General features: G+C 55.0%; 9 protein-coding genes and 2 long non-coding RNA genes across 29 annotated transcripts in view; 5 read left to right on the plus strand and 6 right to left on the minus strand.

The window, feature by feature from the left end:
- Positions 1–9,195, plus strand: part of MED25 (mediator complex subunit 25) — an 18,390-nt gene extending 9,195 nt beyond the window's left edge. For 4 of the 7 annotated variants that reach the window (XM_027080274.1, XM_027080272.1, XM_027080277.1 and 1 more), the window contains 10 exons: positions 1–67; positions 503–631; positions 1,046–1,131; positions 1,209–1,266; positions 1,350–1,469; positions 3,693–3,881; positions 4,211–4,282; positions 4,410–4,628; positions 4,882–5,065; positions 7,384–9,195. The exon at positions 1–67 is cut by the window's left edge and continues 127 nt beyond it. In XM_027080274.1, coding sequence (XP_026936075.1) covers positions 1–67; positions 503–631; positions 1,046–1,131; positions 1,209–1,266; positions 1,350–1,469; positions 3,693–3,881; positions 4,211–4,282; positions 4,410–4,628; positions 4,882–5,065; positions 7,384–7,628 — 1,369 coding nt within the window. In that variant the 3' untranslated portion in view covers positions 7,629–9,195. Of the gene's footprint in view, positions 68–502; positions 632–1,045; positions 1,132–1,208; positions 1,267–1,349; positions 1,470–3,692; positions 3,882–4,210; positions 4,283–4,409; positions 4,629–4,881; positions 5,066–5,517; positions 5,651–7,383 lie in introns of those variants that run through there. The other 3 variants (XM_027080275.1, XM_027080276.1, XM_027080273.1) reach the window with 3 other exon arrangements.
- Positions 9,196–19,512: 10,317 nt separating this feature from the next.
- Positions 19,513–28,695, plus strand: PTOV1 (PTOV1 extended AT-hook containing adaptor protein). Of its 5 annotated transcripts, XM_027080284.1 has the most exons (14): positions 19,521–19,840; positions 22,747–22,884; positions 23,021–23,103; positions 23,172–23,229; positions 23,311–23,418; positions 24,941–25,096; positions 25,623–25,709; positions 25,794–25,867; positions 25,945–26,002; positions 26,166–26,270; positions 26,677–26,828; positions 27,815–28,012; positions 28,098–28,168; positions 28,451–28,695. In XM_027080284.1, exons 1-14 carry the CDS (start codon positions 19,670–19,672, stop codon positions 28,678–28,680), a joined length of 1,689 nt encoding a protein of 562 aa, XP_026936085.1. In that variant the 5' UTR covers positions 19,521–19,669; the 3' UTR covers positions 28,681–28,695. The 5 variants fall into 5 exon arrangements, with proteins under 5 accessions (XP_026936084.1, XP_026936085.1, XP_026936087.1 ...); XM_027080283.1 differs by having other exon boundaries at positions 19,513–19,840; positions 25,623–25,867; XM_027080287.1 differs by lacking the exon at positions 26,677–26,828 and having other exon boundaries at positions 19,538–19,840; positions 28,451–28,577.
- Positions 24,483–25,719, minus strand: LOC113606205 (uncharacterized). Its single transcript, XR_003427467.1, has 2 exons — positions 25,608–25,719; positions 24,483–25,038 (listed from the first exon to the last, which is right to left on the minus strand). It is a non-coding gene; the product is annotated as an uncharacterized LOC113606205 (long non-coding RNA).
- Positions 28,696–29,413: 718 nt separating the features above from the next.
- PNKP (polynucleotide kinase 3'-phosphatase) lies at positions 29,414–35,509 on the minus strand. The gene is made up of 17 exons (XM_027080282.1): positions 35,174–35,509; positions 34,755–34,918; positions 34,069–34,115; positions 33,425–33,730; positions 32,928–33,007; positions 32,791–32,848; positions 32,591–32,698; positions 32,111–32,182; positions 31,043–31,091; positions 30,856–30,926; positions 30,680–30,772; positions 30,496–30,592; positions 30,358–30,419; positions 29,994–30,103; positions 29,827–29,914; positions 29,668–29,729; positions 29,414–29,586 (listed from the first exon to the last, which is right to left on the minus strand). The coding sequence occupies exons 1-17, from the start codon at positions 35,482–35,484 to the stop codon at positions 29,469–29,471; spliced, it is 1,896 nt and encodes a 631-aa protein (XP_026936083.1). The 5' UTR covers positions 35,485–35,509; the 3' UTR covers positions 29,414–29,468.
- AKT1S1 (AKT1 substrate 1) lies at positions 34,798–44,462 on the minus strand. 4 transcript variants are annotated; one of them, XM_027080293.1, is made up of 6 exons: positions 44,292–44,462; positions 40,027–40,412; positions 38,849–38,926; positions 38,582–38,751; positions 35,174–37,168; positions 34,798–34,918 (listed from the first exon to the last, which is right to left on the minus strand). In XM_027080293.1, exons 2-5 carry the CDS (start codon positions 40,403–40,405, stop codon positions 37,025–37,027), a joined length of 771 nt encoding a protein of 256 aa, XP_026936094.1. In that variant the 5' UTR covers positions 40,406–40,412; positions 44,292–44,462; the 3' UTR covers positions 34,798–34,918; positions 35,174–37,024. The 4 variants fall into 4 exon arrangements, with proteins under 4 accessions (XP_026936094.1, XP_026936092.1, XP_026936093.1 ...); XM_027080291.1 differs by having other exon boundaries at positions 43,650–44,462; XM_027080292.1 differs by having other exon boundaries at positions 42,720–44,462.
- Positions 44,463–44,605: 143 nt separating this feature from the next.
- TBC1D17 (TBC1 domain family member 17) lies at positions 44,606–57,904 on the plus strand. Of its 2 annotated transcripts, none has more exons than XM_027080280.1 (17): positions 44,606–44,789; positions 45,232–45,330; positions 45,537–45,611; positions 50,072–50,195; positions 50,976–51,183; positions 51,669–51,780; positions 51,884–52,042; positions 52,408–52,536; positions 52,613–52,716; positions 53,236–53,330; positions 53,787–53,903; positions 53,998–54,098; positions 54,177–54,276; positions 56,081–56,178; positions 56,345–56,461; positions 57,007–57,093; positions 57,175–57,904. In XM_027080280.1, the coding sequence occupies exons 1-17, from the start codon at positions 44,769–44,771 to the stop codon at positions 57,379–57,381; spliced, it is 1,953 nt and encodes a 650-aa protein (XP_026936081.1). In that variant the 5' UTR covers positions 44,606–44,768; the 3' UTR covers positions 57,382–57,904. The 2 variants fall into 2 exon arrangements, with proteins under 2 accessions (XP_026936081.1, XP_026936080.1); XM_027080279.1 differs by having other exon boundaries at positions 44,647–44,789; positions 51,654–51,780; positions 57,175–57,900.
- Positions 47,246–50,892, minus strand: LOC113606204 (uncharacterized). Of its 2 annotated transcripts, XR_003427466.1 has the most exons (3): positions 50,246–50,892; positions 48,416–48,542; positions 47,246–48,295 (listed from the first exon to the last, which is right to left on the minus strand). It is a non-coding gene; the product is annotated as an uncharacterized LOC113606204 (long non-coding RNA). The 2 variants fall into 2 exon arrangements; XR_003427465.1 differs by having other exon boundaries at positions 47,246–48,542; positions 50,246–50,889.
- Positions 57,905–58,164: 260 nt separating the features above from the next.
- IL4I1 (interleukin 4 induced 1) lies at positions 58,165–98,466 on the minus strand. Its single transcript, XM_027080380.1, has 10 exons — positions 98,327–98,466; positions 97,435–97,583; positions 96,958–97,114; positions 92,552–92,607; positions 63,781–64,019; positions 62,980–63,092; positions 62,166–62,367; positions 60,034–60,102; positions 59,559–59,695; positions 58,165–59,113 (listed from the first exon to the last, which is right to left on the minus strand). Exons 1-10 carry the CDS (start codon positions 98,464–98,466, stop codon positions 58,186–58,188), a joined length of 2,190 nt encoding a protein of 729 aa, XP_026936181.1. The 3' UTR covers positions 58,165–58,185.
- NUP62 (nucleoporin 62) lies at positions 71,970–97,063 on the minus strand. Of its 2 annotated transcripts, XM_027080289.1 has the most exons (3): positions 96,958–97,013; positions 92,552–92,607; positions 71,970–74,676 (listed from the first exon to the last, which is right to left on the minus strand). In XM_027080289.1, the coding sequence occupies exon 3, from the start codon at positions 74,610–74,612 to the stop codon at positions 73,062–73,064; it is 1,551 nt and encodes a 516-aa protein (XP_026936090.1). In that variant the 5' UTR covers positions 74,613–74,676; positions 92,552–92,607; positions 96,958–97,013; the 3' UTR covers positions 71,970–73,061. The 2 variants fall into 2 exon arrangements, with proteins under 2 accessions (XP_026936090.1, XP_026936089.1); XM_027080288.1 differs by lacking the exon at positions 92,552–92,607 and having other exon boundaries at positions 96,958–97,063.
- On the plus strand, positions 96,530–102,052 carry ATF5 (activating transcription factor 5). The gene is made up of 3 exons (XM_027080294.1): positions 96,530–97,008; positions 98,346–98,642; positions 99,879–102,052. Exons 2-3 carry the CDS (start codon positions 98,465–98,467, stop codon positions 100,538–100,540), a joined length of 840 nt encoding a protein of 279 aa, XP_026936095.1. The 5' UTR covers positions 96,530–97,008; positions 98,346–98,464; the 3' UTR covers positions 100,541–102,052.
- A 10,816-nt stretch (positions 102,053–112,868) lies between these two features.
- SIGLEC11 (sialic acid binding Ig like lectin 11) lies at positions 112,869–121,092 on the plus strand. 3 transcript variants are annotated; one of them, XM_027080303.1, is made up of 9 exons: positions 112,869–112,993; positions 113,081–113,464; positions 113,583–113,912; positions 114,112–114,159; positions 117,288–117,545; positions 117,635–117,919; positions 118,158–118,254; positions 118,756–118,822; positions 120,549–121,092. In XM_027080303.1, exons 1-9 carry the CDS (start codon positions 112,951–112,953, stop codon positions 120,738–120,740), a joined length of 1,704 nt encoding a protein of 567 aa, XP_026936104.1. In that variant the 5' UTR covers positions 112,869–112,950; the 3' UTR covers positions 120,741–121,092. The 3 variants fall into 3 exon arrangements, with proteins under 3 accessions (XP_026936104.1, XP_026936103.1, XP_026936105.1); XM_027080302.1 differs by lacking the exon at positions 112,869–112,993 and having other exon boundaries at positions 113,000–113,464; XM_027080304.1 differs by lacking the exon at positions 112,869–112,993 and having other exon boundaries at positions 113,000–113,464; positions 113,625–113,912.
- The last annotated feature ends 804 nt before the right edge of the window (positions 121,093–121,896 follow it).

The following is a 121,896-nucleotide window of genomic DNA, read 5'->3' on the forward strand; positions in this document are numbered from 1 at the left end:
CCTGGTCTCCACTGTGGCCCCTGGCCCGGGCCTGGCCCCCCCTGCACAGCCAGGGGCACCGTCCATGGTAGGTACCTGCCTTCTGGCTGCCAGCACAGTGCAGGGGAGGAGCAGTTGGCCTTTCTGAGGAGGGCCCAAGGGCACGTGGGTCTTGTTGTTCGGCGTCCTCGGGGGCTCGTGGAGCTTGTGCTGTAGGCAACACTGAGACTGCAGGGTCCGGGGGCAGAATCATGGGGTTTGTGGTTCCGGGTGGGTGAAGACTGTTCTCAGGAGCCCGAGGGCTCCTGGGAGTGCAAGACATCAGGGCCTTGAGAGTCTTTGAATCCTACAGGGTCAGAGCATTTATGGTCCCAGGCATGGCCCAGTGGTGTTCTGGGCCTGGGGGTGCAGAGGAAGGGACCTCCGTCCCGTTCTGCTTGTTGGTTTGTCCCTCTCTCAGGACACTTCCCCCCAGAAGATGGTCTGACCCTGCCCCATGGCCCTCCTTCCTCCCCTCTGTCAGGCGGGCACCGTGGCCCCAGGAGGGGTGAGTGGCCCTTCTCCGGCCCAGCTCGGGGCCCCGGCCCTCGGCGGGCAGCAGTCAGTCTCCAACAAACTCCTGGCCTGGAGCGGGGTCCTCGAGTGGCAGGAGGTGAGTGGATCCATGGGGCCAGCCCTGGTGGGGTGCAGGGTTAGGCCGGGGCCCCCATGGGGTCGTGGGACTTGTGGTCCTGAGGATGGTTCCAAGGACACGTGGGATTTATAGCCCGGAATTCAGGATTAAGAGAGGTCTTGGATTCTCGGTCCAGGGAAGATCCGGGGGATGGTGGCATCTAGGGGACAGAGGGCTGTGGGATTCGGGGGCAAGAGGAGGAGCCCCAGCGTTTGTGGAATTTGAAAGCTAGAGGATTGTGGGATTGATGGTCTGGCGGAGGGGCCCAGGGCTCATGGGACTTAAACTGGGGTGGGGGTCCCGAGTTTCGGGGCTCCCAGGGTAGGGCAGGAGAGGCCAAGGGGATGGAGGCTCAGGGCCTTTCTCACTGTGACATGCCCTTCTTCCCCTCAGAAGCCCAAACCTGCCTCCGTGGATGCCAACACCAAGCTGACTCGGTCACTGCCCTGTCAGGTCTACGTGAATCACGGCGAGAACCTGTAGGTGCCTGCTGGGGGTGGGGCGGGTGGGAAGCTGGGGTGTGCGTTTCCTGACGCCCCTCCCGTTGTTGCCCCAGGAAAGCAGAGCAGTGGCCCCAGAAGCTGATCATGCAGCTCATCCCGCAGCAGCTGCTGGTGAGTGGGGAGGGGACAGCTGCCCCCCCCCCCCCCCCCGCCTCTGTCCTCAGGTCCCTGCTCCGCCCGCTGGCTCACGTCAGTGTCTCCCACAGACCACCCTGGGCCCTCTGTTCCGGAACTCAAGGATGGTCCAGTTCCACTTCACCAACAAGGACCTGGACTCCCTCAAAGGCCTCTACCGCATCATGGGCAACGGCTTTGTGAGTGGGGTGGGCGGGTGGGGGGGCAGGTGGCCACTCCCCATCCTCGTGGGCCCCAGGGAGCCACTTTTGATGGTGGGGCTGCCTTTGTGACCTCGGGTTTCTCAGCCTTAGCTTTTTTTTTTTTTTATAATTACAACAAGCACCAGGTTGAGGTCTGTTCCGTGTTAACACCCTTGGCTCTGACGGGGCTTTGCTGGGTTGGCTTCCTGGGGCCAAGAACGACAGAAATGTATTCTCTCGCACTTCCGGAAAAGAGGAGTCTGAATGAAATCAGGGTGTCAGCAGGGCCGTGCTCTCTGAAGCCTCTAGGGGAAGACCCTTCCTTGCCTCCTACAGCTGGTAGCCCCTGGCGGGGTTGGCTTTAGGCAGCAAAACTCCAGTCTCCGTTTCCGTTGTCACATGGCTGCCTTCCCTCTGTGTGTTTCTTCCCTGTATGTGTGTCTCTGTCGTCTTATGAGGACACCAGTCATTTGGACTGGGGTCTTCTTTAATGATCTCATCCTAACTTGTTACATCTGCAAACACCCTATTTCCAAATAAGGTCACGTTGACGGGTGCTGGGGTTTGGCACTTCAGCATGTGTTTTCGGAGGATACAGTTCAACTCATAACACTGAGGGAGGCTCTCTAAATAGAGCAGAACCGGTTAACGAGTACATCCTGTGGACCTGGCACTTTTCTAGGAGAGGGGACTTTAGGCGGATTACCTCATGGAATCCTCAGGAAAATTCTACAAAGAAGGTGATCCTGAGAGTTGGGAATACCTGCAACTGCAGATAGCAATACACCCAACCAGCAGAGCTTTTAGAGCAGATAGATGATTGGGGTGGAGGCTTACAACAGTTCACGCTTTCTCCTAGTCCCATGTGTGTCAGCTGGGCTCAGCTGGGCTAGTCTTGCTTGGGGACTCTTGTGGGGGTTACTGTCAGGTGGCGGCTAAGACTGTGGTCATCTGAAAGCTCACCTGGGCTGGAGGTGCAAGATGGCCCACTCACATGGTGTGGTCAGTGGGGTTCAGCTGGGCCTGGCCATCCGGGTGCCCACATGTGGCCTCCCCATTTGTCTTGGGCTTCTTCAAAGCATGGCAGCTGGGTTCTGAGAGGGATGTCCCCAAAGCGAGCACTGTACAAGCAGACATTCATTTGTGACACGTAACAGGACATCCAGAGGTGAGCAGCTCTCGGGGTTACTTATGTAGCCCCATGACGTCAGGGCCAGGATCTCTGGGGTTCTCTTGGCTTCTCTCTAGTGGTTGTAAGATGGCTTTCGAAGCTCGAGAACTCTTGTTTGACTTGATGTAGGAAGGCAAGAAGGAGGCGTGGCATCAGCCGTGTATTTCCCTTTCTTTAGGAAAGCACTTGCCCACACTCGTGGGCAGGCTTCCCTTCACGTCCTGGGCCAGACCCAGGCCACTGGGCCACCCCTGGCTGCATAGGAGAGCATCGGGGAACAGGCACCCATGAGTGCACTGGGACCCAGACATGTTGCTACCCAAACGGAATCGGGGTTCTCTACCCAGGGGAGAAGGGCAGATGGTAGACAGCTAGCAGGGTCTGCCTCACGTGAGAAAGCAAAGCTTACTTGGCCAAGGTTCTACAGGGGGGACCTCAGTCTTATCAGCCCCTCCTCCCCCAAGAGCCCACCTCCTGAATACCCTGCGTATTACGGGCTTACCTGACATTCGCTAATGTTTCCCGGGTACTTCCATGCGTCCAGCCATGGGCAGGCTGCCTGACGTGTGTCGGCACATCCCGGAGTCACATCCCCTGTGGTGTTAGTGCTGCTACCCGCGGTTCTCACTGTGGGTACTGAGGCTGGGAGGGTGTGGCACCCCCAAGGGCCTCTTGGATTCCCAGTCAGTCACGTATCCACCACCACCTTTGATCACATGATTCCAGTGTCAGCTCTCTGTTGAAGCCCCTCCCTCTCAGCCGTGAGCCCTCCCAGCCTCCCGCGGTGTGGCCAAGTTGGGGGGACTTCCTCTCTGCTCTCCTGCCCGGTGGTCAGCAAGTGCCCAAGTGAACAGGTGCCCAGCCTCGCCCTGTTCCTTTGGGCACCCAGCTCTCTGGAGCAGCCTCAAGCCAAGCCTTGAGTCTCCTCCACCTTTCAGAGCAGGAAGCTTGCCACTCCCGGCCTGTGGGGCCTCTAGAACCATCTGAAACCCGGAGGGGTGGGAGGCCTCCTTCTCCAGGGTGTGACCAGTTGCGATCCTCTCCCACAGGCGGGCTGCGTGCACTTCCCGCACACGGCCCCCTGCGAGGTGCGCGTGCTCATGCTCCTGTACTCGTCCAAGAAGAAGATCTTCATGGGCCTCATCCCCTACGACCAGAGCGGCTTCGTCAACGGCATCCGGCAGGTCATCACCAACCACAAGCAGGTCCAGCAGCAGAAGCTGGAGCAGCAGCGCGGGGTGAGCGCCGCGGCTCCCGGCCCCAGAGCTCACGGCCAGACCCCGCAGGGCCCTCCTGGGACTCCAGCGCTGGGCACTTACTCCTGCCAAGTTCAGCCCCATCCCCATGTTGCCATGCACCATTGCTCTCCTTTTTTAGTGTTCGTGTCGGATCTTCAAGACACAGCCCCCTCTTGGGGACCTGGGAACGTAAGGTTTACCTCCCAGACCTGCCCACCCGCTGCAGAAAAGGTCCCTAGCTCCTGACAGGTTCCCTCTCAGGGCGCAGACCCTCCCCGACATGGGGACGCCCCGCCAGCCACTGATCTGCTCCCTCTCTCCTCACACAGATGGGGGCACAGCAGGCACCCCCGGGGCTGGGCCCCATTCTGGAGGACCAGGCAAGGCCCTCGCAGAACCTGGTGAGGACAGGGCCAGTGGGGTCAGGGCCCGGGCGGGGGCGGCCCCAGAGGAGGCTGTGATTCTGACCCCACCACAGAGGTCAAGGTGTCTGGGGGCTCTGCCCTCACCCCCGTCTCTTCCCGTCAGCTCCAGCTCCGCCCGCCGCAGCCCCAGCCGCAGGGTACCGTGGGGGCCTCTACGGCCACGGGGCAGCCGCAGCCCCAGGGTGCTGCCCAGGCGCCCCCGGGTGCCCCACAAGGCCCTCCCGGAGCGGCCCCCGGCCCGCCCCCTCCCGGACCCATCCTTCGGCCCCAGAACCCCGGGGCCAACCCCCAACTGCGGAGCCTCCTCCTCAACCCACCACCGGTGAGCTTTGGAGGCGGGGGGCAGATGGGAGCTGTGGGTCCTGGGCCTTGACAGTTTGATTCCTCTCATCTTGGAGGTGGGAGGTTGGTTTGATTGGAGGGTGTGACTGGCGGCCCGCCTGGCTCCTCCCCATGTGTCTTACATGGGCTTCTGATAAGATTCCTTGGAAGAAAGACCAGAAGCTACCCAAGGGACTGGGGGAGGTGGGGGCTCCCCACCAGGGCCCTCTGAGCTGCTTTCCTTGTTCTCCCAGCCCCAGACTGGGGTGCCCCCGCCTCAGGCCTCCCTCCACCACCTCCAGCCACCAGGGGCCCCTGCACTGCTGCCCCCACCGCACCAGGGCCTGGGGCAGCCCCAGCTGGGGCCCCCGCTCCTGCACCCGCCGCCGCCGGCCCAGTCTTGGCCTGCACAGCTTCCCCCCAGGGCTCCACTGCCAGGTAAGGGGGTTCGGGGGAGGCCAGGGTCCTGGACTGAGTATCCCAACAGCCCCTGGACTGGAGCCCCAAGACCAGTGACTTCTGGGAAGTAAAGTTCTGGGATTGAAGAATAGCGGGTCCCCCATGGCTCTTAGGGCTCTAAGGGCTCCTGGGGGACCAAGGAGGCAGGAGCTCTCCCCACCATTCCCCTCCTGCGTGTCTTCCTGGGGTTGCTGGGAAATGTAGTCTTAGGGCCAGAGAGGTATGTTGGGGGATGGGCTCCCAAAGGCTTAACGGGAAACAGACTATCTGTGGTCACATGGCGTCAGAAGGCGACTCTGTGGGTCCCCCCAGGTCTTCCTAGACCACTCAGTGCCTTGGGCTCCCAGAGGAGGAGGGAGGAAGCAGGTCCAGGGCCCTCCAGGGCCCCAGGGACTACTGGGAGATGCAGTCCCTTCCCCACTGCCCCCCAGGTCAGATGCTGCTCAGCGGGGGTCCCCGGGGCCCGGTCCCCCAGCCGGGCCTGCAGCCCAGCGTCATGGAGGACGACATCCTCATGGACCTCATCTGAACCCCCGACACCCAATAAAGTTCCTTTTAACACACGCCCCGGCTCCCGTCACTGACATCCCCCAGGACTGGGCAGGAGGAGACGGGGGGAGACACCTCTGTCCTTGTTCTCGCTTCAACAGACGTCCCTGAGGCCCCGGGCTGGTGAGGCCAGGGCCTTGGCGGCGAGTCAGGCGGTCTGGTGCAGCCTGGCTTCAGGGAGATGTGGAGGCAGCAGGCAGGGCCCCCAGGACCACGTGCACTCGTGGAGCTAGAGAGGGTACCAGGTGGGCCCGGAGGAGGCCTCTGAGCCAGCTGGGCTTGGCAGCATCTGTGAGAAGCAGGAGTCAGGGAGGCTGGGAAGGCAGGTGCTGGCGGTCTAGGTGCGGAGACCACAGAAATGAACATGTGGGGGCAGGAGGAAGCTTGGGGTGGTCAGAGGAGGGAGTCCATCCTTCTGGAGCACGAGCATAAGGGAGGGGGGCCTAGAGAGGTGGGCAAGCACCAGGCGGGGATGGGGCTCAGGTTCCAAACCAAGCAGCTGGAGGCTTGTCCAGGGGATGCAGAAGAGCTGCGGGAGGCCACCAGCAGGGGCCAGGCCTGGGTCGGCTGGCTCTCAGAAAGCCCCCTCTGGGCTATGGGATGTGATGGGGCAGGACGGAAGGCAGGTAGGGGTCTGGGGCAGTTTCCCTGGGGAGAGGAGAGGCCAGAGGAGGGGCTGGGCCGAGTCGGGGGGCAGGAGGGGTGAGGCTAGAGACTAGTGTGCTGTGCGAAGAAAGCTGGGGGTGTACGGGCGGGGTTGAGGGCGGTGCCCAGGGCCTGGCCTGGGTGTGTGGTAGACAGTGGGCCTCCCTGAGGCAGGGAGCTGGGAGAAGGAGCCAGTAGTGAGTGTGATGGTCCAGGGACATCCAAGTGACCAAGGCCGTGTTGGGAGCTCAGGATGTGTGTCCTTAGCGACAGTATGTGTTTGGTGGTTGAAGACACCAGAATGGATGAGGTCTCATGTGGAGAGGGCAGGCTCCATCCAGGTCCCAGGCAGAGACCTACCTTCCAGGGCTTTGGACAGGGTGGACAGTGGAGCCATCCTGCTGATGGGAAACCCAGCAGGAATGTAAGGAGGATGTACAGGTTTGGGATGTAATGAGGCAAGGGGCCTCAGGTCGTCCTTAGAGAGACGTCCAGGGGACGGCTGGATACAGACACGTGGCTGGAGCACAGGGGTGCTCTGGCCTGGGGGCAGAAAATTAGTTGTCCATTGTCAGACCCTAGAGCAGTGTTGCTCAGCGTGGTCCACGGCTGGACCACCAGCATCCGCATTGTTTGAGATGCCGGTTAACATCAGATTCCCGGGCCCCGTCCCAGGAGAGAGGTTGCAAACTGGTGGCCCGTGGGCCACTCTACAGATGAGTTTTGTTTGGCCTTCCCTGTGTTAGCATATGTGGCATTTTTTTTCCTAACAAGTTAGTTGTAAAAATCAGGATAATTCACACACACGCACACACACACAAACACACACACACACAAAATCTGCAGTCTTGGCTTCTCTTGACAAGTCAGAAGATCTGGCACCCCTGGGCCCGCCCTTCTGCCTAGCAAACAACGGGCTGGAGCTGCCCCTTTCCATGGGGCGTGTGCTCTCTGGTTCGCCACAGTCCCCACCACTCCCTCTTGACTCCCCTACCACGAGGCAGGAGACTGTTGCCTTTGGCACGGGGCTTGCACTGTTGTTGTTCCTGTGGTAGCGTTCGGAGACAGTGAAATCTTTCTTGTACCCATGTCTCTACCAAAAGTGGCAAAACGAAAGAGAGAACGAGAGGGCCACGTGTTTCGAGAGAAATGGGAGCGAGCCTATTTCTTTGTGGAGGTGAAGAGCATGCCTACGTGCTTAATATGCAAAAAAATCGTGTCTGTGTTGAAAGAATACAACCTGAGGCGTCACTATGAATCCAAGCACAGTAAGAGCTTCGACCAGTACACAGAGCAGACGCGAGACGCAATACTCAATGAACTGAAAAAGGGCCTCAAGTGTCAGTAGGGCTGGTTTTGGGAAGCGGACGGGAGCAGTGGCACGGCTGCCACGCACGGTTCCGGAATCACGTGAAAAGAGTCACCTGGGCATTCCAGCCTACCGACAGCGAGTTTATAAGGGAGCAGAAATGACGCCTCCCGAACAGAAACTCATGTCTCTCTGGACCATCCTTTAAGTCTAGCAGGCGTCTGCATCCCATGGGGAGGTGAAGAGAAATCCGAAGACTGACAAGTCCGTTGCTTGAATGAGTCAAATCAATAGTGGCCTTTTCTATCGCTGCTCATGAACTGTTACCACCCAGTTAGCTTTATTTATTTGTGGTGTGGAGAATCTCGATGTGACCGAAGAAATCTGTGACACCGTGCCAAGGCAGGCCCGACACCGGGAAGTGACCTGTTTTCTGTGTGTTGAGAGAAATGCACAGTTTCACGGAGACTGGTCAAAATGCCTGAGCACAGCTACAGACCGTGGTAGTGATCAAACGATCAGTGTCACACGGGACCGACAGGGGACGCCTTGATCCGAGGACTCAGATCGTTGCATCATACCAGGCACTGACCTTACTAAGAAAGTCAACGGAACACAGGACACGACGTCCGTGACAGGCTCGTGTACCTTAACCACGGGCAGGCTGGTGATGAACTTGACGCAATGTGTTTTATAGAAGCTCTGTGACCTGGTTGTCACAGGACGTGTGGAAGCAGTCTGAACCGTTGCAGTCCATCCACTTGGTTCATTTCAGATGAGGCAGAAGCCACACCTTGGTTCCCCTGAGAAGGTCAGTCAGAGACTTTTGATCGAGGTTCCAACCCTTCTGAACACTCTCTTTTCTCCGCAAGGACATACACAAATAGCTACTTGAATGTATGATTGTGTTCACCCAGTCCTGGCAAAAATGGGGAAGTCGTTGGCAGGGAATATTCTGACTCCCTTTCGTTGCTGCAGTTGGTTTCCAGAAACGAAAGACATGGCCCAGACCACGTTCACCCAACTCGTGGTGTTAAAGACCAAATTCCCCCAAGGGCTCTCCACATCCAGACTTGATGAAAACTAACACTGTCCACTTTGCCTTTGTTGGTTAATGTCGATCGTGTGAATGCAGACCGCAAATAGTAGTTATTGAACGAACTACAGGGCAATAAGCTGCTGGTTCCTAAGTGGGTTCCACCGGAAGATGACAGTCCTACACCACTCTCCAGTAGTTGTCCTGCATCTCTGCGTTTGGAAGCGGCCACGCTTGTGAACAGCCGTTTTCCGTTACAAAACTGAATCAAGTTCAATATCGCTCCCAGCTTCAGGAGTCCAGGTTGAATTCTCAACCACCCATCCCACCATGACATCCAAGGCCTGACGTTGACATCTGGGGGCGGCAGGGATGATGTCGGCCTCCCGGCTTCAAGTCAGGGAGCAGAAGAGTTACGACAGAGCAAAAAAATTTTAGTAATTAAATATTTCTATTTTTCAATTTGTATTTTTTCAGTTTTGGATTTGAAATATAAACTCCAGTATGACACATGTTTGTATTATGTTCCATGCATTCACCAGAGTTCAGTAAAGATTCCATTTGATTATATTTCTGGCCGTCGACTTTTCTTATACCTGGCAAGTGCACTCATTTATGTGGCCCACCTGGCTCCTGCCGGCATTTGAGTTTACGATCCCTGCCCTAGAACCATCTAGAACCATCTAGAACTGTCGAAGCAAATCCATCCGGGGGCGGGAGGGAGGCTGGGCGTCGGCATTTGGAACAAGCTCCCTCGGCGATTCTGACGCAGATGAGAGATGGAGCAGGAGATCCCAGTGGCGGTCGAAGGAGGGAAAAGCGGGTGAGGTTTCCCAGGCAGCGTGCGTAGCAGGGGTTTCTGAAAACTCAGATGGCTCCAGGGACCAGGCAGGTGATGGAAATGTGTGACGCGGACGGGTGTAAGACGACAAGGATTGATGGGGACTGTGGCGAACTTGGGGAGTGCTTGCCCCGCCTAACTGCATTCAAATTAAAACCAAAAAACACTGTGAGGACCAAACAAAATCCGCTGGTGGGTCTCACGAGGCCGCCGGGCCGCCATTTTGTGACCTCTGGAAGAAGAAGACGCGAGGACAAAGGACAGAGGCCAGAGAAGGACCCACGTGTGCGAGTTGGGTGGGGGCCGGGAGACAGGAGGAGCAGGCAGGCACGTGTGTTCTGGAAGCCGAGTTTCTGAGGAGAGAGGGATCGACTGTGTCCAAAGCCGCTAAAAGGAAAGAAGACTAGCGGGGAGCAGCCCGTGCCGTTCCCACCAGGGTGGACGTTGCCCTGCAGGGAAACACAGGCTCGAGTCCATCTGGGACAAATTGATCAGACAAAGAAATGTTTCCAGTCACTGGTTTGGCCGTTGTGGGCCTATGAGGCCCTCTTGACCTCAGCACCCAATTAGAGGAACCAAAGGGACTGTCACAGTGTCATCACGGGTGCATATCATACACAGGGTGAGGCAGAAGAAAGCCCTTGGTTACGGGTGGGCCCGGAGAGTGGAGGTCTAGACACGGAGGACTCGCCTCCACACTTCACAGCCGGGGTGTAGACAACAGCCTTTAAAGTACCCCCGAGAACCGGCCAAAACGAATAGAGCAAATCTTTCTGGAACCTTTTTCTCTGAGCACGAGGTACTGTTATAAAGCTGCTGAAGTGTAGCAGAAATGGTGCAAACCTTAGCACCTCAGTGTTGAGACTCCAGGTCCTGAACCAATGAGCTGTGTGGCTTTGGGCAGGTCCCCACGCCTCTGTGAGCCTCAGTCTCCCCACATGGCAAGTAGTGACTTCCTCGTAGGATTGAGTACCTGGCGGGCTCAGCACAGCCCTCCTCTCAGGAGAGCTGCTATTGGCCATGGTTGTTATCACTGGCCAGAACGCGCTCTTAGAGGGCAAAACTGCTTCTAAAAATGCATGCCCGTTTGTCGGTACCACCGGGGCAGCCATGAAGGCTGTAATTGGATGAGTGACTGGTTGGAAACATTTCATTTTTGACCAATTTGCTTTTGGACCATGCATTTAGAGCTGGAAGCAAGACTGGGAACTGAGAATTCTTCCACAGGAACAGATCTGGCAAAAGTGGCAGAACATAACTGAAAAAAAAACAAAAAACAAAAAAACACCGACACATTAACGGTTAGAAACCTGTCTTGGGTGAGAGCATGCCCCCCTACTACCTCTATAAAGAAAATTTATGAGAAAAACGACACCTTCTAAAAAAGGTATATTTGTTTCAAGGTACACAATACTCACTAATATATAGTTTCCCACCATCTTGGGTTTTTAAAAAATTAACCTTAAAAATCTATTGCGATACACAGGATTCTAGTTTCATAAAGGTGAAAAACCACTGAAACGTGTAGAATAAAAAGTGAAGTACCCTTTCACATCTCATTCTCCCCTCTCACCCCAAACACTGAGCGAAGCAGCATCCCCCCCAGAGGCAGATACGTCAGTTTGGTGTTGGGTGTACATGCATGCGGTTGTAGACACGTTTATAGTTTCTTAAATGTTTTATGTAAATGAGGTCAGTTTCTATATGTTCTTTATCTTGCTTTTCTTTCACTTGAGTCATGACCATTTGTCCACATCATTGGTTACATGAGGCTTTATGTCCTGTTATTAAATGGTTGCTTTCCCTAGTCCATTAAGTGGACAAATTCCAATCCCACAGACCATCCCGGCGGCATAAGCTGTCTGTCTGTTGATATGTAACATCACTCAGTGGCTTAAAACAATAAGCGTTTATTGTCCTGCAGTTGCTCTGGGTCAGGAATCCAGGCCCAGCTTAGCTCGGGCCTCTGGCCCAAGGTCTCTCAAGGTCGCTGTCAAGTGGGCTGGGGCTGTGGTCTCATCTGAAGGCTCCACTGGGAGAAGGCCCACTTCCAAGGTCATTCACATGCCTGCTGGCCAGATCTGGTTCCTTGCAGGTGCCTGGACGCAGAGCCTCAGTTCCTTGCTTGCTCTGGGCTGGAGGTCTCCCTCGCTTTCTCGCCATGTGGGCCTCTTCATAGGGCACCCAAGATGGAACCCACAGTCTTTTTGTAACTCAATGGTGGAAGTGATGGCCTGTCGCTTTTGCCGTATTCTGTTCATTACAGCTATCACTAGGTCCAGCCCACACTGAGGCTGAGAGGGTAATACAAGGATTATAATACCAGGAGGTGGGGGTCACAGGGGCTGTCTCTGGGTAACTGTGTAGTTTTCCACTATTATCAAAAATGCCACAGAGAATCAGCATATACGTACATCTTTAACCCCTCATTTGGGCAGGGATTCCCGTGTGATACAGTCCCAGCTGGAAAATTTCAAAATTGAGGAGTATGCCAGTTGTGTTTATTTGCCTTTTTAAAGATTGAACTTATTTTTTGCATAAAAAAACCTTCTATGGTTCACACTTGTAGAGACTCCAAAGTCAACCCAATGCATGGCCTCTCCCAGCCCCCTCTGGAGACCAGTAACCAATCTCTTGTGTGTTCTTTCAGAGATCTGAACGAGCAGGTAGAAGCAGACAGAGAAGTATATTCATTTTCTGGCTCTTCTGTCCAGTGGCAGCCTGCTTTATATTTTTGTAAACAGCTTTACTGAGGTATGATTGAGTTTGGATATATGTATACACTCATGAAAGCATCACTACAATTAAGGTAGTCGGCATCCATCACCTCCAAAAGTTTCCTTGTGTCCCTTTGTTTTGTGTGTGTTTGTGGGTGGTGGGTAGTAAGGACACTTAACAGATTTATCCTCTTAAATTTAAGTGCACAGTAGAGTGTCCGTAATTATGGGCACTTTGTTCTACAGAAGATCTCCAGAACTTAGTCTGCTTTATTCTGTAGATTACATTTTTCATCTGACAGAGTATCTTGCAGGTTATACCCGGGCAAAAAGCCCTCTGTCCCTTTTATTTGGCCATGCCCTACGGCATGTGGGATCTTAGTTCCCCGATCAGGGATCGAACCCACGCCCACTGCATTGGAAGTGAGGAGTCAACCACTGGACCACCAGGCAAGTCCCCCTCTGTCCGTTTTCATGGCCGCATGGTATTCCCCCTTGGAATACCACAGCTTTCTCAAATCAGTCCCCTATTGTTGGCCATGTAGAATGTTTCTGACCTTTTGGGGTGCCCATTTTATTTTATTTTTTAGTGGGGTGCCCATCTTAAACTGCAACAGAACTGCCCAGTTCCTCCCTCCAAAAAATACCTGGCACACCAGTGATTGTACCAACTCGTATCTTGCCAGTTAACCAGTGTGGATCATACTGTACTGGAAGAGGCTGGGCAGGACACGGCCATCTCAAGGCACCTTGCCTCTGAAGGCGAGGAGAAAGGCCTCTGGGCTTAGAGGTCGGCGAGGTCCGGGTTTTTCCAATCTGGGAGTGTTTGGAACAGTGCATGTTGCGGGGGTAGGTGGTGGCTGAGAGGCAGACGTGAGAGGTGTCCCAGTGACGAGGACGGGAGGGTCCCAGCCCCTAGTTGATGGCCCTGGGTGGGCCTTGGGCAGGAGCGACAGAAAGTTAAAGTGTCCACGCCTAATGCCCCTCATTTTTTCCACCAACTAGGGACCAAGGGCTTCTGCTGAGATTAAGAACGAACCTGGGGGACTTCCCTGGCAGTCCAGTGATTAAGACTTTGCCTTCCAATGCAGGGAGTGCAGGTTTGATCCCTGGTCGGGGAGCTAAGATCCCACATGCCTCACAGCCAAAAAACCAAAACATAAAACAGAAGCAATATTGTAACAAATTCAATAAAGACTTTTAAAATGGTCCACATCCAAAAAATCTTAAAAAGAAAAGAACAAACCTGGGCTTGTGATCTCTCTCTGCCTCTCCTCGGCCTGTGACCTCAGGCTCCTGCCTCACTGGTCCTTGGTTTCCCTGTCTGTAGAATGGGATAATAAGATTGTCACCCTCATGGCCTGGTGTGTAAGTCTTCAGTGAGCTCAGACATGAAGTGCTTAGCACTGTCTAAGACATGTTTATTATTATTGCTTTTCCAAGAGTGATATATTTTTATTTATTTATTTTTAATTTAATTTTTTTGGCCTCACTGCGTGGCTTGCGGGATCTTAGTTCCCTGACCAGGGATAGAACCCACGCCCCCTGCAGTGGAAGTGCAGAGTCTTAACCACTGGACCGCCAGGGAAGTCCCTCCAAGAATGATATGTTTTTAAATTAAGTGATACAGGCTGGCACCAGCTCTGACAACCAGTCTGACCCACTCTGGTGTGTATGGCTGAGGACCAACCAAACTCTAGGAGGTAATCAAGGAACTTTATACAATACCAGGCAGGAAGCAGGGGCCAGTTGACATTGGAGGTCGAAAATTTGCAGTTCATTTGTTTGGGAAATACTTACTGGTTGCCTGGTAGGGGTTAGGGCTGTGGCAGGGAAAAGGTGTGGTCCCTGCCTTCCTGTAGTTGGCAGGAAGAAATCAGGGAGCTCACGTTGCAGACCCTGTTCTCTCATATCTGTAAGTTGAGGCTCTCATAAGCCAACCTTGAAGGGTCCTTGTGGGAATTGAATGAGAACTCCCAGTTTCATGCTTAAGGAAAAGTACATGCTATTGTGGGTCATCCTTTGATAGGTACAACTAAAGGGAAGGGCACAGTAGGTAGAGGGGACAGTGTAAACGAAGGCCTGGAAACTACAGACTACAGAGCACATGTGGTGGGTAGACAAATAGGATTAAAGAGCCCTGTGTGTGTGTGTGTGCGTGTGTGTGTGTGTGGTCAGATCAGACTATGTTATGTTAACAAATCCTTAAATCTCACTGGTTTAACAGAGGGTTTACCTCCCTCCGGCACTGCCCCACCATGATAGCCTGGGTCAGGCTGTTCCCTCTGGTGGCTCTTCTCCAACAGTGACTCGGGGGTCCTGCTGCTTCCATTCAATAACCAAACCCTCCTTAGTCTCCAACACTGGAAAGAGCAATAGAGCAAGGGCACGGGGAGCGAACACTGGCTCTTACCGGCCTGGGACCGGAAGTGACGCTCGCTCGTGACGTCATGATGCTCATGCATACGCTCCCACAGGTGAGAACTCAATCTTCCCCTCCTACTGCAGGGAAAGCTGGGACAGGTGGCTTCCTGGTGCGCCCCGGAAGGGGAAACGGGAGAGTAAACACATTACATAACCTCTCTAGAGGGGTGGAGGGTGTTCTAGGGGGTTGTACACTTAGACCCAGAGAGCTGTGTGCTGGGTTCTTGGCATATAGCTGTGAATACGCCAGACGTGGTCTTTGTCCTTAAGAAGCTCCCAGTCAAATGTGGGAGACACAGATAATTACAAATCATGATGAGAAAGCTTAAGGAAGAATGTATAGAGCTTGAAGAGTATGTATCAGGCAGACCCTTTTTTTTTTAAGAACATTATTTTGTAATTGCAAAAACAAACAAAAGAGAAACTTCAAGATAGAGATCACCTTACTCCCACTTTGTAGTATAAAGTGTTATTTGTCCATGTTGTCTTCATGTCCTTGTCTATGCCACATACACATCTATTTGTACTCCCAGCTTGCCCTTTCAGTAAAAGCAATCAGATTGGTTAAACAGGATTATTTGAAACGGACATTTCTATGTCAGGATAGGCTGGGTTATGCTGCAATAACAAACAACCCCCAAACTGCAGCGGCTTGAAATAGAAAAGGTGGATATTCTCACTCTCGCTACATGGAGGAGCAGCTTGGAGCCCATGCTGAGAGATCTTAAACATTGCCAAGTGGCATGGGAAAGGCATAGAGTGCTCTGGTCTGGCACCAGTAATTAAATGCTCCAGACTGAATTCACATGTGTCATTTTTGCCCATACCTCGTTAGCCAGAATTAACTACATGGCCCCACTCAAATGTAGTGGGGTCAGGAAGTGCAATCCTTTCAATTGCTGGGCCAGTGGGGAGTTAGAAGAATATGGCAGATAGCATTAATGAACGTCTAAACACTTTAAATGTTTTATTTTCATCAAGAACATTTTAGAAAGACATTCATCTCTTCCCTCTACGTAGAACCAAGACCTTTTTGTTGTTGTTGTTTTTTCGCTGCACTGGGTCTTCGTTGCTGTGTGTGGGCTTTCTCTAGTTGCGGCCAGTGGGGGCTACTCTTCGTTGAGGTGTGCGGGCTTCTCATTGCGGTGTCTTCTCTTGTTGCGGAGCACAGGCTCTAGGTGTGTGGGCTTCAGTAGTTGCAGCACGCAGGCTCAGTAGTTGCGGCACACGAGCCCTAGAGCGCGCGGGCTTTAGTGGTTGTGGCACATGGGCTTAGTTGCTCCGTGGCATGTGGGATCTTCCCGGACCAGGGATCGAACCCGTGTCCTCTGCATTGGCAGGCAGATTCTTAACCACTGTGCCACCAGGGAAGTACCCAAGACCTTTTCTTTAAGTATACGTCTCCCAGTTCTCATACAACGTCACATGCTTGTATAAACTGCACCCATAAACCACAAAGTCATTTATCATTTCCAGTTCTTTTTAAAAAGTGACCTGAGAGGGACTTCCCTGGTGGTGCAGTGGTTAAGAATCCACCTGCCAATGCAGGGGACAAGGGTTCGATCCCTGGTCCAGGAAGATCCTATATGCCGCGGAGCAACTAAGCCCGTGCACCACAACTACTGAGCCCGCGTGCCTAGAGCCCGAGCTCTGCAACAAGAGAAGCCACCACAATGAGAAGCCTGCGCAATGCAACGAAGAGTAGCCCCCGCTCGCCGCAGCTAGAGAAAGGCCATGCACTGCCACGAAGACCCAACGCAGCCAAAAATAAATAAATTTATTTAAAAAAAAAAAGTGACTTGAGAACCTAAAGACACTTACCAAGCAAACTGCAGGCTGGACCTTCCTAGGTTTTTATGAGCTTTTCCGTTTAATCATTTACGGTTGCTTTGCTTGCATCTAATTTGGCAGCATTTTATTTTTTTTTAAGTAGCTCACTTTTATTCTTTCTAATGCAGGCAACCTGCTTTGCATACAAACAACTCTCTTGCATTAATATTTCATTTATCTGATAGGGTTAAGTTATTAACTTAAACATGGCTGGCATAAACAGGTTTGGTAACATCTACTCCTCAGGAAGTGTACAGCTTAACAGATGGGAGCAGGATTGCTTTGTCATAATAGTAGCCAGCTAGGCTGGGTAGGTTTTACAGATAAATGAACAGTGGCTTGCAAACTGGCAAATTGGGTAAGCTAGATGGTTTCAGAGAGCTGTACTGTAATATTACTAATAGAATTTCAGCCTGTGTTTTCATTTCACATTCTGACATGTTGCCATTTTGCTCATGCTGGAGTGTATCCTGGCACACCTTTCTCCATGCTTAGACAATCCTAGGAATTCATACCAACACATGTGTCCTGATGGGATCTGAGGGATGGGAAGGCATCAACTAGGTGGAGGACAGAAAGGGCACAGAAGAGATCAGCCTGAAGAGAGCAGTAGGGGTCCCACCATGCAGGGCTTTAGAGAAAGAGTTTGTATTTAATTCTAAGGGCATTGGGAAGACATTGGAGTGTTCTGATTAGCGGAATGAGAGTCAAGGTGGCAAGAATTAGGAGGCTGTTACCTAGGCAAGAGATCACAATGGCTTGGACCGCTAAGAATGGTGAGAACTGAGGATTTAGGGAGATTAAGGAAGAGAAGGAGGCTTCTGTCCCTACAGTTCTTTCTCCTTCCTGCTGCCAGCGGTGGGGTGTCCTGACATTGTCAGGGCTCTGGAGGTAACTGTTGATATCAAACTTGCAGTCTGGGTCCAGTGAGCACCGGTTCCCTATTTGGCCACAATCCAGGCCAGATTTGGGGCTCAGGTTGGGGCACCATCAGCCCTGGGAAACCCTTGGGCAAGCAGCTTAGTGGGTCAGGCAAGCAAGGATGAGAAATATGACCTTGCCTGGGGCTTCTCCTTAAATTTCATGCGTCTGTCCTCTCATTTGCTAGTTGCCCCTCATAGATTTGACCTCTGAAGGGATGGAGTGTCCCAGTCTTTGTCCACACACACCTCCTCGTGGTCTCTCATTCATTCTCATCAATTCCAACACTGAAGGCTCCCGAAATTATATCTCCAGACTCCCCTACCCAAATTGTTCAGTCAACATCTTAAATGTACCTCATAGAAACAAGTGATATTTCCATCTCCCCCCCCACTCCCACCCTCTCCTCCCATAGTCATTTCCCTTTCACAAAATGACACTTCTGTACAAGCAAAAACCTTGGCATCTCTTCACCCCTCTCTTTCATTCACTGTCTGCACAAGTCCTTTCGGCTCCAGCTTGAAAATAAATTGTGAAAGTGACCACTTCTACTGCGGCCACCCTGCCTGCGATCCAGCCCACCTGTGCCTCTCACCTGGATTATTGCCATAGTCTCTTCTCTGCCCTCCTGCTCCACTATCCCCTATAATCTTATATTCAACACAGCCAGAGGGATCCTTAAAAAAAGATGTTAATATATCAACAATTATTTTTCAGTAGGCAACATTTGTATATGGGAAGAATTCCAAATAGTCTAAAAGAATAAACTGAGTCTCCTTTCCACTCCTGTGACCCTTCCCCACTCCATCTGCTGCCTTCTCTCCTCAGAGGTGACTCTGGATCCCAGCTTCTTCTGTAGACTTGTAGTGACATTGTGTGCATAACTCTATGCATCCTGTGAATGATTTGTTTAAAATGTAAATGAGACTATGTCCCTTCGTTGGTAAAAAACCTTTTGCTGGTTCCCCAGCAAAGTGAGACTAAAATCCAAATTCCATCCCAAGGCTATAGGACCCTGCTTGTGGCACCTGGCCACTCTACACTTCCACAGCTCTCCTCCACTGTCACTCTGCTCCAGCCATACTGGCCCCCCTTGTTTTCCTTCCACTTTCAGGATTTGTGCCCTGGCTGTTCCCTCATCTTAGCACACTCTTCCAGCCTATGTGGAGTTGCAGGCTGCCTAAAGGTCACTTTCCTGACTTCTCACGGTCACCATCCCACCCTTCTGTGCATTTTCTCTATAACACTTATCACAAACTGCGATTATTTATTTTCTCCAGTGGACCTGGTCTGTTTGGTCACCACGGTATACTCGTTGCCCAGCACAGAACTGGAAATGGTACTAATAATGATTTTAAAAGGAGAAAAACTACAATTTAGGTCGTTACTGTGCGAGATACCGATCCTAATACTTTATTAACTCATATGATCCTCATAACCATCTTAGGGTTAGCTATTATCCACATTTAAGAAACAAGGAAATTGAAGCAGGAAATCTTACACAACTACTAGTAAGTGAACACGCAGTCCTTTAATCGCTGAGTGAATGAGCGAATCAATGAATGGCCCCGAGAGGCGAGTGGCAAGGAGATGCAGAGGGAGGCAGGCGGAGCCTAGGGCCCGGGGACCAATGGGCACGCAGCTGTGACCGGCGGCGTCTCCTGGGGTTTCTGGCTCCGCCCACGCCGCCCGGCGGCCGCTGGGAGTTGTGGTCCCCTGCCCACCTAGCCACGTCACTGTCTTCAAACCCTAAGTCCTCTCCTTAGGCCTTGTACGACCCGTATTCCCGAACTTCTAGGTAGGTTCCCTGGCCCCTAGGCCTATTATTCCTCCTTTTCCTTACATGTCTTGATGCTCCCGGCTCCGCAGGTCTGGGTCTCGGGGCACGGTCTCCCCTGCCACCCCCCCCCCCCAGCCCACTTGGTATCACCCTCTACGTTCATCTCCTCCGGTCACCCTTCGGTCTGTGTTTCCAGCCGCGCCCCCCTGAAGTGGTTTCTCTCACGTCCTCTCAGTTCCTCTCCTCCGTGCTCGAGCGACCCATAGTATCTTCCAACTGCCGTATTCCCCGCCCCACACACCCTTTTCCCGGGGCTCCCCCAGCCCTATTTTGGTACACCCCGGCCACGCCCCCTTGCGGACGCTATTGGTACGCGCCGCACTCCCCTGCTCGCCGCAGTGGTTTGGCCACAGCGACCGTCTCCGGCGGTGCGTCCCCCACGCTTGGTACAGCCCAGCCTGTCTCCCCCTAAGCCGCGCGCCCGCGCCTCTCAGTCGGTGGAGCCCCCAGCTCGCTCGGCCTGCACCAGCCATGGTCCGTCCGCGCCGTGCCCCACACCGCTCCGGCGCTGGGGGCCCCCTCGGGGGTCGCGGCCGCCCCCTGCGGCACCTCACGGTGCGCGCCGCCCGCTCGCGCTCCTGGCCGGCCAGCCCCCGGGGCCCGCAGCCGCCGCGGATCCGGGCTCGCTCGGCCCCTCCCATGGTGAGCCCCCCGCCCTTTTTCCAGAGCTTTCCACAGCCCCGCCCCCGCCGGCCCCTTTCCCGGACTGGCGTCTTTGTCCGCGGCCTCCCCCCTCGGGGGTTTCTCCGGTGACCCGAAGGGTGGTCCCGCCTGGGGCCGGCTTCCCTGTGAACCCCCCTGGGTGGTACGCGCCGGGCTCTCCCCTTTGTTTCGCATTCGGGATGGGGTGGCGAGGGTGGGGTACGGGGGCGGGAAGGGCTCAAATTACTGCTGACTCCGCGACCCGATTTAAACGCGGGGTGGGGGGCGGGCGGACGGCCGGCGTGCGTTGTTGTTTTTCCAATTGGAAAGTTGCTCGCTTTCCGGGCAGGAAATCTGGAAATGGGGGAGGGGGCCGGGGGGACGGCGGCGAGAGGGCCCCGCGTCTCGCACTGGCGTGCCCAGGTGTTGCCCCCGGGGGCGTTCTCCCCGGGCCCGCACGCGTCTGTACGGCGCCCGTGGCGTGTGCGCCCAGGGTTTATTTGCACGCTCGCCCAGATGTTGGATGCCCTTACTGATGGCAGTAGGCCAAGTAAGTCCAGATCTTAAACATAAACATCCAGTTTTGCAGGTACGCGAAGTTACACATGCTTCCCGAGACCTAAAAGATGCACATACTTGTCAAAACTCTTAAGGTTTTTCTGGAGCTGTAAATCTACATATCCCGACGTTTCACGCACAGCCAAGCCGTGATACGCTTGCCCAGATGCGCGTTTTACCCTAACCTGGCGCTCAAGCTTCCTTCTTAAATATCCTGCCCCAACATTGTGCGTATCGGGGAGCTGTGGCAGCTCCACACTAGCCTTAAACAGGTTTTCTCGGATCTTATATTCAGGTACCCGGACTCGGAACACCTCCCTAAACTTAAACATCATCCTTCACTCCATTGCCTTCTCCGTTCCTTAGCGTTCATGTCTGCTTGTTCAGAAGCGCCTCCTGGGTCCTTAAACGTACATCTTAAAGCTTTCATTCTTCTTCCAGGTACTAAATAGGCTTCCTATGCAGTGAGCAACAGAACAGGTGTGGGAGGCATTTTACACACACCTGCCCAGATGTGAGATTTCCTTTAGGATTGCACGTAGGTCTAGCCCTTAAACGTGGTCCTCCACCTTGACACGCATCCTGCTTTCGGGGAGACCTGAGCTTAAGCATCGCTGGTTTTTACACTCAGGTTAAAACGTAGTCAGACTGGCCTCCAGACACAAGCAGAGTTTAAACATGTGTCCCTGGTGCACACATTAACTGGGCCCTAAAGTGAGTTCACCTGGATCCCAAAGTCTCCTCCAGGTGTGTGATTTAACTGGTTTTCTCAGACGTTATGGGCTCTGGCTGTGGTAACCTACACGCCCAGGGCTACAACAGTCTTTCTCCGTCTGGGACGCTCCGACCGTGTTCTTACACCAGGATGCTCTCTGCTCTTCTTCCTGATCTCTCACGGTTGCCTGAATCCCAGAGTCTCCTGCCCAGGGGGAGAGTGTGCTTGCTCAGGTTTTTATTTTGCTTTTTAAGCCCCTACAAAATACAGTTTTTCCTGCCTGTTGTTACTCTGGGGCAGAAGACACCTGTGTGCTTTATAGGAAATTTGGAAAATACTGATTAGTAATGAAATGAAAAGTAACAACCATTTTTTTTCTGCTGCCTGGAGGCACCTATTAGGAGGGTTTTCACCGGTTTCCTGCTGTCAGGCTGTTTCAAAGCCTTCCCTTGTTTGCTTTGAGATGTTTTGGGTTTAAAAAAAAGATAACTGGAGAGTGCCTTGTGAGTAAATTGTGTAGCTTTCCTTGGCTTTATTGCTGGGACTTCTGGTGTTTTGCAGATGCTCTCAAGACGTTGTGTTTGAGAGACCCTTCCAGGTGTTGTCAGGCTCCCTGTTGTAAATGTGTCCCCACCTCCCTGGAGAGTTCTGGTTCCTTCCCGCCTCCCCGTGGTCAGCCTGATGTGGCTGCAGCCTGGGCTGCGCTAGGGGAGGCGGGCAACTGGCTGGGGAGGTTGGCGGGAGCCAGAGAGGAGAGTCTGGATTTTCTCTCTCCTTTTTTTATTTTTTTAAAAAATTAATTAAATTACTTATTTATTTTTACGGCTGCACCGGATCTTAGTCACAGCACGCGGGGTATTTTGTTGCGGCACGCGGGCTTCTCTAGTTGTGCACGGGCTCCAGAGCGCATGGGCTCTGTAGTTTGAGGCACGCGTGCGCAGCAGTTGTGGCACGCAGGTTTAGTTGCCCCGCAGCATGTGGGATCTTAGTTCGCCGACCAGGGATCAAACCCGCGTCCCCTGCATTGGAAGGCAGATTCTTTACCACAGGACCACCAGGGGAGTCCCTGGATTTTCTCTTGAGGGCCTGGGGGAGCTTTGGAAGGGTTTTGAGCTTGGATGGGATGGGGCAAACCAGTGTGCCAGACAGACAGACACAGCCCAGGCTGGCTTGTGTGTCGTGGGGGGAGCTTCAGGGAGGCTCTGGACCCCCAGAGAGCTGCTTCTGAGTTATCTCAATAGAGGAATCAAAAATTGATCAGCACTGGGAGGATGAGTGGGGAGCATCTCCTGAGGAACGTGGGGGGGGGCATGGCCCGCTAGGATGAGAGCATAGCTGGAGCAAAGGCTGGAAGGGGAAGCAACTGGTAGCTTTCAGGGACCTTGCATGGGCCAGTGTTGAGGTGACAAGTAGCCTTGGGGCGGGGAAGCGTCCTGGGGTGGCAGCAGGAAAAGAACACGGGGGGTCAGCCACTCAGGGTCTCAACCCTGGGAGAAAGGGGTTGGAGATGGCCCTGGGGGTTTCGCAGCTGGGGATCGGGGTCTCAATGTTGGGATGTCCCTTCTGGGGTATGTGGGGGACAGCTCCCCTAGCGGGCCCCTCAGCCTCAGTTTCCCTACCCCCTCTGCCACAGCAAGGTGCTCGGGTCTTCGGGGCCCTGGGTCCCATCGGGCCCTCCTCGCCCGGGCTCGCCCTCGGGGGCCTGGCCGTGGGTGAGCACCGGCTCAGCAACAAGCTGCTGGCCTGGAGCGGCGTCCTCGAGTGGCAGGAGGTGAGCGTCCACGTCAGGTCCTCTTGTGAGTCTGCGGGGGGCTGGGGGCTGGCCCCGGGGTCCCTTCTGCCCCTGCAGGTGGGGGCAGGCCTGAGCACCCGGGCTGTGTCCAGTGACCCCTCCGCTCCCACCACAGAAGCGCAGGCCCTACTCGGACTCCACGGCGAAGCTGAAGCGGGCCCTCCCCTGCCAGGCCTACGTGAACCAGGGCGAGAACCTGTGAGTGGTGGGCAGGGGGCGGGCGGGCGGGTGGCAGGGCCGCTCCCCTGACTCTCTTCTTCCCGCAGGGAGACCGACCAGTGGCCACAGAAGCTGATCATGCAGCTGATCCCGCAGCAGCTGCTGGTGAGGCCCCACCCTCTGCTGCCCGCCCTGGCCCCAGAGCACCCGCCTGGCCCTGACCCAGCTGTTCCCTGTCGCCCCCAGACCACCCTGGGCCCCCTGTTCCGCAACTCCCAGCTGGCGCAGTTCCACTTCACCAACAGAGACTGCGACTCTCTCAAGGGCCTCTGCCGCGTCATGGGCAACGGCTTTGTGAGTGGGGCGGGGGTGCTGGGGGCGGACGGGCGGGGCAGGGCGAGAAGGGCCCCTTGGAAGCACCGTGGTGACCAAGTACGGCGGGAGGCAGAGCTCTGCTGGGACAACCCAAGGCAGGTGGCAGGGTCCGGGTGACCTCTCCTGGGGGCATCCCTGTCCCTGGAGAGCAGAGGAGCCCAGCCAGCCTCCCGGACAAGCTGGAGCCACCCCCGGGCACGGGAGCGAAGGGAGAGGCCTGGGCCAGCCCTCCTGGGACCCAGGAGCTTGTTGGGGCCATAGCACATGGCAGGGACTTGGCATTTTGGGGTGGCCTGGAGGAAAGAGGGAGCCAGCAGTGGAGATGGTCTGCTGGGACTCAGTTTCCTCATCTGCGGTCCTGGGGCCACTGGGAGGAGTGAGTAAAGCACTTGAGGCGGTGACTTGAGGGCGTTGTGAGTGCTCAGGAAGTGCAAGCTGGAGAGATTGTTAAATTGGGGATTCAGACACAGGACATGGTGGGCGTGGTCCCTGCAAGCCTCTCAGGTCTGGGCCCAGGCTTCAGCCGCTGCCCCCACCCCCCAGGGCTCCGGCTGTGGGACGGCAGGTACTGGGAAAGGGTTGGGTTGAGGTGGGAGTAGGTCGTTGGCCTGGAGGACTCAGCTCTGGGGTCCTCTCCCTTTCCTGGTCCCCTTTGGGACAGACCACCCTCCAGCTCCTGGCTGCTGCCTCCGGGGGGCGCTGTGTGCTGCCCTTCAGTGCCTGGGCAATCCCCTTTTCTTCTGGGTTGTGACTGGTGTGGGGTCTCTTGCCTGCCCGGTCACCCCTTCATTCAGCACCGTTTGCTTGGAGCCTGGGGCTCGCAGGCTGCAGGGAAGGTGGCCCTCAGCACGTGCCCTCCATGGCCTGTCCGGTTATGCTCCGGGAGGGCCGACCGTACGTGGGTCCAGGAAGGCCAGGGGTGGGGTCCCTGAGCCAGCGGACCCCGGGGCTGAGAACGCGCATGCCCCACTGTCTAGACACCCCAGGTGGGGACGTCTGTGAGGCTCAGGCTCTCCCGCAGTCCCACCAAGGAGGCAGTAGCATCTTGTGTAATGAGCGTTTATGTGGCGCTTACTCTGTGCGCCGTTGTTGTGCTGTTTTACACGTGGGGAAACTGAGGTCCAGGGGTGACCTGCCTTAGGTCACACAGCTAGGAGGTAGCAGAGCCAGGGTTACTCCCAGGCAGTCTGGTCCTGCGTTTGTGCTCTTAACCCCCCGGGCCTGGTGGCCTCTGTCAGCGGGGCCCAGCAGCAAACTCCACAGGACAGGGATGACCTCGGGGCACGTGGGCGGCAGGTGGAGCCCTCTCAGGACCCTCACCTGGCACATGGGGCCCCAGTCCTGACCCCAGAGTCACGGTGGGGGGGGGGACACCAGGGTGCACGTTCACAGGCTCCCAGAATGACATGTTCTGGCTACACACCAGTCATTTAGGGTCCTGGTGTTAACCTTGAGGATTTCTGTCCCGTGATGATCGTTCCCTCCCCACCCCCACCCACAGGCGGGCTGCATGCTCTTCCCCCACATCTCCCCCTGCGAGGTGCGCGTGCTCATGCTCCTGTACTCGTCCAAGAAGAAGATCTTCATGGGCCTCATCCCCTACGACCAGAGCGGCTTCGTCAATGCCATCCGGCAGGTCATCACCACCCGCAAACAGGTGTGCCCTTGGGCCCGGCCGCCACACGTGTCTGAGGCTTTGAAGGGTGAGGGGGTCGAGGGGTCTGACAGGGTGGTTCCCGGCAGGAGGGGTGCCCATGGGGAGCAGGGAGGCGGATGGGCAGGCGGGCACACTCGTGGCAGGAGGGTACACTCGTGGCAGGAGGGTGACCTCAAATCCTGGCTCACACCTTACCAGCTCTTCAGTGACCCCTTCACCCAAAAGTGTCCCAGTTTGTGTGGCAAGTTATACAGCCGCCCAGTTCTTAGAGGCAGACCCTGTGAGCCATGTCCCCCAGGCTGATGGCGGGGGCTTGGCCCAGGGCATGGGGTGTGCTGTGAGGGGCAGGGCCCGCTCTGGGGAATCCTCTGGGCCTGTGGGCAGACTAGAGGCCGGGCCGGGCCAGGCTGGGCCCTGGGGGCAGCAGGTAGATAAGCTTGGGACTGACGGACTGGGGGCGTGGAGGGGTCTGGGCAGCGTTCTTTGGGGAACTCCTGGGGCACCAGCCCACCTGTCTCCTCCCCAGGCAGTGGGACCTGGTGGTGTCGCGGGCCCTGTCCAGATGGTCAACAACAAGTTCCTGGCATGGAGTGGAGTCATGGAGTGGCAGGAGGTGAGCCCTGGGCGGGCCTGGGTGACCTCAGGACCAGGGCATCCTCCCACTCCTGACGGCTCCCCTCTTCTTACCCCCCAAAAGCCCAGGCCTGAGCCTAACAGTCGGTCTAAGAGGTGGCTGCCGTCGCACATCTACGTGAACCAAGGGGAGATCCTGTGAGTGTCGGGCAGGGGGCGGGGGCGGCATCTCGGTGAGACCTGGCCTCCTGACCCTCGTCCCCGCATCCCTGCAGGAGGACCGAGCAGTGGCCGCGGAAGCTGTACATGCAGCTCATCCCACAGCAGCTGCTGGTGAGTGGGGAAGGGGGCACTCGGCTTGCCTCGACCTTGGGGCCCTGGGGGAGGCTGCCTGTCCAGCAAGTGGCGGTAGGCGGGGCGGGGCCTGCCGACGTGTGGGCATGAGGGGCTGCGGGGCCCTGGCGCCTGGCCCAGCCACCTCGGGGCCTCCCTGCAGACCACCCTGGTGCCGCTCTTCCGGAACTCCCGCCTGGTGCAGTTCCACTTCACCAAGGACCTGGAGACGCTGAAGAGCCTGTGCCGGATCATGGACAACGGCTTTGTGAGTGGGCTGGTGGGGCCCAGGGCCGGGCTGATGGTGGGACAGACAGAGCCAGAGCCGCTTGGTGTTTAAAAACTGAAATGAGATTAAGAGCGGACGATTCCCCAAAATTGGCCGGGTGTGATGGTAGCCGTGGGGAAGGCGTGTTGGCTCTGTGCCTGGACATTGGCTCCCCTGGGGCTCTGGGCCATCCTGACCCCATTTTACAGATGGGGAAACTGAGGCTCGGAGGCTGTGCTGGCAAGTGCTGGGCGGGAACTTGGACCAAGTCTGGTTTGGGCCCCCGGGGCTGTCCCCCCCTGCTCTGTCTGGGTTTACTCAGCTGAGGCTGACATCACCCCACGCGTCGACTCTGCTCCCAGGTTCTTACCTGCCACCTTCCTCTTGCTCCTTTCCCCGGGGACAGGGTGGAAAACCTGAGGCTCCCAAGGCCCTCACCAGGCAGGGCATCTGCCTGCCTCCAGCCGGAGCGAGCTCTGAAAGCCCCTGGTGCTCACCTGCTGGTGGGCCTTGGCCAGTTCTCCCCTCTCTGCGGGCCTCGGTCTCTCCATCTGTGAAGTGAGGAGCTTGGCCCTCGTGCTTCTGAAGCCGCAGCTGTCTGTGTCCGCTTTGTGGGTGTTGCTGTACCAGGTCATAGCTGTCCTCGAATTAGCGTAATGTTTCTAAGTCAGCCGAAGTCGTCATGGCTGTGCCACTGTGCATTTGAGGGGCTGGTTATTTAAGAGTTTAAAAGCAGGATTCCCTCAGGGAAACTAAGGCCTCGAGGACATGGCCGGTGCTCCCTCAGCGCACTCGGGCTTCCCTCGGCTGTTGGCTCGGGGGTGCTGTGAGGGGCTTCCTCCTCGATGCCCGTCAGCACTGGCCCCTGCAGTGGCACACAGGCCCGAGGGCAGGCATAACCCCTTCTGGCTCTGGGGGCCCGCGAGTCCCCGAGCTCTCAGCCTGGGTTTGCTCACCTGTAAGATGGGGACGGTGACCCCTGGGCCCTGGAGAGAGGATCCTGTGAAAGGCGTCAGGGAGCGATTGGTGCCTGTCGGCACTGCGGTCGCTGTGACGCTGAGCCATGTCCCAAGCCACGGTGACGGCGGCATCGCAGTGGATCAGCGCCGCCCAGCTTCCCCGCCCTCAGCTGGCCCGGGGGTCGCAGAGTGGACGGAGCCCTGGTGCCCGGCCTCCTGGGGCCAGATTGGCCCCTGGTGTTTCTCCCCCGCCGCGGCCTTCCTGCGTGGTCGCGGTCACGGCCGTGGCTGGTCCCGTGGGCACCCTGGGTACTGGCTGGCCGGCGTGGGGGCCACAGTCTCGCTGGAGCTCGTCGGGCAGCCTCCTGGGCTCAGCTGTAGAGCCCACTCACTGGTCCTTGCGCAGGCACCTCTGGTGTCCTGTGGGAGTGTTGACAGGGCTGAGGACGGCGGCTGGGAAGGCCCAGCGTGCTCCGTGGTGCCCGTCTGCCAGGGCGCTGACCCGTGCGATTTGCGCCCGTGTCTCAATGGGGAGGAGCGTCTGCGCTGAGGGCCCGCCCGTGACACTGTGCTCCACACCGCCAGGCCGGCTGCGTGCACTTTTCCTACAAGGCCTCGTGCGAGATCCGCGTGCTCATGCTCCTGTACTCCTCTGAGAAGAAGATCTTCATCGGCCTCATCCCCCACGACCAGAGCAACTTCGTCAACGGCATCCGGCGCGTCATCGCCAATCAGCAGCAGGTCCTGCAGCGGAACCTGGAGCAGGAGCAGCAGCAGCGTGGGGTGAGCGAGCGCCGCTGCCGGGGCCTCGGTCCCCTCCCCCCCACCCCACCCCGCGCTGACTCCTCCCTGGCTTCCTCTCGCACAGATGGGTGGGTAGGGGCCACCCCGCCGGGCTGGGCCTCTCCAGGAGCCACAGACGAGGCCCCGCCGAGACTGGTGAGTGGAAGCTGGGCCAAGGACAGGATGGACCCTGGGAACTGCCTGGGGTTCGGGAAGTAGTGTGACCCTAGCCTTGAGAAGACCAGAGCAGAGAGAGAGGCACGCACATCCCCCATGGTCCCAGGCCTCCTGGGAAACTCCAGCCCCGCTCCCCACCAGGCGGCGACAGGAGCAGGAGTTTCCAGTCAGGGGCAGGGAGGGCAGGGAGAGGCTCTTCTTGTGCCCGGGGCCCTGGAGCCTCACCTGTCCAGTCCCTCCCACTATGCCCCCTGCCCCCAGGTCAGATGCTTCTGAGCAGAGGCCTGTGGGGACTGCAACTGCCCAGTGAGATGGAGGACAGCGTCCTGAGATATCTCCAAGGACAGTCCCCACCCTTGTACGTTTCCCCAATAAAACCTTTTAAAAGCCCTTTGGCCACTGTGCTCTGTCCAGGCACCCTGGCTCGGGAGAGGCCAGGCCCCTCCCAACAGCAGCTGTCCTCAGACCCGAGTGCCGTCCCCGGGGGCTGATGGCTGGGCCCACCCCCGAGTGTTGACACGGCTGAGGCCTGGGAGTGTGCATTTCTACCATTCGCAGGAGAGGGGTCACCTCTGAGATCTGTCACCTGAGCCAGGAGGGGAAGCTGCAGTTCACGGAGCTGCCAGGTCTGCAAGGTGCTTGCTGGGCCGTGTCTTCCAGAGTCTTTCCACAGCTGGCCGGCTGCTCCTGGGGTCCATCCCCCGACTCCCGGCGTTGCCAGGCTGCCCTCCTTGTCCTGCGGGTTCCACAAGCCTCACTTAGCTGGAAGCAAACACAAGGCAATGCCAGGCCGGTTCCAGTCCTCTGGCACTGGTGGCACGCGGCAGGCCTGGCCGGGCTCTCAGGCGCCCCTCGCTGCTGCAGGTCCAGGCCATAGCCCTGGGGTTCAAGTCCAGCATGCAGAGCACCTCATTTCTCACGGAATCGGAGCTCCAGCTCTTGGCCCCGGGTCAGTCTTGCTAAAACTCCGGGCTTGCTCTGCAGCTGGCAGCTGCGTGCAGCGAACTCCACTCGGGCCCTGCCAGCCAGGATGCCCTGGCGCCCATCTGGAGCGCCAGCAGCCGCAGGCTGGAGAAGCCGAAACCCCCGTCCGCGAGATGCAGTTGTCCCCAAGGTGGGCTGAGGGTTTAGTTTGAGGCAAAGTTGCCAGCAGTGCCTTCCTGGGAGACCAGGCCGGTGGGTCTGTGCTCCCAGCCCGGCTGGGAGCAAAATGCTGGTCAAACATGAAGAAAAACAGCATTTATTGTGGGGTGGGGAGCAGGTGGGGGTGGGCGTTGGCTCAGCCCTCTGAGAACTGGCGGTACAGCCGCTCGAGCTGCGGCGCCACGTGGATCCGGAACGGGATCTCCAGGATGGCGGAGAAGCCTTCGGCCAGCGTGGGGGCCTCGAGCTGCTTCCTGGCGGCAGAGGGTGGTGGGTGGAGGTGAGGCCCAACGTACAGGCTCAACCTGGCGTCCCTCCCCGCCCGCGGCGCCTACCTGTAGCCGTAAATGACGATGTCGGTCACGGGGATGTGAGAGGAGTCCGTCATGTCCCGGAACTGCGGGGGGCGGAGGTCAGGCTGGCCAGGCTGGGGCGAGGGGGTGGGGGGGCGGGCGGGATGTTGTGGGGGGCTGGGGAGGCGGAGGCCGGCTCACCCGGTTGTTGTGGCGTGCCTGCTCCAGGGTGGTGCTGAAGAGGAAGCAGCGGCAGGGGACGCCTGCGTCTCGGGCACACTTGATGTACCTGTGGGGGCCGGGGAAGTGGGGGGCTGGCAAAGGGCCCGGGGCCCACCCTACAGAGGCCGCCCCTGGGACCCCGGTACCTGGCTCGGCTCTGGATGTCCGGGTTCGTGTTGTCAATCACGACCCGTTTCCTTTGCTTCAGGGCCGCCTCGCACGTGGTCACGCAGCGCTGCCATGAGCCCAGAGTGTCCTGGGGGACCCAGAAAGAGGTCACGGATGGGGGCCAGGAGACCCAGGGGGACAGAGAACCAGAGAGGGAGACCCAGAGACAGAGGGGTTAGGGATCCAGGGTAGCGGGGAAAGGCAGGGAGAGGGGGGCAGGGACCTGGAGAGAGGACCTGGGGGCAGGGGGCAGAGCCGGAAAGAGAAGGACAGATGCGGGGGGAGCAGAGACCTAGAGGACAGCTCTCGGGGGTGGGGGCGGAGGGGCTGCGGATGTCCTACCCTGTTCACGTGGACGTATCCGGCCGACACGAGATGCTCCTGGAGGAAGGTGGACTTCCCAGCTGTGAAGGGCACAGCATTAGTGGGGGCCTGAGAAGTCGGAGCAGAGCTGGGGCTTTTGAGGGGCAGGAGTCTCACCCCCAGGAAATCCCACGGCGACAACCACCTCGGGGTCTGAGCTTAAGAGGGAGCTGGACTCGGGGAGGCAGAGAGGCCCAGAGCAGGAGACGGTCCTCTGGGAGGGGCAGACATGATGAGCGAGACGCCCTCCCCATCCCTGCATGTCCCCCACTCTGCCCCCAGCCCACCCCGCGGGCCTCACCGGGTCAAAGGCTGGGAGCTCGAAGCGGGCCATGGGCCATTTCAGAAAGAACTCCTCTGGCGTGGCGAAAGGCAGGCCCAGGTTGAGGGCAAACTGGGGGCAAGGGCACACATCAGACTGGGTAGTGGCTGGGCTGGGGGGTGGGGTGGGCAGGGACAGGGTAGAGCGAGCCTCACCAGGCGGTCAGCGCAAGAGAAGTCTTTCTTCTTGCGCCCAGGGGCCCAGTTGGCTGGGCGTCCAGCTGCATCTGGAACACATGGAGGATACAAACCTGTCTCCACCAGGAACCTTGGGGACAGGGGTCCCCAGCCTACCTGCATCAGCCCTGCGGACCCACACATTTCCCCACCCCCAGGCCCTTACCTCCCACAAAGACGCTGTCCCCGATGGAGATGGGCACGCCCTCGTTGGCCTGGGGAGGGACAGGTGATAGACAACTGGCAGTAAAGAACCTGTTCACACATCTGTCCCCCCAGGGCACTAACGGGTCCTGCCGGATGCTCAGCTTGGTCTGTGTCCCCCAGGAGGCCTATCTCTAATCTCTTATGCTCCACACCCAATCCATCAGTGAATCCTGTCGGCCGCGCCCTCCGGCCACTTCTCACCCCCTTTGCTGGCACCACCAACTCGATCCTGGCCACCAGCATGTCTCTAGAATATTCGGTCACTCCTTCCGGGTCTCCCGGCTTCCACTTTCGCCCGTCTGTTCCCCAAACGGCCGCCAAGGGCGCAAGTTCCCACTTAGCGCGGCTCCGGACGCTCTCCTCCCAATCCTCCCGGTGGCCACCTCACTGTGGCCCACGAAGCCTGAGAGCCTGACCCCTGCTCTCTGACCTCATACCCCTCACTTTCCCCCTCACCCGCTCAGGTACAGCCACACGGGCCTCCTCACTGCCCATGAGCACACCAGGCTCGGTCCCACCTCAGGACCCTTGCACTTGGCGTTACTCCTACCTGGACCACTCTTCCCTCAGATACACACATGGCTCCCTCCCTCAGCAGCTTTGTATCTTTACTCAAGGGCACCTCAGAGAGGATTTCGCTGAGCTCCGTAGATAAAGCAACACCCTGCCTTATCCGTACTCTGCTATTCCACATATCTGTCAATGCACCTTCCCTGATCTGGCAGCAGGCAGGTTTGTCTTGTTCACTAATATTTTCAGCTCAAGAAGCTGCTGAACTTCAGAACAAACGCACACCCAAACGAATGAATGGATCCATGAGCGACTTCTCTCTCCACCACTGTTTTTCACAGTTTGTGAGCACCGGCCTCACATATCAACACTAGGACACGACAGCAAAGGAACTGAGAAGGCCAGGCTAGGGTAGGGGATGAGAGGAAGGTCATGCACCAGAGACCCAGAGTGGGGAGGCAGGGCAGAGAGCAAGGGGCCGCAGAGGGAGGAGAGCCACTGGGAGTCCGAAGCTCACCTGCCCCTGCAGGTGGTCCCACATGCCGATCACCGGCTTCCGGTACAAGCCTGCGTGTGTGGCCACCAAGACCTGTGGGTGGGGCAGAGGTTAGACACCATCCTTGGCTCCTCCTCCAGCACCCAGAGTCCTTCAAGGGCACATGGGTCCCAAGGATGCTACCCAGAACCTCACCAATCCAAGGAGGGCGCCCGGTGCCCTGGAACTTGCCACTTACAATGAGTTTGTCAGCATAACCCCACCTGGGGCCCACACCCCACTCACCCAGGGTCTCTGTTCCCCCCACCTCTACAACTGGCTCACCATGTCATACCTTCTCCCTGGGTCTCTGTTCCCTCCTCTGTCCCATCTCACTGTCTCTGTTCCCTTCTCTCTGGGTCCCTGTGCCTGCCCCCCTCACCTACCAGGTTCCCCCCCACCGCCGCCATCTCAGAGTCTCTGTCCCTCCACATAGCCCTTCAGCCTCCCTTACAGCCATACCTGAAAGGGGACCCCCAGCTTCTCCACCACAGCCTCCACCTTGGCCTTGAACAACTCCGCTGGCAGCTTCCCGCGTCCAATGCCCATCTGGTTGGTGAAGATCACCAGCTGGGAAGCGGACAGGTGTCAGCCGGCGCCCTCCTCATCAGGCCCGGACCTGCCCTGTGAACCCGCCACCACGCGCGCACGCGCACACACACCTTGTAACCCTCGGCAGCCAGTTCCCGGAGCTTCTGTGGAATCTCTCGGTACAAGATCCTAGGGCGGGCGTGGAAGAGCAACGTGACGTGGGGCCCGGAGTGCACCTCACCCACCCCCTCCTCCTGTCTCTTATCACCTCCAGTCACTGGGGCCAGTGGGAAAGACCTTCCCAGAACGTGTGGTGATGAGGGTCCCATCCAGATCAAAACCGGCCACCTGGCGTTACCCAGAAAAGAGGAAGAACGGCACTGTTACACCTCTGATCCCCCTCACTCACAGGCTGGTTCACATCAACCCTGCAAGCTGGGGACTATTACCACCCACCCCTTACAGATGGAGAAACTGAGTCACAGCGGGCCTACACATCTTATGTAAGGACAAGGCACAGCAAAGATGTATCTCGGACGCTGAGTTCAGAGAGTGAAATCTTCACTCTACTATCTCCTATTCCTCCGGAGCCCCTCAGTATTCCAATCTTTAAAATGGGTTTCATATCCGACCCAGCCTCTTCCCCTGGCCTTTTTCACCTCGGACGGCTAAGAGCCATGAAAATCCAAACAGGAGCTAAGTTTTGTTTGGGTGTTAACTGCATATAAGGGGCTGTGCTCCCTCAGCGCTCAGCTTGGGCCTCACCTTGCCCCGGGGCTTCACACCAGGTGCCGTGAACACTAGCAGCTTCTGGAAGCTCTCCCAGCCAGGGGATGACTTCCTTATCCGCTTTTTCTGCTGTTCATCCTCCTCCTCCTCCTCCTCCTCCGGGGCCACAGGAGGGGTGCCTGGTGGAGTGTCTGGCTGGGATTCTGGCGTGTGAGCCTCTTCCCAGCGCAGGGTCAGCGGGTGGAGGCCATTGACCAAATACAGCGTGTCCCCCACCCCCAGAGAACCCTCCAACCCTGTTCTCAGCTCCTGAGTCCCGGCAGTTGAGGGGTTAACTCCCAGCTGTAGAGAGAGAGGGAGGACTGGAACTGGCTCCACCCCCAGCGGCAACCTCCTCCAATCAAATAACCCGGAAAAAGACTCGTCTTTCTCCACCAGCCAATCAGACCCCTAAGTCCCGCCTCCTCACCCTGTACCACCAATCAGGGCTCTGGGAAGGTTATAAGCATCCAGTCTTACCCAATTTAAATGGGTATGGATGTTTACCCCACTAAAACAGGCACACCTGTTCCCCTCCGAGAATCAGATTTTCCCAGTTGGGCCTGTTCCCCGCTGGGTAGCGATTCTCCACACCCCCCACCCCCACTCCACCCCCAGGCCCCTTGCTAACGAACTGGTACCTGTTTCACTGCCACCGTCCGAGTCTCAGGGTCAGCGACCAGCTCCACTGAGGATTGAGGGGGTGGAGTCAGGATTTGAATCCTTGTGTGACTGCTTCCCTCCTTACTGGGGAGCATGGTCAGCTTCAAATCACAGTATGGGGCTACAGCACCCATCCGGCAGGAGGAATCAGTTTATTTCTAAGTAGAATTGGCTCACTCCTTGACATGCAGTACCCAGATAAAGGCCTTAACGACTGCCTGTGTCACTGGTCCTCGCCTAGGGGCAGGGCAGGTATTTTTCCGTATAGAATTGGCTTCTCCTTGACAACGCAGACCTTGGCAAGATGCAGGTTCTGGGCTTGGCCCTCTACCACCCATCTCTGCTTAGCAATATGCACTTTTCTCCGTAGGATCGGCTCTCTCCTTGACAAGGGTCGTGGCCTGATTCAAGCCTTCCCGGTGGCCTGTGAGTATCCTCTGCCCAGTGACAAAGTGTCTCGGGATTGACTCCATCCGCTCCCGCTCAAGGTGTCTGGCTAGTTCCAGGTCAGGCACAACCTTTTTCTTCCTGTGCTCCCCACATGCCACCTACCAACTTCAGGACTGGTTGCACCACGCAATTCCTGGACTACCTTTCCCATTGACTGTGTTCCCGCTCCTGAAGCGGACCACACCCCCTCCAGCTCAGGCTCCTCCCTGCCCACCTTGGTTTCTGGAGCACTTCCGGTCGGTAACCTGCGTCAAGGGTCCTCGGCCCAGCACCAGGGCTTGCCCACCCAAGGGCAGGAAGATGGGAGGCGCTCCCCCAGGGGGGCTCTCCAGCCACAGGCGGCCCTGGGCCTCCACCCTGGCCATCCTGGGAGCCGGCCTAAAGGAAAGTAGGTAAATAGGTTTGAGTGGCAGCCCTCAGTTGCTAAAGGAAGTCCCGCCTCCTCTCGCACTCTACACCAGAAATTCCCTTCATCAGCTAAAGGCTCCGGAAATCCCACCCACTCGTTGGCCTGGGGCTCGCGCCGTTTCCCAGGCGATAACGCCCCACTCCTTCCCTCCGGGACCCCGGACTCCAACTTCCCACGGCAAAGGCCGAGAAACTCTCGCGCACTCGCTTCGGCCCCACGCTCACCCTTGCCCGCCGCTTGGCTCACTCGCCGCTTCCGACCAGGGAGGGCCTGCCGGAGGCGCTCTGCTCGCAACTCGGCCGGCTGCTGCCTCTGTTTCTCCGCGGACGGAAATGGCTCGTCCTATCAAAGTGGGCGGGGCATTTGGCTCCGCCTGCCGTAAGCCCCGCCCTTTCCCAGACACAGTGCTCCTAAGGTCCCTCCGCTGGTCTGACCTTCGTCTCTCCTGATGCAGTATGAGACGCAGGCCAGTAGGGGGGGTAGACTCCCTGTTCACACATTTTTTCCTCTTTCCACGTTGAACTCTAATTTTCATTCCCTTTGCCGGAGACAGTTATAGCGGGAGGAGATTCTCGTTACGATTATTGTCAGTCGAAGAAACCCCGCCCCGACAGCAACCCTACCCTGGATGCTGCAGTTTTCTCATCTACAGTGTGGGGATAATCGTTTCCACTTTGTGGGGTTACTAGGAAGATTAAATGAGTTAGTACATGTAAATAACTTATAAAAGTGTCTAAGTGATAGTTTGCCCTAAGTTTTGTCTGTTGTTAGCATTCCATTGGTGGTGGTCTGATGGGACATGGGGATTCCGCGTTTACATCTTCGGACCAGGAGCCATTTGTTCTCTAACCTCCAGCTGTCTTACGTTAGTCAGAAAACTCCCGGCCTCAGCTGGAGGTTCCTGGCTTTCCTGGGCACTATGTGGGCTCAGGAGACTGACTCATTAAACTATTCCGATCCCAACACTCAAAGCCCTGAAGATTGGGACTCCACGATCATACGAGGAAGGAATGGAATCCTTCCTCCCACCCCATGAACCTCTCTTTTCTTGTTCGTAAAATGGGGACGAGTCCAATTCCCAGCGTTGCACTGAGAAGCAATGAGACGCTGCTAATTTGGCTTCAGAAAATGTTAAATGAATACCCACAACACACCTCAGACTCATTTGTCAGAGGTAAAACTCTTTAATCTCAGAGCGCCCCTCCCAACTCCCGATCCCGACCCCCCACTCTCTCCCCCACACCAGGGCCGGAGAGTGAGGCCCCCTGCCCCCCACCTTGGGTGGACGAGGGCCCTTTAAGGCACCTGTGGGGGTGGGGGGAGAGGGGCGGGAGCTGGTAACGTCCTGGATGCAAGGACGGGTTTGATTGGCAGGCTGTTGTGGGATGAAACCAATGAGAGGGTGTCAAACGCAGGAACAGGATCGGGCCATCCCTGAGGGGGCCAGAGGGACAATTGTCAGGACTTCGGCAAAAGACGACCCCAGCCCCAGTAGTGTAAAGAACGTAAATTTAAGGCCACAGGCCAATCCTGGGCACAGGAAGAGGGTTGGCCACGCCCCCAGAAGTGGAACCAATCAGGCGGGGGAACTCAGGAAGGGTGATGGCTCTCTCGGAAGATTGGTCAAGCCCTTTACAGTGTTCGAGCCAATCAAGTGAAGGAGCTGCCCATTCACCGTGCTGAAGTCGAGGGCCACTACCCAATCCTGGAGCTTGACTGTGCTCTTTCAGGAATGGAGCCAATGCCGTGCGAGCAAAGCCCTTGTTGCTAGGCGGAAAACGACGAAGTTGGCCAACTAGCCACGTCCCGATCGGGGAGCGAGACAATCCCTTAATAGAAAGAATCTGTCGCTGGGCAGAGAGAAAACAGACCCAATCGGGAAACTGCACAGGCATCGCTCATCCGCGCGGGAGCGGTCGTGGGCTGGAAGGGCGGCGGGGGTTGGCAGGGGCTGGTCAATCCTGGTGGCCCGGGAGGCCGGTCCCGGATCTGACTCGGATTGGCGGGCCCCGGGGGCGGGGCAGGGGTGTAGTGTGGGGGTGAGGCGGACGCCGGGCCGGGAAGCTCCCTGGACCTCAGTATTTCCGCTTCAGCTTCTGGAAGTCGCTGGTGTTGAGCCGTGGCCGCGGCAGGTCCCCGAAGACCTGAGTGTCCTCGGCCTCCCGCAACACCAGCGCGCGCATGCTCGCCGCGATACGGTCCAGGTCCGGCGAGGAGGGCTGCGGGAACGGCGATACGGCCGGGGTCAGAGCCTACACCCTGGGCTCCAGGTCCTCTCCTAGCACTTTTGCCCCTGCGATGCCTACGGCCAGGAAGGCCCTTCACCCTGTCCTGCTCCATTTAGGGCTCTGCCACCCAACTCAAAACACCACCTCCTCAAAGAGCCTTCCTGCCCCTCTCCTCCCCCCCATTCTCCGCCTCCTATGTGCACACACAAAGGCCTGTCTCACCGCCGTCCTTCCACATAGTGGAAGTGCTGCCTGTCTGCTGACCATCACGGCTGTGTGCACCCAGAGGGTCTCACGTCTAAGGATCCGGGTTCGGGATTCAGTCAGGTTCTAATCAGGCTTCTGCCACCCACTAGCTGTCAACAGGGATTTTACCTCCTTAGGTTTCAGTCTCCCCTCGGAAAAACGGGGCTGATAACAGGCTCTGAGATAATCAGCACAGTGATTGCTAAAGAAGGGTGAACGACCATGTCACCAGCGCTGTAGAGAAAGGAGCCCTCTCACTGTCAGTCTCCACTGAGGAGGGGTCCTGTCATTCTGCCTGCAGCCCCAGCCCTAGCACTACCTCCCTTAAGGCCCCTGTCACCCTGAGCTGGGCCTAACGCCCAGCGGAACGGGAGAGTCCACGAACAGAAGCTGGACCCGGGCCCTCTCAGAGGCCAGCCCAGGACCCAGCACTCAGGCCTCAAAGGTTCAGTTAATTAACTGTGTTTCCACCAGTGATAAACAAGGACAGCAGCAGCTGATGGACCCTGCTAGTCTATAAATGAGGACACTGTGAGGTGTCATAGGGAGGGGGAACCATGGGATGCAAGGCCTCCTCCCTGCAAGTCCATAGCTCTTTTCCAGAAGTAAGCTAGGTTCCAATCCCAGCGCTGCCCCTTACGGGCTGAGTCTCAGGAAGTCATGTGTATTCTCAGTGCCTCAGTTTCCCCTCTGCTTCAGGGAGCTTTAGTGATGGGAGATAAGGACCCACCCAGGCCAGCCCAGGAACTCCATGTGTAGGACAGTGTGGGAGGGAGGAACAGAGGACAAGGGAGGTGGCACAAATTCCAGGAGGGGCCAGCAATATGTGGGGTGAGGGTGGAAGGTGATCTGACCCCTCTGAGCCTCAGTTTCCCAATCTGGAGGGGATACTAAAATACTTGTGCCCTGCGCAGACCACGTATTCTATAAACGGTACTGTTCCTGGAAATTAGAGGCTGCTTTCTCTACAAGGCACTGGGGCACATTACAAGGCTGTGATGGTTAAAACTGCAGCGCTCTAGCCCAAGAGCCAGCCTTATGAGTAGGAGGGGAGGATCAATCCTGAGAAACGTGGCATCCACGTCCGAGGGCTTCCTGGAGGAGAGAGCTCTGAGCCCTTCCTGACACCCTCCTCCCCACCTCCCATTTGCCCCTCACCGGCCCGTTCTCCTCATCAGATGACCGAGCTTCTGTCCTCTTCTCCTTGAAGGCCCAGACGGGCACGGACACGGGCAGGGACTTGGCGTACTGCTGTGTGGGCAGGGCTGAGGCTGGGGGCACTGAGTAGGCTGGGGGCCCAGCGGGGGTCTCCTCGCTCAGGCTGCCATCTGGGAGAGAAGGTGGACTTCAGCCTCTGTCTTCAGCTGCCTTCCTCCCAGCTCCCCACCCCCCTCTCCAGGGATGGGGACAGCCTGTGACACTCACCGTCCGTGCTCTCAGGGTCTGACTCGCAGAAGGGGGGCAGGTCCTGGAGCGTGGTATCCTCATCCATCACAAAGAGTCCTGTGGATGGCATTAGAGGCCCGGACCAGTTGAGTCCCGCTGGACTCCATGCGCTCGAGACTCCGGCCACTGCCACCGCCTCTCCGTTCCCCACACTGGCCAGGCCCTTGCAAGCCTCGGGGCTTCTGGAATAATTATTCCCTCTGCCACGAACACCTTTCCCCTGGTTATCTGACTGGCCTTCGGCAGAAATAAATCCAGTTTCTCTCTATCTGGTACATCCCCAGGTGAAAGCAACTGGCTGGATGAACATGAAATCTGTAAGATCTGTTTGGGATGAACCGACTCAAAATACAGGCTGAGAGAAATATGAGATGATTATGATCCCTGTTTGACAAACGGGGACCTGGAGGCACAGAGAGATTAACTCACTTGCGCTTAGTCCCAAATCTAGTAAGTGGTGTCACCAGGATTTGAACCCAGGCCACCTGGCTCGAGTCTGTGCCCTTAATCCTATGAGGGTTTCTCCAGCAACAGTGAGGAAGTCAGCCGTTGGTAGTAACAGTAACAAATGAGTAACTACTTATTGAGTCCCCCACCCACCCACTGCCGGAGAACTCCTACTCACTCTTCAAAGCCCTAATGTTACAGCGCAGTCTCTGGGAAGCATCCAACCTCCACGTTTCCCCCAATGCAGCCAGTTGCTTCTTCAGCTGTTGCTTGTACCCCTGACTCCTCTTTAACTCCTGTCTTTGCTCTCACAGGCATTAGGCACCCCAGATTTGGAAACAATTCTGTTCTACTCATGCTCCTGGCTCAGGAGGCTCCCTCCCCCGCCATGGCCTCCACAGGGCACTGCTTCATGTCAGGACTCCAATTCCTTGGCCAGACCCAGAGTCCCTAGAGAAAAGACCCCAAGTTGGCTTTCTCTGTGCCCAGCGTCTCCCAGCACAGAGCTGGCTCTCAGACACGATGGAAGGAAACTGAAGCTCAGAGAAGAGAAATGACTTGCTCAAGGTCACAGAGTGAGTCACAGGCAAGCCTGCAGCTTACATGAACATTAGGGCTCAGAGACAGGCCAGCTGTACCCCTCCAGAAAAACCCACTGAGGAGGCAACTTACCAGGACCCCCCCCCGGCCCCTGCCCCTGTCCTTCTCACCTCCATTATCGCTGACACCCAGCCGCTCCCCAGAGGTCTCTGTCTCCGTTGGCTCGTCCTCATCCTCCTCATCTTCCTCCCTGTTCAGGGTAGGCCGAGGTGGGCTCCGTGCAGGGCTAGGCGGCTGCGGTGCTGGTGGGGGCATGGGGGGCCGGGCGGTGGCGGCTGCCCGGTGGGCCAGGGCGATGTCGTGGAGGCAGCGGCGGGCAGCCTCGGCCAGGGCCCCTCGACCGTGGGCTGCATAGGCGCAGGGGCCCGGACGGGGGGGCGGGGGGGGCGCAGCCGTCAGCAGCACCAGCTCCGTGCCCGTCCGGGCCCGGAAGCGCTCAGCAGCCCCCACCACGGCCTCCCACAGCTCCTCGGGGCGCCCCGACGCCATCCGCGCCCTGCGGGGCAGAGCACGACACAGTGGGCTGAGGCTTCGCTGACTTCGCCGTCCACACCCAGCCCCGTGTGTCCACCAGTCCCTGGTCTCCACCCCCACCTCTCCTCTCCACCTGATCCCAGCTGAACTCCGCATCTTCCCCCCAGCCCCATCCCTCATCCCCGCAGCCCAGCTCTCTCCTCTTGGCCCTGCCCTGTCCAACATGGAAGCCATCAGCTACACGTGACTAGGGAGCACTTGAGCTGTAACTGATCCAAAGTGAGAGGTGCCATGAGTGTGAAATCCACACGGGGTTTGCAAGACTTAGCACAAAAAGGTAGGATGTAAGCTATCTCATGAGCAATCTGAAGTTGATTAAATGTTGAAATGATCACATTTATTTATGCTGACTAAATAAAATATAGGATGAAAGTGAATGTCATCTGTTTTCTTTCCACTTTTTTAATGTGGCTCATACAAGATTTGAAATTATACAGGTGGCTCAGATCATATTTCTGATGGACGGTGCTGCCCTGGACCATTGCCCCAGCCTCCAGTCCAGCTGGCACACAGCCCCCCAGGGGGTCCTTCTACCCCTGCAGCTGCCTCTGCTCCTCCCCCGCATCCCCAGGACAAGGTCACAGCCCCTTAGCCCGGCGCTGGAGGGCCTGCCCCCGGCCTCATATCCTTACACGCTCCTTCAGTCAAGGTGGACCCCCTCTACCGGGACCACTTGTCCTCCATGTACTTGTCACTCCTGCACTCACCCAGAGCTCAGGTTGGCCCCTCCCCACCTGTGAGCTCCCACAATGTCTGAGTGACCCCCGTTCTAGCACATATCCCTCTGGGGAGCACTGCCTGGATCCACATCCATTTCCCCAGCCAGTGTGGGCGTCAGATTCATCTCTGAGACACCAGCCTTGCCCAGCACATGGTAGGTCTCAGAGAGCGGGGGTCGAGCAGAAAATGGGGTGCCAGCTGTCCTCTGCCCACAAAGCTCTCGCACTTCCTACAAGACTGTTCCGGCAGGTCCTCTGGAAGTCTTCCCTGACCCGCAGTAGGGATCAGATGCCTTCCCTAGACCCACAATGCCCTGGGCTACCTCCACTATAGCTCATGTCACACGAGCTTGTGACAGCTGTACCTCTGGCTGCCTCCTCCATCAGAATATGAGCAACCCAAGGTCAGTGATCTGTGGCCCCAGGACAGGTCAGCCCTAAGCAGACAGTCTGCTTGGATCCATCTCCTTACAAGGTGAGAGGAACAAGGGACAAGGGGCCTGGCTTCCTGCCCTGACGGCTGTGTGACCTTGCACCACTGAATGGCCTTCTCTGTGCCTGTCTTCTCCCTGTAAACCAGTGGTTGAGCTGGGCCTGCTGGGCCGCTGAGGAGCCTCCGCAGAGAGGCAGCAAGCTCCCCATCACTGCAGGGATTCAAGCAGGGCTGTGATCTAGCCCTCTAGGGTCACAGAAGTTTGATTTCGATTCGCAGGCCCTTTGTGACTCAAGATCATAGAAGCCAGTGTTTCCTAAGCACCTACTCTGTGCAGGGGCTCTGCACCTGTCATCTCCCCTCCTACCTGACCCACAAAGGTGGGAGCTGTTACCTTACATATGAGACAGTTGAAGCTCACCGAGTACAAAGCCCTTGCAGTGAGGCACAACCAGTACCAGTCCTGACAGACCCTGAAGCAGGTTTATACCACACCTCCCACAGGCTAGGCAGGGACCCGAGGGTGTCATCAACAATCTCATTCCACCCTCCCACCACCCCTGTGAGGGAGGAGCTATGATCACCCCACTTTACAGTTGCAAATGGAGGCCTGGGGAGATTCAGTATCTTGCCCGGGGTCATTTAGCTAGAGAGATGGACAGCTGGGACCTGGATCTGGCAACCTGCTCTTAATCCCAAATGCCATCCTGCCTACCTTATGGGGAAAGATTTATGATCTCCTAGTCCAGATGGGAAAAATGAGGCTCAGAGAGCTTAAGGCACTGACCAGAAGGCACACAGCTAGAAAGGGCAGAAGTGGGTGAGACTGCTGTCTGCCTGACTCCAAAAGCCAACAGAATTGGGAGCTGCACAGGGTCTCACAGCCACTCCTTGGGTCAGCCCCATCTGATGGAGGAAACTGAGGCTCAGGGCAGGGAAATGACTGGTCCAATGTCACAAAGCCTTGTAGTGCTAGGCCAGGGGGCTCTCACTCCCTTGGGACAAAGATTCAACTCCTTTCTTAGACAACATCTCTAAGAGTAGATCAAACTCCTATAGCTTAGAATAGCTGAAAAGAGTGAAGTGGGGGTGAGTGGGTCATGAGGGTCCCACACACCTCAAAGAGGAGAAGGGTGACTCACGCAGCTCTCTCTGCCAAGGCTTGGGAGCTCTCTGGCGTCGGTTACCCAACAGGAGAGTTGCCAGGACCAACAGGAGAGTAGCCAAGCCAAGTACCCCACAGGAGAGTCTCCCACTCCTTCAGCTTCCGGAGGAAGTTCTGTATCTTCCAAGGAGCTTAGAGATGGAAGATCCTCCCTCCCCCCAAATGGAAGTGTTTAAGATTAGGGAGAGAGGGAGGTAAGACCTGTCCTCCACAGGAGGAGGAAGGGACAGGTAAGGTGATTGACCTTTTAGGATGAGGTGAGGAGATGAAGTGAGGAAAGTGACTCCAGGAAGAGATGAGGAAAGAGGAAAAGCCCCCTAAGGAATGAGGGATGCTAGCGAAGTCCCCTCCCACCACCTGTCAAACTGGAAGTAAACCCCTCCCCCGCCCCAAGGTGGGAGGAACTCGAGGATGCACCCAGTGGCCGGGGGCAGGTGAATGTCCGGGGTCTTTCTCTACCGCTCAGAATCCCCATTTCGCCAGGGGGTCCAGGGAAAGACCTACTTCTCTAGGAAGAAAACAGGAAAGCCCGCCCAGGTGGGGGCCAGGACCGGAAGTCCCGCCTTTGGACGGGTGAGGGGCGCCCCGAAGCCCCACCGAGTAACCCCCCGACCCTGTGGACATGGTCCACGGCCAAAGTAAAGATCCTAGTGGGTCTAGAGACCGGAGGATAAGGCTGTCTAAGCGTTGCCTCGGGTCAGACACGACGGTTCCCGCGGGCGACACCTTTCCAGCGCTCAGCGTAGGGTCACTGGGCGATTTCTGCCCTCTGACCTACGCTGGCTATACTCCTCCCGCGAGCGGCTCGCCCTCCCAGCACCCCTCTCCTCCGGACGGCCAAATTCTCCCCACACCGCGGTTCACAACGCCGCCTCCACTCACGTGCCCGTAGCCAGCATGGCCGGCCCGGCACCGTCGCCGCCCTCAAAAGACATGGCGGTGCCTTGCGTCACTTCCGCATGGTTGGCCCGCCTCCACTCTGCACACTCCGCCTCCCTTATCTCGGCTGCCCGAGACCAACATGGCGGCCACGGGGGCTTCGCCGGATCACAGTGGAGCAATGGCGACGGCAGGGTGCCCATAAGAAAGATGGTGAAAAAAAAGCTTCAGCTTGCTCGGAAACATTTCCCCAAGAAATATGGGGAAAATGCACACGCACACTCAGGACCACAGTATACTAATGCAAGCGACCTAACGTCCCTCCCCCATAATAACCTCTTCCACAGAACTGGTGGAAAGCAGGGCCCGTTAATGACATGGCAACCAGCCTGGCATCATTTGCCCATAATGTATATATGGGCTCTCTCTCCAACCTAGCCCCCTCAGCACCAAGGCTGGCAAAGATCCAACATGGCATCCTTTCTTGCTTCGGTTTGCCCAGCTTCAATATGGCGGCTCAGAACGCTTTCTCTCGACGGTGACTCAGGAATTCGTCTGGGACCGCTTCGTCCCCGGGGATATTGACGGCTTCATCCCGTTAACCCGAGTCCTTCGGGGCCTCGTGTGATGTACAGCTCCTCTCACCTTTTTCTTTAACCGTTTCTCTCTTCTAGGACCTTGCTTTCGCGCCCCGCAGAGAGATGGGACTGCCCCGCATTAACATGGCCGCAGCTGACCGGCCTTGCCCGTGCCCTCGAGCAAAATGGCATCTCTTTGGCTTCGATGCCAGTACACAATATGGAGAAAGGAGTAGGCCTTTCCAAGCCAGTTTGAGCGAGGGGGTGGAGCTCTTGGACCCGCCCCCTTGTTTACTTCTACGTTAGGACTGTTTTGCTGCGCCTGCGCACTGGCCGCTCCACCTTTAGCGTCTGTGACGTGACTTGATACCTCGTGGTTCAAGTTTAACCACCCCATTCTGAAAAATGGTTACACCCATTCTTATTCTAGAACAGATGGGGACGCCACCACTGTCTGGGCTTGAGGGGAGTCTCCTATCCGGATGTGACAGCACGCTGACCCGGAAAAGGAGGGAGCCGGGGCAGTGAGGTCTCGGCCGCGGCTATGGAGGGCGCCGGTTACAGGGTAAGCACTGAAGACGCGTTCTTTCGCTTCCGTCTATGCGAAACGCCGCCCTCCGGTGGTCTGCTTCTTTCTCAGGACTTGCAGGGACTCTGGGAGCCCAGCACCTCCTTAACAAGCACACCATTCCCTTAATAAACACGCTGTCACCCTTCCTTCCACTGCCCTAGGGAGACCCATATCGTTTAGCCCCGCCCCCTGCGGCTCACCCAGTTTGGAATGCACTCCCCCTTTCTCCCCTCCCCATCCTCCGGAGTGCCAGAGAAGCCTGGCGCTATACAGGCTTCACTCCGGGCCCCATCCTCTAGGTAAACGTACCCTGGGCCCCGCCCCCAAGGTGAATAGCGCTTCCCCCGGGTCTGCTCCCATTGGCTCTCTTTTGAGCCCCGCCCCCTGAGGGTCTTCCCACGCTTGGGCCCCGCCCCTCAATGGTTCCCGTTCCTAGGTGGTATTTGAGAAAGGAGGCGTGTACCTGCACACCAGTGCCAAGAAGCACCAAGACCCGGACTCCCTCATCGCCGGCGTCATCCGTGTTGTGGAGAAGGTAGGCCGGGAGAGAGCAGGGCTCGGGCAGGCCTAGAGCGGGAGGGAGGCGGCGTCTGTAGGAGTATAGTGTGGAGGTCAGCAACGGGAGGTTAAGAAGGAGAGGTGGCTTTCTAAGGCTGAGGGTCCAGAACTGGGAGGAAGTTTGGAAATATGGTTTGGGGAGTTTGGAGGGAAGCACTCCCAACCCCTCCTTTTTTCCCTTAGGACAATGACGTCCTCCTGCACTGGGCTCCTGTAGAGGAGGCTGGAGATTCCACCCAAATCATCTTCTCCAAGAAGGTAGGCTACCTTTGCTTCCCCTTTCTCCACTTACTTTTTTTCTAGGTCGGGGCAGTGGAAAGCATTTGAAGGACTTGAATACAATTACAGACCTACCCTAGGAGCATGTGTGGTCCTGGTTGGGACCTAAGTTCTCTCTGTCACTCACTTTTGTCTCCTCTGTGAAATGGGGCTGAAGATGCCCATTCATGGAAAGAAAGTAGACACTATGAGATTTGTGGCCATGGGGGTAGCTGCCTGCCTCCTCACCCCCTTTGCTTCTTGGGAGAGCTCTGCCAGGGTGCAAGAGGACAACTCAGCCTGTGGATTCAGGTTCCACGGGCTCTCAGCCCATAAGGACTTGACAGAGTGTGGCATTTTTTCTTGGGCAGTCTTGCCATCGTGTCCAGAGAGGGAACAAGACCTGACAGAGGCTACTCATCCACTTCGCCAGGATTCCTTCCTTCCCCGGGTACAACACCTCGCCCTTCTCATTTCCAGATGTGTCCTTGTCAGGCCCTTGTGCTGGATGGTGCTGGGACCCAGAGATGAATCCAACCCAGACACTGCCTAAGTCCTCCCTCACCCCTCATTCTGTTTTTGAGAAATTGAGGCACGATGAGAGGAAACCTCATCCTCTCATCCTCTCCTGAGGTCAGAAAAGCTAGGAAGTATTGGAACTTGGATTTGAACCCACACATACTGACTCCAGAGCACGTCTCCTTCTGGGGAGCAGACATTTGGGCTAGGACTCTAGAGATGAGAAGCAGGCAAGAATATATTTCAGCGGGGACTTCTCTGGTGGTCTAGTGGTTAAGACTCTGCGCTTCTACTGCATGGGGCATGGGTTCAATCCCTGGTTGGGGAACTGAGATCCCACATGCCACACAGCACGGCCAAAAAAAAACCCCAAAAAACAATATATTTCAGGGACAGGAGGAAGAAGGCTGTTTCAGGGCAGAACGGAACGTGGGATATCTCTGTAGAGGGTTTTGCTGGAAAGATAGTTGGGCCTGAAATGCCAGGCTGAGAAGCTTGGACCCTGTCCTGGGGGCCAAGGTTAGCCTTGGGAGGGGAAAGGTATGGGTATGGGAAGCCCCATCTGTGGGATCATGTGGGAGATGGATGGAAGGACCAAATGGAGGGAGATTGGGGGCTGGGAGGTCGGGGAGGAGGCCAGTGTGACGGGCCAGGAAGAGAGGATGAAGCCTCAGCTGGGGCCATGGGGTTTCAAACGGAGATTCCAGAGCCTCCCCTATGGAAGTTGAAGTAGCAGCAACCAGGATTTTGCATTTTCACCAACCTCACAGGCAGTCTGAGTGCCTTTCTTAAGAACATTGCTGTCCTCTTTGGCGCTCTTATTTTCAAATAACAGAAACCCACTGAGACAGGCATCAATGGGAAGGACACATATAAATTCAGGATACATTCAGCTCCAAGGAACACAAAACTGAGCTGACAACACAGTGAGCAAACAAGTTTGTTTCTTTCACCTCACAAGACTCCAAATGGTATGAGGCTGCTGTCCTTGGCTAGTGACATCAAGGCTTGGATTGCTGAGAACCTACTGTGCTTGCTCTAGTGGTGTTTAAATGACCACTTCAGCTGCAGCCATTGCATCTGCCTTTTAAGGCAGGAAAAAGGGGCCAGCAGGGTACCAATCATATCTGTCCTTTTTATCAGTAAAAACAAGAGGTTTTCCAGAAAGCTTTGCGTCAGTTAGGAGTTGCATTTGGTTGTATGTAATAGAAACAGGAATACCAGCGACCTAAACAAGATAACAGCTCATTTCTCTCTTTTTACAAAGCCCAGAAGTCAGCAGTATAGGTTCATATGTTATCAATGACTCAGCTTCCTTCCAACATTGCTCTGTAATCCTCAACATGTGGCATCTGTTCTTAAGGCTGCCTTCTGGTCCAGAAGGGCTGCTGGAGCTCCAGCCTTTTTAACTGTTTTTTTTCACTCTACATGTGTATCTCAGGTTGGCAAAAGAGCTCTGCTCATCATGATTACTCAAGGAAGCATGCTGCTAGAGCAGCCAGCATCTTAAAGGTCTCATTCCTTGTGGCAGAGGGAAAGAGATCTCTAGAAGTTTTTCCCTGGCAGTTAAACAGTCCATCTTGGAAGTGGTATATCCCAGCCGTTTGGCCAGAACGAGTTGCATGTCTCCACTCAGCCAGTAGAGTTCAATGAGCTGTAATCCTACTGTATGCCCGAGGGGTGGAGAGCTGCAAACATTTGACAGACAACACACTAATTATCATTATTTTGTGTAAACACTGGCAAAATTATCAAATTCTTCATGTCACAAAACAGGGAGGGCACAGATGGCTTTGCCAGGGGCTGGTTTGGCAGCTTGTGGACAGGTGTCCCTGCCATTCCTTGGTCTTCTTTTCATGGCCCTGGTTGGCTGCCACAGTTCCAAACACCATGTCCTCCCTTGACAGCACATAGAGGCTAACCTGAATAGGGTGTTCACTCCTGTAGGTGCCTTTTTATCAGGAATTCCCTTCTTCAGACTCCCCGCGGATGTACCCTCAGCTTCCACTGGCCAGAGTTGGGTCCCTAGGCCATTCAGAAATGCAGGGAAGGCTGGGAAAGTGGATATTGGGATATTTCAGCTTCTGTTGTGGGAGTGGCTTGTCAGTCTGGAATATCCAGCAGATACCCCACAGTCTGAGTCCTTCTAATCATGCAGGGTTTTACTGCAAGAGTCACAAAACACTCCAGTTACTTTAAGCAGCAAGGGGTTAAATGCAGAGACGTGGAGGCTTACAGAATTTTTACAGAAGCTAGAGGAATAGGACTGACACTGCAGAACTGACCTGCCAGGGGAGCTGCGATCCAGTGAGGGCAGGGCTGTAGGGAATGGGACTGTCATTGGAGTTGTCAAGTTCGAGAATACTACCATCAGAGCTGCTAATCGGCCCCACTGCTGCCCCAGTTACCGCTCTGTGTGCAGGAAGATGAAGACAGAGATGAGACTCCTCCTTTTTCCTTGTCAGCCAAACACCAGCCAGAGTGGCAGGAAGTTGCCCTTATCCAATTTCCACTTTGTAGATCTGAGTGCATCTGATTGGTAGGCTCTTGTGCCTGGAACGCAACTTCAGGGGAGCCTGGGAAATGTTTTACCTTTCTAGCCATTCCCATAGAGGAAGACACACGAGCTGTGAATTCTCTCCCAGTTGCTGCAATCCTCACACATTTTGTCCCCTCCCTGCCCTCCTCCACGGCTCATGGCCAGCATGGCTTTTACTGCACTCTGACCCTCAGCATGGCCCTGCTCTGCATGGTTTCCCTGAATCTGCCCAACAGGCCCCTGAGCTCATGTCAATAAAAGCAGCCACCAGCTGGCCCCATGCTGGGCACTTCATGTTACTTTCATAACAAAATACGAGCCACCTATTTTTTTCTTTTATTCAGATAGAATTCATTTACCATCAGACTCAAAAAAATTCAAGCTTTATGAAAACTTAAAATTGTCAAAGTGCATAATTCAGTGGTTTTTAGTATTCACACACGTTTGCAACCATCACCACCGTGTAATTCCGGAACATTTCATCATCCCCGAAAGAAACCCTGTACCTGTACTCCCCTCCTCCAGCTCCTGGCAACCACTAACCTGCTTTCTGTCTCTATAAATTTGCCTTTTCTGGATATTTCATATAAATGGAATCATACTCTATGTGGTTCTTCGTGACTGGCTTTTTTTATTTAGGTTGCTTTCAAGGTTCATCCATATTGTAACATCTATTGAAACGTCCTTCCTTTTTATTGCTGAATAAAATTCTATCGTATGGATCTACCCATTTTATTAATTCATCAGTTCGATGGACAGTGGGTTGTTTCCACTTCTTGGCAGTCACGAATATGCTGCTGTGAACGTTCATGTGTAGGTCTTTGCGTGGGTGTTCATGTTTATTTCTCTGGGGTGTATACCTAGGAGCAGAATTGCTGGGTCATATGGTAATTCCACGTTTAACCTTTTGAGGACCTGCCAGACTGTTTTCTACAGTGGCTGCACCATCTTACAATCCTACCAGCAGTGTAAGAGGTTCCAGTTTCTCCACATTCTCACCAACACTTGCTATTGCCTGTCTTTTTTTATTCTAGCCATTCTAGTGGGTGTGAAGTCGTATCTGATTGTGGTCCTGATTTGAGTTACTCTAGTAACTCCTACCTACTTATTTTAAGCACAGCGACCTCTGGCAGTCTGACTGCAAAGCACCCCAACCCCTGCCTAGCTGTCTGCTTTTTATGTGGGGATGTTTTGGTTAGAGCCACCGTGAGACTTGGCTTCAAATCCTGGCCCATTCCCTGGCTGCATTGGGTGACCGACCCTGAGAGCAAGTGCTGTGCCCTCTTTGTGCCTCAGTTTCCCTCTTTGTTCAATGGGGCTACCTCCCAGGGTGGCCTCGAGGCTCAGATCTGGAAACTCTGAATCCACAGTCCCTCAGTCTCTTTTCCTGTCTTCCCCCAAGGACACCAGTGGGGGAGACTCCTGCACCTCTGAGGAGGAACCAACCTTTGACCCCGGCTATGAACCCGACTGGGCCGTCATCAGCACCGTGCGGCCACGGCACCGCCACTCAGAGCCCACGAGAGGTAGACTAAACTGTTGCCCCTGGGTGGGGGCAGGCGGAGACACGACTTACCCTCAGTGGTCATGGCTCCATGGGCTGTGCTGCCCACAGTCAAGATGGCCACCCACAGTGGCCTCCAGTCCCAGGTGAGTGGGTGGGGGGTGCAGGGCGGTCCCCAGCCCAGGTCCAGCGTGGCCAGCGTCCCTGAGGTTTGCAGCCTTGCTCATCAGGCCGGGCTCCCTGATTGGCTGTGGGCACCTCCACGTAAGTCCTGCCCATGGAATTTCCAGGCTGTGGCGGTGATGGTTGCAGGGTGACAGGGTAATTCGGGCCATCCTGGAGTCGCACAGGGTGCTGGGGGCACCAGAGGAGGTATCTAACCCCGTAGGGGGCAGAGGAGTCTTCCAGGAACGGGTGGTGCCACAGCCTAGCTCTGAAGGATGCTTGAGAGTTTTCTCTCCCCGCAGAGAGAGCAGCGGGGGTAAGGCCAGAGGTGTGGGGCACTGGGTGTGTTTAGGAAACCACAGCCTTTTTGCTGTGGCTTGAGAGGTCTAGAGTGAAGAGAGGGTTGGAGGTGAGACAGGCAGGGTTGGGGGGGGGCAGGGGACAGACATGGGGAGCCTGGGGAGATTTGGGGGCAGGCACGCATCCCCCAGGCTCCCCTCCAGTTTTACTGGTTTCCTTTCCCAGAGGGCCTGGGGCTGGCTCGCAGTGGGCTCTCAGGAGATGCCTGAGCCGCCTCTGGCTCCACACGCCCCCGCCTCCCGACCCCCACCTGCTCCCGATGCTGCTGTCCCCCTAGGTGCAGAGCCCAGCTCCCCCCGGGGCTCCTGGGCCTTCTCCGTGAGTCTGGGGGAGCTCAAGTCCATCCGCCGTTCCAAGCCGGGCCTCAGCTGGGCATACCTGGTTCTGGTTACGCAGGCCGGAGGCTCCCTGCCCGCCCTGCACTTCCACCGCGGGGGCACCCGCGCCCTGCTCCGTGTCCTCAGCCGTTACCTACTGTTGGCCAGGTGAGCCTTGTCCCAGGCCCCACCCCTCCAGGGATGCAGCCTGACTCTCTCAGGGCTGTGAAAGTAATACAACCCAGACTGATTTAAAGGCAGGAAAAAGAGACTTGAGTGGCTCGTGTAACTGCAACATCAAAGGGCAGTTTGACATCAGGCGGGACCCGGGTCCCAGAGTGCAGAAAGAGTTGCTCTTTTTCTTTCTGAGTTTGCTGTCATTCTCTGGGGGCCCCGGTGGGTAGAAAGCACCTCTTTCCCACATTCCAGCAGCATCTTGGGGCTGCTTCTCGTTGGCCTATCCCTGAGGCAGTCACCCTGGCCAGGGAGGTGGAAGGCCCTCGTTGACCAGCCCTGGGGCCTGTGCCATCCCTGGGGTCCAGCTGGGGTCTCAGGCCTGAGATGAGGGATTCCCCATGGGCAGTCGGGACACTGAGAAAAAAAGGAAAAAGCGGGCACCCTGCCTGTGTGTCACCCAGATGCCCTGCCCGCAGCTCCCCGCAGGACTCCCGCCTCTACCTTGTCTTCCCCCATGACTCCTCGGCCCTCTCCAACTCCTTCCACCACCTCCAGCTGTTTGACCAGGACAGCTCCAACGTGGTGTCTGTGAGTCCCCAGCGCCAGGCTGGCCGGTGTGGGCAGGGAAGGGCGGGCCGTGAAGGCCAGGCAGGGAGGGTGGACGGTGACCACCCCTCGGCCCTGTCCCCAGCGCTTCTTCCAGGACCCCTACTCCACCACCTTCAGCAGCTTCTCCCGTGTGACCAACTTCTTCCGCGGAGCCCTGCAGCCGCACCAGGAGGGGGCCTCCCCTGACCTGCCTCCAGCCCCCGATGACGAACCCGAGCCCGGGTTTGAGGTCATTTCCTGTGTGAGTATCAGGGTGGACGCTGCTGCTCTTTGGCAGTCACCGTGGGCATGGGACTGCATTTCCCTGGGCCTCTGTTTCCCCAGTGAGATGGGGATGATAACAGCATCGCCCTCATCGGGTTTCATGAGTGACTTGCTGGAAGGTGCTTGTAGCCTGTGCACCTGGTGCCTACTATTACTGGGGGGGCTTTCCTGACTTGGGGGGTGACTTTTTCACTGACCCAGCCAAGGAGATGCTTCCTGCCCCAGACGTTCTGTCCGTCCGTGCAACTTAGAAGGGCTCTGAGCTGATTCAGAGTGGCCCACGGTGGGCTGGGGAACGCTGTTGGGCTGAGGCCCTGGGCTCACTCGTCCTGTGTCCCCCAGGTGGAGCTAGGGCCGAGGCCGGCTGTGGAGCGGGCGCCTCCGGTCACGGAGGAGGAGTGGGCCCGCCGCATGGGCCCCGAGGGCCGCCTGCAGCAGGTCCCTGAGCTGAAAGCCCGCATCTTCTCAGGGGTGAGGAGCCGAGTGGGTGGGCAGGGTCGGCGGGCAGCCAAGGGGAGGCCCGTCTGAACTGCCCTCTGCCCTCCAGGGTCTGAGCCCCAGCCTGCGACGCGAGGCCTGGAAGTTCCTCCTCGGGTACCTGAGCTGGGAGGGCTCAGCCGAGGAGCACAAGGCCCACGTGCGCAAGAAAACGTGAGTGAGACGCCGTGGCTCCTGCCCTGCTGCGCTGCAGCCTCTGGCCTCCTGAGTCGACTGGAGGTTTTTGATCAACAGCATATCCCAGTGGGCGGCCCGGCACCGGCGCGCTACGCGTGCACAGACGGGCCGTCAACCTGAGCACAGCGGGGACAGAGGCAGTGGGCCAGGCCCTGCCCCTGTAGGGCCCAGAGCCCATCCCCAATGCCGTTTTCATTCTGGCGCCGTGCCGTTTCAGTGGTCACCGCTTTGCAGCGGGCTTCCTAACCCCATGGGGCCACCTCTCGTCGTTCCTGGTATATCTTGTGCCTCTGCCGTGTGTCCCGGTTCTGCCCCTGCTGCTCTCTGTCCAATGGGGGTGACAGACTTTGAACAACAACAAAAAAACCCCCCAAGGGTGTTGTGTGTCATGAGAGATGTGGGGAAGGGGAAGCACAGGGGCGGTGAGCTAGGCTGAGCCCTGTAGGATGAGGCGGCGGGGGGTGTCCCTACATCTCACTCCTCCGCTCCCCTCAGGGACGAGTATTTCCGAATGAAGCTGCAGTGGAAATCTGTGAGCCCGGAGCAGGAGCGGAGGAACTCACTGCTGCACGGATACCGCAGCCTCATTGGTTGGTGGGGGGCAAGGGTGGGATGGTGAGACCAGAAACAGCTGGGAGGGGCCCGAGGGAGCCCCCTGTCTCCCTAAGAGCAGGAGCAAGGCCATCTGTAGGGATGGAGGGGAGTGAGACGGGTGTGAGCAGGGGTGAGTGGCCCTGGGGTTGGGGATGGGGGAGCACGGGAGGGGAGCCAGGCTCCGTGGGTTCAAATCTACCACCTACTCACTGTGAGATCTTGGCAAGTGATCCTACCTCCCTGGGCCGCAGTCTCCCCATCTGTTGATGGTTTAGTAACTGTCAGCTACTGGGAGGGTGTGGCGAGCTGGTGAGCGTGAAGCACAGTACCTCACGTGAGAGCGTTCAAGATGGTCTCTGGATGACCCACACCTGCCTAGGTGTGCTAGCAGCTGGCCGGCAGGGACAGGGCTCACCTTTCACGCCTTTGCGCTTTGCCCCCTGTCCCCACAGAGAGAGATGTGAGCCGCACCGATAGGAACAACAAGTTCTACGAGGGCCCCGAGAACCCGGGGCTGGGCCTGCTGAACGACATCCTCCTTACCTACTGCATGTACCACTTTGACCTCGGTGCGGCACAGCCCGGGGGCAGTTGCTGGGGGCTGGCCTTGCAGGGGGAGCGCGCTGCAGGCCTCGGCTGGGCCCTGACCCCATGTCCCCACAGGCTACGTCCAGGGCATGAGTGACCTTCTCTCCCCGATCCTCTACGTCACTCAGAACGAGGTGGATGCCTTCTGGTGTTTCTGTGGCTTCATGGAGCTCGTGGTGAGGCTCGGCAGGGCTGGGAGACAGGCCCCCTCAAAAGCTGGGGTCTGGCTCCTCACGTGGCCCTCCCTCCCACAGCATGGGAACTTTGAGGAGAGTCAGGAGACGATGAAGCGGCAACTTGGGCAACTCCTGCTCCTCTTGAGGGTGCTGGACCCTCCGCTCTGCGACTTCCTGGGTACGTGTCTCGGCGGGTAGGCAGGGGATGATGGTGGGCCCACACACCTTGCTGCAGAGTCTCTGGGAGTGGCCACAGACAATGTCCAGGATGTTTGGACGTGGTGCAAGCAAGAGAAACATCCCCACAGAACCCAGAATTGATACGTAAAAGCAGGACTGTGGTTTGGAGCAAAACCTCAACGAATGCAGACGTGGGCCCCCTACCCCTGCCAAACGCGCCCCCGCTGCCTGCTGAGGTGGCTCCTTCGTGTGCCGTCAGGCTTTTCAGACGAAGGACCTGGGCGCAGCTCCTCACACTCCTCATCTCCAACCAGCTCTCATCTCCAGTCACCCCTGAGCCTGGATTGGAAACTGGTTCTCTGGGCTGCTGGGGCGGGGACTGCTGCATTTCGGCTTTTAAATTTGACTGCATTGCTTGTTCAATATAAAAAATGCAGGGAATTCACGTAAAGAAAAGAAAGTTAAAGTTGCTGTTGCTCGTACTATTTTTTTGAATGCAGATGATGATAAGATAATTTATTTATTTTTTAATTTTTGGCTGTGTTGGGTCTTCGTTGCTGTGCGCGGGCTTTCTCTAGTTGTGGCGAATGGGGGCTACTCTTTTTTTTTAACAGTTTTTTTTAAATTAATTGATTTATTTTTTGGCTGTGTGGGGTCTTCGTTTCTGTGCGAGAGCTTTCTGTAGTTGCGGCAAGCGGGGGCCACTCATCGTGGTGTGCAGCCTCTCACTGTCACGGCCTCTCTTGTTGCGGAGCCCAGGCTCCAGACGCGCAGGCTCAGTAGCTGTGGCTCACGGGTCCAGTTGCTCCGCGGCATGTGGGATCTTCCCAGACCAGGGCTCGAACCTGTGTCCCCTGCACTGGCAGGCAGATTCTCAACCACTGCGCCACCAGGGAAGCCCCTGGGGGCTACTCTTCATTGTGGTGCGCGGGCTTCTCATTGCGGTGGCTTCTATTGCAGAGCACGGGCTCTAGGTGCGTGGGCTTCAGTAGTTGTGGCACACAGGCTCAGTAGTTGTGGCATGTGGGCTCTAGAGTGCAGGCTCAGTAGTTGTGGCGCACGGGCTTAGTTGTTCCGCGGCATGTGGGATCTTTCTGGACCAGGGCTTGAACCCGTGTCCCCTTGCGTGTCCCCTGCATTGGCAGGCAGGTTCCCAACCACTGAGCCACCAGGGAAGCCCTACATCATCAGTCTTATCGACTACATGGTGTTCTGTCCATCTTAATGATGTATAAAAACAGATTTAACCTGACCTGCTGGACTTTTAGGTCATTTGTAGTTTTTTACCGTGATGAATCTATATTCGTGGATTATTTTTTTAGGTTAAATTCCAAGAAGTGATATTGTATCCAGTGAAGTACACATTTTTACATCTTTTGAAACAATTTGTCTTCATCACTGCTTTCCCAGAAAGTTCCACCAGCTTACGTTTTTGCTAGCAGTGTACACGAGGGCCAGTTTCCTCACACCTCCCCCAGCTTTGGATGTTGAATAGATTTTTTCCCTGAGTGGACTGGTCTTACTGCCTCCCTTCCACATGAGAGCGGAGACCACGGGGCTAGCTCACCTTATCTGGAGCCCGGAAGGCAGGATGGGAAGGTTCCTGCTGGCGCTGAGCGTCCCTGTCCCCGCTCTGAAGCTGTCCCTTCACTTGCGTAGACTCGTGCGGGTTCTTACAGCCAGGGTGACTTCTTAGAGTCCAGTCCGACCACCGGGCGCCCTGTGAATTAGAGCAGGATTGGAGTTGATTTTGAGCTTGCTCTCAGCTGAGTGCCGCCTCTCCCACCGCTGTCCTCCCCTAGACTCCCAGGACTCTGGCTCTCTCTGCTTCTGCTTCCGGTGGCTGCTCATCTGGTTCAAGAGGGAATTCCCCTTCCCGGATGTCCTTCGGCTGTGGGAGGTGAGCCAGCCAGTTGGGGTGGGAGGGCCGAGAAGGAGAAATGGATTGGCTGTACTACCAGTGGATGGGGCAGGGAGGTTGGTGGGAGGTGGGCAGGGCGTGGGGCAGACCTGGGTGGGACCTGAGGCAGAGGCTTTGCAGTGACCCCTCCCCTGGGCACTGCTAGGTGCTGTGGACGGGGCTCCCTGGCCCCAATCTGCACCTGCTGGTGGCCTGCGCCATCCTGGACATGGAGCGGGACACCCTCATGCTTTCAGGCTTCGGGTCCAATGAGATCCTCAAGGTGAGACCGTGGCTCCCTCCCAGTCCCCTCCCTCCCCCTGCCCATCCTGACCTGTGTGGAGAAGACACATCATCTGGGTGTGAACTCCGTGGAGGCTGGCCCTGCCCCTGTGCCACAGTACCTTTCGGTAGTAGGTACTCAAAATAGGATTGTGGAAAGTACGATTGGCTAAGCTGTGAGCACGGTGGCCAGGAGACGGGGTCTGTCTGTCTCCTACCCCATTATCCCTGGCTCCCTGCAGTGTCCTCACAGAGCATGTGGCCCATGCATGAGTGGGCCACCTGCCCCTGCCCCAGTGCATTAACGTGGGGCGGGGCCGTGGCGGTGGGGCTCGGTGCCCTTTTCCTTCCCTGAATGCTGCACCTGGCAAGCAGCCGGAGAGAACATGACCTCTCCTGATCCCCCAGCTCCACTGTGAGCCCCAAGAGGGCCAGCCCGGTCTGTCTTCCCTCAGTTGTACCCCAGCACGAGGCACAGAGTAGGTGCTGGGGCGGTGGTGGCTGGGTGCTTGCAGGCAGGCAGGCCTGACCCACCCCCGCCCGCAGCACATCAACGAGCTGACCATGAAGCTGAGCGTGGAGGACGTGCTGACGCGGGCCGAGGCCCTCTACCGGCAGCTGACCGCCTGCCGGGTGAGTCCCTGACCCCTCCCGATAGCCCCCCAACCCCCAGCAAACCTCTGACTTCTCGCTCCCTACCCGCCAACCCGCCAGGAGCTGCCCCACAACGTGCAGGAGATCCTAGGCCTGGCGCCCCCCGCAGAGCCCCAGAGCCCATCGCCACCTGCCTCCCCACTGCCGCTGTCGCCCACCCGCGCCCCACCGGCTCCGCCGCCCCCCGTGGACACAGTCCCGCAGCCTGACAGCAGCCTGGAAATCCTGCCGGAGGAGGAGGAGGAGGAGGAATGTGCGGACTCTTAACCGTGCTGGGCGAGGCGGCCTGCTCAGCACCAGACACTTTATCCAGCTCCCCCCCACGACCCCGCCCCTCCCGGAGGCTGGGGAGGGGAGGCGCAAAGAGGGGCGGGGCTCTCCACCAGGCCTCCCTTCTCTTAGCTGGTTTCTTGAAACTGACACTTTCCTATCTGGTTGGCCTCGAGTAGGTGGAGCGGGGAGGCCACCACACCGGCTTGGCTCTGGATCGAGAGGGGGTGGTGACTCGTGGTCTCTCTGACCACTCTGCAGAGTCGATGTCTGACCACTGTGACCCTGACCCGGCCAGTGAGGCCTAAGACGAGGCCCCTTGCGGGTGAGTGGTGGCGGTTTGTGGAGGCAGGGCTCCCTTACCTGCTTGAGTCTGGGGCTTTTGGAGGAGTGAGGATGGGGTGCAGGGGCACATCCCGGACATAACTGAGATGGAAGGGCCTGCGGGGCTGCTCCCTCTGGGGCCCTACTTACCAGCTTCTTGTTATGAGAAAAATAAACTCGTGTTTAACCCAGTGTCGGCTGGGCTTTTTGTTACTTGCTTAAGGTTCCCACTGTGTCGTGACAGCCGTTGTGGGGCACTGTGATTAACGTTTACCGGTGGCGCAAAGCAGTGTCCATCCTGTACCTCCTACTCCCCCAAACGGAGCCCGCAGCCCAGGAAGAAGTAGGACAGCTTCTGGGGCTCCAGGATAGGCGCAGCCCCTTCTACCGCGAGGGCTAATGGTTTTGCTCCTGCAAATTGGGGAAGCGACTGAGCCAGGGAGGGGGCGGGACCACACTGCTGTTTCCAAAAATACTTTAATATTGGGTCCTCTTTTGGGTCGTGTGCGGAGCGGTGACGGCATGTAAGGCTGGAGAGTGGGTGCCCCGCCCCCTTTCGAGGCTGCGCGGGTGGTGGTGGGCGGGCGCCACGTGCACATGCCCCATGCTGTTGATGGTCCGGGGGTCGTTCCAGCTGCTGGTCCGGCCGTTGATCAAGACCGCGGCCCGCAGTGCCGACTTGACGGCCGTCTCCACCCAGCCGTGCGGGTAGGCCGTGTGCTCGCCGGCGAAGTAAATGCGGCCGTGGGGGACCGCCCAATCGTACTCCTGATCCTCGTCCTTGTCGGTTCGCCAGAGCATCGGGGGCTGCACCACGAAGCCGCCCTGGCTGTGCGGGTCCTCCGCCCAGCGCTTGACGATGCCGCTGCCGTCCCAGAGCCGGTACACGATGGGCCCGTGAAGCGCCGCCACGTCGTCGAGCGCCAAGCGCAGGGCTTCGGACAGGCTCAGGCCAGCGAACGTGGCAGCCGCGTCCGACCACGTGTACGAGGCGAGCAGCAGCGCGCCCTCGCCAGGCGGCGGATAGAATATCACGCGCGACGGTCGGTCGGTGTTCGAGTGGCCGCCTTCGATATGCTCGTCGTGCCAGAAGGGCCGGCGGAAGCTCAGGAACACCTTGGTGGCCGGCATGTAATGCAGCGCGCGCACTGCCTCCTGCCACTTGAGCGTCAGCGGCGGCGTGAAGGTGATGCGCTGCAGCGCGGGCCCGCTCACCGTCAGCAGCACCACGTCGGCCGTCAAGGACTTCTGATTCCGGGCCCGGCGCGAGGGCTCGAAGTACACGCTCACCTCGTGCGTCCCCTGCTTAATCGCCACGACGGGCGTGTGCAGCAGCACAGGCCCCGACAGCGAGCTCAGCAGCGCGCGCGGCAACAGGTCCCAGCCGCCCGCGATACGGCTGTACCTGCGGCGGGGCGGGTGCGTGACGGGCTCTCGGGCCCTGCATCTCCCGCAGCGGCCCCTCCCCATACACTCCCCACTCCCCGCTCCAGTTCTCACTTGCCGCTTGCCTCTAATCCCACCCCTTCATCTACCCCGCCCTCGTCAGTCCCCGATGGCCCCCCGAGGCCCGGGAGCTGAGCGGTGTGACCCGGGAACCCCGCCTCGTCCCCTCAGGGCCACGCCACTCGCCAGGTACCTTTCTTCCCCTGGAGGAACCGGGATGCGGGGGCGAGTGTGGCGGGACCCAGCGCGCCTCTCTCCGCCCCCTGGGCCCCTGCCCCCATATCTACAGGCCGCGCCCCCCCCCCCCCCCCCCCCCCCCCCCCTCCCCCCCCCCCCCCCCCCCCCCCCCCCCCCCCCCCCCCCCCCCCCCCCGCCCCCGGCGTCTGTCCAGCCCGCCGCCTCACCGGAGCCGGTCGCTGAGGCAGCTGTGAGCCCGCAGGGCCTCGGCGAAGTTGAGATAGAAGAAGCCGTCCTTGGACATCACGTCTCCCAGGAGCCGAACGGCAGGCTGGCTCAGGTTCCCCTCCCCGAGGAGGTATTCCTGGGGGATGGCGTGGCCCACCCAGGTCAGGGCCCAGGCAGGCTGCACCTGCCGGCTCCGTACCCCCTCCCACGGGGCCGCTCCCTGCGGAGCCTCTTAGTTCAGTGACACAGCCGTGCTTAGTGCGGTTCCCTGGACCTCAGCGATACGGCCGCCCCCACCTTGGGACAGATGAGGGAAACCGAAGCCCCAAGAGGGGCGTGTCCAGCCCCGTCAGGCAGGGAGGAGGTGGCAGGCCCGGGGTCCCAGTTTCCTGCCTTCTGACTCCCCGCCCAAGGCCCCATGGACACCCTCCTTGTCGTCGTTTCTCAGACAGCGACACTGAGGCCCTCACTCACCAGGAGCGTGTGCCTTTCAAACTTCATCATTGCCTTTCTGCAGCCCAGTGTCCTGAGATCTTCGATGGCCTGTGGAGGGACAAGCAGTGGCGCTGAGCTGTGGGGACAGGACCGGGGAGGCCCCACCTGGGGTCCAAACCTGGCTTCTCTTCCTGCTCCTGCCCACGGCCAGCCATTTACCTCTCTTGTTCAAGCTGCCAGGATGTTGCCCGTGCTCGGCCCTCAGCCTTGCCCTCCACCGCAACTATGTCACCACCCTGGGAAGTCCTCCTGAGTCATTGCTACCCCTCATTCCCCGGGCGTTCGGTCCACCGGACAATGTCACACTCATCCTGCTTGGGTGTTATTTTGTCTGCCTCTGTCCCAGACTGTGCGCTCCATGTGCTGTGTCCTTATGGACAGTAATTATTTGTCTCAGTCAGCGCTGTGTCCTTATGGACGGTAATTATCTGTCGCCTGGATCGTTGTGGGCGCAGACGGAAGTGGAGTCCCTTCTGCCACCCACCCATCAGCCCTGACAGGGCATGACTGCTCACGGGGGTTTGTTCCCGGCGCCTCGCCTGCCCACAGCCTCTGTGGCTCCCCAGTGCCTGGAGCTGCAGAGTTCCAGCCCTCAGCCTGCCGTTCAAGGCCCCTGCCAGCCCCTCGGTCACCATCTTTTAGGGCAGCTTCAGGTCTGCAGCACAGTGTCCAGTGCTCAGACCACCCTCGGGTCTCCCCCACCTCCACGCCCCTGCACTTGCTCACCCCCCTCATCTTTGCCGGGCACCCAACTGGTCATCATTCACCACTTTGTTCAAGCCTCATCCCCTCCCGGAAGCCTCGCTGCCCTCTGTTTTCAGCACTCTCCTTTGTCCACCTGGCTTCTCTCTTGTGGCCAGGGAACTCCCCAAAGGAGGTGTCCCTTCACTCACTCACTCACTCACTCACTCACTCACCCTTCCCCTCACATTTCCCTAGGCTCCTTAAACTGGGCACTGCCAGGGCACAGAAATGGCCTGGACTAAGTGCCCACCCTGGTCCACGAGAGGAGATGGACAATTAGGAGCTCCCATAGGAGGCTTAGGCTGGCTCCTCCCTGAGGGCATCAGGGAAGGCTGCCTGGAGGAGGGGACACTGGAGCTGGTTCTTGAGGGATGAAAAGGGTTCCCTGGGTGGGAAAAGGAAAAGGCCTTCCAGGCAGGGTCAGTGGCATGGGTGTGGGACGGTGGACAAGCATAGTGCAAACAAAGGAGTACAGAGCTGAAGGTGTTTGGGCCACCATGAGAGTTTGGGGTGGGCAATAAAAATTTCTTGGAGAGAAGATGGGGCTAAAGGAGTGGGAGAGACCAGACTGCTCAGGGCTTCAAACTGAGGCTGAGGTGCTACGGAGCACAGGGGGCTGTGAGCAGGGTGGGCCAGGGTGAGGATGCAGGGAGAGGTCCAGGCCTGAGCTGGGGCTGGAGCTGGGGGGACAGAGAGGTAGGAACAGTGTGAGGCAGTTGAGGGCAGGACGGATGGAGCTGGGGCCTGACAGGGAAGGCAGGAAGCGAGGATGGCCCCTGGAGCTCTGCTTCGTGACTGGGGGTGGTGATGATGGCACTGTTGTGAGATGGGGAACCCAGGAATCCGAGTGGGTTCAGGGAAGCTGCCGCCGAGCTCAGTGGGAGCTGGAGGGTCCTGGGGGATGGCCAGGGGGAGACAGACATAGGTCTGGGTCTCAGGAGATAGACTTGGAAAACAAGCCCACAGATCATAGTTTAAACCAAAGGTGTAGAGGGACTTCCCTGGCGGTCCAGTGGTTAAGACTCTGAGCTCCCAATGCAGGGGTCATGGATTCAATCCCTAGTCGGGGAACTAAGATCCCACATCCCATGGGCCGAATGACGCAGCCTAAAAAAAACCAAAACAAACAAAAAACCCCAAAGGTGTAGAAAGGTGAGGTTGTTCTGGCCAGTGTGTGAGTGAGAAGGGGATGGGAGATGGGGATCATCAGGCCTTATGGGGAAACTAAAGATGGAAGAGCCAGTGATGGGAAACCGGAAGGAATGGGAAAAGGAAAGCTAGGCCAGGAGGAGGAAAGGGCATGGGACACCACAGCGTGGAGGACAGGGGCAGGGGGACAGGGCTGCAGGGCTCGCGGACGCGCCTACCCTGTTGAGAGCCATCTGGTAGATTTCTTCGGGCGAGTGGCCCTTCTCCTTGGGATGCAGCTTGTAGCCCAGCTTCTCAGGCATCTTCTCCACCACGTAGTTCCGCAGCTTCACCTCATGCACCTCCGTCCACGTGTTCTCGTCGTACTGGGTGAATTTGGTCAGATTGAGTCCCAGGCTCTTGCAGAGCGCATGGAGGATCCTGAGGGAGTGGGAGCCGCTGGTGAGGGTCGGGCGGGGGAGGTGAGGGCCCCTCTCCCCAGTGGGGCTTGGAGAAAGGAAGGGGGTGGGTGGGGCAGCTGGGGACGGGGCTTGGGGCTGGGCATGAGGCTGGAGCCGGGCTAGACTGGGGTTCCTCAGTGCCAGGGACAGGAATGAAAGGGGAACAAGGCTGGAAGGCTGAGGGCGGCGCACTTCAGGACTGGGTTTGGAGGGGGAGGTGGCTTTCACTGGGGATCAAGTAGGAATGGGGACAGAGCTGTGTTGGATGGGGGTGGGAGCTGGGGATGGGGAAAGGACCAGGGTCGGGGAAGATAGAGCTGGGGGTCTGGAAGGGCTGGACGCAGTGGCCTGAGCACTTCAGGGGTTCAGTGGTGGGGCTGGAGCCGGGAGGCCCGGAAGTGTCAGTCAGGAAAAGGACAGAGCTGGAGGTTGGGTCTAGGCCTGACTTTACTGGGGCGCCAGGTTTGGGGTCAGAGTTGAGGTTCGTGCTGGCACTGGAGCAGTGATTGAGTTGGGAATCTGGTTGAGACTGGGCTCAGAGGTAGGGGCTGGGGTGGCCCTGCGCCTGCCTGGCCCCCAGGTCAGGCCCCACCTGTGTGAGCTGGGCATGCGCATGGCTCCCAGCTCCCCAATCCAGCCGGTCTTCCGGTCCCGGTAGGTGAAGATTCGGCCCCCGATCCTGTTGTCTGCCTCCAGGATGGTGACCTGAGGGACGATGGGCAGCAAGCAGGTGCTTTAGCTCCTCCCACTGACTCCCCATCTCCACCCTGTCGCAGCCCCCACCCCACACCCACCCAATCTTCCATCCCCACAGCAGCACGGATGGAGATGAAAGAAGGATCTTTTTTTTTATGGGGAGGTGGGAGGGGCTGGTGGGAGAACGGAAAGTCATAGTGAACATGTACAATGTGACAATTTCCAGACTGCAGCAGGAAGGCCGCTGGCCAGATTTCAGAGGGACTTCCCAGCTCAGGGAGTGGGGAGATTTCTTCTGTGTACTGAAGCCACTGGCCTGGCCCATACTCATTCTTGGATTTCAGTGGGAGGGACAGTGGTTAGACTTCAGGGGGCACTCCCCCTTGTGCGGAGTTTCCATCTCCACCAACACAAATTCCCCCCAGGAAGTTGGAAGAGGTTTCAAGGGACTTTCCTCCAGGATGAGAGTGGGGCAGGGAAAGTCAAAGCCCTCAGCACAGACACATGTTCCCTCTGGGTTTCATGTTAGAGCAGAGGGTTCCAGGCCTCGCTCCCCTGACCACAAGGAAAGCATAGCTCCCTCTCTCCGCCTCCCATCACCCCCACCCCTCAACAGCGACGTGGCCAGGTCCCTGTACCCAGGACTCCCAGCCGCAGCAGGAAAGACTCAAGGTAGACAGCAAGCAGCACTTCTCACCTTGTGTCCAGCATCGCTGAGCACCTTGGCGGCCAACAACCCAGCCACGCCTGCACCAACCACAGTCACCCTCTGGGGCTTTGAGGTCCGATTGAGGCCCAAGGTCAGGACTCTGAGCAGCTGCTCATAGTCGGGGTCTCGCATACATTTCTCGAAGGGGTCGCGGCTCTGGGCAGTTTGCCAGTCCAGGGAGGCCGCCAGGCTGAGGAGGATGGGGACCAGGGCGAGGAGGCGCCAGGCTGGGGGGAAGAAGGACAGGGTCAGCGGGCAGCTCAGCGGGTATGTGGGGAGAGAAAAGCGGCTTCTGCTCCCTCCGCTGCTTACTTACCCAAGGAGTCCATGTCTCTCTGGGGGAGATGTTGTCTGGGTTGGAGGGGAAGCAGGGCCACTGTGACAGGAGCCTGTGTCCCCCCCAGCCTGGCCCACTGTGGGCTGCCCCGCGCCCACCTCAGCCCTCCCCACTATGGCCCTGGTCTCTCTACACGTGTGTGTCCCCTGTTCCCGGGCTAGCCGGCTCCTGGTCTCTGCTCACCTGTCTGCCCTCCTCTCCTGTCTCTCTTCTCTGTCCCGCCTTTTTCTCACCTCCTCTGGGTCTCCCTGTTTCTCCCTTATCTGCCCTGCTCAGCCCTGTCTCCCCGTCTGTTTCTGTGGGGCCCAGTCTCTCTGCAGCCTCCTCGCTACCTCGGCCTCCGCAGGCATTAGCACCTCCTCTCTCCTCTGTCCCCTCCGCCTGTCTGCCGAGTCCCCCGTCTCGGCCCTTAAACTGAGCCGAACCCCGCCCTCCCCTCCCTCTTGGGAAATCGAGCTGTGGGAAATGAAACTCCTTTCCTTGGGGGCGGGTCAGATGCTCAGAGTCTAGTTGAGGCTGGAGGGGGCGCGGCAGCGGGGGAAGGGGTTGGGAGGAAGCAAATCAGTCTGGCCTGCCCGAGCCCTTGGTCCCCCTGATCTGATCGCAGGGCCCCTGTGTCTGCCCTCTTCTCTGCCCTCTCTGCCTCTTTCATTCTCAGAGCAGGGGGAGAGGCGGCCTCTGGCCTTGGGACTGCGTGTGTCCTGCGACAGCCTCTGAGTCCTTCTCTGTGTCAGCCGTCCCTGTGCTCTGGAGGGCCCTTGCTGGCCCCCGCCACATGGCCGCTCTGAGCTCAGTGAAACGGGCACAGCAGGGGACTCACAGGCAGCAGCTCGTGGTCGGTGGCACGAGCTCTGGGCCAGCCTGCCTGGGTCCTGAGTCTGGCACCTGCCAGGGGGGACTTGGAGCAGGCCTTCCCCTCTCTTTGGCTCCGGTGTCATCTGTCAAGGTGGGGGCCGCTCCTGTGCTGGTGGGAGTAGGCAGTGAATCCAGGTCGGGGCCCTGGGAACAGCAGCCGGGTCAGTACTAGAAGCTGCTTCTTAGGAAATGCCAGCTGCTGCCGCCGCGGGGGGTGCTAGAGGGATTCAGTGAAGGCCCCCTCAACCCCAGCCCTGCACAAGGAGCCCGTCCTCCCTGCGCTGAGAACCACTGTGACGCTCGGCTCAGGCTAGGGCTTCGGCGGGGGGCACCTCGGAGAAAGCGTCGAGTGCTTCTGTCTCTCTCCCTGGCTTTGGCCATCGCCACCCACTGTCCGTGGGCCCTTTTCTCCTCAGGGGCGAGGGGCAGGCAGTGGGAACAGGGTGACCCGGCTCCAAGGAGCCCCTGCGGGGCTCATGGCTTCGGGACTTCAGCCAAGGGGACCTATGGTGGGTCCCTTGAAGGGGGTGGGCAGAGGCAATCTTGGGGATTTTTCTGGGGGTTGGAGGAGAGAGCACCAGGCGAGTGGTAAGAAGGAAAGCCAGAGGGCGGCAGGTGCTCTGCAGCAACCAGTTGGGAAAATCCAAACAGAAAATCAAAGAGGGATGTGGTTTGATGGAGGTACGGGGGTGGAGGGGGTGCATAACAGTGAGTCAGAAAACATCTGATGTGGGTGGGAAGGCGGTGGCCAAGAAGGAAACAAAATCAGTGAGCTGGACACTGAGAGAAAGCCAAGGGCGCGAGTCAGCAAAAACCAGCAGCGAGAGGGTTGCCGCTCTCTGAGGTGGCCTGTGCTCAGAGCTCTGCCCTGGGCAGAGGAGGAATCTGAGGCTCAGAGGTGGCCAGGGCTGGGCAGGGGCGGACCCCAGGACTTGCACAGGCCTCAGAGCTGGCAGGCCTTCCCATCGCAGACCCCGCCTGCTTTATTCGCAATGACGTGGAGGGTTGGCGTGCCATCGCGTCAGGACCGTACACACCTTGTGAGGGAGGGGAACCTGGCCCGCGGCGGGGAAGGCACTTGCCCGGGGTCCCACAGTGGGAAACAGCAGAGCTGGGAGTCCACCTGATCCCAGGTCCCTGCCCCCACCCCGTCCCCTTCCCAGAGGCCCCTCTGCTCTACGGCCTCATGGCAATGTCCCACACAGAGAAAGGGAGCAGCAAGAACATGGAAGCAGAAAGGGATGGAGGCAGCAGAGCCAAGGGGCTCCCAGGGCATGTCTGGGCAAGGAGTGTTGGTCCGCAGAGCATCTAGGGGGGCCCTCCTGGGGTCCCTGGGTTGACCCCCTGGTCTCTCCTGCACAGGGTCTCTGTTCACAGTCCCCCCGGCTCCGGGCGCACCCCCAGTTCACCCCCTGGACTCTGTGGAAGGCGTGCAGCCTTACCCCAGAGACCCCATGCAAGGAGTCAGGTGGGGAGGCGAGCAGGACTCTCGGAGGCTACGAGGGCAAGGCCTGCTCGGCCTCCTGGATGCTGACAAGGTGACGGTGGGTCCTGCTGAGTACCGCGTGCCCGACACGCTACACGTTCTACTTCATTGACTCCAGTGACAACTCTGACAGGGTGGGTTGAGCTGTCCCCATTTTACAGTGGAGAAAACTGGGGCCCAGATCAGGCACCAGCTAAGGGGCAGAACCTGTGTTTGATCCCAGCAGCCCGGCTCCAGGATGGCTAACACTTGGTTAGCTCAGGCCCGTGGACCGGGGATGGGGCCCGGGTAGGGGCTCTCCGTGTCGGTGCTATGCAGTTGGGACCGTTTTTGTGAGGAAGGTCCTGTGCATTGTAGGACGTTGAGTAGCATCACTGGCCTCTACCCACTAGATGCCAGTAGCGCTTGCCCCTCCAGGCTTAACAGCTACAAATGTCTCTAGACATCGCCAACCATTCCCAGAGGAGGGGGAGGCAGAATCGCCCCGGCTTAGGGTTTGGTTGATGCTGGGTGGAACACCCAAGAGCGGCCAGATACGGTCCACAGTCCAGTTGGCAGGAAGAGACATGCTGGAAGGCCGTACACCAAAGGTTGTTTTGGGGTCAAGAGATTATGAGTAATTTGGGGGTTGCTTTGGTAGAAATGACTGGATCTTCCAGACTCATTCCTGATAAAATCAGAGATTGGTGTTAGGGCTGAATTTACGGTATTAGGGTATGAATTAGGGTCAAAGAGTGGTTTGGATTAGGTTAGGTTTCCTAAGCTTGTGAGTAGGAGACACAGGACACACAGTGAGAACTGAGGGTGGCGGCAGATGGTGGGAAAGACCTGGGGCTTTTTCAACCCTTTCAGGTAAAAATTGTCTCTAGGGAGAAAACCCTACCTTATTTGGCTGGCTTCTAGAACCACAATGACAGTTCTAACGGGGTTAGGTCACATCCAAAGCAGCCAGAGACCTGGCCCCGCTCCCGCCGCCCCCCCCGGAGGGCCCTCTGTGGCCCCTCAGGGCAGCTACTAGTGATGGTGGCCACAGAGATGGGCAACGGACAGGGCTAGTGCCTTATATATATTCTTTCCTCTGAGTCAGTCCAAAGACCCTGAGTGGTCAGTATTAAAACTTTCCCCGAGTCTCAGAGGAGGGCAGGGCCTACCCAGGGGATGCCAAGGGCCCCAGACAGAAGTCGGGGGTCCAGACCTGGATGGGGAGGGGTGCAGAGGGCAGAGGACAGACCTACTTGAGGCCCTGATCCCTGGCCTGACCCCTAGACAGGGGCCCCCTTCCCTCAGAGCCCCCTTGCCCCTCCTTCCCCAGTTTCCAGAACCCCAGGGCTCTGATGGGGGGGCACTCACTGCATGGCTGGCTCTGGCGGGCTCTCTCAGCGCCCATGGCCTTTCTGGTTAGCCCGGGACAGAAGTCATCGTTGGGCATATGTGAAACCGGGCTGAGTAGTGCTGGCTCTGTCCTGATTCCCTTGTTAGACCAGAGATGCCAGGGTCCTGGTGTGGGATCAGAGCAGTTGGGAGGCTGTGGAGCGCAGATGCCTCCTTCTCGAAAGTTTTTTATTACGGAAAATTTCAAACATACATAAAAACAGACTAGGATGATGAAGCCAGGTGCATTCATCGCCTCATAGCCTATCTTGTTTCATTTACACTTTCTCCGTCCCCCACTGATTATTTTACAGCAAACCCCAGACATATTATCATTTTTGTAGGTGAATACTTGAGGATGTTTCTGTAAGACAGAAGTTGGCAAACGTTTTCTATAGACATCTGAGGCTTTTGGGGCCATGTGGTCTCCACCTCGCCTACTCAACTCTGTCCTCCTAGCAGTCACAGCACGTAAATGGATGGGTGTGGCTGTGTTCCAGTAAAACTTTACTTACAAAAACGGGAAGTGGGGTCACAGTTTGCCAACCTCTGCGCTAAAAGAACAGAACTTGGTGGGAGGGATAAATTGGGAGTTTGGGACTGACATATATACATTGCTATATATAAAACAGATAACTAATAAGGACCTACTGTATGGCCCAGGGAACTCAGTACTCTGTAATGACATATGTGAATAGAATCTAAAAGAGTGGATTTATGTATATGTAAAACTGATTCACTTTGCTGTAGAGCAGAAAAATAACACAACATTGTAAATCAACTATACTCCAATAAAAATTAATTTAAAAAAGATAAGAACTTATTTGCCTTTTCAAAAATAAAACTCCAATACCATTATCATATTTAAAAATGATATTAAATCAATGCTTACACTTCCCTGATTATCTCAAAACGTGTTTTTTTTTTCTTTGGGCCACGCCATGCGGCATGCAGGATCTTAGTTCCCCGACCAGGGATCGAACCTGTGTCCCCTGCACTGGTAGCACGTAGTCTCAACCACTGGACCACCAGAGAAGTCCCATCAAAACTTTTTTTTCTTTTAACAGTTGGTTTGAATCAACATTCACAGAGCCCACACTGCACCTGAGTGATACTGAGTATCTTTGACAGGAAGTGTCACTTTCAGTTCAGTGGATTTGGGGGTCTATGTTCTTATAACCCAGGGTGGGGTCTGATGTGGCCCCATGGCCCCAGGCTAGGCCTGAGCCTAGCAGAGCAGCACACCTGGGCTCTGCCTCGGGGAAATCTCAGCAGGTCATGGGGTTGAACCAGGATGGTGTCTGGAGGTAAGGTGTGGGTAGCGCCCAGGTGGGTCTCTGGAGTGTGAAGTGACCAGTGCCAAGGTGTGTGAGGGCTGTGGGAGAGGCCCAGGGGCGGCTCAGGACAGTTATGTCTGGCTGGGGGTTGGCTGGTGTCCACAAGCAGACCTGACTTCTGAGAGTGAGGGATTTTGTTCCTGGGAAGTTCTGCAGAGAGCTGCTGGTCTGAGGGCAGACTTTTAAAGCACCAAGGCAATTTTGAGGTCGACTGAAAACCCTGGGAGCAGTGGTGTGCTGGAGCTGGCTCACACCTATTCACGAGAGCCGACCATTTAATTTTCGGATCTCTTTTTTGGTTTTGCTTTGCGAGCCATTATTAAAATATTTACAATTAATTTTATTTACTCAAAATTCATCCCTTAATTATCTGATTATCTTTTACTATTACATATATACTCTTGAGGTGAATTAGTTGCATCTACACAGTGTGTGTCAATTTCCCAAATTTGTGTTTGGTGACTTCATCTTGGTGGCTTGAAATCAGCCATAGTGGGAGAATTTACACCATGGGAATGGGCATATGCTATCGGTCAGGGCTTTCCCTGACCCTGGAGGGCTGACTGCTACCAGCACACCACTGCTTGAGACTCATTTGTTTCAACTTCCCTTTGGAGATCAAGGCTGCTCGACCTCTGGAAATCTCTGGTTGTTTCAAACATCTGACTCTTTTTTTTTTTTTTTTTTTTTGAGGTACATGGGCCTCTCACTGTTGTGGCCTCTCCTGTTGCGGAGCACAGGCTCCGGACATGCAGGCTCAGTGGCCATGGCTCACCGGCCCAGCCGCTCCACGGCATGTGGGATCTTCCCGGACTGGGGCACGAACCCGTGTCCCCTGGATCGGCAGGTGGACTCTCAACCACTGCGCCACCAGGGAAGCCCCAACATCTGACTCTTTGATCCCCACCTGTGCCAGATGAGGCAGGGGCATCATCCTGGGGAAAGGGCCGGGCCATAACGGAGGCAGTTGTTTGAGGGTGTCTTGGAGATGAAAAGCGAGCCGTAACCATAACCCCACAGTCGCCACTCTTACCCCTAAACAGGGAGAAGAAATGCCGTAACAGCTTACTGAGGGAGAGATTCACCTTTAAAAGCCTCTGACTGCGAATTTAGCCACCACGCTTGTCTTCATGTTAATTAATGAAGAGGAACTTAAGGAGAGACCATTTGTCTGGACTGACAAGGAAATGCATCTGTTTTCTTCCTAGAAAGGGAAACTGCAATTACAATGAAGCCAGCATCCGCAGGGTGGTACCCAGTCAGCTGCTGACCCTATTGCAATCTTGGGAACGCCCCTGGCTCCCCCAGGAAGACACTGGAGCCATTCCCCCCATGGTGCCCAAGCACGGGAGCCCCCACTCTGGCACAGCTGTTGTGTCGAATTATTATAATCGCTTGTGTTCTTCAAAGTGGGGTGCCGAGATCCCTTGGGGTGTGGGAGGAAAATATTAGAACTTCAATTTGTTTTTATTTAAAAAAATACAACTATAAGAAAGCAATTAAGCTCCACTAATGTTTAATATGCAAAGTAACAGGTATATGCATTGGAAATGCAAGCTCAAGGAATTTTTTTTTTCTTATTGAGATTGTGTGGCCGCTGCCAGTGACCTCATGCGCAGAGAATTATCGTTCCTTTTTTTTTTTTTTTTGGCAGTATGCGGGCCTCTCACTGTTGTGGCCTCTCCCGTTGCGGAGCACAGGCTCTGGACACGCAGGCTCAGCGGCCATGGCTCACGGGCCCAGCCGCTCCGTGGCATGTGGGATCCTCCCAGACCGGGGCACGAACCCGTGTCCCCTGCATCGGCAGGCGGACTCTCAACCGCTGCGCCACCAGGGAAGCCCTGTCGTTCCACTTTTGAAACCCCAATGCTAGATCAGGATCTGGTAGGTAGTAGGTGCTCCAAAGATGGATGCTGAATGAATACATGTAGGTAAAACACTACTTCCTACTTTCTAAGGGGACTCAAGGCCTCCCTATCTCTCCTCAGCTTAGGCGAGGGAGTCAGATACGGGTCCCGGATGAAGTCACGGCTCACAGATGGCACAAAGGGCCACTGTTGCAGGGGCCGGAGCCTTCGGAGAGAAGCAACTGGGGTTGCCGGGGTCTCCCTCCTCTAGCTCGTTCCCCTCCCTCTTCCATGGCTTCTGCTGGGATGGGACAGTGGTTCTTAGAAGCCCAAGATGGCCTGAGGAAATGACTCATGATCATGACTTTGGGAAACTGGCCCATACATGTCCAGTGTCCTTGGGCCCTCCTTAGCCAAAACACGGCTTAGTGTGGCACAGGCTGAGGGAGGCTGGAGGGCAGACTTCCAACGCCCTGAACCAGGAGCAAGATCTGAGCGCTCGGCATCACTAGCGCCTACAGGGGCCAGGGTCAGAGGGAGAACGTCAGGCCAGTATCTGGAAATCACCCGATACAAAGCTGCAGCCCAGCTTTACCTGTTGCCCACTGTTGAAGCACAACTAGAACCCTCCGGCCAGCCCCAGGTAACAGGGAGAGGAGTGCCGCTGATGACACGCCTTGGGGATGGTGACAGATGACTGGATATTTCCATGTACTGGAAGATATGACCCAGCTATAACGGGTTTCCCCCCCTGCTCCTCTCCTGCCATCAGCACCAGAGGAAGCCACGTTGTGAACACGTGTATGTGTGTGTGTCCGTGTGTGCACGCCTCGGCAGTGCATGTAGGTTTGCTTGCTTCTGAATTTCAGACAAATGGCATCCCACTTGATCTGGAACCTGCTCTTTTCCCAACCTTCTTCTAAGTTATCCACATTAACAGCAGCTTTTTTATTCCACTATAAACTTTATTTTATTTAGAAACGCAACAGACAGCCGTAGGTATTTCAGTGCAGCAGAGTGTAGAGACAAATACAAAAGACACCTGGGATACAGCTGGCGGGCTTCTGCCTTCTGCACACCATGGGTCTATCTCACTGCAGCTGACTAGGTTTGCTTTGGCTTTGGGAGGTTCAGAATCAAGTCTGTGGCCACCTCTGGCACCCTGGCCACTTAACAGGCAACCTGTGGACTAATGTTTTATGCTGGTTTCATCTCTACTGTTCACCTGTTTGACAAGTGTGACAGGAATTGTGCCGAGGACACAAGGGGAACAAGAAACAGTCCCTGCCCCCAGGGGCTCACAACCTAATGGCGAGGCAGAGAAGTAAACAGTCGGCACAATACAGTGTGACGAGTGTAACCAAAGATGTGAGCTCGCAAGCTCAGTGTGGTGTGGGGCCCGCAGGATGCAGGGCGGCCACCTGACCCAGCTTCAGGGTGGCTGAGAGGGCTTCCCGGAGGAGAAGCCTGAGACAAGGAGACGAGGACGAGGAGGTGTGTCAGCCAGGCAAGGTGAGACCTCTTTTCTCAACACCTCATTCAAGTCCCTCATCTGACCTCTCTCTCCTCCTTTGAAATTCTAGGTCCCACTGTCCGTTCCATTCACAAGTCACTTCTCTATACTGGTTACACTTATACCAGGCTGCTGGCTCCTTGAGGATAGAGATTCTTCAACCGTAGTCTTTTCTCCCTGCACCTACGACTGTGTGTTGGACAGGGTGGCCACGTGGCACCCCGGCTGGGAGACAAGTGGTTCTCAGGCAGCTCAGTGCTTCTCCAGCTCTTGGAGGTGGGTGGTTGTAGTAGATGGAGAGAGTCTAGGACACACAAACACCACACCTGTGAGGCTGCTGCCTGGACCGGCGCTCTGAGAATCCTTTCTATTCGCTAAGGTGGAAAGTCTAACCACAGAACAGTTCTCTCAACAGCACGACTGTTTGAAAGAAAGAAAGAAAGAAACATGTATTTCACTGCAACCCCAAATGGGACAGTAACTGCATGTCCCCAGCCCCGCTGTGCACCCTCGGGGCAGTGGCTCAGTCGAAGGTGATGCGGAAGCTGCGCTCCTGCTCCTTGCGGCGGCCCTCGCACACCTTGGTCACCTCCTCCACCTTCCTCTGCAGCAGGGCCGAGTTCTGGTCGATCCACTGCAGTGAGTCCATGTGCGCGTTGAGGATCTTGCAGATCTGCTGCAGCGGGTCGCTGGTGTCGGCGGGGCCCCCTGACGTGTTCAGATGCTCGATGATGTCCTTGAGGTCCTGGGCCATGCGCTTCAGCTGTGCATCGATGTTCTCGGCCAGCTTGTAGGTCTTCTCTCGCTCCTCATCGGCGTGCTGCAGGTACACCGTCCCGCTCTGCTCCTTGACCGACTCCTCCAGCGGGCTCAGCAGGTCCTCCAGCTCCTTCTGCTGAGACAGGATGAAGTCAAGCTCCTGGTCCAGCCTCTTCTGGTCCAGCTTCACCTTCTCGACCTCGCGGTGGAGGGTGGTGATCTTCTCCCCGTTCTCGATCAGCGTGCGGTCCCAGGCGTTGACCTGCGTGGCCTGCTGTAAGAAGTGCCGTTCCTGGTCCTCCAGCTCCAGGCTCCACTTGTTGATCAGACTCTCCAGCTGGGCGTAGGTCATCGCGGGGCTGGCGGACACCCCGGTGGCTGCACTGGGGCCGGCTGGGGTGGTCCCGGAGGCCGCTGTGTTGCTGGGGATCCCAGCTGGAGCCAGTGGTTTTATATTCAAGGAGAAGCCGGTGGTGGCAGTGGTGGCGGTGGTGGTCGTTGCCGTGGAGGTGGTGGAAGCTGCTCCAGGGGCCTTCAGGCTGAAGCCCAACGTCCCCACTCCAGGCGTCCCTGCCGTGGTGGCTGGGGCACAAAGGGAGAGCCCGGTGGCAGCAGACGAGGCTGGAGCGTTTGCCAGCGAGGCAAAGAGCGAGGGCCCAGCACTGGCGGTAGTGGCGGTGGGTGCGGAAGCAGCCGGCTGTGTGGCCCCTGCTCCAGTGGCCACTGGCGTGGCCGGTGTGAAGGGCAGCCCGGTGAGGGCCGTGGGCTGGGCCGAACTCCCCATGGAGCCAATGTTGAAGCCGGAGGTCCCGGTCTGGGACGTGCCTCCACCCGTGAACGAGAAGCCCCCAGGTGTGGTGGACGGAGCAGCAGACGTGGTGGTAGGACCAAACACAAAGCCGGTGGGCGCCGTGCCCTGGGCTGACGTGACGGCGCTCGAGATGGCATTGGTGAGGGTGCTGCCGCCGAGCCCAAAGCCGCTGGGCTGCGTCGTGGCTGGGGTGGCAGCTGTGCCGCTCAAGTTTAGCTTTGGGCTGTTGATCCCTAAGGAAAATCCGGTTGCTCCTGCTGTAGGAGTTGTGGTTCCAAAACTGAATCCTGGGGTCTGTGTCGCCGGAGCCTGGGTGGTGAGTGAGAACAGGCTGGTGGAAGGGGTGCTCGCGGCTGGCTGGGAGGGAGTCCCAAAATTAAACCCGCCGGTGCCAGACGTGGAGAAAGAAAACCCCGTAGCAGGCGTGGTTGTTGCTGTCTTTGCAGCGCCAAAGGTGAACCCGCCTGTGGGGGCCCCAGTGCCTCCAAAATTAAACCCGCTCATGGCTCCAGACTCTGGTGGCAGCAGTTACTCCGGCTCCCAAAGCAAATCCACCGGTGTCTGTAACCTTGGAAAGATTTTTCAAAGCAGAGCAAGTGACATGATCAGATGACAGTTTTGGAAAGGCAACCTCAGCGGTATGACGGATCCGTCTGCAGGGTGGCAGGACTCGATAGTTCTGATTAAGCAGCCACCCATCCTCTTCTCAATGTGTAGCCTAACCAGGCCCTGCTGAACTAGTAAAGAAGGATCGGGATGCACAGCCCGTCCCGGGGGTCAGGCACTAGGAGCTGGAGGTGCTTGGGCCGCTCATGGCCACAGCCAGCACCAGCGGGAGCCCTGCTGCCAAGGAGGGGAAGGCCGAAGAGCGGGCGCCTGAACCGACCTCAGCCCCTGAGGAGGAGGTCGGATTCGAGGCGCTTCTGGCGAGCGGGGCTAGAGGCACACAAGCGCCTTTGGGACCTGCTCCGCAGGCCTCCCTGCTGACTGCCAAGTGGGTGGGGGTAGGCTGATTAGGCACAGTGCCACCCCCCACGTGCCCTTCTGGACCTCACAGAGAGACGGGCCCCGGGAAGCTGAGCCGTACGCCAGGGCCTTGGGTGCCAAAGCCCCTCCCTGCGCATACCCCACACCATTTAGGAGGATGCAGGGCATGTTGGCGCAGTCCCTCACCCTCCTTCTAACTCAGGGGTGGGCACGAGACCCGAGTGCTCAATCAGTGCGCTTGCTGTCCCCAGCCGCAGAGACTGGTTCAAGGGGACATGGAGACACGAGTCGGCCAAGAGATCTCCCCCGGGTTTCTCTCCAGGTGCTACAGAGGGGCCTCCTCCACCTGCAGGTGCAGGGCACAGAGGATGAGCACCGGGAGGTGATGAGCTGCCACCAGAGAGAGCACAGGAGGGAGGGAGGGGAGAGAGCGCGAGACCCAGAAAATCCAGTCCTGCTCAGCAGCCCCACTCTGTCTTCCTCAGAAGTGCCACGAGCCAGCATGCCCTGTTCAGTTTAAGCTGACTGAGTTCCGTAATTTCTAACTGAAAAAGCTCTGAGCAGAGCCATCTGTTAGCTGGAAAGTCAAAGGTGACTTGGAGAGGAAAAGGTCAGTGGGCCTGAGTGATCACACGCTAAGCACCAACCGTCAGGCGGGCTGCTCAGGGACACGATCTCTCACTACTGTCTGGCGGGAGGGGTTATGTCCCCACGTCCAAGATGAGGAAACTGGGCTCAGAGGGCTGCGGTGACCTATCAGGAGCTGACCCCAGGCCATGGGCCTGATCCACGAAGCTCCTCACCCAGCGCGGGCACCAGATGACAGGGCGTTTCCCTGCACAGAATTAAGGGATCAATTAGGTATCAGATATAAGGGAAGATCTGCATTATACCCACTGACACGGCCTCTAACTATATTAAAGAAACGCAGGAAATGACAACAAAGGGAAGCAGAATGCAAACTTACTACTGCAGTGTGATCTTAGCTGTGGAAAAACAGAACTACTCTGACAAAGAGGGTTGGAAAGAAATACACCGACATGTGACTGGGGGCTGTCTTTGGCTGGTGGGAGTACAGGTGGATGGTCTCCTTGCTAATTTGCAGTAGCTTCCAAATGTTCATTCCATCTGTATGATAGACACATAATTGATAAGCTTGGTTTTTGAAAGAGACCTTCATATTACAGGGTGTAAATATACTCTGAAGAACCAGCAAACTTGTGTAGCCAGATTCTAGAATCACAGTTCGAGTGGGACAGATAGGGTGACTGAATTAAACAAACCTCCCCTAGGCTGGTGCTCAATCACACCTTGTCTTGCCCCAAAGGTGACTTGGGTGTGGGGAGGGGATGTACACCACAGGCTGGGCTAAAGGAAGCAGGGGAGTCGGCATGTGTAAATAACACCATGCCAGGTCAGGACCAAAGATGTGGTCCTCTAAAGACACCCATGTCAGACTTCCCTGGTGGCACAGTGGTTAAGAATCCGCCTGCCAATGCAGGGAACACGGGTTCGAGCCCTGGTCTGGGAAGATCCCACATGCTGCAGAGCAACTAAGCCCGTGCGCCACAACTACTGAGCCTGCACTCTAGAGTCCACAAGCCACAACTACTGAGCCCATGTGCCACAATTACTGAAGCTCGCGCACCTAGAGCCCGTGCTCCGCAACAAGAGAAGCCACCGCAATGAGAAGCCCGCGCACCACAACGAAGAGTAGCCCCCGCTCGCCGCAACTAGAGAAAGCCTGTGCGCAGCAACAAAGACCCAACGCGGCCACAAACAAATAAATAAATTTATATATATATAATATAAAGACACCCACGTCCTACTCCCTGGAACCCGGGAATATACTACCGTATGCGGCAGAAGGAATTTTCAGATGTGATTAAATTAAGGATCTTGAAATGGGGAGATAATCCTGGGTTAAACAGTGGGCCCTAAATGTCACCATGAGTGTCCTTATAAAATTGAGGCAGAAAGAGATTTGACTAGAGAAGAGACCATCTGAAGATGGAAGCAGAGACTGGAGTAACGCATTTTTAACTTGGAGATAGAGGAAGGTGCCATAAGCCAAGGAATGCAGGTGGCCTTTAGAAGCTGGAAAAGGCAAGGAAAAGGAATCTCCCCTGGAGTCTCCAGTAGGAACCAGCTCTCCTTGATTTCAGCCCAGTGAGAATGATTTTGGACTCTGATGTCCATAAATACAGAGAATAAATGTGCATTGTTTTAAGCTGCTAATAAGTTTGTGATAATTTGTGCGAACAGCCATATAAGACACGAATACAGTTGGGGAGTAGAAAGTGTCTGACGGATATGAAGGGGGACCCTGTGACTCCCCAGGGCTCCCTGAGACTCAGCTCCCTCATCAGGGAAGTGCGAGCGGCCCCTACGACACTGAAGTATGGCCGAGTCGGGAAGGAGGTGGGTATGGTGTTGATGACCTCGGTCGCTGCACACAGGCACACGCTGCACCGTCACGCTGGGGCGAGCCCCTGGAAGCTGGTGAGGAAGGGAAGGAGGCCGGGGGTGGGTGTGAAACCAGCTGTGAAGTGCTTAGGAAAAAGACCTGGAGGTTGTGGCTGACCTCAAGTTTAACACGAACTCACGGTCAGCTGCCACTCTTCAGCGGGCCTCAGGCTGCATGATCCATTCCAGCGTCAAAATGAGAGTGGTGCTGGGGCAGCCCCGACAGCACTGTGATACGTACCCCCTCCTCAGCCAACTTCACACCTGTCCTACGAGGTCCTCGGGATGATGGCCACAGCACACAGATGGGGGAGGAGAGGCTCAGACGGAAGTCACCCACGATGGGCCCTAGAGCCCCGCCCCTGCACTGAAAAGCCCTCTTCATCTCTACTTCATCAAATGGGCACCCCCCGCCATCCTGGCTACAGGGCAAGCAGCCCTGCTTTGGGGGCATGGCAGCTGTTCTGCACCCAGCTTCCACCCCACACCCTCATGTGCTTATTTTCCTTCCATTTAAAAGCAGCTGCAAGACAGCTCCCTGTTTCCAGACACGAAGTTGGTCTCCGAGCACGAAGAAAAGACCTGGGCTTGAACTCTGCTCCTGCTACTCACTAGCTGTGGGGCCCGGCGCAGGTGTCTCCTGAACCGCTCTGTGCCTCAGTTTTCCCACCTGTAATGAGGATACTCCCCTCACACGTTGAAGAATAAACACGGTCATGACAGGGGCTGCGTGCCTGGCCCAGAGAAGGCATCCGCCAGTCCTGTCTCCTCTTCCCTCTGCGTAGGTAGCTGCCCCTCCACCTTCCACCGCAGACCCCTGGTTTTGTTCGGCCTCCTCCACACAGCCATGTGCTTCTGGGGAGAGGGGCCCGGGGCCGCCCGCCCTCCCAGTGCGCCTGCCTGGTCTGAGCCAGCAGACCTCAACTGGCTGCCTCCGACCCACCACCTCCTGGGACATACACTCAAAATGTAAGCTGATCAGACCACCAACATCAGTCTCTCTCCAGGGGCGGGATCATGACCTTGCCCTTTTTACAAAGCTCTTCTGGGGGCTTCTGACAAAGGCCTCTCTTCACTCTCGCCACAGCAAGTGCCTTAGCCTCTGGGACCACCGGCGCCCGGCCCTGCACCAGTTCCCTTCTTGCTCGAGAGACGCTCACACCCCCCGGCTCACTGCAGAGCCACCTCGAGCTGGGTCTGCTACCAGCAGCCAGAAGCATCTGAACTGTTACACCCACGTGTCTCAGTTCTCAAGACCTCACTCGAGAGAGCTTCTGCTATTTATAAGCTGCAGCTAAAATTTTTCAGAAAAGCATTTATAGAAAGTTCTTTGCTTTTTATACCACAAGAAAAACAATCTCCCATGGGGCCTTGTCTGGTTTAACGGTTCTATATTTATTAAACGCCTCATCTGTTTCCAACACGTTGGATGCCAGGGACCTACTAAGGAGTGGTGAACACGTCCTGATCCAGCCCACCCTGTGTGTTACGGCTCACTTATTCCTGACAGCAGGTCCATCTGACGAACGAGGAGAGTGAGGCCCAGCGAGATGACCTAAACCCTGAAGGCAGCCAGAGACGCGGCAAACGTCGGGTTTTCAGTACCAGGGCTGCAGGCAGGGGCAAGGCTGGGTCACAGGTAGTGGGAGCGGATGCCTGAGCTGAGCGTTGAAGGACGAGGGGTCAGCCCGGAGACAGGGAGGAGGGTCTGGGTGGAGGCAGAGAGAGGCTGACCAGCAGGTGTGGCTCTGGGGCCTGAGTACGCTGTCGGCATGGGCTGGAGGGAGAACGTGCGCGGGGCTGGGCTGAACCCTGCACATTCCAAAGAAAGGACTGGCCCTTGCCCGGCTCTGGGGAGGGAACCTCCAAGCCCTTGGAGCATCCTGCCTGACAGAGTGTCTCTAAGGTGGGCCTTGGGCCACACGGCATCAGCTTGCCCTGTGAGGGGGCTAGAGGCTGAATAACGAAGGTGACACGGTGCCTGCATGACTGTAGCTAAAACCACCCTGGACAGCAAGGCTTCCCTGGTGGGCAACGTCCCGTGTGTGCTCACATTGCTGCTGGAGGAAGGATTAAGCCCTGTCTGTGTGACTCCCCTGGGAGAAGACAACTGGAAGCTTCCACCTGGTCTCTCCTGGACTCTGCCCCGAATACCTTCTCCCCTTACTGATTTTACCGTTTTGGTTTTGCTGTAATAAACCATAACTATAACAGCTTTGCTGAGTTGTGATCTGTCCTTCCAGCAAATCACAGAAGCTGAGGGTGGTCTTGGGGACCTGCGACCACATTCATGTATGGTGCCATGTGATGTGATGGGAGAAGCTGGCAGAGCCACCGATGTCACGTGAATGGCCAGACCTTATCCTGAGAGAGCCACAGAGGGACTTTAAGGCAGGGGGAGGGGGGACTAACATGGTGGGGGATGGACTGGAGCAGTAGAGGCTGGAGGTGGGGCAGCTGGGAGGAGGCTGGGGGACGGTCTAGGCCAAGAGCCCAAGGCCTGAGCCAGGACCCTGGGGATGGAGAAGAGAGAATCCCAGGTTGGGACATGTATACATCTGCACCAAAATGAAACAAAGTGATAGTTCTGCAGGGTCTGTCCCGGTTAACAAAGCCACTGAAGACCAGAACTTTGGGTGTTTCTCATAAAACATGGCTGAACAAATACACACTATTGTGAGCTGTGAAAAAAAGAGAAGGAAAAAAAGCCCTCTGCCCTCTGTGAGGGCTTTTCTACTTTTACCAAAGGGGTGAGCTTTCCTAACAGAGAAGCTGACGCTGCTTGGGGGCAAGCGGGGAGGCACAAAAACTGAAGTGGTGCCTTTTCCTGGGAAGAGGGGAGGGTGTGCCCGGGCCAGCTGCTCGGAACTGGGCAGCCGCGGCCGGGGTAGTTGGTCCACGTAGGACCCAGGCCCCGAGTTAAAGGGGCTGCCTTGAGATCACTGAGGGTGTTACTGGCAGAGCCACCAGCCCCGCATTTGCCCTCATTTTCCAAACCACATCCGGCCACCTGCATGGCCCCGGGGCGCCTGGGATTCCCACCTACAGACACAACTCACCCCCAGCTTCAAGGACCAGGGTTCTCTGCCATCACCTCCACCTTCGCTCAGGTCCACCAACCTTTAGTTTTCTGCCTCTCCAAACCTGAACTTCATCTACTTTATTCACTCTAGCATTTACTCAGCCCTACCCTGTGTACAGTGATGACAACACAGAGAGGAAAAATGGTCCGTCCCCCGAGGGGGGAGTCACAGAGAGCACACAAATTCTTTGCAGTACAACAGTCATTCATACAACTGGTTTTTTTTGGGGGTTTTTTTGCGGTACGCGGGCCTCTCACTGTTGTGGCCTCTCCTGTTGCGGAGCACAGGCTCCGGACACACAGGCTCATTGGCCATGGCTCACGGGCCTAGCCGCTCCGCGGCATGTGGGATCATCCCGGACCGGGGCACGAACCCGTGTCCCCTGCATCGGCAGGCGGACTCTCAACCACTGCGCCACCAGGGAAGCCCCAACAGGTATTTTTGATCACCTGCTATGTACAGACGCTATTCAAGGCCCCGAAAATACGGCTGTAGATGAGACAGAGGAGTCTCTGCTCTCGTGGAGCTACATTCCAGCGGGGGAGACAGACAGGAAAACAAGACACAACAGAGAAATTACATGGCATGTTAGAAGAGGCTCAGTGTCACGGAGAAGAGACCAAGTGGGGCAAGGGAAGGGGAAGAGGGGACGCCGCACAGGGATGAGGGGATTAACAGAGGCCGCCAGAGGGAAGTGCATCTGAGACCAGAGGGAGGAGCCAGAACAAAGTCCTGGGGTGGGACCAGGACAGCAGGAGGCAGGCAGGCGGCACTGTTACTGAGCCCTGGGCTCTCCTTTCCCTCCCTCCCTACCACAGCCCCTTTTCTTAGACACCAGGAACAGGGGTGTTTGGGAATGAATATGGGGGGACCTCAGCCTTGGACCAAGAGGAAAAGAAAGATTAAGAAGGGTATGGGGGAGGGGTTGTGTGTGGTGGACAGAATAACAGCCCTAAGACAAGTCCACACCGTAATCGCAGAACCTGTGAATATGTGACCTCACATGGCAAAAAGGGACTTCATAGATGTGATTAAGGATCCTGAGATGGGGAAATGATCCTGGATTATCTGCACGGGCTTTCAATGTAATCACGAGGGTTCTTATTGGAATCAGGAGGCAGAAGAGGACAGCCAGAGGGACCGTGACCATGGAAGAACGTTCCGAGAGCTGCTACACTGCTGCTCTGAAGACAGAGGAAGGGGCCATGAGCCAAGGAAAGCAGGTGGCCTCTAGGAGCTGGAAAAGGAAAAACCCAGAGTCTCCCCCAGTGTCCAGAAGGAACACAGCCCTGTGCACCCATTTCAGACTTCTGACCTCCAGAACTGTAAGAGGAAATATTTGTGTTGTCTTAAACGGCTAAGTTCGTGGTAACCTGTTACAACAGCAATGGGAAACTAATACAGGGGTGGGGGACAAAGAAAGAACAGGACGGAACTCAATACAGAGAAATGGATGGGAAACACATCCTGGAGTTGGGGTTGAGAAAGGGGCAGGAGTGAGGGGCGACGGGGCCAGGGCAGGCCTGCCTCTGTGCGTCGGGGCGTGATCGCAGGACCCTAGCAGCTGCGGAGCTACTGGGGAAAGAACAGCTGTGATCCTGAAAATCCAGACATCCCCAGCCACTGGGGTGACCTCATCAGGGTGTGGATGTGTGTGACACCCAGCAACAACAGGCCGTGTATGACGGAGGGGAGGGACAGGGTGGCCTGGGAGCACCAAGGAGGGCTTGTGGTTGTGATGGTGTCAGCCCCACAGGGCAGGACTTCCCTGTTTTGTTAATGGCTGTACCCCCAGCACGCAGAGCAGTGCCTGGCATGCAGCAGGCGCCCAATAAATATCTGTGGCTGACCGACGGCCTGAGAACCGATACTAACTACATTTACTGAGTGCCACCTATGTAAGCGGTACCTGGCCAGGAGCACTAGGGAGCAAGCGGCACACTAAACCCTTCCTGGATGGGAAACAAGCTCAGAGAGTTAATGTGACTTCTTCAAGGTCACACAGCAGCGAACACTAGTCCCAAGAAAGGAATCGAGCTCCTTCTGGGGCAGCGGAGGGGGAGATGTCAGAATTAAGTCTTAATGGAGGAGTGGGGTGCTCTGGGCAGACATGTGGCTGAGCAGCCGAGGGAGTGACACACCTCCAGGGCAGCTTCTGCACAGCTACGGCTGGAGCAGCAGGCTGACGGGGAGTGGGGTCGAGGGCCGGGTCACAGAAGCAGACTGGCAGCCAGTCCACCCACCGGACACAAAGCCGGGACCCCACTTCCCTCCCATCCCCACCACGGCCCTTCACCTTCTCACCTCAGAAGTGACTCTCCCACCACGAGGCTCATCCCCCGGGGCAGAGGCAGCTGCCCCACATCCACCCGCTTCCTTCATAACAGAAACTCTGTTTCATTTGGGGCAGCAACGAATCCAGCCAAAGGACTCCATGTCCCACAGCTCCTTAATGGGGCCCAGGTCTGTCTAGTCCACTGATGGGCCGAGAGGAGGGCAGCAGGCCTGCAGCGGTCACGAGAAGTCCAGCCCATGCACTTCCGTGAGCTCTGCGGACAGAGGACTTTGCCCAACCTCTTCTGCCAGTCGCCTGGCAGGACACAGCCCAGCAACGAGAAGTGGGCGCCGCAGCCTGTCAGCCCGAGCGCCCACTCCTCCACTCCTAGCCCTGGGATCTTAGTTCTAAATTCATCCCCCGGGCCTCAGTTTCCTCATCTGAAAAAAGGGGATGACGGCTCCAGAATCATATGGTCTCTGTGAAGATAAAATGGTCTAATCCGTGTCAAGCACTTAGCACCATGTCTGGTGTATTCTCGGGACCCAGGAAATGTTAACTTATTAATGCGGTTCTGGGAAGTGACAGGAGCAACCGCTCCCAGCATTCTGCCCACAGCCACCTGGTGGCTGCCAACAACGCTGAGCCCAGACAGTACCCAGGAAGGACAGGAGCTGTCTGTACCAACTACGTTTTCCCTTTGGAATTAGCTATTTATTTAAGACTTGGAGGAAGTGTGGCCACGGGCTCAGAGAGACCAGAGGAGGGGAGAAGACATGGGAGAGACAAGGCAGGAAATCAGAGACTGAGGGAACCGCTGCCCCTGGTCGTCATCAGCCCAGCCCAGCGCTGCTGAACGCGGCCCTGCCTGGGGAAATGTGATGCCCGTTGAGGCTCAAAGGCCCATCCTGGCCCGGCCCAGCTGGTACCTTTGCTGTGTCAGTGCAGGAACTCCCTGTCCCCTGCCCCCCACCATCATCTCCTCTAGGTTGTCTCACCAACATGTGAGACCCTGACTCTTGCTTCTTAAATCTCTCTTGAATCGGATCCCCTACTCTCCTTTGAGTCAAAGAAAACCCCTCTAAACCTCAGGGAACGGATAAGCCCAGAGAGCCTGCCCTTCAAGAATGGAAATCAGGGCTTCCCTGGTGGTGCGGTGGTTGAGAGTCCGCCTGCCGATGCAGGGGACACGGGTTCGTGCCCCGGTCTGGGAAGATCCCACATGCCGCAGAGCGGCTGGGCCCGTGAGCCATGTCCGCTGAGCCTGCGTGTCCAGAGCCTGTGCACCTCAACGGGAGAGGCCACAAGAGTGAGAGGCCCGCGTACCGCAAAAAAAAAAAGAATGGAAATCAGCTGATCAGCGACGAGCAGCTTGCCAACCAGACCTTAGACAAGGCAGAGTCTCAGGCTCCAGAGCAGTGAGGAGGCCAGTGTGGCCAGACCAGTGTGCGGTGTGAAGCCACGATAGAGTTCTGAAGTTCCAGGATCTGATTTACGTTTTGAAAGACTCGCCCAGGTTGCTGGGAGGTGGGGTGGGGCAAGACGCCAGCACTCGCCTGGCGGGGGCTGGTGGTGACCTGGGCCACTCTGTCTGGCTCTTACACAACTACCCTGCCTGGTGGGCCCGGCCAACCCCAGGTGCAGGAAACGGAGCCCCAGAGAGGGGCAGAGAGGCTTTTCTAAGCCAGTCTGCAGCAGGGAAACCTCAGTGCTCCCGTCCATGTAAAGGCCATCTCTCTCCCACAGCACAAGGCATCCCCAACTGGGAGGGTGGGACAGAGACCAGGTAGATGCAGTTTTCAACTGCCCTCTCACCTCCTTAAGCTGCCTGGGGTTCTGGTCCTAATTTCCTCGGGCCTGTTCCTCCCTGTGGACGGGCACACTGCAGGCTTCTCACCTTCCCAGGTATCAATATAACGAACCCATGTTAAGCATTAGAGACCTGTCTGGACAGACAAACAGGAAGCGTGTCTGTCTGTCTGCTGTGGGGAGGGTAAAGGATATGGAAAGCCTCACTGCCTGTCCTGGTCACATGAACTGATCCCTAAATGTCCCTGCATACTAACTGCCCAAGAGACAGTGTCACACGTGTTCCATTTCCCAACCCACCCAATGACATACTGGTCATTTTTTAAGATGAAAATTAAATTCTTTTTGTGAAAAGATAGTTTGTTCACATGGTTCTATGTTCCAAAGGTACAAGAGGGAATTCCACGGTCTCTGTGATCCTCCCCTGCTCCGCACAGCTATCTTTCTTAAACTGGAGACAAGCTTTTAAGTTTCTTGTGCCTCTTTCCAGAGATTTTCTTTTTAAAAATAAATAAATAAATAAATTTATTTATTTTTCGGCTGTGTTGGGTCTTCATTGCTGCGCGTGGGTTTTCTCTAGTTGCGGTGAGCTGGGACTACTCTCCGTTGCGGTGCGTGGGCTTCTCATTGCTGTGGCTTCTCTTGTTGCAGAGCAAGGGCGCACAGGCTCAGTAGTTGTGGCTCGCAGCCTCTAGAGCGCAGGCTCAGTAGCTGTGGCACGTGGGCTTAGTAGCTCCGCGGCCTGTGGGATCTTCCCAGACCAGGGCTTGAACCCGTGTCCCCTGCACTGGCAGGCGGATTCTTAACCACTGTGCCACCGGGCAAGTCCCTTTCCAGAGATTTTTTTTTTTTTCTCAATGGGTTTAAGTAAATGCAGTTTGCAGTCTCCCCGTTGTACACAAAAGGCTGCATGTGCCAGAAGCACTATTCTGCACTCTTCTTTCTTCACTGACTATACTGTAGAAGTCATTTTAAGTACGCTTATTGTCCTCATTGGATGGAGAAGGAAATACTCTCACAGGGGAACTGCCTTGCACCCCTCAGCTGTTTGCTCCTCGGGGTTGCCTCCAGCTAGTACCTAAATATTTCTTGGACTCAGAGGTTCTCAGCCATCCCTCTTCTTCCTTCCTTCACTGGAAAATACTCTCTCTACCCCAAGAACTCACCTCACGGCTAACGAGCAATTACATTCTCCTTTTCACTCCTGAGGCCCAAACCTGCACCTGAAGGAGCTCAGGTGGTGGGACAAACAGCAAATTTCCCCATGGGGAAAACGAATCAGGTTAGACGTGTGTGGAAAAGTCAGGAAACAACCAGAGGAGTAGATTTTTAAGGAAGATTCTAGAACCACTCTTAATATAAAATAATAGGACTGGACGAGCTCTGAGGATTACTCAGGTACTGGATCCCTTACCTTTTTTGCCAAAAACTGTTTTGTTTCTTTCTCTTGTGCTGAAAGATATTTTTCCCCCCTCTACCTAACCGCATTTTTTGTGTGTGTGTGTGTGTGGCCGTGCTGCATGTGGGATCTTAGTTCTCTGACCAGGGATGGAACCCGTGCCCCCTGCAGTGAAAGCGCAGCAGAGTCTTTTCCACTGGACCACCAAGGAAGTCCCCCTAACTGCATTTTTAACATTTAAATTTTAACTACACAATCAATACATCAGTCCTCTCTTTAAAATATTGTTTTGGCCACCACCAACAAAGCTAAGCACCCCCTGATCACTATCCTTGATCCTGGTCCCCACACCCATGAGGTAGCCCGGTTAAAAGTCGCTGTGTATCTGTTATCTACGTGCTCATGTGTACGTTCATAGCCAGAGGAAATGACTTTATACATATGTTTTCTCTACTACACAGGGGATCATACTGCATGTGTCACTCCACAATTTGTAGCGTTTTCAACAGGTTTTCCTCTCCTTCTAGCTGCTGTAAACCAGTCCGCAGTGTGACTAGACCACATTTTATTTATCCGTGCCTCTACTGATGGACATTTAGAATGCTCCTGATTTTTTCTTTATTATAAACAATACTGCAACAGGCATACTCACTCATGCTTTCTCGGGCACAGGCAGACACTCTTCCAGGGCAGATCCCAGAAGAACTGCTGGCCACAGGTACTTGCATTCTGGTTTTGCTAGGGACAACCAAACTGCCCTCCAACTTGCCTGTATGTGCTTTTATTCTAACTGGTGGTGCCTGAGACAACCATTTCCCTACAACCTGCCAGCACCTGAAATTAGGAAAGTATTGCCAACCTGATATATGAACTGCATTAAAAAAAAATAATGATAAAAGCACCAACCATTCAGCGCCACTGTATGCCAGCACGTGTTGGGTAATTCACAAACATACCTCATTCATTCAGTCAACAAACATCCACTGAGACTTAGGACAGGACAGGCCTTGGGCTGGGCAAACAAAGACAATATGGCACGGCCACCCGTCCTCAAAAACCCAGTGTTATAAATGTGATGAAGGAAAAGCTACCAGAATTGAAAACAGGTAGTCAGACAAAAACTTGTGCACAAATATTCACAGCAGCATTATTCCCAACAGCCAAAAGATGCCCCCATCTCTAACCACCCTTTGCCTCCATCACTCCACTCCAGCCCTACAGGCCTTCCTGCTGTTCTGCACACACGCCTAAAGCACTCCTGTCTCAGGGTCTTTGCACTTGCTGTTTTCTCTCTCTGGAACACTCTGATGGCCCCATAGCTCACTCCCTTACCTCCTTCAGGTCTTTGCTAAAATGTCACCTACTCAGTGAGGTCTTCCCCAGCTATCCTTAGGACCCAGCATCATCTGAAATACAATATATTCCATTTACAGACCTCGTTTGTTGTCTGTCTCCCCATTAGAACAACAGTTCCATGAAGGGCAGGATTTTGGTCCGTGATCTCCACTGCTGTACCCCAATATCTGTGACAGTTGCTGGTCACTGGGGGCACTCAGCAAATGCTTGTTAACCCAATAAACAGACCCAGGTTGCTCTGCGCCAGGTACTATTCTACATGCTTTCCATGTACTAACTGGTTTAGTTCTCACTGCTTCTACCACAGGGTGGGTACCATTAGCATCTCCCTTTTAGAGTTAAGTAACTTGCTCAATGTCAACATAAATGTCAAAGTCAGGATATGACAAGGTTCCTGTCCTTAAATAATTCAGAGTTTACTGAGGGTAACAAAGAGATAAATTGTTGGACAACAGGTAGACACTGTGAAAAGAGCTTTGGTTAGAACCTACTGGAAGCCCAGGGGAGGGGCAAGGACACTGTCCTAGAGAAGGAAGGGATGTTTAAGCCTGTTTTGAAGGATGTGGAGGAGTTAGTCAAGGTGGGAAGGGGTTAGAGCAATGGCTCATTCCAGGCAAAAGCTCAGATGGGCAAGGGCTGCCTTGAAGAACAGTGTTAAATGCCCTGTGTGAAAAACCACAAGATGCCAAAGAAGATACACAAATGGGTGATAAGCATGGGAAAAGCACTGTTAGCTGTCGGGAAATGCAAATCAAAACCAAAATGAGATACCAGTTTACTGGTGCCACTAGGATTACAATAACAAAAAAGGTGGACAATATCAAGCGTTGGTTAGGATGTGGAGAAACTCGAACCCTCATCGCTAGTGGGAATGTAAGATAGTGCAGCCACTTTCGAAAACAGTACAGCAGTTCCTCAAAAGGTTAAACACAGTTATCCAATGATCCAGCAATTCTACTCCTAGGTATCTCCCAAGAGAAATGAAAACATTTGTCCATACAAAACTAGTACACACATATTCCATAACAGCCAAAAAGTAGAAACAACCCAAACGTCCATCAATTGATGAATGGATAAAATGAAATGTTATGCAGCTTTAAAAAGGAATAAAGTATTGACATATGCTACAAAACAGATGAACCTAGAAAACTAGACACAAAGGGCCACCTATTGTATGATTCCATTCATATGAAATGTCCAGAATAGGCAAATCTACAGAGAGAGAAAGCAGGTTAGTGGTTGCCGAGGGATGGGAGCATGGAGAATGACCACTAAGAGGTATGGGGTTTCTCTCTGGAGTGATAAATATGTTCTAAAATTAGACTGTGGTAATGAGTACACAACTCTGAATGTATAAAAATCACTGAATTGTACACTTGAATAAATGGATGTGAATCATGCTTTTTTTTTTTTTTGCAGTATTTCAATAAAGCCATTAAACAAACCAACCAAGCATGGGATGCCAGGGAGGGGCTGAGAAGGCAGGGGCTGGGCAGAGCTATTTCTAAAGATAGGATCACACTTTCTTGTGGGGATGAGTACAGCTGATTGAGAATGGGCTGCGGAGGAGACTGTAGTTGAAATGCTCCAGTCAGCTGAGGCCAACAAGGGGCTCCAGTGGAAATGCAGCTTGGCACAGATACACCACAGATACAAGACTCAGTGAGGGGCTAAAGCACCAGGGCCAAGGGACTTTAAGAGCACCACAGGTGGACACGTGAGAGAGAGAGAGAGAGAGAGAAGACAGAAGACAGAACCACACACACCTGTGCTCCCTCCCCAGCCTCTCTTGCAATCAACACCAGTGTCCCAGTGGAGAGGCAGTGATGTCAGTGGGGGAGGGAGGCAAAGGTCCAGGTTGTGGCAGAGGCAGTTGCCATGGAGATGGTTTCTCTGGGAACCAGGTGAAAACCACCAGAGGTGGGGGGCAGGGTGGCTTTGATTCTGAGATTAGAACCAATCACAGCCCATACCTATCCCTGGGTATCAACCACCGCACTAACACTTCTGGACATTTATTATGTGCTGTGCCCTGTTTGTAGTGCTTTACCTGTACTGACTACAACCCAAAGAGGCAGGAACTACCAGTGTTCCCATTTTACAGATGAGCAAACTGAAGCCAAGAGAACTTCAGTAACTTGCCCAAAGTCGCCCCGGTGGTTAGGACTGACTGAGGCTGTCTGGCCCCAGAGCTAAGCTGGGGCATCAGGAGCCTCTCCAGTGTGACCCTTTTCACCACTACGCCCCCCCATTGCGTGCCATGTCCAGCACCCCCTTCCTGTTCCCTAATGACATCCCAGGTCACCTCTGTCACCTTCCAGACTAGTTTAGTGGTTCAGGTTTCACTCTCAAATCCAACTCAGTGCCGTCTGCTTTCCCTCACTGCAGGCTAGACTCCTGACGGCTTGGAGTGAAGCGGGGGCCTCAGATGCCCTTTCCTGCCCTGCGTCCCCCCGGCCCCCGCCGGAATCTGTTCCTGCTCTGGGTGGGGGCGGGCAGAAGAAGGGCAAAGGGCTACTGAACAAACCTAACAGCTCTGAGGTCTAGGGCCCTGCTGGCTGCTGGCCCTCAAAGCCCCCCCTGGGGCAGTCCTGGGGGACCTCTCAGGCCTGTGAGGTGTTCCTGTTATGGTCCCCTGCCTCTGCCTCAAACCCCCTCTCTCTTGCTCCCTTGGCTCCCCCTATGACTGGCCACCCCAGTGGGTGCCAACTGCGTTCATTCAGGCCTTGCTACTTTCCTTTGTGCCCAAGCAAACCTGGGGGTATGGTGCATCCAAGCCCACCTCAAGGCAGGGGTACAGGCTGCGCCGCAGCTGCCCTCCACCTGCCATCCCCCATCGGGCACGAGGAGCAGGTTTGCTGTGAGAAAGGGAAGAGTGGCCCTGTACTCTCCTGCTGGGCATAAACAACTGAACAGAACACATCAGGCAAGGCCACCTGATTGTGATGGATCTTGACACGTCTCAACACAGACAGAAACACACTGTCCGAAGCACAAAAATGACCAACCATCACTCTCCTGGCTCAGAGCTGACGGCTGCTTCTTAACTAAGCACAGCGTCAGCTCCACTGACAAAGGACGCTGGTCACGGCCTTGCCCCTGCTCCCTGCTGGCCTCCAATCCAGAGCAACACCCCTCTTCCCTGAACCCTCCCCAGTCACCTAACCCAGCCCAGCCCCTAAAAGTCCCCTCTGACACCCCCTTCCTGAGATGCCCCACGGGCCCCCAAGGTGGGTGGCCCCACAGCTGCGACAAGCAAGAAACCCAAATGGTTTGACTACATGTACTGGTGGTCCTGGGGGCATGGATGGCTGATGAAGGACACCAGCCCCCCTTCAGCAGGAACCCAACCTTCCCGGATGATTCCCTAGAGACCCCCTTCCCTGCTCCCCACAAACAATGCCCTCCCCAACCGCGCATAGGCTGGGCAGCTAAGTGAGACCGGCACCCTTTCAAGCTGGGTCAGTCCGGCGGGGGGTGGGGGGAACAGCTCAGGGGTATGTGTGGCCCTGCACCGAGGAGTCCTCAGTTCCTTTAGTTCTCTGCTCTGGGCAGAGGATGACAGATGTGGGGTTGGGAGCAGGGGGGTAGGAATCACCGCACACAAAGGTCAGGGAGGGCCCTCGGCCCCAGCCTATCCACACTCGAGGTTTGTTGAGGTTTCTCTGAGTGACTCACCAACCTTTTAAAACTTGGATCTCATGGAGAAGTCTGGATTTCTCACTTCTATGAAACCCGAAGCTCTGCGCTGCCAGGCCGGCACTGTTGCAGGGCACATGGGCCGACCCTGAGCAGCACCGTGCCTGCAGGGACAGCTCGCTGGCGGAGCCAGGCGTCGTTCTAGGCCTTTTCACACGTTATCTCTGGTCTTCACCACTGCCCTCTGCTATTGTCCCTGCTCTTCTGATGTAGCACGTGGGGGCACAGCACCTTGCTGAAGGCCACACGGTGATAAGTGATGTGTCCTGAGCTCCAGGACACCATGCTGTCAATTACCTTCAGTTTACCCTGTCCACTCCCTGTGGGCATATGAGGGACGGGTATGCCAGGGCTGGTGCTAGCCTTTAGCTCCCAGATGAGGAAACGGAGGTCCCGAGAGGGGAGGCGTGGCAGGATGGATGACGCTCCCAAACACGTCCACATCCTAGTGCTCAGAATCTGTGAACGCCACCCTATAGGCAAAAGGGACTTTACAGATGTTGTTAAATTAAGGATCTTGAGATGGAGACACTATACTGGATTTTTGGGGTGTGCCCTACCATAATCACAAGGGTCTTTATAAGAGGGAGGGCAAGAGTATCAAAGGAGGAGATAGGGGACATGATAATGGAAGCAGAGGTAGAAGTGATTCAAGGAAGGGGCCACGAGCCAAGGAATGCAGGCAGCCTCTCGAAGCTGGAAAAGGCCAGGGAATGGATTCTCCCCTAGAGCCTCGAGAAGGACCCCTTTTAGACTTCTCGTCTCCAGAACTGAAAGGGAATAAGTGCATGTTGTTTTAAGCCACTAAGTCTGCGGCAATTTGTTACAGTGGCCACAGGAAATGAAAACAGAAGATGACCATCGAGGGTGCTGGAGCTGGTGCAGCAGTATGGGGCCTCGCCAGGCTCTGAGAGCTGTGGCTGCCTCTGCTGAGGAAGATGCAGCAGGAGGAAGGGGAGGGAAGGGACTCTGGAGGACTCTGAGCCACTGGGCCACGTGGCAGACCTGTGTTCTGTGTGCCTGGCCCCTGCACTGCCCTTTCCCCAGCTGAACTGGCCTTGGCCTTCCTGCCCTTGTTTGCCAAGACACCCACCCCCAACCTCTGCCCTCCTGGCCTGCATGATGCAGACACCTGCCCTAGTGCCCCTTCAGAGGCCACAGGACTGAATTCCCCAGTCTCTGTGCCTGAGCAACTCATTTAAAAATAAACTGATGCGGGACTTCCCTGGTGGCCCAGCAGTTGGGACTCTGTGCTTCCACTCCACGGGTTTGATCCCTGGTCGGGGAATTGAGATCCCCGCATGCCCCACAGCACAGGGCTGGGGGCTGTGAGGAATGATTCTTGGGAATGAGGAGGGTCCTGACTTACCCTCTAAGTGCTCGGGGAAACAGTCACACACACAGACATCTGCCTTCGAGGCGGCTCTGAAAGCAGAACAAAGTGGGGTACGAATACGAAGAGAAACAAACATGGGTTGACCTTGAGCTCCTAGTAAGTGCTGGGCTTTACCTACGTCATTTCATATAATCCCCTCAGCACCTAAACCTTAAAGAGAAATAATTAATGTTCATAATTAGGCAGACTCTGTTCTAGGAATTTTACATACATTGACCTATTTAATCCTCACAATAATCCTAGGAGGTGGGTCATCTTATCCCCATTTTATGGATGAGAAAACTGAATCACAGAGAGAAGATGTCACTTGCCGAGGGTCAAATAAGTGGTGTTGGGATGTGAACCCAGCAGGCTGGCTCCAGAGTCAAGGCTCTGAGCCACTTTTCACTTGATCTTAGCCAAAAGGTTGAGAAGCAATCTGAGCCACTTTTCAGAAGGCAGCTGAGGCCAAGGCAGAGTAAGGGCCTCGTGTGCACCCTTGGCCAGGACTAGGTGGTATGGGCTTGGGATTGAAACCTGGGTCCATCTGATGGAAAACTCGGTGCCTCTTCCATCACTGCAGGCCCGTCACCTTGACTGGGAGACCAGTTCGGGGTTCTGCGATAGGACAGGTGAGGAGGGCCTCCTCTGGGACAGGGGATGGGGAGGGTCAGGTCACAATCAACAGAATTTGGCAATTGTGAGCAGCAGCAGACCCGAGGTGAAGGTCCAGGCTTGGTGCCTCCCAGCAGGCTACAGCCTGAGCTGGGGGTCAGGGACCCCACACATCTGAGAGAGGACACACTCTCCCTGGGACCAGCAGGGCCTTGGAAGCTATATGGCGGAGGCCCAGGCTCTAACCAGCAGTGTGACTGTACACGACACCTTGCCCCCTGCAAGCTGAGCGGGTCAGCCTCTGTGATCTGAGTCTGTTCTTGGTAGTTCTTGGCATTGAGCCTGATTCTCAGGGTTCTGCACAGGTTGCTCTCCCTCCCCCTCCCCAAACCCCTCCCTTGCTGTGCTGGAGCCTCTCTCCAATCCAGGGCTTCACTAACCAGGAATGGTTGCCAGGTGCGCAGGGCAGCCCCCAGAGAATTCCCCACTCCCCCGCCCTGTCAAACAGCCAGGGTGATGCAACCTGGCTGCAATTGCCACCTCACTCCCCAAGCCTGGCTCCTCCGCACTGAAAAAGAGTCCCCAGCAGCCCCACCCACGCTCCTAGCCCCAGCTCAGGAGTTGAAGGGCCTGGGGCACCTGGACCCCAGAGGACTTTGTGAAGTTGGGGGAGGCCCAGGCATCTGAGTCCTGGATGGGCAACAGGTCCAGAGGTGGGTGTGGGGAGAGGGCTCAGGGTGCCAAGACCTGGGCTCACAGGCACCACTGATGACCCACCGCCCATAAATTCGAATATGCCCTGAAGGGCTGGGAGCTCAGTGTGCAAGCTGGCACCAGCAGAACTCAACTCTATGGGACCCATCAGATGGAGAGAGAAAAAGGCACAAGGGGCTGGGACAGGGGGACCAGGGTCTTCTCAGTCAGCAAACGCCGCAATCTACAAGCAGCAAGATTCCCACACTAAGTTCATTCCCAGGTATTAAAAAATATCCTACCTGGTCGTCCTCTCAAAACCCCACAATCCTCGTCTATGAGACAAAACCAAATGGAGGGACATTCCATAGAATATCCAACCAGCACTCTTCAAAGCTGTCAGGGTTGTGAGAGACAAGGAAAGTCTAAAAAGCCTTTGCAGAGCAGAGGTGGCTACAGAGACGGACGACTAAAGTGTAAGACGGCATCCTGGAGGGGATCCTGGAACAAAGGAAGGGCGTTAGCGAACAACTGGTGAAATTAGAAGACAAGGTGGAGTCTAGGTAATAGGAACGTACTGATGTTGGCTCCTGAGCTGTGACAAGTGTACGAACGAGCGAGCGTAATGCAAGATGTCCAGTGACAGAGACTGGAAGAGGGGTATAAGGGGACTCTGCACTGTCTTTGCAGTACATCTACAATTATTCCAAAATAAAAAGTTATTTAAAGAAAAATACTCTACCTAGTCCACCTGTTATAATCTAGAAGGTCTTTTCGAAGAAGACTGGGGAGTGATTGTGCCCCCTCACTGCCAGCGGCCTGTCCAACAGACTCCCCTAATCCCACCTGCTATCGCTCAAATATCTACACTGAGGAGTGGAAGTCGGTCCTTCTTACTTAGAAGAACTTTAAAAGCACTGCTGCTTAGCAATGGAGATAAAACATATCCAACTCAATAAAAGTAATAATAAAACCCCCTTATGTAGCACCTACTGTGTGCCAGGCACTAGTCTAAGCACACTTGACCTGGATTAACTCATTTAATCCTCAAAACAGTACTAAGAAGCAGGTACTATTAACGGCCATGTACCTCAGTACGTTTCTATTAACTCAACTCCATGCTTTATTCTGGCACTGTTAATGGTAACCGAGGCACAGGGAAGGGAAATTGCCAGTAAGCTAGTAAGTGGGGTGTACTCAGCGTTTGAACCCAACAACTTGGCTCCAGAGACTGTGCTCTTAACCACTACTCTATGCTGCCTTGGTAATAACATAGCCCCTATAGGGCAAGAGTTGGCAGAGTGGACAGTTAAGTATCATAAGGAAACATGGTCAGATCCCAAGAAAGACTTCCTGTATGCAACAGCAGCCCGTACGAGGGATATAATGTACAATACGATAAATATAATTAACTCTGCTATATGTTGTATATGAAAGTTGTTAAGAGTATAAATCCTAAAGTTCTCATCACAAGGAAAAACGTATGTGTTTTTTCTATTTCTTTAGTGTTGGAATTGTAGGAGGTGATGGATGTTCACTAAACTCACTGTGGTAATCAATTCACCAGGTGTGTAAGCCAAATCATTATGTTGTACACCTTAAACTTATACAGTGCTACATGTCAATTATATCTCAATAAAACCGGGAGAAAAAAAGAGCACATGCATTTGGAAGGAAAAGAAAAAAAGCCTGTGTGTATTCACTCCCAGCTAACTCTCAAGATCAGGGTCCCCCACCTTCTTTGGATCTTGATTCAGTCTCATAAGCATGTGGATGAATGCAGGGTGGGAAAAGGAGGGGTTTCTGCTGCACAGGAAAGACCCACATCCACTTGGGGCTGGTGGAGAGTCCAGTGCAGGGGGAGGAGATGGCTAGGAAGCCCGATCTCTTTTAGTGATGCAAGTACAGATCTCCCTCTTTCTGGCAGAGTGTGAAGACTGATCTAGTGGGGGGGGGGGCGCAGCCGAGGTAGAGGATCCTTCGAAAGGAAGTCTAGGGGAGGGGCAGGGACAGAAGAATGAACCAACGGGCCTGAAAGGAGTGCTAAGGATAAGGGCTGAGGAGAGGTGAGCAGGGGATGGAGAAAAGATAAGACTGAGGGTGATGACCGACTCCCTGCACCAAGATGGGGCTGAGCGTCCATATTTGAATGGGAGAGGGCAGGGATGGCTGGAAATCACCTTGGAGGAGTAAAGGAAACACAAGAACGACCTATTAGCAAGTGTTGCATGGTTAAGTGTCTGGGGCTCCGGCCACGGGGGTCGGAAGGGTTGACGCGGGGCTCAGAGTTCCCTCCTACTGATCATAAAAGACGCTGAGCGAGCATGTAGGCGGTGGGATCTGGGTTTCACAGGAATGGACTTATTTCTCACAAACGACCCCACCAGGTACACTTGATTATTCGCCTTACTTTACAAATAATCCCCTATCTGAGAGACTAGAGAATTTACTTGTCCAAGGCCACCCTCGCCGGTCTCTGATTTGAACGGAGCGTGCTCAGTGACTCACGCCAGACTCTAAGCCACAAGAAGTGTTCTCCGAGTGGGACGGCAATTAAGGATAAAGAGATCAACATGTGGCTGACCGGAAATTCGCGAAGCAGGGGAGAAGAAAGGCGAAATGAACTAGTGCGGGTCTCAGGAAAGAGGAAGGGCCGAGTCACCAAACCAGAGGGAGCAGAGAGCCGGACCCCAGAGTCAGAGGGAAAGAAGGGTCGGCACCCCCGAGGCTGGGAGGAAAGCGGGGCTAGATCTACAGGTCAGAGAAAGGAGAGGCCTGAATTCCCGGGGTGGGAAGGATGAGGGGGCCGGATCCCGGGATCCCCGAGGGCGGGCGGTCAGGCCCGCCTCACGGTTGAGGCCGCGCGGGGCGGGGCGCGGAAGGATCCGGGCAGGCCGTGCTGCGCCACCTCCGGTATATCTGTCCCCAGTCCACGGGGTCACCTCATTCCCCATCCTCACGTCATGATTTCTCCTCACACTACCGCGACGCCACCTCAGCCCGCGTAGCCCCGGCCATGGCTCTGTAGCCGCGACCCCTCTGTGCCCCCGGCCAGTCTCCGCGCCCACCGCGCCTGCATTCTCCGCTCCTACCTTCTTTCTTCAGCCGAGGCCGCCGCCGCCTCTCCTTTGCGCAGCCATGGAGTGAGTAACCGCTCGCCTCTCCCTCTCCAACGGCCTTTCCCGCCCTTTCGAAGCTCGCGGCCCTCACGACCGAGTCTGGGGCGTAGGGAGACGAGACTGAGGAATCACGGTCGCGCAGGCGCAGAAGAGGAAGACGGGTCGTTCGCGCGCGCGGTCGAGCATGCGCACTCGGCCCGATGGGGGGAGGGTCCGTTCTTCCAGACAACGTTGGTGTTTAAAGACAGCACGTGTGCGTTTGCGCCTGCGCACTAGTTCCCAGAGAGGGTGGTGGTTCCCCCCCCGCCCTGAATGAGTCTGCGAGCGATTGCTCATGCGCATTTGTCCACCAGCGGTAGTATTTCTATGCAAAGGGCGGGCAGTAAGCAGCCGCACGTGCGCACTGACCCCCAGGAGGGCGGAGGCCTGAGGGAGCAATGGGGCCGCTACGGCGGTGGAGCATGCGCTTTAGCCCTCGGCGAGAGAGCCGCGTGTGGATGGCGGAGAGTGAGGAGCTGTTCTCCGCCTGCAGCCTCCACCCGCCCGCCTCCACTTTGCTCAGGCGCAAAGCACATCTTCCCTCCGTTTCATTCAGGCACCTCCGGAGGGCGGGGGGGGGGGGGACTGGTTTAGATTGACAGGGGAGAAGGCGGGAATTAGAAACGACCCGTTTAAGGGGATGGAGCTAGGATAAGAGGCGTCACGGGGGGTGGGGCTTGGGGGGGTAACCCACGGTGAGAAGGGGCGGGACTAAGAAAACCGTTAGCTGAGGGGATGGTGTTTCTATCTGAGAAAGAGGCGAGGCCTCTGGGGAATCGTCGGGGAGGGGTGGAGCTAAAATAAACCGTGGGGGCGGGATTTGGAAGGACAGTGGCAATCACCGCAAAATTCAAAGGGAAGGGTGGGATTCGAACGGATGACATTGATGAAGGGGCGGGACAGGGGGGAATTCCCCTGGGAAGAGATTTGAGATGGACTCTAGGGAGGAGGTGGGGCCTAAAGAATGTATTTTAGAGGAAGAGGTGTGGCTGCAAGAAAATTCCCCTGGGATTGAGTGTTTTTTTTAATGAAATGGAATATTATGCGGTAGGTGGGAGGGACTTAAGGAAATTCCCCTGGGAGACCATAGGTTTCTGTATTGGAAGGATTGGGTCTGGGGAATTCTGAAGAAAAGTAAGTCGGGCCTAAAGAGAATTCCCTTGGGAATAGGTGGGGCTCAGATTTGGGGAAAGAAAGGGCAGATTTAGAATTCTGAAAGGGCAAGGAATCCCGGGGCCCTGGGGGTATGGCTTGGTTTCCCCATGGCTTTGGCAGTAGGTGAGGCTGGCCCCGACCCACTCACTTTTGTGTCACACTCGTAGGTACTCCGCTTTTGCCTTGGTGCCTGTCTTCGAGCAGCTGAGTAACCGCCAGAGCCTCCTGCCACTTGTTGGTGCAGCCTTCTCCATTGCCATCCGTGCCCAACGCCCGTGCTGCAGCCATGTCACTCCTGGCGACCCTGGGGCTGGAGCTGGACAGGACCCTGCTCCCAGCTAGCGGGCTGGGCTGGCTCGTAGACTATGGGAAACTCCCCCTGGCCCCTGACCCCCTGGGCCCCTATGAGGTCCTTGGGGGAGCCCTAGAGGGCGGGCTTCCAGCGGGGGGAGAGCCCCTGGCAGGTAAGGGCAGGCAAAGAATGGAGGTGGGGTGAGCTGGGCTGTGGGGGGCAGGGGAGAAGAATTCATTCATTCACTTTTCACTCATTCAATAAGTATTTATTGAGCATGTACAATATGTCAGGCACTGTCTTAGGTGCTGGGGATACAGCTGGAAACAAGACCGACATGATCCCTGCCCTCTTGGAGCTCACACTTTACTGGGGAGACAGACAAGAGACATATTAAACCATGATGCATGGGGATAAGTGGGAAACACTTAGTAGCTGAGCTTAAAAATGACAAGGGGGATTTTCCTGGTGGCGCAGTGGTTAAGACTCCCAATGCAGGGGGCCCAGGTTCGATCCCTGGTCAGGGAACTAGATCCCACACGCATGCCGCAACTAAGAGTCCGCATGCTGCAACTAAGGAGCCTGCCTGCCTCAACTAAGACCCGGCGCAACTAAATAAATAAAAATAAATAAATATATAAATAAATATATTTTTTAAAAATGACAACAAGGACACGTTTAGAGCGGGGAGCCAGGAAACCCTCTCCAAGTCAGTAACATTTTGGCTGAGACCTAAAGAATGGTAAGGAATGAGCCATGAAAAGGGAAGAACTGGGCTTCCCTGGTGGTGCAGTGGTTGAGAGTCCGCCTGCCGATGCAGGGGACAGGGGTTCGTGCCCCGGTCCGGGAAGATCTCACATGCCGTGGAGCGGCTGGGCCCGTGTACTGCAAAAAAAAAAAAAAAAAAAAAAGGGGAAGAGCTTTTCAGGTGGAGGAAACAGCATAGGCAGAGCTCTTGAGGCAGGAAGTGTTTTATTCATTAGTGTATCCCAAATGCTTGGTACATAGTGGGTTTTAAATAATTAATTAAAGATGAAACAGGGTGTGTTTATGTGTGATTTAGTTTGCCGTTTACGAGTAAACTAGAGGGTAAATCAAGAAACCACAGATGCAGGCTAATCGGTAAAGAGGATGTTAGAATGGTTGAAGAAATGGCTGGTTGACTGTTTTGTTGTTTGGGTCATTGGTTGGTTGACTGGTTCATTGATTGTTTGGCTAATTGGTCGGTTAGTTGGCTGGTCTGTTGGTCTGTTGACTGGTTTGATGATTCCTTGATTGGTTGGTTGACTGATTGGCTGGTTGGTGGTTTTACTCAACGAATGGGACGAATGAAGTAGTCGTGAGTGGGACCTGGTTGGGTGGAGGCTTAGGAACTCAAGGAGCTTTCTGTCCCTCTCCAATCCTCCAGGCGACGGCTTCTCTGACTGGATGACCGAGAGGGTGGACTTTACAGCCCTCCTCCCTCTGGAGCCCCCCTTGCCCTCAGGTGCCCTCCCCCCACCTTCCCCACCCCCACCTGACCTGGAAGCTATGGCCTCCCTCCTCAAGAAGGAGCTGGAGCAGATGGAAGACTTCCTTGATGACCCACTCCTCCCATCATCCTCCCCACCTCCGACACAGCCAGCACCGGCACCCGCCCTCTCCCTTCCCCTCCCCCTGCCCACCTTTGACCTCCCCCCGACCCCGGCCCCGGACACCCTCGACTTGCTGGCCATCTACTGCCGCAGTGAGGCCGAGCAGGGGGACTCGGGGTTGGCGCCCCTGTGCCCCCCACAGCAACCCCCTTCTCCTCCCCCTCAACCCTCCCGCCCCACCCCCTACCCCAATCCTGCCGCCACCCGAGGGGACCGCAAGCAAAAGAAGAGAGACCAGAACAAGTCAGCAGCTCTGAGGTACCGCCAGAGGAAGCGTGCAGAGGGCGAGGCCCTGGAGGGCGAGTGCCAGGGGCTGGAGGCCCGGAACCGGGAGCTGAGGGAGAGGGCTGAGTCGGTGGAGCGGGAGATCCAGTACGTCAAGGATCTGCTTATCGAAGTGTACAAGGCTCGGAGCCAGAGGACCCGGCCCAGCTAGCTGGGCCGGGTCTTCAGGCCATAGCGGGCATGCTGCTCTTCGGCTGTGGCTCACTTCTGTTCCTGGGGCTGAGCTGGGAGGTCCCCCATCATCCCCCTGCCTCTAGCTGCCGTCCAAACTTCCCCTCCCCCTCCCCTTTTATCCTTGCCTCCTTTCCTGTCCATTCTGAATTTGCTCCCCTCCTCCCTCCCCAGAATCATGGGATGTTTGGCCTTAGTCAACATCTATACCCTTCAACTAACAGCTGAGGAACACAGGCCCATGGGAAATTGGGGGGGCAGGGGAGAGCTTGGAAACCTGGTCTCAAGCAGGGAAGTGAGGCCAGGAATCTCTGCAGAACGTCTATGCAAAGGAGGGCAGGGAAGCCATCTGGAGACTAAGTCAGGGAGGGCTTTAAGAAAGCTGCCCGTAGAATACAAGCAAAATAAGCCAAGTGACCTTGGGGAACTACATTTTGGGGTGGAACCAAAAGGTGGCCGAGTTCACAGAGCAGGTGGATAAGTGGGCAGCTGGGGAGGTGGGTGGGTGGGGGGGAATGGCCATAATGGGTGACTGGGTGTTCCTTTTAGTTCTGGGAGGAAATCAGTGTTTTGTGAAGGTGTTGGGGGAGGGGCTGCCTCTAGGTGAGGGAGGGCAGGGACTGATCCTTTCTGGGGGTTGTGAGTGGAAATAAAATGAAGAATTTCCTCTGGCTGTGCGTCTTGTCTTTGAGAGGAGAAGTTGCTCGGAGGGCAGTCTTAGACCAAAGACGATAATGATAATAATGGAAATAACATAATACTTACGGTCAAGCACACACACCGACACACAGTCAAGGCCAAGATGGGACTGATTGAACTGGTAAGTGTACAAGACCCACTTTAGCTTCCATTTGTTACTTACGTAGACAGGGAAGAGAGAGAATAGCCAAAGGTGCGAGCTCCACGTGGTCCTCGTCACCAAAAAGGGTGACACCAAAAGGGGCTGGATGGCTGCAGCACAGTTGTGGGGTACCCTGTGATGAAGAGCCAGCCGTCTGAGCAGAGCTTCCCAGGGGAAGTCGGGAGGAAGTGGGAGGTGGCCTGGTAGCCATGGCGGAGACATTCAGCTACATCTGTTTTTTGAAGGCTTACTGTGTACCGAGCGCTATTTTAAGCATTTTGCATGATTATTTCAGTCAACCCCAGAGGAAGGTATTGTTAGGTTTTGGATGAATAACCGCAAACACTCATTCCATCTGTGTGGGCTCTGCCGGGCGCTGGCTGGGAGAGGGAGGGCTGGTCACATAGTGGTGAACAGAGTCATGTTTTCTGCCACTGTGGAACCTACATTCCGGTTGGGGAGACAGAGGTGATATCACTTGACCAAGTGTATTAGTTATAAATGCTTTTGGCTGCAAGTAACAGCAGACCTGCCCATCAGTGGTGTGCACGTAAGTTTTTTCCCACAGAAGTCTAGAGGAGAGGCTGCTGCTGTCAGCTGAAGTCTCTCTGATTCTCTTGGCTTTTACATCAGGGTCACGGGATGGAGGCCACAGCTCCAGGCATTGTATCTAAATTTGAGACAGGAGGTCAAATCTTTCTTAGCTGACTCTGGTAGATTTCTGCTTACATCTCATTGTCTAGAGCTATGTTACACGGATACTCCTAGCTGTAGGAATGGAATATGATTCAGCCTTAAAAAGGAAGGAAATTTTAACACATGCTACCACATGGATGAACCTTGAGGACATTACGCTAAGTGAAATAAGGCAGTCACAAAAGATAGTGTATGATTCCACTTATATGAGGTACTATTCAAGGTCCTCAAGTTTCAACCAGAAGTAGAATTGTTGAATCAAATGGTAATTCTATTTTTAATTTTTTTAGGAAATGCCCAGCTGTGTTCCACAGCGGTGGCACCATTTTACGTTCCCACCACCAGTACACAAGGGTTCCAGTTTCTCCAATCCTTGCCAACTTAGTCTTTTCCTTTTTTTAAAAAAAAAATTTTTTGTTTAATATTGAGTTGGCCAGGGCTTCCCTGGTGGTACAGTGGTTGAGAATCCGCCTGCTGATGCAGGGGACGCGGGTTCGTGCCCCAGTCCGGGAAGATCCCACATGCCGTGGAGCGGCTGGGCCCGTGAGCCATGGCCGCTGAGCCTGCGCGTCCGGAGCCTGTGCTCTGCAACGGGAGAGGCCACAATGGTGAGAGGCCCGCGTACAGCAAAAAAAAAAAAAAAATTGAGTTGGCCAAAAGGTTCATTATGGAAAAAACCCGAACGAACTTTTTGGCCAACCCAATAGTAGCCATTTCTGACGGTTGTGTGGTGTATGCCTAAAATTTTTAATTCAAGAAGAATCAAGGAGTGTATTTAAATATACTGTCGATTAAGGTATTGATTTACCAAAGACCACATAACAGAGGCTTTAGTGGGATGGATTGATTTTCTCATGTAAATATCCACACTGGTAGGTGGGGCAGGGAGTAGGTCTGCCCTACCTGCTGAGGTGATCCATGGACCCAGTTTCCTTCTACCTTGTTGCTCCACATCTCCCAGCTCTGGTCCTCAAACTTGATTGTGCATCAGAATCCCCTGGACGGTTTTTGGAAACACAGTCCTGGGCCCCATGCCCCAGAGTTTCTGATTCAGCAGGTCTTGGATGGGGCCTGAGAATTTGCCTCTCTCACAAAGCCCCAGGTGCCACTGCTGCAGCTACAGCTGGTCTGGGGACCACAATTTGGGAACCATTCTCCTAAAATGTCAGCCTCTTCAAGACAGTTGAAGCCAAGTCATCATCGCTATAACTTTGTTACGGAAAGCAGGAAAGGGCAAAGAGATACTGGAGAGCAAGCAGCCTCCTTTTAAGGTCCCTCCTTTTAAGGATGTGAGCTGGGAGTTTTCCACATCTTTTCTGCTCCCTTCCTTTGGCTGAAATTTGTCACGTGGGAACACCTACCTGCAAAGTAGCCTGGGAAATATAGTCTCTAGATGGGTGGTCATTTTCTCAGCCAGAGCCTAGGTGGTCCTATTACCAAAAGGAAAAGGGGAAACTGGATGTTAGGGAGTCTGGTCATTAAGATAGAACTAAGAGAGTCAGCCAGGGTCAGGAATACAGGGATGCAGGGGCTTCTAGGCCAGCAGTTCCCAATGTTGTCTGGGGACCTCAGCGTCCCCAAGGCACTTTAAGGTATTTTACAAAGTTAAAACTATTTTCATAGCAATAGTAAGATGTTATTTGCCTCCCTCTCTCCCTCTCCCTCTCCCTCTCTCTCTGGAATTTTCCAGAGGTTATGTGATGTATGACATCGTTACTCTGACGGCTAATGGAATATGTGTTTGTGTATTCTCAATTTAAAAGTTTTGTAATTTTAATTGCTAAAACTGAAACAGGAAGGAAAGGGACAGGGCACAACCTTTAAAAGAATGACATAACCATAGGACATGACAAAAACTGGTTAGAACTAACTAGGTCCGAGATGGCAGAAGATTTGACTTCCAGTGGACCTTGAGCCTCATTTTAATACATTAGCATATGCTAAATGACACACCCACCAGCGCCATGACAGTTCAGAGGTTAACCATAAAAGGCCAAAAAGTGGGCAGTGGCCCAATTCCTGGAAATCTCCGCCTCCTCCCCCAAATAGTTGGAATAATCCTGCCACTCATTAGGCTGTGAAATTACCCAGCCCATAAAAACTAACCACCCCATACTTCAGGGCTTCTTGCCTTCTGAGATGGCCCACATTTTGTTGGTGGAGTGTGTTTCTCTCTAAATAAATCCACTTCTTACCTATCACTTTGTCTCTCACTGAACTTTTTCTGAAGCGAGACATCAAGAAACTGAGCTTCATTAAGTCCTGAGACCAGGTGTGTGATCTCGATTAAAAGACTGTGGATTCAAGTCCCAATCTGGGTTCTGGCTGGGTTTGAGTCCTGGCACGTGGGACTATAAATATTGATAGATATAACCCATGCAAACAAAAGTTCTTTGGGGTCTCTTATTTATTTAAGAGTGCAAAGGGGTCTCTGAGACCAAAAAGCGTGAGAACTGCTATGTTCGTATTTATTTCTACTTAAATTCAAGTCTCGACACTTGGGCCAGCCAGGTGTTGTGAATTGGGGCTGAAATTCCACCTGAGGGCTGACCTGGCCAAAGGGGCAGGTTTTGCCCTTCTCCACTCGACAGTAAAACATATTTATTTGTGACAGTGCTGACATTTACCTGAGCCAAAGTTATGAAGCACCCAGTATCAAATACTGATTTTCAGACAACTGCCCACCCGCTATCAACTCCCTTTCAAAGCTGCCGATTCAACCACACCCAAAGCAAACGTTCCTGGTCTCCCGGCGTCTCTGTCTTAGCAGGACTCCGCCGCCAGGTGGCGCTGTGCCCCGCTGTGAGTGGGTTAACCTCCAACCTTGACTCAGCCCTAGCCCGTGATTTCCTTGGGGTCTGCTCTCGCCCCGAGGATCCGGTTTACTGGGACTAGAAGCCCTGACCACGAATAGAATTCCCAGAACAGAAAGCGACAGGAGGGTGCAGGCGGTCACGAAGGGATGTGGCCATCCTAAAATATCCACTCATCCCTTCATTCCACAGTGTTCATTAAATGCCTCTGTGCACCTCCCAGAGCTCACATCCCTGTATGGGAGGACGGACGAGACCTCAAATTCACCACCCTGCCGGTACAGGAAGGCCTCCCAGCCTAGTCTGGCGCGAGACAACCCGGGGTGGAATCCAGGCGGCTGTGTGACCTTGGGCAGCTCGCTTAGCCTCTCTGTGCCTCAGTTTCCTCTGCTCTAAAATGGGACTAATAGCACCTGCTTGATAGGGCTGTCTGAGCATTAAGTGAGTTAATAGTTGTAAATCACTTTGAAGGGCCTGATGTATTTGTTAAACCAATTGCTAAAAATTCCCACTTTACAGAAGAGAAAACTGAGGATCACAGTAGGGGAGTGAATCACCAAAGCCACATTTCCCCACCTAGGGAGATCTCTGAGTTGAGTCCAGCGACCTTGATTCCATGACCAGAGTTTTTCCTCGGCATTGTGCTTGCGGTAGAAGTAAACCCAGTTCCCTTGGCGTAGTTGGCGGGGGGCGGGGAGCTGCCAAAGCCAGTGAAATACTGCAAAGGAGCCCAGGGTCCAACTAGACAACAGTTAGTACTGGAGTCACAGCTGAATCTAGCGTGGGGCCCTGTCTCTGGGTCAGTGGAATAGCCAGACAAGTAAATAAATCATTTTCTTACAATGAGCGACATCCAGATTGCAGTAAAGGCATAAAGAGAAAGTAATGTGAGCTGGTCAGTAAGTGTTATGGAGCTATACTGCCTCTTCAGTACTGAACTGTGATGAATTATGAAGTAAGCTTGGGCGTGGCATTAACCCTCCTTCAGGAGAAGGGATCTAACAGGGCCAGATGGCAAAGGCCAGTTACATTAACAGGTCCCGAGATTCCTGTATCACCTACGTATGCTGCTCTGTGGTCTTGCCCTGAATGTTCAACCGTGTTCAAGTTCCACCTGGAGTTCCCAATGACCATCTGACCAAGTGTACTGGGTTGGATAGTGTCTCCTCCACATTTATGTTCTTCCCAGAGCCCCAGAATGTGACTTTGTTTGGAAATAGTGTCATTGCAGATGTAATTGGTTAAGATGAGGTCACATTACAGTAGGGTGGGTCATTCATCCCATATAACTGATGTCCTTACAAGAAGAAAAGAAACACAGAGACAGACATGCAGGGAGAAGGCCAGGTGAAGACAGAGGCAGGGATGCATCCACAAGCCAAGGGATGCCAGAGATTGCCAGCAGCCACCAGAAGCTGGAAGAGGCAAGGAAGGGTCCTTCCCTAGAGACTTCGGAGAGAGGAGAGCCCTGCCAACACCATGATTTTGGACTTCTAGCCTCCAGAACTGTGAGAAAATACATTTCTGTCAATTTAAGCACCACATTTGTGGTGCTTTATTACGGTAGTGCTAGGAAAATAATCCACCAGGGGGTAAATGACTCAGTCCTGTTTCATAGCTGGTTTGTATTACTATGTTGATAATAGCCAGAAATGTGCTGTTTCTGTATTAGTGGCCCTGAGGACTTAAAAAAATTGTGTTAAAAATACAAAATATATAGCAGCACTGTTTACAGTAGCAAGACAGGGAAGCAACCTAAATTTCCATCGACAGAAGAATGGGTAAAGAAGATGTGATATATATATATACACACACACAATGGAATATTACTCATCCACAAAAAAGAATGAAATAATGCCATTTGCAGCAACATGGATGGACCTAGAGATGATCATACTAAGTGAAGTAAGTCAGACAAAGAAAGATATCATATGATAGCGCTTATTTGTAGAATCTAAAAAAATGATACAAATGACCTTATTTACAAACCAGAAATAGACTCACAGACATGGAAAACAAACTTATGGTTACCAAAGGGGAAAGTGGGGTAGGGATAAATTTGGAATTGGTAATTAGCAGATATACACTACTATATATAAAGTAGGACCTACTGTATAGCACAGGGAACTATATTCAATATCTTGTAGTAACCTATAATGGAAAAGAATCTGATAAAGGATAGATATATATGTATAACTGAATCACTTTGCTGTATACCTGACACTAACACAACATTGTAAATCAACTATACTTCAATAAAAACATACATAACATGACATTTACCATTTTAACCATCTTAAACTGTATAATTCAGTGGCATTTAGCACGTTCACAGTGTTGTGCAACCATCACCACTATCTCGCTCCAGAACTGTTTCATCCCCTCCCCCACCCCCAAACAGGAAGCCTGGACCCGTTAAGCAATCACCCCCAAAACCCCTCTCCCCCCAGCTCCTGGAAACCATTCATCTGCTTTCTGTCCCTGTGGCTTTGCCCAGTCCGAATACTTCATATAAAAGGAATCATGCAATATTTATGTGCAAGAACAGAGCTCTCAAAGACATCCAGTTCGTAATCTTTGGAAACCTGTGAATGTTAATTTCTATGGCAGAAATGACTTAGCCTATGTGATTAAATTAAGCATTTTGAGATGGGGCAATTATCTCGGATTCCCTGCATTGGCCCTAAATGGAACCACAAGCATTCTCCTAAGAGGGAGGTGGAGGGAGATTTGAACACAGAAGAGAAGCCCGTGTGATGGAAAAGCAGATGAAAGCAGAGGCAGACAGAGAAGATGCTACGCCATTGGCTTTGCAGATGGCGGAAGGGGCCTTGAGGCAAGGGGATGGATTCTCCTCTAGAGCCTCTCAAGGGAGTAGGGCTTCAACTTAAACTTAAAACAACCCAAATGCATTCTCTTACGGTTCTGGAGTCTAAAAGTCCAAACAGAGTCTCAGGGAGATAAATCAAGGTGTCAGCAGGGTTGGTTCCTCCTGGAGGGTCTCAAAGGTGAATCTCTTTCTTGCTTCTTGCAGGTTCTGGCGATGGCATCACTGCCATCTCTTTGATCATCGTCTATCATTTACCTCTGCTGTGGTCCATGCTCCCTCTGCCTCTGTCTTATAAACTTGTGATCACAACGAGGCTCCACCTGGAGAATCTCTCCCCCCTCCCCCCACCACCCCCACCCCCACCCCCACCCCCGCCAAGAGCTTTAATGTGCTCACACCTGCAAAGGTCTTTTGCCCTGCAAGGTAACACGTATTCACACGTTCCGGGGATTAAGATGGGGATGTCTCTGGGGGCCATTATTCAGCCGATCACATACACTGTCTTCTGGAACCCTCCACCTGGAATGGGACCTAAGAAGTGGCCAAATTGGGCAGGTTTTATGCTTTTTAGGCAAAGAAACAAAACTGTGAGGAATTGACAGGACAAAGAGACTTGGGCTTTGGGTGCCCAATGAGTGAAGAATCTAGTGAGAATTTAGCCTTGGGGTAGTAAATTAAAGAAGTAACGAGGTTTGTTCACACAGGCTTCTCGCCTCGAATTCCCTAGGTCTGCTGATAAGGGTGTCCTTCTCCCTCCAGATGTGGGGAGGGCACCTTTCACTTGAGAGATTTATGTCCTGCTCTCAGGGAAGCAGAAAGGAGGGTCAGAGTGTCCTCTTGAGTTGGCCGCTTCTATCTATTTATTTATTTTTATTTATTTATGGCTGTGCTGGGTCTTTGTTGCTGCGCATGGGCTTTCTCTAGTTGTGGGGAGCGGGGGCTACTCTTTGCTGTGGTGCGCGGGCTTCTCACTGCGGAGGCTTCTCTTGTTGCGGAGCACAGGCTCTAGGTGCGTGGGCTTCAGTAGTTGTGGTATGTGGGCTCAGTAGTTATGGCTCGCGGGCTGTACAGCACAGGCTCAGTAGTTGTGATGCACAGGCTTAGTTGGTCCATTTTTCCCGGAACAGGGCTGGAACCCGTGTCCCCTGCATTGGCAGGCAGATTCTTAACCACTGCACCACCAGGGAAGTCCTGGCAGTTTCTTGAGTAACTATAATGCAAAATAATCAATATGCCATTGAAGCACATTTTGAGATGGCCTGCTCTGGGCCCCAAACACACTTGCACACGTACACAAGCTGACACACACCCATTTGGGTGTTATTCATTGTGAGTCCTGGGGTAAACTCGCCACCCTACTATTTCTCCCGGGAATGGTGGAGCTCTATATCCAGGCAACTGGACCTAGTTTTCAGGCCAAGGAGGCCCAGAGGCAATGACATCTCCCATGGAAGAGAAAGAATAGTGCTCCTGACTTTGGGTGACAGCTTGGTCCTCAGCACTGTGTCCATACCATGTGGTCCTGAGTCTCCCAGAAATTCTACCAGTGGCTGACCTCCCCACCCCCATTCTTTCTGGCCATCTATTGGAAAAGCAATGAATAGTCTACTTGATTTGAAAGAAGGGAAGTTTTCGGGGCCTGTTTTGCAATTCTGTAGAAATTGGAAAACTGACTCAAACCAAGACAAGGCAGAGTGATCGAGTCAGAGACAGAGATCCTGGTTTCCCTTCTCCTCAGAGACTGCCCCCAAGGCCTGCTCTCCATGGGGTCCAGGCCGGGCTGTAGACGACAGCGTAGCAAGTGCAAGAGGAGGGATGGGCACCTTGGTACCAGCTGGGACCATTTAGTTAAAAGTGATGTTGCCTCCAGGGACGTCCATGTTGGTCCAGTGGCTAAGGCTCTGTACTCCCAGTGCAGGGGGCCCTGGTTTGATCCCTGGTCAGGAAGCTGGATCCCATATGCTTCAACTAGGAGTTCACATCTTGCAACTAAAACCAAACCAAACCAAAACAAAAACGTCGCAAGGAAGATCGAAGATCCTGCCTGCCTCAATTAAACAAAACAAAACAAAAACATGTTGCAACAAAGATCGAAGATCCGTGTACCACAACTAAGACCCCACACAGCCAAATAAAAAAAAATGAATATTAAAAAAAAAAAAGTGATGTTGCCTCCTGTTTGAGAGACAAGCGATAGGGAAGTAAAGTGAGAAACTGGTTGTAGATGAAGAGGAACTGAGGATTTCCTCTGTGCATTTTCTGTGCTTTTCAGGCTGCATTTATCCATTTCCTTTTTATGTATTTGTGATAAACTCAGCAATTTTCCTGGTCAGCAACTTTCCATCCTAGACAAGTTCTGGGCTCTTTGAGAGCTGACCACTGCAGGTCCACCAGAGGGCGCTCGAAAAGGCGAGCGCTGGTCCCCAGGATGGGCAGACCCAGGCAGGTGGGCACCGTCGCCCCCACTTAGGTAAACGGTGGCTTTCTGCACCACAGTCTGAGGAGGAGGAGGGAAACAGACTGTTCTGTGGATCCCCAAGACCACCCTGAAGTTTGATGATTCATTGGAAGGACTTAAAGAATTCAGAGAAACTGTTATACTCAGGATTTGTTACAACAAAAGGACACAGGTCACAATTTGCCAAGGAAGGAATTCCCTGGCCATCCAGTGGTTAGGATTCCGCACTCTCACTGCTGGGGCCCCGGCTTCCATCCCTGGTGGAGGAACAAAGATCCTGTAAGTCACGCTGCACGGTCAAAGAAAAAAATTTAGAATAGAATAGAATAAAATAAAATCTGCAAAGTTCACAGGACAGGGTCCAGGGGAGGCCAGGCACAAGGTTCCGGTGGTCTCTCCCAGTGAAGTCATGTGGACAGTGCTTAATTGTCCGAGTGCTATGGACTGAATCCCCCCATCCCCAATTCATATGTTGAAGCCCTAACCCCCTCAATGTGACTGTATTTGGAGATAGAAACAAGGGGGTAATTAAGGTTAAATGAGGTCATAAGGGTGGGACCCTTATGCAATAGGATTAGTGCCCTTATAGGAAGAGACACAGAGACATCACAGTTCTCTCTCTCTCCCTCTCTCTGTCTCTGACATGTGAGGGCACAGTGAGAAGGCAGCTATCTGCCAGCCAGGAAGCAGACCCTCGCCAAGCTAACACCTGGATCTTGGACTTCTGGCCTCCAGAATTGTGAGAAAGTGTTGATACATTTCTGTTGTTTAAGCTGCCCAGTGTGTGGTATCTTATGGCAACTCAAAGCTGACCAATACACCCAGCAACGATGTGTGACAGCATTTGTGGAGTATAAACCTTGGTGTCCAGCGTTTTTACTGGGGGTCTGTTATGGGTTGAATTGTGTCCCTCCAAAAAAGATGTTCAAGACCTAACCCCCAGTACCTGTGAATGTGAACTTATTTGGAAACAGGGTCTTTGCAGGTGATCAAGTTAAGGTGAGGTCATTAGGGTGGGCCTAATCCGATATGACCAGTATTCTTATTAAAAAATAAAAAGGAAATGTGGACACCGAGACACACATGCCAAGGGCTTAGGATTCCCTCCCAGGAGCTGGGTAAAGCCCACGCCTCTCTTTGGATGAGGTTAATTCTTTACTACATGTATTGCCAGTCACTTGAGAAGTTGGGTTAGATGCCAGCAGAGTGGTCCCAGATATGTGTCCTTCATTCCTATGTTGTCCCGACCCTCAGGAGAGGGACAGATGCTCATCAACCCAGCCTCTGGGCAGTGCTGACCACGCTCTCCTCTTAGGGCAGGTCTGAGTCTGGAAGCTTCTTACAAGTGCTGCCTAAATCTTTTGCAGGCCCCTGAGCAAAATGAAAATGTGAGGTCCCTTTGACAAAAAAAAAAAGCAGGAAAAACCTTTTTCCTTTTTTCCATGGACAGTCTATCAGTCATGTTTTGTTTTTCTCTTAACATTAAAAAAAATTGTCTTAAAATACCCATAACATAAAATTTACCATTTTAACCATTTTTAAAATAGATTTATTATTTATTTATTTTTGGCTGCAATGGGTCTTAGTTGTGGCATGCGGGATCTTTCGTTGTAGTGCACGGGTTTCTCTCTCGTTGTGGCGTGGGCTCCAGAGCGCGTGGGTTCTGTAGTTGCAGCACTTGGGCTCTCTAGTTGCAGTGCACGAGCTTAGTTGCCCCATGGCACATGGGATCTTAGTTCCCCAACAAGGGATTGAACTGGCATCCCCTGCATCGCAAGATGGATTCTTAACCACTGGGCCACCAGGGAAGTCCCTGTTCATAGTGTTTATATTTGCTAGTTAACGTCCAATCCCTTGGGCTTGACTTGGGGGATGGGCAGTGCAGACACTCACAGGCACCCACTCAACTCAGCACACTCCAGACCCTCTCTGTGCCCAAGTGGTGGGATGGGGGTGCGAGGGTGGGCCCAGAAGCTGTCTCCAGATCCAGGACGTCCCCGGATTGACCGCGTGTGATTCAAAGTTCCAATCCCCCCGGCATGCACTCCTTATCCATTAGACTTCACTTACAAAATGCAAACTCAAAGATAAAATTATTAGGAATTTCAAGATGGCAACCTCAGAGCATCAAACCCCAGGCGGGAAGCCCTTCTGAGCATGAAGCCGTGTGCAGATGTTCCACTTCGTACTGTGGAGCTGGGATCCTTGTGTGGACACATACACGGCCCCAAGACAGGCAGGGAGGTGAGTAGACTTTGGAGAGCCTGGGTGGGGGCACTAGGTTTGGGGTCATGCAAAAGTGAGGCAGGATTTGTGAGGTCATACCCTCCACTGCCTGCAGCCCCTGCGTGCAGTAGATGTTTGCCTGGCAAATGAATGAATGAATGAATAAATGAATGAATGAATGAATCCCTGTTTCCAGCACCTCACCTGGAGCCTTTCCCCGCCTGTTTCCTGGGAGAGCCCCGCTCCCGGCACCGCCCTCCCCCTAGGCTGACCCAGGGTGGCTGCTTCTGGGGTCAGGGTTTAGAGCAGCCCCGTATCCTCTCTCTGCTCTGGTGCTTCCATCTACGAAAGGAGAAGTCAGAAGAGATGTCTTCCAGACATTTGCAGTTCCGAGCTTCCTCTTTCACTCATCTGTGGATGGTCACTGCGCCCCTCTCCCCCAGAAGCTTCCTGTTGGGGCTTCCTCCCCGGACAGACAGGCAGGTCCAGAAACTGGACAGTCCTGGAAACTCCTGGCCCCTTGGACATGGACAGGTTGCTGCTGCTGCCGCTGCCCCTGCTACGGGAGGGTGAGTGCATGGATAGTGGGGAGAGCAGGGTCCCGGTCAGGACAGGGCTGGGGCTGGAGCTGCAGCTGAGCCTCTGTGTCCCCCCAGGGTCCCTGCAGCAGGATCCGTGGTACCAGCTGCAAGTGCAGGAATCGGTGACAGTGCAGGAGGGTTTGCGTGTCCTTGTGCCCTGCACCGTCTCCTATCCTTTGCTTGGCCAGACCGACTCTACACCCATTTACGGTGAATGGTTCCGGAAAGTGGACAGACCATCCCAAATGGACCTTCCCATGGCCACAAACAACCCGGGCAGGGGAGTAAAAAAGAAGAGAAAAATCCCATTCCATCTCCTCGGGGACCCTGGGGCGAACAACTGCTCCCTGGGCATCACAGACGCCCGGAAGGGGGACAGTGGAAACTATTATTTTCAGCTGATGGGAGGTGATGTGAAACATAGTTACAAAAATAACCTGCTCATTGTGAACGTGACAGGTACGGAAGGGTCCCCAGGAACAGATAACAGGGATGGGGGGGAAGGACGGACCCCCCTGTCCCTCCACCCCTAAGGGGGACACTGGCGCATGGTCACATCAGGGCTGGGCACACACAGGGGTCCCCTCTGTGGTCTGGCTTCTCCCTCTCTGCTCTCCAGCGCTGACACGGACCCCCGATATCTACATCAAGGAGCCCCTGGAGTCCGGCTCTAGCAGCCACGTGACATGCTCCGTGCCAGGGGCCTGTGACCAGGCCACACCGCCCACCATCTCCTGGACCGGGGCTGCCCTCCACCCCCCGGGACTGGACTCGAAGGGGGCCTATAACTCCTCGGAGATCCTGCTCACCCCCGGCCCGCAGGACCACGGCACCAACCTCACCTGCCGGGTGACCTTCTGCAGGGCTGGCGTGAGCACGGAGAGGACCATCAGGCTCAACGTGTTCTGTGAGCGCGGAATCAGGATGGCGGGGTGCTCGCGGGGCGGGGAATCGGCGCCGGTGACCCACAGGCCAGGGGCTGGGAGGGTCTGCCGGAAGGATGTAGGCCCTGTTCTGCTGTGCTTCCAGTTCTGTGCCTCCTGGGGTGTGGGGGGCGCGGAAGGGTCAGCTCTGACTCTCTTCCTCACTGCGTCTCTCTGCCCTAGACGCCCCCCAGAACCTGACCATCAGCATCTCCCGAGGAAATGGCACAGGTAGGAAAGGAGGGCCGTGGGGATACAGCAGGGATGGGAAAGACGGGAGAGCCCCCATTCACTCCTAGACAGATTGTTTTTTATTTACTATTCATTTCGTGCGAAGATGATTTGTCAAACATATGCAAATTATGAGGAAACACCATAAAAGGAAGACCCGGGGCTTCCCTGGTGGCGCAGTGGTTGAGAGTCCGCCTGCCGATGCAGGGGACACGGGTTCGTGCCCCGATCTGGGAAGATCCCACATGCCGCGGAGCGGCTGGGCCCGTGAGCCATGGCCGCTGAGCCTGCGCATCCGGAGCCTGTGCTCCGCAACGGGAGAGGCCACAGCAGTGAGAGGACCGTGTACCACAAAAAAAAAAAAAAAAAAAGGAAGACCCGGGTGGTACTTACCACCCTGGGTAAGAACTGGAAGATCATCTCCACCTTTGGAGCACCCGATTTTAGCCCCTCCCTTCTGGCCTCGGAGAAAGCCACTACACTGAATTTTGTGTGATTCTTCTTTTTATTGATTTCATTTTACTTTATTTATTTAAAAAATATGTATTTCTTTATTTTTGGCTGCCTTGGGTCTTTGCTGCTGCACGCGGGCTTTCTCTAGTTGTGGCGAGAGGGGCCTGCTCTTCGTCTCGGTGTGCAGGCTTCTCTTGCTGCGGAGCACGGGCTCTAGGCGCGCGGGCTTCAGTAGTTGTGGCACGTGGGCTCAGTAGTTGTGGCTGGCGTGCTCTAGAGCGCAGGCTTGCTAGTTGCGGCGCATGGGCTTAGTTGCTCCATGGTACTTGGGATCTTCCTGGACCAGGGCTTGAACCCGTGTCCCCTGCATTGGCAGGCGGATTCTTAACCACTGTCCACATTAGGACATTCACAATGTGGTGCAACTACCCAGCTCAACCTAATTCCAAAACTTTCCCATCACCCAGAAAGAAAGCCCTGTACCTGTTAAGTACTCAAGTCCTCTTCTCCCCTCTCTCCAGCCCCAGGCAACTACTCATCTACTTTCTGTCTCTGTGAACTTGCTATGAATTCTGGACATTTACAGAAATGGAATTATACCATATGTGGACTTTTGTGTCTGGCTTCCTTCACTTAATGTGATGTTTTCAAGGTTCATCCACATTGTAGCATTGATCAGAACTTCCCTCCTTTTTTACGGCTGAATAATATTCCACTGTGTGGATGGACCACCATCTGTTTCTCCATCCATCTGCTGATGGGCATTTGGGTTGTTTCTACCTTGTGGCCATTGTGAATGGTGCTTCTCTGAACATTCCTGGACAAGTAACTGTTTGAGTCCCTGATGTCAATTCTTTTGAGTCTGTACCTGGGAGTGGATTTTCTGTGGCAGAGCTGCCTTGACTTTGGTGTGGCAACATCTCATGATCTTGACTTTCACCCACAGTGCTTGGAGCTGTAATGACCATGTCTCCTTGTCGACAGACCATTCCACTGCGGAACTTAGTTTTCCATTCCATTTTTGTTTTTCTCTTTTCCATTCTACTTTTTTTTTTTTTTTTTTTGCGGTACGCGGGCCTCTCACTGCTGTGGCCTCTCCCGTTGCAGAGCACAGGCTCTGGACGCGCAGGCTCAGCGGCCATGGCCCACGGGCCCAGCCGCTCCACGGCATGTGGGATCTTCCCGGACCGGGGCACGAACCCGTGTCCCCTGCATCGGCAGGCAGACTCTCAACCACTGTGCCACCAGGGAAGCCCTATCCATTCTACTTTTGACAAGTGTTTGAGTTCACTGATTTTAGTTTTCCTGGGAATGTCCCTTCAAACATTCCCCATTCCCTGGGCAAACAGAATAGCCTTTCTTTTGGGCAATACTTCTAAAGCTTGATGGAGCACACACATTTCTCAACAATCTTGTGACAATGAAGATTCTTACTCTGGAGGCTCAGCAAGGCCTGCAAATCTGCATTTCTAACCAGCTCCTGAAGGGTGCTGATCTACTGGGTCACAGGCCCTACTCTGAGTTATGAGATTATAAGTCTTAGGGCCAGGAGCATAATTGTGGGGCCTCAGGGATGTGTATATATATATATAATTTTTTAATTAATTTATTTATTTGGCTGTGCTGGGTCTTAGCTGTGGCATGCAGCATCTTTTTTTTTTTTTTTTTTTAGTCGTGGCATGCGGGCTCTAGTTCCCTGACCACGGATCAAACCTGGGCCCCCTGCCTTGGGAGCACGGAGTCTTAACCTCTGGACCACCAGGGAGGTCCCTCAGGGATGTCTATTATCGATGCCACTAGATGAGGCTATGACAGAATAGCTCTGGAGTGGCCACACGAGAAACTGGCAATGAATGTTGCCTGGGACAAGAGGAATTTGTCACTTGGGGAGTCAGTGTGGGAGGGACTTCATTCTGGACACCCCTTCCTTCCTCTGTGAATTTTAGAATGCGAGATGTGAACGCCCTATATATCCTGAGATAACCGGGGCAAAGGAGGTGAGGAGGTAGAGACCAGGTCCTGAAGAGCCTTGAAGGATCTGGGACTTGAATTTTGGATACTTGAACGGCTAATGGTGAGCAGTTCAGGAAGGAAGGAGAGAAACGTGGATGAGGGCAAATGCCTCAGAGAAGTTAAGGGGCAACCTGTGTCCATCCACAGATGGACAGATGAACAAAACATGGTCTATTCGGACAATGGATGAGATTCAGCCACGAAAAGGAATGAGGCACTGATACACGTAGATGAACCTTGGAAACATCATGCTGAGGGGAAGAAGCTGGATATTTACACGCCATGGTCGGAAGAGACAAATCCATAGAGACAGAAATTAGTGGTTGCGTAGGGCTGGGGTGATGGGAGGATTGCGGGTGGTGGCTAAGGGGTGCAGAGTGTCGTGGGGGGTCATGAAAATGTTCTAAAATTGATTGCGGTGATAGTTATCGCATGACTTTTAGGTGATATGTAAATGGAGTTGCATGGTATGTGAATTATATCTCAATAAAGCTGCTTAAAAAACTACTTGTGGGATTCCTTCCCAACTTAAAAAAAAAAGTAGAAAGGAGAGAGACATAGAAACAGGGCTTCATAGCCTGGGCTCAGCTCTCTCTTTCTCTCTGTCTGTCTCTCTCTGTGTCTCTGTCTCTGTCTTTGTCTCTGTCTCTCTCTCTCTCCAGAGCTGAAATACCTGGGGAACGGCTCATCTCTTCCTGTCCTGGAAGGAGAATCTCTGCGCCTGGCCTGTGTCACCGACAGCAACCCCCCAGCCACACTGAGCTGGTCCCGGGGGAGCCGGACCCTGAGCCCCTCACATCCCTCGAACCCCGGGGTCCTGCAGGTGCCCCGGGTGGTGTCGGGCCATGAAGGCGAATTCACCTGCCTAGCTCAGCATCCTCAGGGCTCCCTGCGGACCTCCGTGCGTCTCTCTGTGCAGAGTGAGCTGGGAGGAGGGAGAACACCCAGGGAGAGGACACTCAGGTCCGGGGGAGGGGAGGGGCACGCTGATACTTCTCCTTCCCCACAGACGCCCCGCAGCTGCTGGGACCCTCTTGCTCCCAGGAGGAGGAGGGTCCGCACTGCGACTGTTCCTCCCGAGCCCAGCCGGCCCCCTCCCTGCGCTGGCGGCTGGGGGAGGGGCTGCTGGAGGGGAATTTCAGCAACGCCTCCTTCAAGGTCACCTCCAACTCGGCTGGGCCCTGGGCCAACAGCTCCCTGAGCCTCCGCGAGGGGCTCAGCTCTGGCCTCAGACTCGGCTGCGAGGCCCAGAACGTCCACGGGGCCCAGAGCGCCACTGTCCTGCTGCTGCCAGGTCAGGGGGCCTGTTGAGGGCAGAGGCTTAGGGGGAAAGGAGTCTCCATCCTTTGCAGATGGAGCTTGTGGGGAGAGGGGCCTGGACGGGAGGGGATGAGAGACAGGGGTGGGAGCAGAGTTCTGTTCTTTGGCTGGTTGGGGGCTGCAGAAGAGGAGAGCTCAAATTCTGTGGGAGGAAGGGGCACGAGGGTCCTGGGGCTTGGAGGGGAGTCACCCTACACCCCGATCATCTGCAGGGAAGCCCAAGCTTGGAGGAGAATTCATTCTGGGGGCCGTCGGAGGAGCTGGCATCGCTGGCCTGCTCAGTCTCTGTTCCTGCCTCATCTTCTTCACGTGAGTGTCATCTCTTGGGGGAGGGAGGCGAGTGCAGGGGGTGGGAAGGGGTCTGAGCCCTGGAGTCCCAGGCAGCTTCCCCTGGAGGAATCTGGGTGGTGCAGGGTTTTGGAGAACTGGGCCTTGAGTCAGGGAATCAGAGCAGGGTCTGTCCCCACCCCTCCATCCCAGCCATCCGTGAAGGGCGCCCGTTCTCATTATGAAGGTCAATAAGGTGAGGCGCACCCCCTACCCCCTGGCCTCGGTCAGCCCTTCTAGCCTCTTTTTTTGTTTTTTTTTTTTAATTTTTCTTATTTTTGGGCCACACCGTGTGGCACTTGGGATCTTAGTTCCCTGACCAGGGATCGAACCCATGCCCCCTGCAGTGGAAGCTTGGGGTCTTAACCACTGGGCTGCCAGGGAAGTCCCAGCCCTTCTATCCTCTTAAGCAGGGAGGACAGTAGTCGCCCTCCAAGCTCTGAGCCAGCTGGGCTGCTGAAAGGTCCTGGCTTCCCCTTTCAGAGTGAAGACCTTCAGGAAGGCCCCCGGTGAGAAGGATGCGCCCTCCATGCTGGGTCCCACCTCCCAGGTGAGTGACGGGCACTCTGTCCCTCGGGATTCCATCTGGCTATCTCCCCAGCATGGCCATGGCTGCAGTCCTCTCGATGACTTAGACGCTCATCATGACCCACACAAGCTTTTCCTCTTGGACCCTATCAACACAGTCACCCAGCCCAGTGACCTGGGAGTCACCCTTCCCTCTGCTCTCTGTCTCCTCTCTCAGAGCCAAGGACCACCCAGCCATCTTACTGATTGTACTCAGTTCCAACTGGGCCCTCCCGACCCCCACCTCCTCCTTTCTCTCTGGACCGCTGACCCACTTTCCCCCCACTTCCTACCTCACCTCCCCAAGACAGGATGCCACAAGGCTCTCCTTAAAATAATTATTGTCTACTATCAAGTTTGGGGGTCCCCAAGACAAGCTCAATTTCAATAACTCACCAGAAGGACTCACAAAACTCACTGAAAGCTTTTATACTCATGGTTATAGTATATCACAGGACAAGGACAGAGATTAAAATCAGCTAAGGGAAAAGGCACATGGGGCAGAGTCCGGGGGAGACCAGGCATGAGTACCCAGTTGCCTCTTTCAAGTGGAATTGTGCAGAAAGTGCTTAATTCTCCCAGCAATGATGTGTGATAACATGTATGGGCCAGACAGGGAAGCACACCTGAGCCTTCACATCCAGAGTGTTTTTTCTTTTTTTTGGCCACACTGAGCAGCTTGTGGGATCTCAGTTCCCCGACCAGGCATCGAACTCATGTCCCTGCAGTGGAAATAAGGAGGCCTAACCACTGGACGGCCAAGAAATTCTCCCATACCCAGCATTTTTATTGGGAGTTGGTTACGTTGGCATGGCTGACTGCCCACATGGCTTAGTGTCCAGTGTCTGCAGAGGTGTGATACTGTGGGACCCAAGGCCCCCACCATCTGTCACATTGTTACACCATCAAGTGTGGGCCAAGACCCGGGTGAACAAAGACACTCTCATCAGTCAGGATATTTCAAGGGCTTAGAAGTTCCCTCCCAGGTGCTGGGCCAAAGGGTCACATTTTCTTTGGGCAAGGTTAACCCTTTCTGGCACAACAAGATCCTTTGATTTTAGGGTTCATAATGCAATTGGGTGATTGTGTTTGCCTGAACCTCTGAAATGCTGAGTTGTCCCTGAGGGGCCATCCAGGTCTGAGCAAATCCCTGTCCTCACACCATCCATCCCATTTTTGTCCCATCTTAATTTGCAATTATATAGTAATATAATTGACTACTGCTTTAACGCCTGCTCCCCGCCATCCCCCCCCCCCCACCCCAGCAAGTTGCAGGAGGTCAGGAATGGTGTCTTCTTTGTTCCTCACTGAATATTCAGAGCCTGGCACCAGGGGAGCTCTTCCATAAGGCAGCACTGGAGTCAGAAAGATCTAGCATACATCTTGGCCTTACCAATGACTAAATGTGTGATTTGGGGATATTTACTTAGCTTCGATTTCTCCACCTGATAAATGGGGATAATAGTGTCTCCCAAGTAGATTGTTGTGAGGAATCCAGGAGACTGGCAACTAATTACTAAGGGCCAGGCATTATTACTCTCAAGCATTTGTTGAATGAATGAATGAATCAATGAATGGGGGCCTCAGCCAATGTCTGGAATGAATAGATGAAAGACTGAATGTTCAGTTTGCAGGTTTACTTATGGACCTCACTTGCTCTCTTCCAGCCCTGTTATCCTAATATGACCCCCTTCTTTCCCTCCACTCAGGGTTACCAGCATGAGTGTCCTCCAGGCAGCCTCCGGGACCTCCCCCTACCAGTGGTGGCCGCCCCCACTTCTGGGGTGGAACGGGAGCTCCATTACGCCTCCCTCAGTTTCTACATGCTGAGGCCCTGGGAGCCTCAGGACCAGGAGGCCGCCAGCACCACCGAATATGCTGAGATCAAGATCCATAAATGACGACCCCCAGCTCTGGAGACCTCCCCCGACCAGAGCTCCCCAAAGACTCGGCTGGCTGTCCTCGGGCTGCATCGCATCCCTCCGCCCCACCTGCCCCTCCCCCTCCCCCTCCCCTCCACAGGGACCCACCCCTGGGGCACTTCCTCCTCCCCACACATTGCATACTGGCCTCTCTCTGAGCCTGCTTCCTGGAAACTCAATTTGTGTATTTTCTCAGACAAAAAAAATCATTCGCTGATTATCTGAAATCAATGATTCACGGGTACCTCTTGAATTTTGTGTCCTTGATATTTTGGTTCTCCTTAAGTTTCTGGTTTTGCAGAATCTGCTTATAAAATTCCTTGCACTTCCAGTCTGTGTCCCTTTACATTGTAATATAGTTTTTACGGGGGTCACATCCAACTGATTTTGTTCTTTTTTCCATTGAGTGTCCATTTAATTTTTTCCATTGTTTCCATTCATGAGGAAACATGCCCAACAAGAGCATTATGGGCCAAGATAGGGAATGTGTTTTGGGCATAAAGTTAATAACTTCATGCTGATGACTGTTCTTCAAATTGGAGGTGTTGAAGCATGTAATTCCATCTTTCATAGCGGATTTTGCTTTGCCATTTTTCAGGGTCATGTTGCATCTCTTGATCAATGACCTTTAAAAATGGTGTCCACCGACAAAACAAGAGCGTGGTTGCCACTTTTTACCCCCTTCCTCAACATGACACAAGATGGTTCCATGTGCTCTCATGCTGGCAGAGTATCTGATAACATCTGTGTAAGAGGATCACATTCTCCAAGACATGAAGTCTTTTTGAAAATATCATCGTGGGAATGCCACAGTAATTACCCACTTCAAGTCAGAATTTCTTCTCACAGATGTTGAAAACAAACAGATGGTTACCAAAGAGGAAAGGAGGCAGGGAGGGATAAATTAGGAGTTTGGGATGAACAGATACACACTACTATATATAAAAGAGATAAACAACAAGGACCTACTGCATAGCTCAGGGAACCATATTCATTATCTTGTAATAACTAATAAGGGAAAAAAATCTGAAAAAGAATCTATACGTATAACTGAATTACTTTGCTGTACACCTGAAACTAACACAACATTGTAAATGAACTATACTTCAAATTAAAAAAAAGAATTTCTTTTCCT

The sequence above is a fragment of the Aethalodelphis obliquidens genome, unplaced genomic scaffold (assembly GCF_003676395.1).
Source record: "Aethalodelphis obliquidens isolate GAN/ISIS:26980383/991018 unplaced genomic scaffold, ASM367639v1 scaffold43, whole genome shotgun sequence".
Taxonomy (NCBI): Eukaryota; Metazoa; Chordata; class Mammalia; order Artiodactyla; family Delphinidae; genus Aethalodelphis; species Aethalodelphis obliquidens.

Excerpts from the sequence above, each read along its gene's own strand:
- ATF5 (XM_027080294.1), top strand. The coding sequence starts at position 98,465 with ATGTCACTCCTGGCGACCCTGGGGCTGGAGCTGGACAGGACCCTGCTC. Across the intron at positions 98,643-99,878 it reads GGGGGGAGAGCCCCTGGCAG|GCGACGGCTTCTCTGACTGG; the intron begins GTAAGGGCAGGC and ends CCAATCCTCCAG.
- SIGLEC11 (XM_027080302.1), top strand. The coding sequence starts at position 113,002 with ATGGATAGTGGGGAGAGCAGGGTCCCGGTCAGGACAGGGCTGGGGCTG. Across the intron at positions 118,255-118,755 it reads TCCTGCCTCATCTTCTTCAC|AGTGAAGACCTTCAGGAAGG; the intron begins GTGAGTGTCATC and ends TTCCCCTTTCAG. Across the intron at positions 118,823-120,548 it reads TGCTGGGTCCCACCTCCCAG|GGTTACCAGCATGAGTGTCC; the intron begins GTGAGTGACGGG and ends CCCTCCACTCAG.
- PNKP (XM_027080282.1), bottom strand. The coding sequence starts at position 35,484 with ATGAAAATTAGAGTTCAACGTGGAAAGAGGAAAAAATGTGTGAACAGG. Across the intron at positions 30,593-30,679 it reads AGCTCCCAGCCTTTGACCCG|AGGACCGTCTCCTGCTCTGG; the intron begins GTGAGGCCCGCG and ends TGCCCCTCCCAG. Across the intron at positions 29,730-29,826 it reads AGGCACGCCACAACAACCGG|TTCCGGGACATGACGGACTC; the intron begins GTGAGCCGGCCT and ends CGCCCCCCGCAG.
- AKT1S1 (XM_027080290.1), bottom strand. The coding sequence starts at position 40,624 with ATGGCTTCCATGTTGGACAGGGCAGGGCCAAGAGGAGAGAGCTGGGCT. Across the intron at positions 38,927-40,026 it reads GGGTGTCAGCGATAATGGAG|GACTCTTTGTGATGGATGAG; the intron begins GTGAGAAGGACA and ends TGCCATCCACAG. Across the intron at positions 38,752-38,848 it reads AGACCCTGAGAGCACGGACG|ATGGCAGCCTGAGCGAGGAG; the intron begins GTGAGTGTCACA and ends CTTCTCTCCCAG.
- IL4I1 (XM_027080380.1), bottom strand. The coding sequence starts at position 98,466 with ATGGCTGCAGCACGGGCGTTGGGCACGGATGGCAATGGAGAAGGCTGC. Across the intron at positions 97,584-98,326 it reads CCTACGAGTGTGACACAAAA|GTGCCTGAATGAAACGGAGG; the intron begins GTGAGTGGGTCG and ends CGCCCTCCGGAG. Across the intron at positions 63,093-63,780 it reads TCAGCGATGCTGGACACAAG|GTCACCATCCTGGAGGCAGA; the intron begins GTGAGAAGTGCT and ends ATCGTCCCTCAG.
- PTOV1 (XM_027080283.1), top strand. The coding sequence starts at position 19,670 with ATGGTCCGTCCGCGCCGTGCCCCACACCGCTCCGGCGCTGGGGGCCCC. Across the intron at positions 19,841-22,746 it reads CTCGCTCGGCCCCTCCCATG|CAAGGTGCTCGGGTCTTCGG; the intron begins GTGAGCCCCCCG and ends CCTCTGCCACAG. Across the intron at positions 23,419-24,940 it reads GCGTCATGGGCAACGGCTTT|GCGGGCTGCATGCTCTTCCC; the intron begins GTGAGTGGGGCG and ends CCCCACCCACAG.
- NUP62 (XM_027080288.1), bottom strand. The coding sequence starts at position 74,612 with ATGAGCGGGTTTAATTTTGGAGGCACTGGGGCCCCCACAGGCGGGTTC.
- TBC1D17 (XM_027080279.1), top strand. The coding sequence starts at position 44,769 with ATGGAGGGCGCCGGTTACAGG. Across the intron at positions 51,781-51,883 it reads ACAGCTCCAACGTGGTGTCT|CGCTTCTTCCAGGACCCCTA; the intron begins GTGAGTCCCCAG and ends CCCTGTCCCCAG. Across the intron at positions 52,043-52,407 it reads GGTTTGAGGTCATTTCCTGT|GTGGAGCTAGGGCCGAGGCC; the intron begins GTGAGTATCAGG and ends TGTGTCCCCCAG.